The following is a 121,909-nucleotide window of genomic DNA, read 5'->3' on the forward strand; positions in this document are numbered from 1 at the left end:
GTGTGCGCACGTGTGAACTGGGGCCGTATATCACGAAACAGGATCGAAACACGTTTCCTTCCTCTTGCAGCAACTGGAATAGATACATCCATTGGTTTCTCTTCTATTTTATCGCGCTCAACTATTGGTCGGGGAGCGCGGTGGTTCGCACTTACGCCTCGCGGCAAGAAGGTCCCTGGTTTAATTCCGACAGGTGGAGTCTCCGCGTTTCCTCCTGATTCTCCAGTTTCCTCTCACAGTTCAAAACCATGCAGGAGGTTCATTGGAAATCCTACATTTTCCAGATGTATGATTGAGACAGTGATTGGTTGTTAGTCTCAATATGAGACCCTGTGATCGATTGGCGACCTCTCCAAGCCTCCATCCCCCCTTTGACCCCAAGCGCCTAAAAAAGTAGTATAGATAACAAAAGAATGAATGAATTTTTCCCCACAAGCTGCATTTGTCCAGCCTCCCCAGCCGTACAATTGCATGTATTGTTTTATACAATCGGTTCCACCCGCTGCTGAAGTTCACATGAAGTAGCCTATTTGAAATGTAATGTTGTTACATAACAACAATATGGGATGGTTAATAATTCATTTTGAAGGAGTGCAGTAACAGGGTGGGGTGTGTGTGTGTGTGTGGGGGGGGGGGTGGCGGCACTTGGCGATCAAAACAAGACGATTGTTTTAAAGCAAAGCGTCCGTTACTTCACGGTGCACTCCAGTCAATTCCAATCGATCGCCCAACGACCGTCCAATCGCCGCGTCCGGCCCCGCTGTGCCTGAACTAACTCCTGTCTGTGTTTGCTATTCATCCTTGCTAAATGCACGCGTGGGCTTCAAAGAGCATACAAACAGATCAATATTGGCTCGCAGGGCTAAAAGCATTCTTTTAGACGGGGGTCTGAAAAAAACAACTTGGAAATGGCTTTCATTGCTCTCAGCCTCTGTTTTTTTAAAGTCTTCTCTTCGGGCGACATCATCCTAACGGATCTATGGTCACCAGTCAATAGTCGATGCCATAAGTGACAGATACATGTGAACCGCAGAGACAAAGGAAACTTTTTTCGATCTGTCGCCGCCAACATGGTAAAGGGTTGGAAAATGCCTCACCTTCTCGCAATGAAAACATGAATGTTTTTAAAAAAGTGCCATGGAAACAGAATCAGAACCTACCTCCGGTGGGAAAGCAAGATTTCTTTAGCGTAGCCAAACTAGATTTGAAAAATCAGCATCATCTGCTGAAACCTCTCATCGCTCATTTGCCAAACCGGCGACATTAATTATCAGAGACGTTAAAACGCGAGCGATGAGATGCTAACGTGAATCGCCAACGCTTGCCAAAGCAATCGATTGCCTCTCACTTCTCCAGAGGATGTTCTGGACATCATCACACACTCCAGCAGGAACATAACCATTCTATCCTTCTTATCCCTCTGCCATCTGTACAATTAAAGAGTGACATAACTGAATATCACAATACGGCTGTCTTGCTAATTCACAGTGCGGTGTGGTAGAGGAAGAACATACGTACACTGAATGAAGATCTCTGCATATTTTTTTATTTTAAATCATTTTATTCACTTAATTATTCATTCATTCATTATCTATATCACTTACCTGGAGGTGGAGCCTATCTGAGCCGGCATTGTGTGGGAGGAGTTCGCCTTTGGACCTGTTGCCGGTTGATCTCAGGGCGCCATACAGACATACAACCATTGATCCATTCACATGTCTAAGCTATTTAGGGTCACCATGAACCAAATGCATGATTTTGGAATGTGGGAGGAAACCGGACAACCCAAAGGACGCCCAACCAGACACAGGGTGATCGCAGTCGGAATCCAACCAGGCTGTAAAGCTGAACGCCCAAATAAGTTGCTCATGAACGATATAGCAAGAATTGTTGCCTTCTGATTCCCCAGGTTTATCTGAAGAGCTGGCCGGGAGGGTTTTCACCACGTCCGGTTTAAAACAAGCTACTACTCGGTAGCGATAGGGATCTGTGTTCAGCATCAACGCAAAAGTGAACATCCTTTGTGTGGCTGCACGGGTGTGTAGATGGGAAACAAAAGGAAGAGAGATGATGTAAGAGAAGATATGTTTTTTAACTTCCTTGTATTATTGCAAGCAGTGATGGATGGATGCATTGTTTTGCTCGCGTTTAGCTCGTGGGCTATCAACCGATCTCTTCTCACCAGGCGCCAAACAAAACTATCAGTCCTCACCAGGCTTTTACTGGCAAGAGTCCTGGGAATGAAATCTGGGAATGGATCACGAAGGAGAGTCTGGGGGAGATGAAGCATTGGATAAAAGCGCGGCAATCCGAGCTACTATTACCATTCCAAGACTGGTTGAGTTTAATCTGGAGCCGTGGATCTCCTGGCTAGCAGTTGGGCTCCTATCAATAACCAGTGATTGTTCTTGTCTATGAAATGATAGTAATTTTGCGCGGGGATTACAATGAAAGAACGAAAAAAATCAAGCTAGATCATCTCCGCTCGATGTAGTAAGCGAATCCCTGCAATTGGATGTGACCTGCTTTGCGTGAGCATACAAGTCAAGAGAAAACCCCACAGATATAATGGATGATCTGCAAGACTTCCCCGTGATCAGGGGGAGGAGACTGAAAATGAATAGCCTTCCAAGCTCATCTGGACAATACCATAGAACTGGAAAGGGTCTACTGGAGCAATTGAGTCCACAGTTCAGGACAAAGTACCCCCACAGGGCAGTTCAAATTGTATCATAAGAGGTCCTCAGCGCACATGACACGTGTTTGAGAAGGAACAGGAAATGCCGTATATAATGATTTCTACCGTGGAAATTCAGAACAGAAAGTAAACATTATGCTTGGCCTGTTGCCTCACAGATAATCAGAGGGTTGATGGAGGACACATACCCGAAAGCAATATGCCCTGAAGACATTTTACAGCAATGTAAACCCATGGAGCGGAGTGTTTCTAGTGCAGAACTTCATGGTCTGAGGATGTCCAGGAGAGCTCAAGTTGTAACCAAGAGGAAACACTCAGGCAAATGAGAAGGGGTTCAGGAGTGACCCGGGTCTTACATACAAACCTCCCTTTCACCTGCAACTCCACCTGTGGGAGAAAAAGGGTGGGTGTTAATGGGAAATAAAACCCCCAGGGTGGGACAGAGGAGTGTAGGAACAAGGGATCTGTCAACCCAAAAATCTGCAGAACAATTCAACTAGACCAGTGGTTGGCAACCCATGGCTTGGGAAAATAAATTATAAGTATTTAATTGAAGTGTATTTTATTTGTGTTAGTTCCTTTTTTTATTATTTTAGTTCTAAATCGGAAGACTTAAAATAAAATTATATTTATTATATTTCGACGCTCAAAATAAACACTATACCCTCCAAAACGCTGTCAATTTGTCAAGACTTTCGACCCCAGGTAGGCAAAATAGGGAGAAATGTAAGAAAAGCAAAAATATCTGAAGAAAATAGAACATTTAATGAGGCCTGGGCAGATTCATTTGCATTTACCTCAGATGAGAGTGGCTTACCAGTATGCCTAATTTGTGGAGAAAAACTGGATAACATTTCAAAAATACATAAAGAGCCTTTGCTGAAAAATATCCAGAGGGAGGAGAGAGAAAGAAAGTTGTTTCAGAACTGATGCGGAAAGCTGATCTGAGGAAACGTCAATTCAAGAAGTGGGTGAAAGCTGCAAATTCAACTACATATTGCCACCCTCTTAAAATAATCACCTAAGTCATTTTATTACAAAAATGTTTTTTTTGCCTGAATCATCTCCTCATGATGCTGACCACCTCTGGCAAAATTGCCTACATCCTCAGTTAAACAGAATGTGCCATTCTGCCCCTTTGGTAGAAATTGCCTATTTCAAAAGTGTGTCAAATGGTTCCGTTTTTTTTTTTGTGTTTCCTGAAAAATCTGTAAAAATGACTTAGGCGATTATTTTAAGAGGGTGACGATGTGCAAGTTTTGTGTCCGCTCTGGAAATAGTCAGGCATGGGAAACCGTTTACAGATGGGGAATGTATTAAAGTCATTCATTGAGATTTCAGAAAAGCTGTTTGCGGATTTTAAAAACACGTCAAAAAGTAATTGCAACTCCAAGTGTTTTCTTTTCCGTGGAAACCCAAATGGCTCTTTGGGGGTTAAAGGTTGCCGACCCCTGAACTAGACAGAGGCCAGCCAGGAGATGACACGTGGGAGTCCCAAGCATTAAGATAAGATAAGATAAGATAAGATAAGATAAGATAAGATAAGATAAGATAAGATAAGATAATAATACGTCATTGATCCCCAAAGGGGAAATTCTTTTGTCACCACAGTGCAGCAATAACAATAAATATGAATATAAATATCAATAAAAGAGAGAATTAAAAGGAAGAAGACAACAGCAAGGATAAAAACAGATGACGGAATGACAACAAGAGGGGTAAAAATGGACAACAGGATGGCAACAACATGAAAAATAGAAAAAAATAAGGATAACGGACTGAGGACATTTGTGAATGAGTGAGGTAGCGATAGCGCAGATGCAGCTCTGGCCAGTCAGAGTTGCGTGCTGTCCAGACTGCCGTCGTACACAAAGGAGAGTCCGGGATGAACTATTGGTTGAATGAGCTGCCCATTGGCCACAGCTCCTCAAGCAGGGGCTGAGGATTGTCAAGGAAAGATCCCAGTTGGTCCCTCGCGTCCTTCGGACGATTCAAGATCGTCCAAGTTCAGTCCGGCCACCAAGAGGGCTTTCCTCACCAGCTTGTTGAGCCTATTGACCTCAAAGGAGGTAATGGAGAAGGGGCGACTGGGGAGTGGGGTGTGCTACTGACGGTACCCTTCCTAAAATCATTTAACAAGAAGTGTTCATACAACACAACAACGAGAGGCTTTTTACGGTTACATTACATTACATTACATTACATTACATTAAAGTCATTTGGCAGACGCTTTTATCCAAAGCAACTTACAAGAAGTGCAATTCAGTCGCCAAAGATCCGAAGTAACAAGTTGTCAGAAGTCAGAAGAGACCACTCAACCAAAGAGCCATCTCAGAAGAACCATATACATACAGACATTCATTTCATCTTTTTTTTTTTTTTTTTTGGGGGGGGGGGGCAAATACGATTAGTAGGGTAGTGCTTTGTGGAGGGGTATCTTTTCATACCTTTCATACCTGTACGGTATGACAGGAATTATTGTATATGGGTCTGTGTAAAGGGTTGCAAGGAAAATACAGGAGAAAGTTATGTACAACTCTGATACAACCCGCCACCCCAGCAACCCACTGAGCCACGGGTCTTTGAAACTCATCATGTTGGAATGGCGTCATTTTTAGAGGATAATTGGCTACACTTTCTATTTTGCATATATTGTTATATTCATCAGTTATATTCATGCCTCACAGCATGAAGGTTCCTAGAAGGAGTTTGCATGGGTTTCCCTCCAGGTTCTTCGCTTTCCTTTCACAATCAACAACATGCAGAAGGCTCATTGGACACCCAAAATTGCCCAGATATATGAATGGGAGAGCGAACGGTCATATGTGTCTGTGACTTCTTAACGGGAGTGAGTGCGAACATCCTCAGCGAACATCGCATCGGTTGCACGTTCCTGCGGATTCCTCCTCTACAGCATCAGGAAGATCCGCAGATTCCTCACGGAGGATACGGCGCAGATACTCCTGTCATTTCTTGTCCGGACTACTGCAACTCCCTCCTTGCCGGCACTCCAGCGGTGACCATCAGGCCTCTGGAGCTTATTCAGAAAGCGGCGGCTCAACCGTCAAATTCTCCCACACAACTCCCCTTCTTATGTCCCTTCACTGACTCCCGCATCAAGTTCAAGACCCCGGTGTTCGTCTACCGGGCGGTGAATGGGACAGCCCAGTCCTATCTCCAGGATATGGTCAAGCCAAATATCCCTACCCGTCCTCTCCGATCCGCCACCTCCGGGCGACCGTCCACCCCATCGCTCAGAGTTCCCGGCCGCCGATCGAACCGGTCTCGGCTCCTCTCGGTCTCGGCTCCTCGGTGGTGGAACGAACTCCCGAAAAAGGTCAGAACAGCGGGGTCACTGTCAATCTTTTGCCGTGAGCTGAAAACATACCTCTTCACCAAGGACTACCTACTAACCCATAAAATGAATGTATGTATATATGGTTCTGAGATGGCTATTTGGTCACTTCTGACGTCCGACTACCGTTACTTTGGCTCTTCGGTGACTGAATTGCACTTTTTGTAAGTCACTTTGGATAAAAGCATCTGCCAAATGACTGTAATATAATGTAATGTGTGGTTGGGGTTTGTTTCTGCAATTACAACTCGATGAGCGTTCATCTTTCTTTCAAAAGTAGAAATACTTATTACTATCATTATTATCATTATTATTGTTGTAGAGCGACGTGAAGATAGGCAATTGGAGCCACAGATGGGGCCCACATGAAGGGCCCTGCAGCTCGCTTACATAAATTCAAAGTCCTGTATTTAAAGCACCATCAGCTGTGAGGCCATTTGTGTGATATGGCCGACCGCCACCCCAAACGGAAAGCTGCCATTCTTAATTTTGGCCTTCACACCCGAGATTTCCCTTATTAGATTAGTCGAAATGCCCCTCGGGATTTTCCCGTAGCTGCAGCTAAACGGCGCACGGTTGTTCATCTAAAAAAACATCGGAAGTTCACAGCTTTGTTAGTTTCCCTTCCAATCTGGTTGTTTCCCAAGATATTAAATTCCCCAGGCTGCGTCCCCAGAGTTTTCTCCTCTAACTTACAACGGAGCAAACTTTTGGTTTTCTCTGTGTGTTGGAGAGAATGGACAAAAGAAACATAAATTTAGAGCCGGAGCTTCCTCGGTCAAAAGTGTCTCAGTGTTGAATATCCGCTGTAAACAATCGCCTCCCCCTGGAGACGCAAAAGTCAAATCATGCATTGCAGCTCCCGCCTCCATGACCGACATTATTCACACAAACTGAATGACACCCGAATCACCCCTCTGCCGAAAACAAAAACACATTCTTCAGATAATTTGGTCGTTATTTCAAAACCTTTTTTTTTTTTCCCCCTGTTAAGTTTGTGTGAAACTCTGGTCTTTCCTCCACAGACAGGCATATTTCGGCAGTTATATTTAGGTTATTACAAGAAAGCTAGATGGGATTTTATATTTGCCTCCAAGCTTTCTGCCAGGAGGCAACAATGTGCCACTTTCCTTTCCAGTCTGAGTCCAGAGATGACTGGCTTTTGGGACGTTGTTAAAAAAAAAATTCTTACATTTACCAGTAAGGGAATTTCGCACTCAGTGATACATTCTTTGCATGTATAAACATAGTAATAAATTTCAATAAGTCATTTTAATTTTGAATTCTTTGTATAATGGGTGATTTCTGCATATCAAATTTTATTTTAATTTTAGATTTAATAACTCTACATTGCAGTGTCACTGATGAGGGGACTTAGAAAAAAAAAAGCCAGTCTCTTAATTCCAAGTAAAAATACCAGAAACTCTAAGTCCCCTCATCAGTGACACTGGCTTAGAATAGTCAAGTAACAAAATGAATCTGGTATTTTTACTTTTATTTTGCCTGAATTCCTTTGGAATTAAGAGACTGGCTTTTTTTCAGTCAGTTCTCTATTTCAAGTCATACACGATCTTTGCATTTTCTCCTAAACAATTGCGAAAGGGTTTCCACCCTCCCAAGTTGGACATTGGAAGATGGTACCACAGAAGTAAATAGATGTGAATGCTCTGTTCTGCTTTTGGAGACTTCAAGGTCCCACAAGTAGCCCAGCATCGTGGGAGCGTACAGATCTCATCGGGTTCCAAAGAGTTCTTCTGGCTTTGAGGCCATGTAAGGCTTTGGAGGCGAGGAAAAGGATTTTAAATTCTACTCTGAATTATTCTGGGAGCCAGTGAAAGAAACCCAATACAGGAGAAATATGATCACTCACATCATTTCTTGTTAGCACTTGTGCAGCAGCAGCAGCAGCCCGACGAGAGAGAGTAACAATAATCCAGTCTGGAGGAGACAAAAGCATGAATTAATTCTTCTGCATCTTAATATAACAATAGAGCGGCTGTGAAAAATGGCAGTCCTTGATATTTTCTTCTATGCGGGAGATAAATTACAAATCCTGGTCAAAGATAAATGCCAGGTTGTTTCCGTTGGTGCTGGAAGCTAATGAAATGCCATCCTTTCAGCGTAGCCTTATTGTTAAACAAGGTGACGTTCAGAGCCCTGCAAGAAAATGACAGTCATCTAGATTTTTATGTCCTTAAAACATGCTTCAAGGTTAGCAAGCCCACTGTTTCCATTTGTCTTCAATCATAAGTATAATTGAATGTCATCTGCATAGCAGTGAAGATTAATGGAGCACTCATTTATAATCGTACCTAAAACAGGCATTGGGGGAAAGTATAGTTCAGAAATATGGAACCCTGCAGAATACCATGACTGAGTTTGGTGCACACCGAGGACGCTCAGTTGGTGTGTTCGAACTGAGATCCCCGACATAGATAAGACTTGAACCCATCCACTGCACTTCCTCTAATGGCAATCCAATATTCCAACCTTTTTAATAGATTCAATAATCAATACTGCCGAATGCAGCGCTGAGATCTCAAAGGACCCCATCTAATGCATTTATAAGGTTATTTGTAACTTTGACCAATGCTCTCAGAGTGCTATGGGCCATTCTAAAACCTAATTGGAAGTCTTAGAATGCTCCATTGCACAAAGAAAGCCATAAAAATGATTTGTGACCACTCTCGAGAGTTTTTAGGGAGAAAGTGGAGGTAAGAAACAGTTTGCTGGACAGCTATTTTCTCTGGATCAAGAGTTGGGACGGGAATAGTCTTGGAATATTGGGCGATGGACTGCTCTGGAAGTTCATCGACGATATGGGATTCGGAAATGGCACGCGGCTAAACATAGTGTCGCTGCCCAGATTGGTGGGGGTCCGAAAAAGTCCAACTTTTTTTTCGCAAAAGTACACACCCTTTCAATATCAGTATCATTGATCTTTGGCTCACGTAGCCAGCTATCATAACTTCCTCATATATTTATATGTAGTTATCTACAGGATAAGACAGAAGGCTGAACGGATGCGACAAACAGACTGGCCTATACATCAGTTCCACCAAGACCAATGTATTTTTCAACCCTCTGAAACCAGCATAGATACCATACAACACGTGTGCCCAATACGTCGATCGCGATCTACCGGTCGAACGCAAAGGTAGTGTGTGTAGATCGCACGGCATTGAAACATAGACGTCAGGCGATCCTCCTCACTATGAAATTTGTCACTTGACTGGCAGTCGGTCTGTCCTATCTGACCTTTTCTGACACAGGCGTCACTGCACGTGTGCACATAAAGGCGCGTTCTCTGTATACTCAGTAGATACATACATAAATATACACTGCTCAAAAAAATAAAGGGAACACTTAAAAAACACATCCTAGATCTAAATGAATGAAATATTCTTATGAAATACTTTGCTCTTTACACAGTTGAATGTGCTGACAACAAAATCACACAAAAATGATCAATGGAAATCAATTGTATCAACCCATGGAGGTCTGGATTAGGAATCACACTCAAAATTAAAGTGTAAAAACACACTCCAGGCTGATCCAACTTTGATGTAATGTCCTTAAAACAAGTCAAAATGAATCTGTGTTGCTTCCTGAGTGGACACTATGATTTCACAGAAGTGTGATTGACTTGGAGTTACATTGTGTTGTTCAAGCGTTCCCTTTATTTTTTTGAGCAGTATATGTTCAGCATTTTTAGTGGAGGTAGATCATTTTCACATAGTCATTTGAGAAGTAACTCACAAGGCGAAAAAGTGCTAGCACCCCTGCCATAGAAAAATCAACAGCTTAAGGTGTTGGATGATGTTGTCTACTTGGGTAGACTAGCCACTAGCACAAGCAAAGGCATTAGAACTGGACTGTCCAAAGCCCAAAACACCTCTTTCCAAACTCAGGAACATTTGGAAGTCCAAACGGCACTCAATTGGAACCAAAGTGAAAATCTAAAATTGCAATGTCAAGACGGTATTGTTGTTCAAGGTCTAAACTTATATGTATATATGAATTTGTAGTATGTTCATCAGTAAGAAGCAACTGGATCGGGCACAAAGTCTTGATGGCTTTTTCACGGATTAAACCAAATAAGCGCTGCTGTTTTGGGGAATGTTGAATACATTTGGCCGCTTATCTTAGATGCCAAGAGGCTGAATGCACTGCCAGACCCAAAAAACTCTCAAGTCAACAGTCGAGCGTCTTTCGGGGTGAAACCAGGGTGGTCCGCTCCGTTTGCCGCCATTAAATGTTATTGTACCTGTCAACGAAATCCCTCATCACACATCGGAATTGATGGAAGCGCGTGTTTTCCAGTGTTTATCCGACGTTTGTTGGTCTGACCTGATATTCCGTATATTTTCAATGTGTTTACTTTGCTGGACAAAAAAATTAAAAAAACATAAACACAAGTAACTAAAAATGTTTTTTTTAATGGCATTAATGAGGCACCTAAAGAGTCCAAGGATGCAATCTAACCCCCCCGATATAATATCTTTGAAGATATTTATCCCAAAATGTCATTCAACCCTATGTGAGCACGTGATCGCTCAGGAATGGAGAAACAATTCCATGCAGCTAATCGGATTTAGCTTGTGTTTATGTCATGATGGGGAGAGAAAAAACCTCTCAGGGGTCATTAGTCGGGAATTTGGACGAAAATTGGTCCCCATAAAAAAAAAAAAAAAAAAAAGGAAGAGGTTTAGCTTACTTTGCACGTGTTTGAAATATAATCATGACTATAAATTCTTGAATTGCCAGGCGCCATCGCAGCTTTCAAACTCTTTGTAACCCCCCCAAAGTTAGAGCTCTACGTTCCAGGACCCGGGGCTGCTTGTGGTCCAGGGACGGGAGCCAGAACTCCTCTTCTGTAGAACGAACCACCTTCCGACCACCATCTGAGGCATGACTGACACCCTAATTTGCTTAAAATGTTTGCTTTTTGAGAAAGTTTAGAGCTGCCGCCGGTCGATCCCTTAGTTATGCTTCCATGGGTTCCCCCTCTGTCTCTACCATAGTCTACCCTACATCCTTCTCGCTTCCTTTTTACCCCAACTGGTCGAGGCAGAAGGCCGCCAACATTGAGATTGGATCTGTTCAAGTTTTCTACTCTAAAAAGAACCTCGCCTGGGTACTCAAATGGGCACAAATATGCGTTACTGTTTGTCTCAATCTAGAATGTGCTGTTAAAAAAACATAGAATTGTTACTTATTCAGAAGTCACCATCTATAACATATATTTGAATGTATCGGTGCCGCTATTGTTTAACTAGCAATACATGCTGGGTTGATGATGTACGGAAGTTGCATGTGTTAACTTTCCGCAAGTGCTAACTTTCGCTTGGTAAATTATGGTACATTCGGTGGTAATACCAGATTGTGCTGTTTTTGGGTGCAATATGCAGTCCGAGGGAAATAAAATGTCAAAAAGTCCACGGGAAATAAGTGAAGCTCCTTACAACAGATGCTGTCTCTGTTAGCATAGCAACGCAGTTGCCGCGCGAACACCATCAACTTTGGCCGATTCTTGCACTTCACATCTCTCTTGTCTTCATTTTGAAGCTCATTTTGACTTCAGTCTTCAACGTTAGCTTCCTCCCTCACGTCTCTCATGGGTCCAAATGGGAAGGTTTGCAGACAATCCCGCACAGATGACATGATTTTGCACTGTACGGTAAAATAAACGATCCAACAACCAACCCTGTGACGTCACTGCTCAGACAACAGTGGACCTCCGAGTGAGTTTTCTTTTACACTTTTAGACAAACTAAGACATATCGAGAGATTTCATTAGCGTTTTTATGTAGCTGGTACAAATATCAATCAGAGAGAGCATTGACATCTTAGCTTTTCCTCGCCACCGTCATCATGTGGTTGTTCACTGGCCAATATCGGGTTTCTATAAGCCATAGGTGTCAAACTCTGGTCCGCGGGCCAAATTTGGCCGGCACTGTAGTTTTATTTGGCCCGCAAAGCCATACCAAATGACTATTAGAGCTGGCCTGCCGGTAAAGTCTACAGTGCATGTATCGCTAATTCTACAAATCTCAGAATTTTCTGCCGGTGCTTTGGCACGAAAATAACAACAGGACCCATAAATGCCCTCTCCTCTGGGTACAGTAGTCAAAGCGACCTTATGCTAATACTGGCACCCTGCTACTTAGGCAGAAAACAGGATTTTGCATGTGTGCAATATTAAGTTATATATTGAAAAGTATTAAGATATGCTTGTTCCATATTTAGTTTTTAAGCTAAACTTGTTTGGGTCCATATGAAAAGGTTCATTGTTATATCTGGAGGAAGATTTTTTTCAATAAATATCACTATTGGCCTGCGACTTTGTCCCAGTTTTGAATTTTGGTCCACTGTGTATTTGAGTTTGGCACCCCTGCCGTAAATCATCTTAAAGCAGGGGTGTCTAAAGTGGGCTGGACGGGTAAAATCACAACGTTAACTACTGTTAATGTACCTATTGTTCAATTCTCCACTGAAACCTGGTATCTTTTAGCTTTGCGAGCCTTGAGTTTGACATCCCTGATCCCTGAGAGCGTGCTCCTGTGAAGCAGAAGTGCTAACCACTGCGGCATCCATGTATCTATTTTCTTCAACTCATCCCGGTTTAGTTTCACGCAGCTAAAGTAGTACTACATGTACTGCATGTACTGTGTGTACTGTAGTACTGCTTGTCAGATGTCTGCCTGGGTGTGCATGGCGCAATAAGAGGCTGAAAGTTTTGGGGGAAATTACTCGGGCAGCTCATCGGCGCCACGCTCGGCTTCACATCAGGACCATCAGGAAGCCGAGCCGCTCCGTTTGAAGACTTCAAGCGGTTCCTTTTCATCTCGACCCACAGCTTGAAATATTCCTTTCACGTCGCAGCTTGAAAAAAAAAACTGGATTCAAAATAGGACGTTCGCTGTGTGGTCAAATTCTTCCGCGAGCTGCTTTTGCTTTCATTTGAACTTCTGAAGATATGGGTGCGGAGACTGAAGATTTTCATACCCTGGATTTGTTTGTGTCCCGGCGGGAAATCAGAATGTAACATCTGCACGGCGGCGGCGTCCGTCTGTTTCTATCCTCTCATGTCCATCTAAACAGAACAAACCCTCTGTGAGTTGTTGGAGCGCGGAGCCGTTCTCCCTGGATGTGCGCTTGTTTTTATTTTCCCTCTTCAGGGAATCTTTTTCTCGGTGACCCCGCGAAGACGAGGACGCCAGGAAGTCCCCGCTTGTCAAATGAAAGGTTCGGAAGACCCCTGACCTTCCTGCCCCACCAACGCTTGGGATGCTCATGCACAAACACACACGGAGAATAAAGCACACACACAAAAAAAATTAATGCAAAATATGAATTTCTAATGTTTCTAAAACATATGCATGTATATTTATTTGTTTGTTTTTTGTTGTTTATATAACCCCTCTTAACACACACACACACACACACACACACACACACACACACACACACACACACACACACATTTACACCTACGCTCTCTTGATATCTTATATCAACATTGTTGAATAATTTGTTTTGAATGTTCTCTTGCAAGTATATATGTATACATATATGCACATATACAGGACTGTCTCAGAAAATTAGAATATTGTGATAAAATTCTTTATCTTCTGTAATGCAGTTACAGAAACAAAAATGTCATACATTCTGGATTCATTACAAATCAACTGAAATATTGCAAGCCTTTTATTATTCTAATGTTGCTGATTATGGCTTATATCTTAAGAAAACTCAGAAATCATATCTCAAAATATTAGAATATCATGAAAAAGTAATTTTTGTTTTTTTAATATAATATAATAATATACACAGTATATGCATATATATACATGCATATATATGTTAATATGTATATTCATATTTAGACACACAGATGAGCTGTAGCTCCATATCTTATATTTAAAATGTTAAATGGTTTATTTTTAATGTTCCCTTAAAAGGCTGTTTTCACACACACACACACACACACACACACACACACACACACACACACACATATACATACTGTATATATTACATCAAACATTAAAAATTAAAATTTGTGTTGAGGATATGGAGCAGAGAGTAGCTCTCTCTGTTTCTTAATATATCAGATGCTATATTTAAATCTTTAATGCTTGATGTAATATGCAGTTTGTGTGTGACTATGTGTGTGTGTGTGTGTGTGTGTGTGCATCTGGGTGCCCATGAAGTGAATTCACCTGAAACTTTTTAGAGAAGATAAGATTTCACCACCATGCCATGATTTCATGACGCTTGAATATGTTATAAATAGTCGAATACATTATTGCAAATGGAATCATTGGTAATTTATAGGTAATGCCTGTTTAACTGCTTTCACTGATTTTCAATGATATATTGTTTTGCTGAGTGATCGTCGGATTCCTTTGGCGGCAGCTATTTTCCCCTTAAATAATAACAATAATAATAAGAATGAGAATAAGAACAACTTCATTTATCCCGAAGGAAATTGTTGTGCCTGAGGTTCAAGTAAAACACAACAATGATAAATAATAGTATGAAATTGTATAAACAGTAAAAAAAATAAGGGGGGAGAATAAGAAATACAAATAGGGATCCGTGTATTATCGATCGTTCAATATTTAGGGTCTCATGGCAGGAATCGTGATGAAGCCACTTCGGGTTTGCCGGCCGAAGTTCGTGCCACAACACAAAAACCTCTCCCGGGTCCTTGGTGTTTCTCATTTGGTAGGTTGTTTTCTTTTATGAATACTAAAGCAATTATTGTAGCGCTCTGGCTAGTAGCATGTAAATGTTAGCGCTGCTGCTATTAGTAGCGTTATAATACCACGCTTTCTGTCGCTCTATCCTGCTTTCTCGCCCGGTCGAGGCAGAAGGCCGCCTACGTTGAGCTGGGCTCTGCCTGCTCTTTTTCCCCGGTAAAAGGCACTTTATCGCCGAGAGCTTTGCTCATGGGGCGAATGTTGGGGTCCTGGCAGTCATCTTAAATAGTGTGGTCCAGACCTGCTCCACATGGAAAGTCATTTGTAAAATAAATTTGACTAGATTTTGAATATATTGAATATTTTGTGGCCCCCATGCATGAAATCAAATTAGTGTGCATCTGGGAGTTTTATACAGTGGGTTTAAAAAAAAAACGGGCAAGGTAAAAATGAAAAAGTTACTTTGCAATGTATTTTTTGCTTCAAAATTTGAAAGCAAAATGATTTTTTGATGAAAAAACATCTAGTGACATTGGTAAAACAATCTTTTCTTTTCTTATTTCTATGAAAACCACCGAAACGATGGCAACAAAAAAAACAGGCAAAACTAAAAAGATTGATTTAATGACCAGAATAGTTAGCGTTAGCCTTGTAAACGTTATACCTCTTTTTGTTCATGCTACCAATCAATTTTCTAAGAAACTCTGGATTGCAAATTTTCCCACAGTGACAAAATTTTCTCTTTTAACTCAACAATATTTTTAGGGTGTCATTTCTTCAATCCTTTTTTAATATTCATTTTTAATACTCAATTGTCATGTATTTTTTAGCGGAATAGATCATTACATATTAAGATTTTTTGTAATTGACCTGTTTACCTCCTTTACAACAAAAACAAAGGAAAAACCTGGATTTAGTGTTACTTCTAGGTGATGATTTTACCGGTCCGGCCCCCTTGACATCAAATTAGGCCGTATGTGGCCCCCGGACCAAAATGAGTTTCACACCCCTGCCTTGTACCCTCCAATTGCCTCCCCTGGGACAAATAAAGTTCTTTTGATTCTGATCCTTGCTTATAATATTCAATCCAGGCCAAAAAAACAAAAAAAAGACTGCAGACTGTGCTCTGCCGCCCCCTAGTGGCCAAAAACGGCACAACCCCAGAATTCCACACCTCAACGTCGAACTCCACCTCCAACGGTGATTGGCTATCTGGGTCAGTGACGTCACATTCAATGCAACAAATGACCACAACAATCCTGCGTCTGTAGCCAAAATCACATTTATTGTTTGTTCTGGAGTTGATTCACTTAAAACTTAACCCTTTGTGTACAGTACAGTTTTTTTTATTTATTTATTTTTTAAATCTTCAACCGCATCTTTCTTTCTACCGTCACCTTGGTCATGTCACTGTGTGTGTTTTCGAACACACACAAACACACACACACACACATACAAGAGCTCCCTATCTGTCACTGTATCTCTTGCAAACACACACACACACACACACACACACACACACACACACACACACACACACACAGACACCAGCCAGTTCCCCCGAGCCCAAGCTTTCTCTCTTTAAGGAATGCACCAGTCTCTGATTTTACGTCTCCAGCATTAATGCAGTCACAGGCCTGCAAGAGTCCGGAACTCCTGTTCCCCTGTCGCGTCACGCCGTGCAAAATGGTCCCCTTTAAGGCCTGGTGTTTCAGAGTCTTTCCACACCAGGGCGCGACAATCACTTTTTTTTTTTTTTTCCTTTTTTTCCAATATCCCCCCCAGAACCATCTCACTGGCAGGCGAGACTAACGGATAATAATAATAATAGTAATTATAATAATAATAAAAATCTTCCGAGATTCACTTTGCAGGACTGCAAATACAGAAATGCACAGAGCGATAAAAATACACAGCGTCGAAGGTTGAAATGAAATCACGATAAGAGGAGTTAAGATTTTTTTTCCTTTTTTTGTTTTTTAAAACCTAACTCGCTAATAGAACTGCCAGTGGCCCTACTAGCGTCAACAGTTGTTTTAAGTACATGTAGTTATATAGTATATATCTATTTTAAAAAAAAAAAAGGGGGGGGGTTGGGAAGGGATGGGTTTAGGATATTGTTTGGATCAAACAGTCGATTTGGGTGGGTGGTGGTCGGGGTGCACCGGAACGAACCGTGAGGGGGTCTAGAGTTTAACCCCTGAGTCCGCGGGCGTCTCCAGTGGATCCCCGCCGTGTGGTGCGATGTAGGTTGCAAGGGTGTGTGTGTGTGTGTTTGTGTGTGTGTGGGGGGCTTGGGGGACAGGGAGGGGTCTGTTTCTCAGTGTGGAGACTCGGTGGGGAGGGGAGGGGGACCCGGTAGTTGTGCAGAGTTTCCTCCAAAATCAGGTCCAATGTAAACAGCTTTACAGAGGCAAGACAAGGAAGTCGACAAGACTCTTTGGCACGTCCTAATGCGGTTCCAGATGCATATAAGTCCTGGTGCAGACTACGTACTGGTGCCGAGACTCTCAGCCCACGGAGACGTCTCTCCGTCGCTCCTCCCCGTCTTTGTATTCAAAAAGCAAAAAGTCATCTCTCAATGCACGCACACACACACACACACACACACACACACACACACACACACACACACACACGCACACACGCCATCCAGACAGCTGAAATAGTTTCAAACAATCCAAAAGTTCTACTTAGGCTTTAAAATGTTCTAGCTTGACCACATTCAGGTGCATTATAAATAAATAATAATTTTGGGGGGGATGGGGGAGGGGGTTAGGCAGGGGTTAGGGGGGGGTTGTTTTTTTTTTTTTTTTTTAAAAAAAAAGGGCAGGGAAATAAGCGGCGTGACGCCGCGAAAGGGGCGGCTTGGGGGGGGGTTCTTCGCGACCCCCACCTCTCCAATGCAGGAATTGATTTTTTTTTATTTTAAAAAAAGCACTTTCAGCGCAGCAGCAGCGGGAGAGGGGGCATCAGGAAGGTGCAGGGGGTCAGTGGTATCATAACGCGGGGCGCCGTTCTGATTGTGTACGAAGGTGTGCATATAAAGCCAGGGAATAGGTGCTTTAAGCTACATTCAAGCAAATTAATCAGTGAACTGGGGGTGTCTTCCCTTTTTTTTGGGAGAGGGGGGGTGTGCTTCCTCTTCTTGCTCTTCGGTAAAAAAGGCAAATCGAGCCCAATTTGGACCCCCCCACCCCCACCCCCACCCCACCCCGGAAAAATCAGACGGCCGTTTCGAATAAGTGCTCAGTGCCGACGTCGTGAGAAAAAAAAAAAAAAAAAGTGCCGTGGTTCTTACGCTCAAGCGAGCGCCGACCGGTGCGTTTAAGGTCCCGGGAAAAAAAAAAAAAAAAAAAACGAGACCGCGGCGTGATTGGAGTTGCCGTTTTTAATCTCAATTGGGGGCGAAGGGGAGATGCTAATTTTGGTTTGAGTAGCACATTTTTAGGTACCATGGGGTGATGTGTGTGTGTGTGTGTGTGTGTGTGTGTGTGTGTGTGTGTGGGAGGGGGGGGGGGGGCAAGCTTGACATGTACATGAAGGGGGTCGGGAGGGTCTTCGGGGTCTGGAATCGGGCTACGTCGACCCCCAAAGTCACCCGCTGATCCACGTCGACATCCGGACATTCAGCATAGACAAGGCAAACACGAAACGTGAGTTCGCACACACACCCCCAGCCCCCCCCCCGCTCCGCCCGTGGAGGTGCGCCGATAAGCAACAAGAGCTCGGTTCCCATGGTAACGGGACTTGGTAACAGTCTGGAGAAACCGCTTCAAAAGGTGCTTTATGGGGGGGGGGGGGCACTCCTTGACACTGTTGTGAAGGACAAAAGGAAAAAGAAAAAAAAAAAATTAAAAGAATGGATGAAAACGGGTTTTGTCGCCCGGGCGGGCGGGCGGGCAGGCGGGCGCGACGTGCAGATCCGTGTGCGTTTACGCCGTTTGAGTGGGGAGGGGGATGTGAACGGCGGTCAGCGGGAGCTGCTCTTCCGGGACCTTCACTATCTCCGTAGCGGCTCCGGGCGGGGCGCTCTCGGCCAGGGGCGCCGGCGAGCAGCTGTGGGGCGGCGTGGGGCGCGGGGGGGCGGAGGCGACAGCGGGTTTGGTGGAGGAGGACGAGGAGGAGGTTGCCGTCGAGGTCTGGGCCAGGGCCGGGCGATCGACGGCGGCGGCGCGCGGTTCGGCGTTGGCCGCTTTGGGCGCAGCAGGCTTGTCGTAGTTCATCTTGAGGATGTGTTGCTGGAGGTGTCGGATCCAGTCCTCCTGCACCGACAGCGGACCGTGGAACTCCACCTCGCAGAACCTGACGGAGGACGACATGAGCCAATCAGAACGGCCGAAACGCGACGGGGCTAAAGGAAGACCGAGATCTCCCTCACCGGCACTTCAGGGTGTAGAACTTGCCCACCAGCTTCACCAGTGGGTAGGTGGGGGGCTTGGGCACGAGCGCTGGGACCGTGCCTGTGCGGGGGGGCTTCGGCGGGCCGCTGTCCCTCTCCGCCCCGTCCGCGCAAGACGGGTGCTTCACGGGTCGACGTTCAAAGCCTGAGTGGGGGGGCCGAGGGGACAACGTGGGCTTTTACTTTACGGATTCAACAGCACCTTTCCTTAAAGTACCGTCGGACGAAGAAGTGAACCCTGGAGGGTTGTTTCGTAACAACGGCAAAAACATTCATTGTCACTGCAGTCAGGGGTGGGGCTGGTAGAGCTGTGTTTGGGTTCGTGTAGACCAGGGGTGTCAAACTCGAGGCCCGTGGGCCGGATTAGGACCGTGAACAGGTTTAATCCGGCTCGCAAAGCTAAAAAATACCAGGTTTGCGGAGTGAATTGAACAATAGGTGCGTAACAGTAGTTCATATGTCATGATTTCACCGATCCTGCCCACCTAAGAATAGATTTTCCCCCGTGTTGCCCCTGAGCTAAAATGAGTCCAGAGGTGTCAAACTCTGGCCCGCGGGCCAACTTTGGTCCGCACTGTAATTATATTTGGCCCGCAAAGCCATACCAAATTACTATTAGAGTTGGCGCGATAGTATAGTCTACAGTGCATGTACCGCAAATTCTACACATCCCAGAATTTTCTGCTGGTGTTTGGCATGCAACAGGACCCATAAACGCCCTCTCCTCTGTTGACAGTAGTCATAGCGACCTTATGCTAATACCGGCGCCCTGCTACTTAGGGAGAAAACAGGATTTTGCATGTGTGCAATATCAAGTTATATATTGTATAGTACTGAGCTATGCTTGTTCTATATTTAGTTTTTAAGAAAAACTTGTTTGGGTCCATATGAAAAGGTTCATAATTATATCTGGAGGAAGATTTTTTTCAATAAAAATCACTATTGGCCCGCGACTTTGTCCCTGTTTTGAATTTCGGCCCACTGTGTATTTGAGTTTGACACCCTTGATATAGACAAACAAAGACATGCAACCATTCATTCACTCATTCACACATAATATAGACATACAACCGTTCACTCGTCTCAGCAATTCAATCCACCGAAAGGGCGGAGATGATTGTCAGCGCTCTGCCACACTTGTAAAACCCGACTCGTTGTCACTCCCGATGCGTCGAGCACCTGACGAACTGTGAAAGTTCCCTTAGCGTCACATACCAACGCGTTAGGCGCCTCTTTCTCGTCATTTCGGAGACGCTTCTATTTTCAGGTGCGGTGTCAGTGGAGGGATGTGATTTCCAACATCCAACAGAAAGACGGGGAAAATTAAAACTTTTATTTAGGTGTCGATGTAGACGCAATGCTGCCGGTTGGTCGCAAAATGATAAGAAAGGGGTTTCTAATGCGTCGGTGTGACGATTTCCGTCCTGAGCGTCTCACGGCGGGAGTGAGAACAAGTTTGTAAAATCACCTGTGAGATAGCGGGAGATTCTCACCTACCTCTGGGCAGACGGACATTCAGCTCGCTGCGCGCCACCTGTGCTTGAAGAGGGAGGGTCCTGGGCAGCCGGGAGGGGCTCGGGCTGGTCCGGCCGGGTCGGACGTGCCGGGCCCGCTGGTCGGCGGCGTCTTCGACCCCCGCTGCCTTGAAGGAGCCGCGGCCGACATCGCGGCTCTGCGCCCGCGCCAGGCTCACCGCCAGGGACGGGGACCACTGGGAGGAGGAAGAGGACGCCCGCTGCGACGATACGGGTAGGCTTTGTTCAAAATCCAAAGGCGCGGAGAAAGGCGAGCTGCTCTTCTGGAAGACGGACAAAGGAGATCCCGTCAGCAGGAGACACATAAAACGGTCGTTTCCTACAACTATCATGTGTCACAACAGTCATAGGGCGGGTAAATAATGCACTAACAATCATTATTCATGAGCTCTGCCGACTTCAGCACCGACTGCCTGCTATATATATATGCTATAAATACACGCGTATGCGTACACACACATATATATGGAGCATCGGAACTTCAGGCTTCTTTGCAGACGAGTTAAATCCAACGCACAAAGGGACACATGGCGAGCGCCAGCAGGGTGTCGCAGATTCCCCGACTGCCTGTCCGCGTTGACTACAGGCTAGCCGATCGTCTCCGGCAAGAGAGAAACATCTGAATCGCGCCTTATTCCAAGTTTCGGGTGTAACCGGTCCATCACCGGGACCGGCTCCCAGTCTCACCGCCTCCCGCCTCCTCCCACGCTCCCATACGTCACAGAGATAATCAATGAATGACTGTTCATTTATCGTCTTGACCGGCGTAGACTGTGAATGAATTTTGGAAATGTGCGAATACCCTCACTTGGGTGCAGAAAATTACGTGTCCCAGACACAGATACATTCACTGGGTGCGCATATACCCGTTGGGTAGATCTCAGCACCAATCATCCGACTCCATCTAATCCACAGCCAATCACCTGTCACTTATGAGTGAAATAGTGAATGGTTGTTATGTCTCTATTGCCCTGGGATCGACTGGCGACCAGATCGAACTGCGCCTCTCGGCAATGACTGCTGGGATAGGCTGCGCCCCCCCCAGATAAGCAGTTCAGATAAAGAATGAATGAATGAAAAAATGAGTGAATTAATTATTTGAAATCCCAAACATAGGGGGGTGCAAAAAGGCCACCCTGCCTTTCCCTTGTCAGTGCAAACAAATATTAGCTGTTCAGTAGAATGAGAGCAGAAGTCAGCATTTGTGGGCAAAAAGTATGGTTTCATGCCTAGAAAGAGTACTACAGATGTAATAATTGCTTTAACAACGCTGATAGAGAAGTACAGGAGGTCAGAAGGAACTACACTGTGCCATTTTTAGACCTATTTAGAAAAAGCATATGACAGATTGTAGAAAGAGGAACTACGGTACTGTATGAGGAAGTCTGAAGTGACAGAGAAGTAGACCGGTGCAAGACATGTATGCAAGCTGTGGGACAGTGATGGGGTGTGATGTACAGGTAATAGAGAACTTCAAGTTGGATTCCCTTCTTCTTTGCAGTGGTGGTGGACAGGCTGACAGATGAGGTTAGACAGGCCTCTCCATGAACTGTGATGTTTGCAGATGACATTGTGATGTGTAGTGAGAGCAGGGAGCAGTCAGAGGAACATCTCGAGAGGTGGAGGTATGCTCTGGAAAGGAGAGGAATGAAGGTTAGCTGCAGCAAAACAGAATACGTGCATGTGAAAGAGAGGAACCCAAGTGGAACCATGGGGCTACAGGGAGCGGAGATAAAGAAGGTGGAGGATTTTAAGTGCATAGGCTCAACAGTCCTGAACAATGGAGAGTGTAGAAAAAAGGTGAAGAGGCACATTCAAGCAGGTTGGAACAGGTGGAGAAAAGTGTCAGGGATAATGTGTAATAAAGCAGATTCAGCCAGAGAGAAAGGAAAGGTGCACCTGACAGTGGCATTGAAGAAAAGATAGGAAGCAGATCTGGAGGTGAGCAGAGATGACGAAGTTGAGGTTCTCTTTAGGAGTGGCGAGGATGGATGGGATCAAGAATGAGTCCATCAGAGGGACAGCGCATGTTAGATATTCTATCGGAAATAGCGTCACGCGGCGATGGTTCGGTCATTTACAGAGGAGGGATAGTGAATATATTGATACAAGGATGGTGAAGTTGGAACTGCAAGGCAGGAGGGTCAGAGAGGACATGTATGGATGGAGGGAAAGAGTACAGGAAGCTAGTTGGTGTACTGTAAGGGGATACAGAGAACAGCGTTAGGTGGAGGAGGTTGATTCCCTGTGGCGAACCCTTGAGAAGAAGTCCCAACTGATGGCTAATCAAAGGGTGGCATCACACCACAAACCTCTGGCAACGGGGTTAAAGCAAAGAGCTCTTTTTACAGATCTTTTCAAAGCACACAGATGGCATTGGTTATGAAGGGATTTCTGAAGTTCTCACAGTTCAAGTGAGCACAGTGGGGTGGCCATAATCCGGAAGTTTCACCATCGAGGGGCCAGGTGAGTGAAAGGATTTGTCCGAGAGCCAAGGACTGCTCGCGGGGAAATTCAGAAAGACCTGGAACTGGCAATTGCAACAGTCATAAGCAGCGCACCCAACTTTGGATGTCGTCATGTTTGGAGGACAAATGGCGCCGCTCCAAGAATACCATGCCAGACGGTGAAGTTTGGAGGTGAGGACATCTCGGTGCATCGTGTTTTGCGGCATGCGGTGCTGGCAAGCTTCATCTGCTGCGGATAGATAGACGAAGCTATCTTTGTCGAACAAAATATTTCCGAAGTTTATGATGAGATTAAACAGAAAAGTCAAACGTACACTGGTGACCCCGACTCAATTACGACTGCGTCTATCGAAATATGGAAATGCCGTGTCGTCACAGCGACCGTAGAACGTGTCGGACTGCACAAAGGTTTGTGAGCGAAAGCAAGCGAGGCAGCAATATTCGATATTTGTTCTACACCTTCCTGACTTCCTGTTAGCCACATGCTAACTAGCCACACCAGCATCTAGCAGCATGTCGCCTTTCTTAATTCTTATTTCGGCTGATGCAGCGGTAAGTGCTTCCGCGTCACAGCTGGAAGCCTATTTCGATAGGAGGACCTTTCCGCGTGGAGTCTCCATGATCTCCCTGCCTCACGCCTAAACCTACATTGTCCAAGCATGTGAATGAGTGAGTGAATGGAAGCACGTCCCTGTATGTGGCTCTGTGATTGGCCGGTGGCCGGTGACCTCCTGCCTGGCAGCTCAAACCTCACCATCCTTTGTCCATGTGCAAGTCATCTCATTCTGACTTAATCTCCAGAACGTCTAACATGTGCTGTCCCTTTGATGGACTCATCCCCCTCCACATTTTCATCTCTGCTGCCTCCAGCTCTGCCTCCTGTCTTTTCCTCGGCGTCTATAAACCAGACAACATGGCTGATCTCGCCGCCGTCTTCTGCACCTTTCCTTTCAAGCTGGCTGATACAAGGACTGAGTGAAGTAGGCCACCTGTTTGTCAGCAGCAGAGGTGCTCACCGGGAGCAGGCAGCTCGACGGAGGCTGAACACCCATCTGACTGCAAGCTTGATAATACACAAATTAACATCTTTTTCCATTTTGCGCTGAGAATAAGGCTCCGGGAGCGACACTCTACCGTCGCACATTTCGAATCTCTAAGTCAGAGAGCCATATGTTGACTGTTTATTTTACGGCATTGACGCGTGAATGAGAGAGTGAAAGGTTTCATGTCTACGTCACGTGTAAATGACAGGGTGAATGGCATGTCAATGAGTTAGTGAATAGTTACATCAATATGATATGTAGAGTAGAGGGAATGGTTCTGTCTATTTACGACATGTGAATGAGAGTGAATGGTTGTATGTCACTATATAATCTAAATGAGAGGGTGAATGGTTGTACTGTATTTTTCACACTATAAGGCGCACGTGAAATCCTTTCATTTGTGATCAAAAATCGGTTGGGCGCCTTATTTATGAATCCTGCCGCTTTTGGCAGAATTCGACGTGTGAATGAGAGTGAATGGTTGTATGTCACTATGTAGCTTGAATGAGAGGATGAATGATTGTACTGTATTTTTAAGGCGCACGTAAAATCCTTCGATTTGTGATCAAAAATTGGTCGGGCACCTTATTTATGAATTCTGACGCTTTCGGCAGAATTCGACGTGTGAATGAGTGAATGGTTGTATGTCACTATATACCTTGAGTAAGAGTGTGAATGGTTGTATTGTATTTTTCACACTATAAGGCGCACATAAAATCCTTAGATTTGTGATCAAAAATCGGTCGGGCAAATTATCTTATGAATTCTGCCGCTTTCGGCAGACTTCGACGTGTGAATGAAAGTGAATGGTTGTATGTCACTATATAACTTGAATGAGAGGGTGAATGGTTATACTGAATTTTTCACACTATAAGCCGCACGTAAAATCCTTCAATTTTTAATCAAAAATTGTCCGAGCGCCTTATATATGAATTCTTTGGTGCTTATTGACCTCGAATCAATCGCATGTGGTAAACTGCGCTAAGAAATCTGTCAAAATGTTTTAGCGCGACTTTGGTAAGCGAAGAAGCCCACCTCACATGGAGACGTCGTGTTAAAGTCAGTCCTTGATTGAATATGGGTTGGAACATCAGACAACGTTACATAACTAATAATGTAGTGCTGGAAAACAACGTCGCTCCAACCTCACACTAATGTCAGGTGTTAGCTATGGTGGCAACAATAAACCAATCAGAGAACAGTACACAGTGCGCTTAGCTCCGCCACTTTTTGTAATACCGGGACGTACTGCGCTTCGACATAATATTACTGAACATTTGTGTGTACGAGGACCCCCACAAATGGCACCGGTTAAGAGACGTGCAGTAGACGCGCAGTAGATCATGGCAATAGAGCAGCCGCGAAAGAATTCAACACGAATGAATCGATGTAAGTGGAGGAATCAAGCAGATGAACTGTGCCAAATAAGAAGACCGAGGGAACAAAGCGAGATGACCACGGTTAAAGGACAAAATAAAACAGTGGGTTATTGAACGAGTGAAAGAGTTGAATAAAGTTTGACTAAACGGACTATTTTGTTTCGCTTTAAAAGCTACGTTTTATCATGCGCCTTATAACACGGTTCACCTTATGTATGAAAATAGACCCGTTCATTGATAGTGGGCCTGTAGAGCCGCATTTTGTAATAACGGTGCATTTTGTAATAAAGGTCCAAAATGTAATAGCTTTTTCATTGCATTTTGTAATAAAGCCCCATTTTGTGATAAACGGCCACATTTTGTAAAAAACTGCCCCAACGCATTTTGTGATCAATTTTATGTAATAAGTTATTACATATTGAGAAGACTATTACAAAATGCACTTGCAACTTTTTTATTCTCTAGGAAATGTAATAACATGGTGCATTATGTAATAACAATTCTAAAGCATAGTTTATTTGTTTGTTAATTGTATTTTATTTTACTTTAAAGTATTTGTAAAAGCTAGACCTATTATTAGTATCAATGTATTAGCCTAGTAGCAGTACTTAGCAATAACTATCAGTACACTATTCAAAGGTTGCATTAACAGAGAATATTCCATAAATTCCATGTTATTACATTTTCTAGAGAATAAAAAAGTTTGTAATAACCTTCTCAAAATGTAATAACTTATTACATAATGCGTCAAAATGTATTACAAAATGCATTGGGGCAGGATATTACAAAATGCGTCAGTTTATTACAAAATGCGGCTTTATTACAAAATGAAATGAAAAAGTGATTACATTTTGGACCTTTTTATTACGTCTGTTATTACAAAATGTGGCTAAACAGGGCCTTATAATGCGGTGCGCCTTATGGTCGGCAAAATACGGTTTATCTCTCCATGATGTGTGGATAGTTGTAAGGCAGCCTCGAGGGAGGCACAAGCCAGTGTCTCCCTGCGCCCGTCCCAAGCCCAGATAAATGCAGAGGGTTGCGTCAGGCAGGGAATGCGGTGTAAGATTTGTGCTGAAACCAAATATGTGACTCAAAGCTAACCATCTCATTCCTGAACGGTCGAGGCCTGGGTTAACAACGAACGCCGTTGGTGCCGATGACCCGCGGGGTACCAGTGGAAATTTGGCTACTGCGAGTCGAAGAAGGAGAGGAGGAAGGCATGTTCGGAAGCAGAGAGAGAAGAGGAAAGGCAGGAGTCTGGCACTGAATAGTTGAATATTGGGACGATGACAGGAAAAGGTAGAGAGTTGGTTGATATGATGCGGCGCAGGAGGGTGGATATACTGTGTCCAGGAGACCAGGTGGAAAGGTGGTAAGGCGAGAAGTTTAGGAGTAGGTTTTAATTTGTAGTATCATGTTACTGACAGGAAAAGAAATGGAGTAGGAGTTATCTTGAAGGAGCGATTTGTTAGGAATGTTCTGAAGGTGCAAAGAATGTCAGATAGACTTACGAGTCTGCAACTGGAAATTTAAGGTGTGATGCTTGAAGTTGTTATTGGCAAAGCCTCACAGTTGGGATGTGTGTTAGAGGAGAAGGAGAAGTTCTGGAATGAGTTAGAAGTGATGAAGAAGTGATGCAGAATATCCCCAGAGAAGAGCGAGTGGTAATTGGTGCTGACTTCAATGGGCATGTTGGTGCAGGCAATAGAGGTGATGAAGAAGTGATGGCAGATTAGGTCTTCGGGATAGGAACGCAGAGGGACAGATGGTGGTAGATAAATGATGGAAATGGCTGTAGTGCATATTTTTTTCCAGAAAAGACAGGAACACAGGGTAACTTATAAGAGCGGCTGTAGGAACACACAGTTAGACTACATCTTGTAGAGATGGGGTATTCTGAAGGAGATCAGTGACTGCAAATTAGTGGCAGGTGAGAGTGTAGCCAGACGGCATAAGATGGCGGTTGTCCTTTGTCCTCTGACTCTAGTGGCAAAGACGATCAAGAGGACAAAGGCAGAGAACAAAGTGGTGCATGGTTTTCAGGGAGGAGTTGAGAAAGGCTCTGGGTGGTCAGGGAGAGCTTCCAGATGACTTGACAACTACAGCTAATGTGATCAGGGAGACAGGTAGGAGAGTACTTCCAGTATTTTCGTCTGGAAGGAAAGGAGATAAGAAGACGTGGTGGTGGAATGAGGAAGCGCAAGAGTGTATACACTGAAAGCGGTTAACAAGAAGAACTGGAACACTGAGGGGAGTGAAGAGAACAGATAGGAGTACGCGATGAACGCGGTGTAAGGTAAAGATAGAGGTAGCAAAGGCAAAACAGAGGGCGTGTGATGACTTGTATGCTCGGTTGGACAGTAAGGAGAGAGAGAATGATTTATACAGGTTGGCACAAGAGAGACAAGAGACGGGGAGGATGTACAACAGGTCCAAGTGATTAAGGAAAGAGAGGGAAATAGACTGACAGAGTGATGGGAAGATGGAAAGTGAACTTTAAAGAGCTGACACATGAGGAAAATTAACGCGAGAGAAAGGTAGAAGCGGTGACTATTGTAGACCGCAAAGTAGCAGAGATTAGTAAAGGTGAAGTGACGAAGGCATTGAAGAGGCTGAAGAGTGGAGAGGCAGTTGGTCCTGATGATATACCTGCGGAGGTGTGGAAGTGTCTAGGAGAGGCGGCGGTAGATTTTCTGACTAGATTATTCAACAGGATCTTAGAGAGGGGGAAGATGCGGAATGGAGGAATGGCAAAGAAATGCGATGGTGTCATTTTTAAGAATAAGGGGGATGTGCAAAATTGCAATAATGAACGAGGGATAAAGCTGATGAGCCATACATTGAAGTTATGGGAAAAAGAGTAGTGGAAAGTAGACTGAGAGCAGAAGTCAGCATTTGTGAGCAGCAGTGTGGCTTCATGCCTAGAAAAGAGTACTATAGACACAGTCGTTGCTTTGAGAATGCTCATAGAGAAGTAAAGAGAAGGTCAGAGGGAGCTGCATTGCGCTTTTGTAGACCTAGAAAAAGCATACAACAGGGTTCCGAGAGAGGAACTCTGGTATTGTGTGAGGAAGTCTAGAGTGGCAAGGAAGTATGTTCGACTGGTGCAGGATATGTATGCTAGCTGTGAAACAGTGGTGTGGTGTGCTGTAGGGGTAACAGAGAAGTTCAAGGTGGAGGTGGGACTCCATCAGGGATCAGCTCTGAGCCCCTTCTTGTTCGCAATGGTGATTGACAGGCTGACAGATGGAGTTAGACAGAACCCCTCCATGGACCATGATTTTTGCAGATAACATTGTGATGTGTAGTGAGAGCAGAGAATATGTTGAGGAAAATCTAAAGAGGTGGAGGTATGCACTGAAAAGGAGAGGAATGAAGGTTAGTCACAGCAAGACACAATATATGTGTGTGAATGAGAGGAACCCAGGTGGAACGGTGAAGCTACGGGGAGTGGAGATCAAGAAGTGGGAGGATTTCAAGTACTCTGGTCAACAAGTCCAGAGCAACGGAGTGTAGACAAGAGGTAAAGAAACAACTCTCAAGCAGGTTGGAGCAGATGGAGAAAAGCGTCAGGGGTACTATGCGATAGAAGACTGTCAGCCAGAATGAAAGGAAAGGTGTACAAGACAGCGGTGAGACCAGCGATGCTGTATGACCTAGAAACACCTAGTGACAATGACGAAAACACAGGAGGCAGAACTAGAGGTCGCAGAGATGAAGATGTTGAGGTTCTCTTTGGGAGTGACCAGGATGGAGAGAATCAGGAATGAGTCTTTCAGAGGAACAGCACACGTTAGATGTTTTGGAGAGAAGGTCAGAGAAGCCAGACTGAGATGGTTCAGCCATGTACAGAGGAGGGATAGTGAATATTTTGGTAGACGGATGCTGGAATTGAAGCTGCCAGGCAGGAGGTCTAGAGGAAGAAAAGATTTATGCACATAGAGAGGGAGGATATGAAGTTAGCTGGTGTTAAAGAGGAGGATACAGAGAATAGGGTTCGATGGAGAAGGTTGATTCGCTGTGACCACCCCTGAGGGGAAAAGCCGAAGGGAGAAGAAGAAGAAGAAGCAGGAGAACTTGAATGAGAGGGTGAATGGTTGTATGTCTCCATATGTGGCCCTGCAATCAACAGACAACCAGTCTGAGATGAACCTCCTCCCTCGCCCAATGACAGCTGGGATAGACTGCAGCCCACATGCAAGCCTGGCTGCAGGATAAGAAGTATGGACAATGAATGAATGAATGAATGAATAAATCTATTCAAAAGCCCTAAAGGGCGGACAGAATTGATTGATATATTGGTGCTGATAGAAGCCCTGTGAACTCGACCCCCCTCCTCCATCAACAAATCAACCACCATAATTAACTGAGTTGTTCACTCGGTCTGTTCACGCAAATATTGAAAAAAAAAACGCCACGTTACAAATAAAATAACCTCAATGAGTTCCAGTTCGTAATTGTCATTACACGTTTATATGCCGAGAGTAAGGTTACTTTCAAAGTACAGGGAAACCGTCGCAACGTTGCACTTACTGACCCTTTGCGGCGATCAAGCGTATTCACATTCGATTACAAGGACAAGCGGAAGGTAATTCGCTCTGTATGTGTGTCACATCACAGCTCGGGGAGGAAGGTGTGACAGTGACGCAAATGCACCAGAAACTTATTCAGGAGGGAAGAAAGAATGGATTAAAAAAGCTTTTTTTTTTTTCAATCAAAAGCATGCTATAATTTATCTGAAGATGAAACATAAGCTGCGAGGCACCCTGGTTACTATGGCAACTATCAAGTCAATAGAAGAGTTGTTCTGGCATCTGTCCCCGCAGTGATGTGCGCTGGATGCAAAGACAGAGGATCTACAGTAAAAGGCTCAAAGCTCTCAGACAAGCAATCTGAGAAAGCCAGGCACAAAATGTCTGTCGACCCCGCCGGCTGACGCACGTCGGATCCCTGAGCGCGAGGAGGAGAGGAGAGCGAGTGTCACAAAAGTGGGTTATGGGTTGTTTTTTTTTTGACGCTGCAGATTCGGCATTTTGTGGCAGGAGCAAAGGAGTCTGCTGAAAACCGTCTGAAGAGGCGAAAGATCAATTTGAGTCACCTAAAAGCTCAATCGTGCTCCGCGTCAAACATGTATACGGGCACAGGCTCCCGTCGGTCCTTTGCGTTCACTTCCTGCTTAATTCTCTATCTCAGAGAGCTGGCGGTACGAAGCTAAACGCAGAAAACGGACGGACAGTAACGTCGGAAGACGCGCGGTATGCTTGCGCTAGCGGGGCGAGAAACACCGAAGACGACAACATGCCACAAGAGAAAGTGAAGAATTCACCGTCCACACGTGTTTAATGGCTGCAGAGACCCCCGCCTCTTTCTGAGAATGTACATTAGGACCGACTTCGCCAAGCTTGACCTCGGCGCCACCCTCTAGTGCAGGGGTGGGCAATCGATTTTTACACGGGGCCATGCGATACGGTGAACGGTGTTGGAGGGTCGAACCAACAGTAACAGAAAAGCAACACATTTGTATAAAATGAACAGAATAAATGTTCTGATTGACCTCACGTAGGCCAGCGAGGGAAGCCCAAAGGTCCAGAATTGGCCCCTGGGCCAATGGTGGCCCACTAGAGGTCTGCTCTAGTGGATGTATGGCTCAGCAACAACGGCAACGTAAAGGTACATGGGCAGTGACGTTTGATATGGATGTACTTGTTTACATACGTGATGAGAGCATGAGTGAATACCTCACTGTCCTGAACTCATTCATTCATTATCTTTCATGAATTCTTGTCAAAATCTTCTTGTCGCGTCAAGAAGATTCGAGTCCAAGACCAGTTGCCACAATAAGAAGATTTTGACAAGGATTCACCGTAGCCTGGATGACTGACAACCTCCACAGACATCATCATTAATGCTTATCCTGCAGTCAACCCCCTGGAATTCAACCAACAACCTTCTTGCTGTTAGCCAAAAGCGCTAACCACCGCGCCGCTGAGCAATCCATTTTGAACGGCTTCGCCTTGCCTCACCTTTTTGAGGGTGGAGCGGTTGCCCTGCATGTAGCTGCGGTGCATCTCCAGGACCTTCTGCGGCCTGCTGCGCATCCAAGCGCTGAGGGTCTCGATGGGGGAGCCGTTGACGCACCACTCGGTCACCCCAAACTGCCTTAGGTGGGCTCGCGCGTGGCTCGCGAGGGCCTTCCGGTTCTCGAAGTAGAACCCGCACAGCTCGCAGCTGGGATCTGTGAATTGACAAAACGGGTAAAGGCGGCGCCGATCTCTTTGGGAAAACCGTAGCGTTGTGACGGGGGACGGGGAGGGCGCGAGCTGGCTTACCTCGATGGGGGGGCTTTTCCAAGGAGGATTTTTTTTTGACGGAAAAGTCATGAGGCAGAGGCGAGAACGTCTTAAGCTGATGCGGCGACAAGTGGCCGGCGTCCGCTGATTGGGCTTCGTCCGGCCTGGGCCGTTTACCCAGCGAGGATATCCTGATAATCCTCCCGCCGGACGGGGCAGCGGAGGAGCCCGGGGACCCCAGGCCCGGCTTATGGAGCCGCGACCCCGACGGCAGCAAACTGAGAGGGGATTTGCGGAATTTGGACGACTGGTAGCCTGAAATGCAGAGACCCTCTGAACCGCCGACGCCCGCCGTGTTCTCCCACAGGGGGCTGCCGGCTCCCTGGCTTGACTCCTTTTTAACTCCGTGCGCCGACTGCGAGGAGACGCCCCCCGGTCTTCTCTTGCGTATAACCTCTCTAAGGGTGTCGATGGGCGAGCCGTTGACGGACCACTGCGTGATGCCCATCTGGCGCAGGTGGGAGCGCGCGTGGCTGGAGAGGCCTTTGCGGTTCTCGAAATATTCCCCGCAGAACTCGCAGCGGATGTCCCTTGTCGGCTCCGCGTCGTGAGCCATGGCTGCGGGGACACCACAGAGACGGTCAACGAAAGGAACACGGGGCAAGTCAGCAAGGCGTGGGGAAATTGGGGGAAAAAAAAGTACTTCGGATATCTTACAAGTCTTGAGGTGATTGATGGCTGACATAAATCGATCACAAACAACAGATGAGATACGGGCTTCGATTCGTTACTATCTGAAATGTGCAATCGGGCTCACCCAAGTTGAGGGGGAAAACGTTGTCGGAAGAGGTCCAGCTACAGTTGAGAGGTTCGGAGGAGAAGCCGCCGGATCGGCCCACAGCTCCCGGCAGGGTGACCTCGAGCTGCTCCGGCTCAGGCTTCAGCTTGAGGATCAGCCCGCCGGAGGAGGCCGGCGGGGCCGAGCCAGACTTGGAGGCGGCGGGCTGACGGGGGCTCGGGGGTCTCGCGAAGGCGAAGGGCAGACGGCCGAGGAGGTTCGTGGAGGGGGAGGAGGGCGCCGACAGAGGGGAGCGCGGTGGGCCGGGGGAGGACGGAGGCGGCGTCTTGAGAGGTTTGACAGAAAGTGCGCAAGGCAAGCCCCGTCGTGTGATGATCTCCCTCAGGGTGTCGATGGGCGAGCCGTTGACCGACCACTCCGTAATGCCCATCTGACGCAGGTGGGAACGAGCGTGGCTGGACAGCCCTTTACGGTTCTCAAAATACTCCCCACAGAATTCACAGCCTATTTCCTTTGGAGGTTCACCTGCGGGATTAGAAAAGGGGGACATGTCACACTACATACGTGGGGATCCTCAAGAGATCCCTCGTAGCCTAACGGCTGGAGCAAAGTTGTACCTCCGGTCAGAGGTGGCTCATCTCAGAATCAACCCCGTGTCTACTAAGCCCCATTTCGAAAATCCGTTGTTCCGATCTGTTCGGCGACGTCATCGTAACCTGATCTATCACTCCGATTCATCGCCTCCCTCGACCCTCGTAAGACATACCGTTGGCCACCCCTGATCTCGCCCCAGGCTCCCCGCGAACATCGGAGAGGGACAAGTTGCCATCGCTTCGTGGCGGTTTCACGGGCGACGGAACTAGCGACCAAGGAAACCCGGCTAGGAGAAGTGGCGTGTCACGGCAAAGAAGACCAGTGTGGCCAATTACCGGATGGATTAGTAGACGTAGGATTCGTTTATCCCGAGAGAAACGCCATCTCCCAAACCGCAAGATTCGCCTCTTTGCCTTTCTAGCGTCGGAACGGGGGTATGTCTAAGGGGAGCTTGCGAGAAGGCGAGCAAGACGAAGACGAAGGTCCGAGACGGCCGAGACTCGTTCTTATCGTCGCCCCCGAATAACGTTTCCCGGTTTAAAGTTCCAGCTATAATCCCGTGAAACAACACTCACTGTGAGGAAGAGCCATGAGCTCCCCACTACTCAGGCGGAAGACCTGCATGGAAGAGGACTTGAAACGCTTGGCAGGCGGGCCAAAGGACGAGGAAGAGGTAGCTTTGGAGGTCGACCCGCCCCCGGATGTGGTCACCTTGTAGAGTAAGGATGGAGAGGAGGGGGAAGAGAAGCTGAGCAGAGGTTGTTTTGAGGATGGCAGTGGGGTCACCAGACCCCGGTTCTCTGCGTGACCGTCCAGCTGCATGGCACGGGCCTTGTGCTTGAAGTCATCAGTGTCAATGAGCTGGTTCAGGAGGTCGATGGGAGAGCCCTTGGATTCTGAGTACTCCACCCCGAAGTGGCGCAGGTGGGCTCGCGCGTGGCTGGATAAGCCTTTTCGGGTCTCAAACCAGGCGCCGCAGAGCTGACACACGATGTCCTTGTTAGGGTCCACCTCCAGCGCTGCACATTTAGAACAGAACAACCAAAGTGAGACGTCTACAGCTTTAAGGGAGGCCGCGCGACCAAGAATCGGATTTACGCCGGACACTCACTGAGGTTGAGAGGAGCATCGGTTTCCTGCGGCGCCCAGATGGGTTTGGCCGGCGCGAGCGCGGAGGGGGGAGAGAGGTGGGAGGTCAGGCTTTTCATTCCGCCGGCCTTTAGCTCCGTGCAGCGCAAGGGGGAGGAAACGGGCAGAAGGGAGCAGATGGGGGCTTTCCTCACGACCGAGGAAGGGGAGCCAGAATGCTTCGGAGCTGGAGAGGCACCAGGAGAACGCGTAGGCATTGAGGAAGGAGAGGACGGCGCCGGTTTGGCCAAAACGGGGAGGGGGATGGGTTTCTCGTCTAAGTCCATGTCTATCAAGTCCTCATCTTTCGGCGAAGCGAAGTGGGGAGAGGTTTTGGCCGGGCGGGCCTCCGGGGTGGACGAGCTGTCCTGGCCGCGGTCCTTGGCGATCTGGTAGAGGAAGTCGACGGGCGGCCCGTGACTGCTTTCCGTGACGTTGACGCTCAGCTGGCGCAGGTGAGAGCGGGCGTGGCTGGACATCCCCTGCCGGCTCTCAAACTCGGCGCCGCACAGCTCACACTTCAAGTCGTGCCCTTGAGAGGGAGCGGGAAGAGCGGCGTGAGAAATCAGGAATTTGGGTTTTGTCACGTCGCTGATGAGTCTTACGTACGCCGCACTATAAGATACGGAACAATATCTGTTATTATTCCCGCTCTGATCAGCCAGCAAAATCATATACAGGGATCCCTCGCTATAACGCGGTTTTTCACTTTTCACGATTTCGCTACTTCACGGATTTGCATCGTGCATTGTGTCCTGCATTCCGATTGGCTCAAAAGTCACTTTGCTTCTTCTCTACCTGTGCGTCAATAACGTTGCAGTTTAACATGTACACGTACGTAAAACAGCTTGCCAAATTTACATTACGTTCGTGCAAATTCTCCGGACCGACAAAAGCACCTGCGGCAGGGCCCAAAAGGCAGCAGAAAAGATAGCGGACGCTATCTATTGCAGATAAAGTTAAACTTCTGGACATGCTAAGGGAAGGTAAAAGCTACGCGGCTGTAGGTCGGCATTACGGAATTAATGTAAGAAGTATTGCGTAATAATTGTAAAAAAAAAATAAAGGTTTCTACTTCACGGATTTTGCCTATCACGGGTTCTTTTTGGAACGTAACCCCCGCGAAAAACAAGGGTATGCTGTACCTCAATTCTCATGGAAAAAAAAAAATACACACGCGCACGTACACATTTTTATAGTTTTGTTGTATTTTTTTTGGAACATTTTCTATCATCGGACTGGTTGCCCTCAAACGGCCACATGTAACGGTAACAGTATAAATGTAACTAAATGTAACCTAATCTAATGTAAAATAAATGTAACTACACCTTGATGTTAAATAACTCTGAATTTACGACTCCTTCAAACCAAAATGTTCCATATACATTTGCATTGATGTAAAAAAAATTATGTTTACTAGTGGCTTTGTTACGACATTAATCTTTTTATATTTTCAGGTTAGAAAATTCACATTACTCAAGAATAAAGAGAAATATCATTTTATATTAATATCAATTTGTTGTTTTTTGTCTTGAATCACAAACATGTATTCGCCTTCCCATCTTTCTTGAAACAGACTTCCATCTGCATCAACTTTTCTCTTCCTGTACATTTAAGGATCATTTGTATTTCTCAATTCGACTTGTTGAAAATCGCATTGATGTGGGAAATGTAGTTTCTGGTCAATGCTTGCATTTGACCACTATATTTTAAGGCAATCGGATCTTTTAAGACGTTCTCACAGGCCCTATTTTGGCACGTGTTTTACCATTTTTTCTTCTTATTCACCTTTTTTTTTCTTTCTTTTGTTTTACTCAAACTGTTCGTTTTCTCACACTGGAAAATTAACAAAGCCTTCTCGTGTTAAAAATAAGAAATCATGTGTCTATTACACATTACACTCTATGGTGACTATGGGGTGTACTTTTTTGTCACAGAATCACAGAAGTATTTATAATTCCATCTGAATGTTAATCATAGCTATTTCTGTCACGCTTATTAAGCGGCGGGATCGATAATATGATATCTCACACGATACCAAAGCTGGAATCTTCAGTCATTCGTTCATTACCTACCGCTTATCCTGCATTCTGGGAAATGTTTGGGCGCAAACCTATTCCGGCCGTCACTGATCTAAACACCGGACACACAAAGACATTTAGAGCAGGGGTGTCAAACCCATTTTGGTAGCACTGAGTCCAAATTTTTTCCTTTGAGTGTGAAGGAGGAAAACAGGTAAATAAAAAAAAATCTTTGTATGTAATGAACTGTTCCTCTAAAAAAAAAAAAAAACACATGACGAATTAATATCAAAAATGACTATCAAAAAAGAATTGATGAAATTACACCCTAAAAATATGGTTGAGTTAAAAGAAAAAATCTTGTCGGAGTGGGAAAATTTGCCACTATAATCTATTAGAAAACCGATTAGTATCATGTATAAGACGAGGTATAATGTTTAAAAGGCTAACGGGGACTATTCTGGTTATTAAATCAATTTTTTTTGTTTTGCCCGGGTTTTTTTTTGCGTTCATATTAGAGTTTTTTTTTTATAAAAATAAGAAAAGATTGTTTTAACAATGTCACTAGATGTTTTTTCATAAAAAAAAAAAAAAATTTTGTTTTCAAATTTTGAGGCAAAAAAATACATTGCAAAGTTATTTTTTCATATTTTCCTTGCCCGTTTTTTTAATGAAACCCACTGTATAAAACCCCCAGATGCATGTGAGAAAAAAAAAAACGCACTAACGCAAAGATTTGATTTCAGGGAGGGGACCACAAAATATTATTCCAAGGGCCACAATTTTCCCGCGCCTGAGACGCCTGATTTAGAGAGAAACAACAATCGCCCGAAAAATTATACCCCAAAAATCCAACCATCAAATCAGACATGCAACCTCTCATTCACGTCATACAGAAAAATACAACCGTAGAAATCAGACACATGCAAACTCTCATTCACGTATCATATAGTGATATAAATCTATTCACTCTCATGCACATGATATTAAGAAATACAACCACTCCATATATGGACATGCAACCCTCTCATTCGTGCGAAAAAACATTCAGCCTCTCATTCACACGTCATTCGGACATCCCTCACATTCCCTTATCATGCGGAAAAATACAACCATTCACAAATGATAAACATGCAAATATTCACCTTCTCATTCGCACGTTATATAACAATATCACTCTCGTGCACGTGTGATATAGAGAAATACATCCATTAACGGGTCATATTGAGCAACGCATCCATCCGCCCTGTCATTCACGTCATATTTAGACATACGAGCGTTCGTTTGTAGGCTCGCAGATGGGAATGTGGTTCCCCGTCCCGAGCCGGGCGCCGCAGGGAAGGGGTGTGAGAGGGTGAGGGAAGACCCGCAAACAAACAGGTGGCCGGGATTCCCTCGGAGACCACGTGACCTCGCCTCCCCTCCGCACGCCAGCCCTCGGCCCTCGTCTCCGGATTTTGAATCCCCCGCACCTCCGCGGTGACCCCGAGGGTCAATTATCCTCCCTCACCCTCTGAGTCTGCATCCTCCCCGGGGGAGAGGCCGCCCGGGTCCACGCCGCGCGGCGCCGTTTCCCTCGGCCTCGACCTCAGAGCATCCGGACGCCGCCGCAGCTCCTCCTCATCGCCCTCCGGAGACGCTTCCCCCTCCTCGCCTGCAAATCACAACACACGTTTCCTCTCGTCACGTCAAAAAACGTGCCATCCCTGTAAACGTGGAGAAGCGAAGATGGGAGGGGGGGGGGGTGCCATGAAAACAGAGCGGCGGGGGGGGCGGAGGAGGGCTGACCGAAGGGGGTGGCGTTTGGGGAGGGGGGGGTTATTGATCATCCGTTTATTACCAGCGCATTACTACTGTGTTACACAGTAGTGCATGAGGGGGAAGGATCCAGGTGCCCGTTCAACCAAAGTAATAAATCCTCTGCTACATGTCACAAACATGGCAGTCTTGCTCGCCTTGCAGTCGTGCATTCCTGGGACGAGGATGGAGGAGGGGGGGGGAGAAAAAAAAAAAGAGAGAAAAAGTGCCATTTTCTGCGACAAATCGGTAAATCAAAAGAGAGGTGGAGACAGACAATGCTTTTTGTCTGGTGGGCGGCTCTGCGCTTGTCAGTTCATCTCATGACTGTTAAAAAGAGCGGCGACCGGAGCGCAGCGTTATAACACGTCTATTACACGTTTGTTACACGTTTATTACACACGCCCAGAAAAAAAAGTAAGATGTTTTTTTTTTTTTATAAAAAAAAAAAAAGAAAGAAATGGGGGGCAAAGTAGCAAAGCGCTCACTTGACTTTGTCCGACGAGAGCAGGCGGACGTCCAAAGCCTTCCGAGTAAAAGTGATACTCCCGATCAGGCTGCTTTCCGTGGTTCCGGATAAGTTGGAATAAGATTAAGACGCCGACTACGGCTGGCGTTTAGTCCGGAAAGTTAACCGTGTCTCCGGGCGGGAACGAGTACTTCTCACACGCACGGCACTTGAGAGCACAGCGTGTCCTCTATGAAAAAGAAAAATCAAAGTAAAATGGCGAGGATTGGGCAACTGTAGTAATTTTTGCGTGTGTGTGTGTGTGTGTGTGTGTGTGTGTGTGTGTGTGAGGGAGAGAGAGAGCGAGAGATCCTGCAGCACCGAAAACACTCAACGTCATTCCAGACGGACGCAGTCGGAAATGTAAAACACACACACACACACAAGCAGACACACACACACCCACACACCCACACGCACACACGGTTACACGGTAATAGCGATCGGTAAATCTCGATCTACCTGTGCGCGTCCAGAGGGAACACCCGGGCAACAACAACGAGCTCTGACGTGCACGATTTTTTTTTTTTTTAAAGGGGATGGGGGGGGGGCTACCTGTGCACCCCCCCCTCCAATCCCCACATCTCGCGATAACAAGACTTTTTATATTTATTTATTTTTTATTTTATGACACACGCCGTTTTTTTTTGTTTTTTTTTGGGGGGGTGGGGGTGGGAGAGGGGAGGGAGACGCCGCGGGAACCCGTAGTGGGGGGGGGGGGGTGATCTCTCTCACACACACACACACACACACATATACACACACACCCGGGGGGCCAGCTACTCACCGGTCCGCAACCGCAGTGCATCGGACTCCCGGCGGCCGAAGCCAGACAGTTCCTCCGCTATTGTTTGGGTCTGCGGGGAGGTGGAAGCAGCCATTTTGCCCCCATATGCACCGCCGAGCTAAGGCGTGACCAATCGAGCGGAGGGCTGGGATGAAATATAAAGAGTGCCACATCCACCACCACCCTTCCACCTCACCCTCTGGAAGGGGGTGGGGGTTAGTTTTTGGAGCAGGCGGCTCAACTCCACCATGAGAACTTCCTCCGACCCCTTCTCGGCCAAGTCGCATCACCGGACCCGGACCCGGCGCCCCTCGGTCCTCCCGCCCGCCCTCGCGCCCCATCTTCCTCTTATCTGAAGGAAGGGCGACTTACCTTCCCGCTCTCTGGCGCCGCCGTCCTCCTGGCCGGACGTTGGAGTTTGTGCGTCGGAAACAGCAGCACCTAGTGTCCTCTCGCTGGTCTCCCCCTCCAGTTTTACCTTAACAACCTCCTCAAAATCCCTCTCCTCCTCCTCCTCCTCCTCGTCCTCGTCTTCGTCCCGTCCCGAGCCGGGGCTGCGAGGGGGACCCGCCGCCGCCGCCGCCGCCGCCGCCGCCGACACGATGAGGTCGGGCCTGCTGGAGAACAGCTCCCGCAGGATGTGGATGGGGGAGATGGTAACGTCCCAGTTGGTGATGCCGAAATCGCGGAGGTGGGCGCGGGCGTGGCTGGACAGGCCGGCCCGCGTGTCGAAGCCGGCGCTGCAGAACTCGCAGTGCATCACGCTGAACGTGTCGGGGTCGAAGTTGGCGACTGTGGGGGCGGACAGCGGATGCGGGGGTCAAGGATATCGTAATAACATGTTAGATACTGTGTAATAACACCGCCGGTTCCGCCAACGGAACCGATGCCTCCGTGCCCGAAGGTGCCGACGAGAGCGTGAACGGACGTCCAGAGGGAAAGCCCACCTGTTGCCGTGGCGCTAGCTGGGATCGGCCCGGGATAAGCGATAGCTAAAACCTCTATAAACAAGCTAATGTTAGCGCTTCTGCCTTCCCTGGCGCGCTTCCTCCGGGTTCTCCGGTGTCTTCCAACAGTCCAAAAACACGCATGACACCCGAAATGACCCGTGTGACTGAATGGGCGTCTCTACCTAGCCGACATACGAATGGTCCTATGTCTCAAAATATGTGATGACAGCTAGGCTACCCTGAGCGCAAGATATGCAGTAATGAATGAATGAATGAATGAAGATGCTAATCGGTTTAGCATTGGGGGTTGCACCTGTATGTCGTTTTATACAGCCATAACCGCAGGATCAGCAACTTTTGGGTGGGGCACACCTGCTAGCGAAACTACCAACACTCCCTTTAGCCCCGTTGCACTTGGCGTACAGCGCTAACGGGAAAATGCTAGCATTGTAACGCATTTCAGTGACGGGGATCAGGGAGAACGCGACGTCTGCTCGGGGGTGAGACTGAGTATTTCCGTTCATTAGCAGAGCTAACGTAGCACGGCTTCAACGCCAACCATCCTAACCGAGACCCAAGCTAACTCTTAGCCTGTTTGGGTTTAACGATGAGTTTTAGCTCTGAACCGAAGGATAAGCTTCCTGAAAATCTCAGGGTTTCTGATTTTCAATTTGGATATCGAGGTCCCGGAAGCTGGAAGGAGACGGGGATGAATCGGGGGCATTCGGGAACCCCGGTCGTCGTGTTAGCCAATCGTGCGCCACCTTATTGGGTTTCGGAGTTTGCCGCAAGATCCAAAAATACACCCGCGACAAGATGCTGACCTTTTTTTTTCTTCTTCTGATAGGAGACCTTCCTCTCGATCGCGTTGACCTCCTCGGGGGATATGAAGTGGCGCACATTGTAACTGACGCCGACCCGGTTCAGGTGCCCCCTCACGTGATTGGCGAGCCCGATGCCGTTATGAAATCGATCGGGGCAGTACGGGCATTTCCTCTCCACGCTTTTCTGAGCCCCCGCCTCCTCGCTCATCTCGTCGTCCTCTTCGTCCGAGAGGCCTTCCGACAGGAGCAGCTGCATCCGTTCCTCGTCCAGCTCGTCGTCGCTTTCGCTGTCGACTTCCGCGTACGCCGCGCTCACCCTGGTGCTCCTCCTCAAAAAGAACACCTTCCCGTCGCCCTTCGCGTCTTGTTTGTCGCCCTGCTGAGACGCAAGCGCCGGCGTGGCGTCTATGAAAGAAAAGAGGAATCTTTCTTGACCGGAAATCATTTTTTTTTGTATCAACTCAAGAGTCTTATGTTATTACATGTTCATAACACGTTTATTAACGTTCAACGTGTCGGGTGGGTGAATGCGCGCGCTATTTCCTTGCTTGCTCGCGACAAAAGGTTCAAAAGGAAAATGTCACTTTTTCCGGGGTTTCTGCAGTTTTCTCACGATAATTACATCGTCTTCTAATTCTTCCAGGTTGTTATGTTTCGTCTTTTTTCGGCTATGCTATTCTAGTAAAGAGATAAACATTGAGGATGGCGACAACCCGAACCTCCGCCCACTCTGGTCGCAGTAAATCGAGCCGTGAACGCCAGCATCTGGATCGGTCACAGATCAACCCAAAATACCGTTTTGTAAAATACAGTGGCCCTTTAAGATACGAATCACTTTATATGCCAGATTTTTCGAGATACGAAGCGCGATTTCAACTCATTTTATCCTCCAGGTATGAAAAAAAATGTCACGATATGAAGCCGAGAGCGAGAAAATCAGAATTCATGACGCCGCCGCATCTTCTGAATTGCCATTCCTCGCCGCTTCCAGCATCCCTCGACCACTTTTTCCGGAGTGCTGGTACAGTACGCGTATCTCGTGTCGCGTCTCCTATCTCTTGTGTGACGTAATTTTACATCTTTGTGCTTATTTGGGGTATTTTTCTGAAATAATCATCATGAGCCATAAGAAAACAAGTGGTAAGGGAAGCAGTGAACCCAGAAAGTATTTCTATGGAAATAAAGCATGAAATAATAGCGACGCGCGGACTTATTTTGTGAGTTTAGCGGACAAATGAATTCGTTCTTTGTTATTTTAAATGGGGAAAATACATGTAAGATACCAACGAGTCAACATACGAACCTTCTGGGATGAATTAAACTGACGTCTAAAGGGACGGCTGTGTGACCGAAGCGAACGACACAACGTTACCTTCGGCCTTGCGGGGAATGTCTGGTACGAGAGTTTTTTTTTATAAGCCTCCCGTTCTCACCTGAGTTGGTTCCTACGCTGGCGCGCTGTTTTCTCGCACCCGGAGGCGAAGCGGAATCCTCTCGGGACATTTCAATCTCGGCGTTCCCGTCTCGCTCTTCTTCGCTCCCGGGCAGATTGTCATCCGCCGGCCCGCCGGGACACTCGATGGGATCGGCCCAGGCCTCGTCTCTCCCGCCGAACTTCCGGCTTCTGGCGCTCGTGAAGCGAGCCTGGCTCGCGGGCCTCGAGGCCTCGATGTCGGATCTCGTTCCGTCCTCTGCGCCGGGGATCCCTTGATGGCTTTTGCCTCGAGCCGCGCCGGGCAGAGATCCGGACGCAGAGGGGCGGCGGGAATCCGGCGGGGGGTTCGGACTTTGTGAAACCGCGTCCGACGCGGAACGCCGCCCGGTTTCGTCGACCTGCGCGCCGCCGCCGACGGAGGCCTGTACCGGGTGGACAAGGTTCTGGTGTTCCTTCAGCAAAGTGTGACTGGAAGTCAGGAAGGCACAAAGGCCACAGGCCAGGGAAGTGGATGCGGAACACGATCTTGAATCAGACGGCGAAGAGGCAGCCTTGAGACCGGGACGTTTTCTTTTGTGAGTCTTGGTGTGATTCGCCAACGCCTGGGAGGTTCTTGTGCTGAAGTTACACTTGGAGCAAACGTACCGGCGGTGGCATGCGGGGACCGCTCGAGCCTGGGCCGGAGTTTGAGCTGAATCCGGGGGAGTTTTAATCGCCTCCGACTCAAGAGTCACTGGATCTCCATCTGGTGATGAAATCGGCGCGGGGGACAGAAGGGGAAATGTGACGACATCCGCGTTCGGCCCTTTCGTCGGCGTCGAGTCGTGGCTAGAGACTCGCGCAACGACCGACCGATTGTTCACTTTGTGATTCTCTTTCGCGTGGCCGGTTTCATTCAGCTTCTCGATCTCCCACAGGATCTTCAGTCGGGAATCCCGGTGCTTTTTGTGGTGGTCGGCCAGAGCGAGGCGACTCGGCAGGCTCCACCCGCACTCGTCGCATCGCGAGCGGCCGCCCTTTCCTGGCCGCTTGGCGCCCTCGCCGTCGCTCTGACAGTGCTCGATCATGTGCTCCTGCAGGTGGACTTTCTTTTTGAAGTAAATGCTACATTCGACACAAGTGAAAATGTCTTTGCTTTGCCCGCCGCCTCTTTCTCCGTCATCGTCCGCTCCTCCGTCTTTAAGCCGCACCGCTTCCTCCGCCGCCGCCGCCTCCTTCTCGAAGTCCTCGAAATCGAACGCCCCGTCGTCCCGACTCGGGTGCGCCTCTTCGATAGATTTTTGAGGACTCTCTCTCACCCGCGCGTCGCTCTCGGGCAACGCTCGCGCCGCGGCGCCGAGGCCGGAGAAGGGCCTGAGCAGGACCCTCTTCTTCCTGCAGCGCTGAATGAATGTACAATGAGCCCAGGGGGCCGGAGGGGGACTTTCGGAGTCGGAATCTCCGGTGAAGGCGTACACGTCCTTCTCGCGGTCCTTTCTTTCTTTCTTCCGGGGATATTTCCCGCCCTCGCCGCCGTCCGCCTCCTCCTCCGTCAGGCAACCTTCCTTGGGTTTCGCTTCGGACAGACATTGCCTAGATCCGTCAGACGCGTTCCGGGCTTCGCCGTCTCCCGCTGCGAGATTAAAAACAGGAATGAAAGGAGCCCGAGGAGGCAGAAATGAGTCAGTTTTTTTCTATTTGGGTACCGACATTCTGCCGAGGGCGTTTTCGTGACATCCGTCTTTGCGCTCTCGCCGTGCCCGTCCATGGGGGTAGACGGGTCGCTCTCGCGGCGAGGTCCCCGCCGTTCTCCGGCTTCGTCGTCGTCGTCTTCGTCGTCGCTCTCGAGCCTGCAACGCATTGGAACAAAAGGACAAACTCTGAGGCCTAAAGTGAAATGAACACCGAACCCCCGGCGAAGGTCGAACCGCTACTACCGGTGGTTTTCACTGATAAGCTAATTCCTTTATTAGCTTCTGTGCGCTACGTCATCGTTACCTCAACGCGCCGTGACTAAATATGTAAAGAGATCCGACACCACCGCTCCGTTCCAGACAACACAGAAAAGCTTGGCCCAAGAGACGCGATCACCGATCTGGACTGAACTCCCGAAGCTCCTGAGATATTTGCGTACCTGCGGGCTACCAGCTTGTTAGCTAGCTAGCTTGCTAGCTCATCTAGCGGGATCCTCGTCGGACTGAGTAACGAAGTGCCGATCAGGTTTTAAGAGAAGCGACGGGTCGAAATGTCAAGATCCGAACGCCGGGCGCCCTTATCGGCCGCGAGCAACTTTCGAAGTGCCCGAAAAGCGCTTTCCCGGCCCGAGCTGAGAACAACCCGCGTTCTTGCGTCCAACATGAAACTACCTGAGAGACGGCAAAACGTCACATTCCGATTTTTTCAATCGTGCGAAGCCGAAACCGTTGCGGTGACGGTTGCGCCGACATCTTGACCAATCGTATGCTCGAGGGGAGCTCAGAAAAACAGCAGATGGCGGCGACGCATTCGACCGTATGCGAAAACCTTCAGGCGTGAACTCACAAGATTGTATCTAAAGGGAAACACGTTCTCGATTCGATCGCCCAAAACACAGGGGTGCGAAGAGTCTTCGACAGCGGTGCGCGCGCACTTCCTGGTTCTATCCTAAAGGCCATTTCGATTCGACGAGGGGAAATTTAAATCGACACACAACTAAACGGGTCATTTTGCAATTCCGAATCCTCAAGATTACTCCTCGGATAGTAATCGGAGCGACCACCCAGACCGACCGATCCACCACGGAGAGGTAAACGTCGGCCTCCTCGACGTCGCCTCGCCTCTTGCGTCGTTACGCGTTAATAAAGCAGTATTACCGTGTTATTACACTTGTGTACTACAAAATCGGCCGGGTTCGACCGGACCTGCTGCACCGCCTGCTCACCTGAGTCCGGACGAAGGTGATCCCGGGCTGTGAGCAGCCAGACCATGAGGGTTAGAAAAGTGCTGTAGCTCCTCCTCTGACACACAACAGCGCACAAAACACACAACCACAGAAACATCACTTCACAGCCCGACAGGTAGAATCCACAGTCAGAACTACGGCGCGGCCTAAACCCAGGTTACACAGAGAGAAGATAAAGAGACTGGATCACATTAACAACACCAAGGGGACAACGGTGATGGGTACGCTAGCTGGGCGGAGACACTCTCGTATCAACGGCGGGAAAAAAAAGGGGCGTTTTCAAAACAGCCTGTCGTTACCATCCAGCGTTTCTCTCTCAGAGTCGGAGTCCCAGTTCAGGGAGGAGGGAAAGGCCGAGGGCTTGAATCTCCTCTGTGCGCTCCTCCCCTGGTCGGCGCCCTCGTGGCCCCGGGGTCGCTCGGCGGACGCCGGGCCGTCGCCGGAGTCCGAAGGGCACGGGGACTAACGGGGAGGGGGCGCAAAAGAGAAGCGGCTGAAAAAAAAGGGGAGGCGGAATCGCCGCGGCGGACGATGGCGCGGCGGGGGGGGGGGGCGGCGGGGTTACCTTTAAGGTGCAATTGACGGGGGCGGGGTCATCTCGCGGCGAGCTGGAGGGCGGCGGGGCCCCGCAGCTGGACCCCGGGGTCAAGGGTCGCCCGTCTGGCTCCATGGCGACCCTCCAGGAGAGCGGTTACGGCGAAAAGCGGTCCGCCTACATGGTCCTCTTCCTCTAGAAGAGACGCACAGGTGAGCAAACGGCGCCGGCGGGGAGCAATACACTCGGAAAAGGTTGTCAGATCTGCAAGACTCACCTCCTCTGGCTGCACTCACCATATATATATTTATATATGAGTGTGTCAGTGTGTGTGTGTGTGTGTGTGTGTGTGTGTGTGTGCATCCCCACACCCTCCACCGTCTTATCTGACCTATTTTTTTTTTTTTTTTTTTACCCAAATAGTCTTAAACGCTGTACCGGGGTGGTTACATAAAGGAGAGGCCTGTCTCTCCGGGGCCGCGTCCCCGCCGCCGCCGCTGCCCCGCCGCGGGGGCAGGAAATGCTCCGGATCCACGGAGGTGTCACGGGGTTCGGCTTGCGTTTCCGATAGTACGTGGCTGCTATCGATCCGGTCAGGTGACTATCACAACAACCGTGCACGGTAGCCCCCCCACCCCCGTTCCCCCACGACGGCGTCTCATCTGGTGTTATTATTAGTAGTACTATTTTATTTTTATTTTTTATTGCAAAATACTCACTGGTATCGGCTCTGGCGTGCGGATCGCGGTGAAAGGCTCGCCTCCTTCGAGCACCGACTCGTCACACTTAAAAAAAAAAAAAAAAAAAAAAAAAAAAAAAAAAAGAGGAAGAGGAGGAAGAATGGAGGCTTTTCACGCACCGAGACGATGCCCACCCCCGAACCCCCTCCACCCCGGGAGGCTCCCACCCCCTCCACCTTCCCTCCCCGCCCCCCCACCACCCCCCTTGGACGGTGCTCACGGTTTGTTTTCGCACGGATCCCGACGAGTCGCCGGGCGGAGGGAGTCCATGTCACCGGGCTTGCAGGCGCGCCACGGCGGCGTGCGTAACGTCAACCGGGGAGGAGGTGGGGGGGGGGGGGGGGGGGGAGGGGAACCCAACTTTACAACAACTTCGCCCTATTTTTATTCATTATAATACAAAAATAAAAATAAAAATCAACTCCCCCCCTGCCTCTCCGGGATGTTTTCCACGCCCCTTGTTTTTGACGTGGACGCGCAAAAAAAAAAAAAAAAAAAAAAAAAAAAAATGGAAGCGTGTGCACTTTTTGTTTTCGTCGGACGGTTTTGCTTCGCGACGCCGACGGTGTCACGCCGATATATTTCCACCGGCGTGAACGTTCCGCTCCGAAGCGACCGTGCGGAGGTAACAGATGCGTTATGACGCGGTTATAAAGTTGTAATAAACACGGGAATAAAACGGAACGCGGCTGCGGGATGGACGTATCACGCCCCTCGCTGGGTTTAACAACCGAGTTGCTCCCGGAACTGGCATTTGGGGGCTGAAATGTCACAAATGCTGAGAATCGATTGCAGAGTTACTAACAAGTGTATGGCTGTGCGGGTATCGCCCCGCACTGGCGGGAAACAGGAACTGCTGCATCATAACAATCTCTGTTTATATTATAAGGCCTCAAGAGAGCAAGTGCACATAGTTAGACTCATGTAGATTCATTTATTCTTGATCCAAACCGCTTATATTATTCACATGGAACAATTCACAGTCATGTGTCTTTTCCTGTCGGCTTTTCCCGAAAAGGAAAAGCAAAACAACCTCGAGCATCTAACCCTTTTCTCTGTATCCTGTATCTCGTAACGTTGCTGTTCCTCTGAAGGACTCATTCCCGATCCTATCCCTGAACCTCAGCGTCTTCATCTCTGCGACGTCCAGCTCTGCTTCGCGTCTGTTCGTCAACGCCGCTGTCTCCAAACCAGTGACGTGCGGTGAGTAGCTTATTCACCATTTCATTGGCAGCAGTTGATGTGTTTTGTTTCAAATATCATATCGCATAGCATAGAAAACGTTATTATCTCTTACCTTTAATTATAAATGAAGTCCACGCGCCGCTCCTTCTGAAGAAAAGCATAGATAACTTGCTCGTTGAAGTCTTCCGTTTCTTTCTTCGGTTTTAAAAGTCTCTCTGTCTCAATGGTAATCATTCCCAGTGAAGACCGTTGTCCTCGATCGGTCCTGTTCCGACTGTATGTTTTGAGTCTTTTCGGTGTTGAGAACGAGTGCTCCGCCGACGCTGTCGTTGCCGTAACGGTGACCGCCGGCCGGAGCAACGTTGTCACCTCAGGAACAGTTTGAATGAGATCCCTCTGGGCCAAAAAGCTGAGAAGCTGCCCAGGAGATTTATATTCAACCCTCACCGTTTGTGAGCAATACAGGCGGATGAGAACGGGAAAAAATAACTGGATGGCTGCACGTGACTTGCTAACTGTTTACTGTGGCTTGCTATTGCTAATTCCATTATTCTGTAGCCGAAAAGTAAGAATGATCCCTGGGATCAGTGGCGCCCCCAACCATGAGGCACTGTCACTGCGTGCCTCACCTGATGTCTCTTCGCAGTCATTTTATGATTACGAGAAACACGTTACAGATGTTGATGAAAAACACCAGACACCAGTTCATACAGGACTCTCTCAGAAAATTAAAATATTGTGATTAAGTTCATTATCTTCTGTAATGCAATTAAAAAAACAAAAATTACTTTTTTATGATATTCGAATATTTTGAGATAGGATTTTTGAGTTTTCTTAAGATGTAAACCATAATTAGCAATATCAAAATAATAAAAGGCTTGCAATATTCCAGTTGATTTGTAATGAATCCAGAATGTATGACATTTTTGTTTTTGTAATTGCATTACAGAAGATAAAGAACTTTATCACAATATTCAAATTTTCTGAGACAGTCCTGTATATTAAAAGTGGTTTTTTTTTAATAGCGAAATCCACAGACACAACAATACGGTCTCTGCATAGCATGCTAGCACAGTTAGCAGAATAATTGCGCAAACCATAGTGGGCTCAGCTGGTTGCCGGGTCACCGCACGTCTCTTCTTCATATTTGAACATGAATAGTTTTTTCAGCAATTTAGAAAAAAAAAAACGGTGACGGTAAGTGGAAAATAACTTTATAGAACAAATTACTGAATAAATATAACTATTTAATTTATTTTTTTCATTTAGCATTTTTTTCTGTCCATGATGGCAGGTGATGCCCTGCCTCCCCTGCCTCTACTGACTGCACATCACTGCATCACTGGTCTCACCACTGTTGTGTACACCTTTCCTTCCATTCTGGTCGATATTTTTCTATTGCATAGTACTCCTAACACTTTCTCCGCCCGTTCCGACCTCCTCGAACCTGTTTCTTGACCTCTTTTCCACACCCTCTGTTGCTCTGGTTCACCCTCTCATTCATGCATCATATAGAGCAGGGGTGGGCAAACTTTTTGGCTCAGGGGCCGCATTGACTTTTAAAATTTGACAGACGGGCCGGGTCACCACAAGATACGATACATATAAAAAAAAAAACGCATTTGTTAACGGTACATATAGGACACGTCTAACATTTTATTTGAAAATAAAACCAGCTTTGGTTTTGAAGGCTCTGACGATTGCTTGCATTTCATGCGCAAACTGTTTTTTCCCTTGTAGCTTCGCATCCAGGTCATTCATGTATGTCGGTATGTCCACGGTAGAGGCCAATCTGTGTCATTCAGCTCAGGAAATTCCTCCAAAAGTAGCTCCAAAAATGAAATAATCTCCTGTTTTGTCACATTTTTTGATCCAATCATTCAATTGTTCACATCAAGTATGAATTCTGTACCTGTCTTTGGCAGGGCCGGATTAAAAAGACATAGTTTGCCCACCCCTAATATAGCGACACACAACTATTCACCCTCTCATTCATGCATCATATTGAGACAAATAGTGATTCACTCTCGTATTCACACGTCAAATAGACATACAGCGATTCACCCTCACAGTCCTGCATCATATGGAGACATACAACTATTCACCCTCTCATTCACACGTCAAATAAAGACAAACAACGATTCACCCTCTCATTGATCCTCTCATTCACGCATCATATTGAGATATACAACTACTCACCCTCTCCTTCATGCATCATATTGAGACATACAACTATTCACCCTCTCATTCACACGTCAAATAAAGACATACAGTGATTCACCTTCTCATTAATCCTCTCATTCACGCATCATATTGAGATATACAACTATTCACCCTCTCCTTCATGCATTATATTGAGACATACGGCAGGGATACAGGCGGCACGGTAGCGCAGCGGTTAGCGCTTGTGCTTCACAGCTAGAAGGTCCCGAGGCCTTTCTGTGTGGAGTTTGCACGTTCTCCTCATGTCTACGTGGGTTTTCTTCGGGTTACTCGCCACTAAAAACATGTACAATAGGAATGAGAGTGTGTTTGTGAGCGAAACTGTGGGACAACGGATGGAAATTAGCTCATGGCTACAATCCGGAGTGGTGTGTTTACATGCATGTCTCATGTGTATGCATCAACCTGCACTGTCCCAACCAAATAGATAATAAATCTAAAAATAAATAAAATAAATGCAGTGATTCACCCTGCATTTCACAGTCATGCATCATCTAGAGATAGACAACCGTTCAAGCCCTCTTTCATACACAATATATGCATACGCAACCATTCACCCTCTGATTCTCACGTCATATAAAGACATACTAGCCATTCACTCTGTCATTTACATGTCATCTCGAGATATACAACAGTTCAAACCTTCATTTATACATTACATACAGACACGTAACCATCCACTCATTCAAACGTCGTGAACAACAGTTCACGTCATATAAAAACATACAGCCATTCAACCTGTCATTCAAATGTCATATAGAGACATGCACTCATCCACTCACTCATTCATTCATTCATAATTTCTCTATCTATCATAAGCAGCCATACACTCCCCTCGTTCTACTCGTGTCTACTCGTGGGTTTGCTGGTTCTCCCACGGTCTAAAAACATGTAGGAGGTTCATCGGACACCCTAAATTGTCCTGAATGAGAGGGTGAGTGGTTGTACGTCTCTATTCGGGGCTCCGATCAATCTATGAATTGCCCAGTGGCAGCAGGGATAGGCTAAGTGCAGGCTAAGCGCTAAAGATAATGAATTAATGAATGTATTAAAATTGAAAAATTGGATGATCTTGGAACCAAAAATTCTTGCAAGTGTAGTAATATGTCCACTTCTCTGTGTAATGCGTCTCATTTGTCACCTTCCCCCCTGCCCCAAAGTTCCATCACAAAAACCGTCTGTGCCGGACACCAATCTCAGTTCACTGTGTTTTCGGGGTCATTCTAGGCAGGTCTCAAAAAAAACAGCAACGGCGGGTTTAGTGAGCGTCAAATGTTTATTAAGCTCTCGTTCATTGTTTCCACCTCTTGCGTTTTCCAAGCATAGAGCGCTCACTCCTTGACCTGGGAGGCAGAAAATGAAACATGATGGAGGCATAAACAAGGCATAATATCATAATGACAGTAAACACCTCTTATTTTTTGACCTCACTTTGGTTAAATTACGTATGCCACGTACCTGAAAGTGCTCCCAAGTTTTGATCTCATCGAAAAGGGCATCTCCGGGGCAGGAAGTATTCACGACCTGCCTGTGCCCGTACAGGACGAAGTCGGGTACCAGACGGCCGCCTTCGATGGCGCAGGAAGCCAAACGATCCCTGACCAGCATCATGGCGTGCTGGGAAGGCAGGCTAGTGGCGTAGTCTCCGATGAAAGAAACGCCGAACCCTTTACTGTTGTGTCCCAGCGTGTGGGCCCCTCGCCACAGCCAGCCTCGGCCCTCGTAGATGAACCCGTCAGAACCGGCGACAAAGCTCACACACACACACACAAACATCTATGTTTAAATAACTCGCATGCTGAGGAATCCGCGTGCATTCCGACCGACGGGCGGCCTCACTGACCTGTATCCGATGTCATCCCAGCCGCGGACGTCCTGGTGGAAGTGCTGAATGGAGCGCATGTCTTCCGAGCACTGCTCGAAGGTCAAGCACGGCTGACCCGGCGAGTGGGTGTGGTGGATATACATGAAGGAGAGGGGGAGGGTCAGGTTGGTGGGGGTCCCTCTGTACGGCTCCGCGCCCCACATGCAACGGGGGATGATGGGGGGGCAATCTGAAACAGACAGAGGATGCAGGATCTCAGATTTCATATCATAAAACATAGCGCCATATCATTTCTTATAGCACCATATTATATATCGTATTGTATCGTATCATCCCATGTCGTGTCCTGTCCTGTCCTGTCATGTCACGTCACATCAGTTCACGTCACCCCATGTAACCCTATATTATGCCATGTCATGTCATGTCATGTCATGTCATGTCATGTCATGTCATGTCATGTCACGTCACGTCAGTTCACGTCCCCCATGTAACCCTATATTATGCCATGTCATGTCATGTCATGCCATATCATGTCATGTCATGTCATGTCATGTCATGTCATGTCATGTCATGTCATGTCATGTCGTGTCATGTCATGTCATGTCATGTCACGTCATGTCACTTCAAGTCACCCCATGTAACCCCATGTCATCTCATGTCATGTCATGTTATGTCAACCTATGTCACGTCACGTCACTTCACATCACCCCATGTGACCCTATGACATGTCATGTCATGTCATGTCATGTCATGTCATGTCATGTCATGTCATGTCATGTTATGTCAACCTATGTCACGTCACGTCACTTCACATCATCCCATGTGACCCTATGACATGTCATGTCATGTCATGTCATGTCATGTTATGTCAATCTATGTCACGTCACGTCACTTCACATCACCCCATGTGACCCTATGACATGTCATGTCATATCATGTCATGTCATGTCATGTCATGTCACCCCATGGAACCCCTATATCATGCCATTTCATGTCATGTCATGTCATGTCCTGTCCTGTCCTGTCCCGTCATGTCATGCCATGTCACATCACGTCACTTCACGTCACCCCATGTAACCCCATGTCATGCCATGTCATGTTAATGTCATATCACTGTATATTATGTACCATTGTATCATATCATATCATAGTTAATATAAAAATCTCAGATGCTCATGTGAACTCATACTTGCAATAAATTCATTCAGTTATTCATTCATTATCTACCACTTGTCCTGCATCAAGGGTTGTGGGGATCTCGGCTATCATTGGACCAGAGGATACGAACATGTTTAAATAAACACATTACTTGTTCTATCCGGTCTCCTGTTTACAGGATTTTCTTAATTGTACCAGCGTCGGTCGACTCACCCATAAACTTATGCACAAACTGTTTCAGCCCCTCCTTCACAGAAGACACCAGCTGCTTCCTTCTCTTGACGTCAATCTTTGGATGCCCCCTCAGTTTGCCACGCAGTTCTACCGCTTTCATCGCCTCTCTTGCCAGCGCCAAGGGTGTGACCATGTTCCTGAAGTTCTCCCTTCTGTGTTTGCCGATGAGATGCGACGTGGCGTACAGCCCTCCCCGGCGCAGGGGTCGGGCGTAGTACCCCTCCAGCAGGCTGCTGAGCTTCTGATGCCTCTGGCTTTTGGAGGACACCTCGGCGCCGATGATCACGCCATCCATTCCCCCGTTGACCTGAGCTGTGGTGAGAGCAGAGGTCCCGTCGGAGAGGGTGAAGGTCCGAGGCGAGGTCAGGCTGTCCCAGCATCCGTCCGAACTCAAACGCCGGGATGGCGAAGGGGTGGGCGGCACGCTGAAAACGCGGCCGAGGTCTCCGGCCAGAGTGAGCTGATGCAGACCCCCAACACGGCCGTTAGCCTTGGTCCGGAAACCCGCCTCGATGCCCAGGAGGAGCGGCCTGAGGGCAACGGTGGTGCCATCGTGGGTCAGAACCACACCGTTTTCTCTGGCATCCTCTGACACCCCGTGATGCACAAACATTCTTATCTTTCCTGCGAGGCTGGCCTCCACCTCTGTGCCACTGGCGTTTGGATTGCCAAGGTAGTGGTGAATGAAGGGATCATGGAGGTCGGCTGCCCTACGCAGCCTTCTCAACACAATGCCAGGCCTTGACCAGCGGCCGCCCTTCTCATCCTCCAGCTGCTTCACCACCTCGATGAAGTCGTCCATGCGTCGAGACACCGAAGCTGCCAAAGAACATCGACAAAGTCACGGGGTGATCGAGATGAAAGTTGGGCATGGCTTAGTGATGCATCTAAGCAACAGTTCTGAAAAAAAAAAAAAAGTCCAAAATAGTACAACCCTTAGAAAGATAAAGAGTTGATCTGATCGGTGTCGAGGAGCGTCTCGATGATACAGACCGATCATATATAACGTTCCTTTAACTGAATGTGCACCAGTTCATCAAATGGACAAACGTTGACAAGCTCAAACCCTACCTTCTGCGTACAAGCTGACCAAGACTACAAGAAGGGCCAAGGCCTCTTTCCAGTGACCGCTCTCCATTCTGCACCTTGAACACCTTTTGGTCGTGAGTCACCCCCCGAATAGCTTTCATGTCCTATCTTGCACATTTATATACTTTGGCGCACAAAGGAAGTGGGCGGTTGTGTAATGTGAGCATACAAGCTACATCTAATCAGGTGGTTTCTGAGATCGGAATGGGAAACTAGCATCTGTCAGTTTGGCTGGATAGGAGTTGTTTCCTGTGCAGATTGTTGTTGCCATAGACATCTCACCGCAGGAATGGCTTGAAAATTTTGCAGAAATTCTCAAGTTCTGTAAAATATTACATAGCTCAGCAATAGGTTTTTTGTGAAATAATACATCTGGGAGTGCTAGTGGCCTGTGACAGCTTTATTTATGTGAGAATTAATGCCAGTCCTCTGTGAAGCAACGCCTTCAGTTCCTGTTGACAGAGCACAATAACACAGAATGCACAAAGAGAGAAATTCCGGAAAACTGAAATGCACATGCATGTAGATTTACTCATCATCGCGCTCTGCTGACAATGTCAAAACTTGACTTATTGGCTTGAAGTTCATGCCAACGGAGCAGGATTTGTGGATTCGAAGTGCTTTTTTTTTGTCGATCAACTGCCGATCAATACAACAAACATCCGTGATAGCGTCCTCCCCTCTGGCGACGGCTCCTGACATCCCGAACAAAAGCACTGGAACGCTGAAGTGTCCCCAGTCTTCTCCAATATCAGGTCGACTTGGCTGCTGTCGCCTCGGCCATGGGGTTGGGCAATTGGCGGGGGGCTCCTTCACTGGTACGATGCTGGGGAACTTGATAGAAGGCTCAGAGCGAGTAAAATTATCCACAAGTTTCTGAATTCGGGCCCCCAGAAGGTTCATCTTGGTGGCCGTGGCTACCTGGGGTTTCCTCTGAAGAGACTCCGGCTTGCCCACGCGACCGTCAATATCTGGCCCTTTCCCGGGACAAGGCGTCTCCTCTGCGGCAATGGCTACCAACGGTGGATCCAAATTGTCTGGAGCTCATTTTTTGGTTGTTCCCCTCCAGTCGTGACTTGGCTGACTGACTTAGAGAGGATGAGAGAGCTGGTGTCATCTAAGCAGGAATTGATAAGAGAAGAAAAGAGGCAAGAGAGCGAGGAACAAGAAGATGGGATCCAAGGAATGTTAGCAAGGAAATCAGTAAAGAGGAAATCCAGCGAGAGAGCGAATGACTGTATGTCTAATATATATTGCCCTGTGATCAGTCCGAGGTGAACCCGACAACTCGCCCTAAGACATCTGGTTTGGGCGCTTGATCCATGGTAGCAGCTTGAGGTGTGCGCCACGTGATCCCTGAATTAAGTGACAGCCGCGGGGAAAAGATGCTTTTCAGGTTTAAGCGACGTGTCAGTCATAATCATTAGAGTTTTCATTGTCTGGAGGCCAAGGTAGGAGCGCCACTTTCTTGGCATCGTTGACGTAAACGAACACTTCGGTGAAGTTAGATTTTGCCTCGGGGCATTTTGCTAGCATAGTGGCTTCTTCTTCTTTGGCATTTATTGGAGGTTTTGGATGCATAACTGCCATCCTCTGATCTGGAGCGTGGACCGAATCTCTGACTACCCATTTTGGGAAAGTGCAAATTGACCCCCAAACTATGTCTCATGAATCCGGGGGCTCATCACATCCCAGTTTAACAGCCATTAGTGATAGGACGAAAAACAAATACAAGTATATAAGTGTGTGCATGCTCGTGAGTGTGTATTATGTCCCCTGAGCCGCATTCTCTTCGGATGGTTCTTGGCTCTGACAAAACTGCACGGACAACTATCAATCCGCATACTTTATGTCTCTTGAAGGAGTTCAGTTTACGGCAACTGCGGAGAAATCTGTAGGGAAGAAACGTGGCGTGGGCACCGCGATGCAGACGGTGACTAGCAGGGTTCATGAGGCAACTCACGTTTACCATGAGTTGGGTTTTCGTTAGCTTCAGCACAGTGGCGGAGAACTTCTGCAAGAGATGTTCGTTGTGTCGTCAGCATATGTCACAGCACACAACACAAGCACCATTTCTAGATGAGCCATTTCAATATCTGATGATGGATTTTACTAAGACAAGTCCATGTTTTCTAAATGTATCGAAGCACACCTGTGGAAACATGCAAATGCTAAAACAGTTGCTAAAATTGCTAAAAACAATTTGGCCAAGACCAGAGGTGGCTTATCATTTCCAACCAGACAATAGGATATTTGTACAACAGCAGGTGCAATATCCGCATTGACGAGGTCTGAACCGGGTTTCGCTCAACTCCCCCAATGGCGGTTAAAATGCAGGAAAGACCGATTTGGATTCAGCACCAATCTGATCGTATTGATGACTTCCTGCAACTCGGTGAATAGAAAAGGTTGTCAAAGATAGCGGAACGGACAAAACCCGAACCGAACAAAGTATGTTAACACACCCCACTGAAGAAGCCGACAAATTCAAATGGAAACCAAAGTGGTTTCCAGTGTTTATGGGTGTTGCTGACAGAGGAAAAAGAGTATCCTGGTAACCGTACATTTCAAGGAGGGGTGACGATAAACATACTAAAGGAGCTGAGTGTAACATAAACCGCTTCAAGTGTTTCTTTAGATCTTGTTTTTATGTGTGGGGGGTCCGATTTCTATTTCTAGCTTTGTACAGTACGTGTTAGGATGTTGTTATTGGATGATAATACTGTGATGTGACATTGACGCTAATGTCATTTAGTGTGTTTATTGGATGGTTTCACTAGAAGTCATATTTCGCACAAAAATATATTTTAAAGTTCCTTTTTTTTTGTTTCTATTACACTGTGCATCACAAGCTGTGATGAAAATGACCAGGGGAAAAAAAGTTTACTCTCCCCAAATGCATTTTTTGTATTAATCACTCATGTTTTATTAGTGGTTACTGAAGTGGGTTTCCTCTCGCTTATTACTTCTTGCGGAGGAGAATCCAAGAATCCTAAGAATGATATTGTTTTCAGTCACGTGCACGTGCCCAGCTCTTAGAGATGTGTCCTCCCTGCACCCGGTATGCCTCTCTCTGCTTCCATATATGGATGTAATGTTGTCCGGATAGCAAAGATCTACTGTTCGTGTCTGAACGACACATGGCTTTAAGCCTATTGGCAAATGAAAACCATGATTTCTGGAAAGCACTACAAACTATTCTTGTGTGTTCCCTTTCTTCAAGACAGTCTTTCTTTTTCTGTAAGAAAAGGTGTGTTTTGTCTGTTGTATTTTGTAATCCCAAATATATAGTGTTTTCAGATCTATCATTGTATCTGTGACTTGTCGGTTCTTGTTCGTTGTGTCTTGAGTGCTTCATAGACTGTAAATGCAGATATAGATGTATTTGTCTAACATTTTTCATGCTAGATATAGAGATATAAGCATCATCTCTCATCTCTATTTTCCATGACATAGAAGGTGAATGTTTGTATTCTGGGCGGCCATGGTGGTGCAGCGGTTCACGCTTCTGCCTCACCAGGTCCCTGGTTGGATTCCAGCAAGGGTTAGAAGCCCAAAGAGAACCTAAATAGGCTCCCCCTTAGTGCGGGACGAGTGATATAGATAATAAATTGATTAATGAATGAATGAATAATCCTATCCCACGACTGTAAGAGACATTTAAACACGAAAATATCCATATCATATGTGCAAGGTGTGTTTTATGCTGTTACACAAGAAGCCAAAGAAAATGTCAAACTCAGTGGGTATCAAGAATATTGAAATAAAATTCTAAAATCATCCTAGTTCGCTGTAGCTCTTAAAAGAAGAGAAGACTGCGATTTCAAAAACAACTTGCAACCGCTGCAGAATGTCAGACTTTTTTGGTTGCAGTTACAACCGCCGCCGCTGGATGGCGCTGTTAAGCTGAAACCCTGCTGCCGTGATCAGTAGAAGAAGACGGAGCAACATTAGCAAAGCTCAAGCCTCGGCTCATTACTACCTCCGAAAGGTCTGTTTGTTCACCGAGTCACGGGTTTTATGAGCGATTTAACTTATTTATGCACGTCGTTTCTAGCGCCCCGAGTTAAATCCCAACCCTGTAAAAACCAGCATGTCCGTATTACCGCGAGAAGCACCTCGGGATCCAAAGCTAACAGCTAATTAGCCGCCGGCTAACCAATAGCATCACCGAACATCCCATTCTCGACTGTGATATTAGAAAACTGAAAAATTGAAATTAAAAACGGTGAAAGTATTTTCGAGTCGTTCTATTATAAACGAAAACATCAAGACGGCCGCGTCTCTTGGGTTTCCTGACAGCAAAGCGAGGGGGATGTGGAAACTGAAAGCTTCCGGAACAAACAGGATGGAGTTTATTTGGATTCTAAAACCAACATACTCAGCAGTTGGGAGTTTCCATGTGCAAACATAAGAATTTGTTTAAATCTTGTCTTGGTTCGCTTCTGTGTTTTTTGGCCCCATATGACCCTTGTTTTTTTGCACGACTGTTTAATTGCCCCTGTTAATTCTGCAAGTGAGTAATAGCTGATTATTTTTGTTTCCTCCCTTGGGTAGAGCATGGACACACGGTTCACAAGAGGGAAATCCAACATCCTGGAGCGCCCGCTCACCCGACCCAAAACCGAGGTCAGCATGAGTGCGTTTGCTCTCCTGTTCTCCGAGATGGTGCAGTACTGTCAGAGCCGGGTGTACTCTGTGTCGGAGCTGCAGACCCGCCTGGCTGACATGGGCCAGAGTGTGGGGGCCAGCATGCTGGACGTGCTGGTGCTGAGAGAGAAGAACGGGAAGCGGGAGATCAAGGTGCTGAACATGTTGCTCTTCATCAAGGTGAGTCTTCCTCCGTCTGTTCCTGTATTTTACTCTTTGGCGTGGGTCCCTGAATGCTGGAATGCCCGTCTGTCCTGCAGGTGAACGTCTGGAAGTCCTTGTTCGGAAAGGAGGCGGACAAGTTGGAGCAGGCCAACGACGACGACAAGACGTACTACATCATTGAGAAGGAGCCGCTCATCAACGCCTACATCTCCGTGCCCAAGGAGAACAGCAGCTTAAACTGTGCCGCTTTCACCGCGGGCATCGTGGAAGCCATTCTCACGCACAGCGGCTTCCCTGCCAAGGTCACTGCCCACTGGCACAAAGGAACCACGTTGATGATTAAGTTCAACGAGTCAGTCATTGCCAGGGACAAGGCTCTGGACGGCAGATAAGGCGCAGCCGACAAAGAATGCGTTTCCTTAAATTGATGTCGGACCAAGAGCCGCCGCTATCTTGCTTTTTTTTCCAGTGAGTCCGTGAGATTTTAACCAGTTCTCCATAGCAAGATTGGACCATCTTGGATGCAGCGGGATTTGTCTTTTACCTGCTAGAATGTGTTTTATTCCAAATATTTGTTCAGAGAATCGTTCTGTTGCTGCCCACCCCCTCCTAACCAGTAAGCAGAGAATGTATGTAACGTGTTTGTTTAAATACACCCAGTGCATGATATCTATATTATTTATGTACTGGGCTGTGCACTGGGAATATTCATACATAGTGTGAGTGCTCTGTGTTATCAAAATGAGAATTAAGAGACGGAATTGAGTATGAAAGCATTAAAAGGTGTGTTTGTGTCCACACAGACCCACCCTAATACACCGAATACATTGCTTTGCATGTTAGTGACACACACACACACACACGCTCTCCTGAAACACCAGCTGACTGAACAGCGGGCCATGCTCATCCAATGGTGAAGAGTTAAGATTTTTCTTGCTGTTTTGTGTCAAGTGTGGTATATTATATTTAAATAGTCAGAAAGATTACATTTTTTTTGATATTGTGCTTCAATTCTCTTAAATTGTCCTGTAGATATGCCTGTCTTGCAAGATGATGTCACTCTTATGGCATTGCTTAGTGGGTCAGGGCCGAGTTTTCTTCCACATTTTATTCTGCCTCAGGGCGTGAGGGAAGCGGAAGGGGGCCTGCCGAGGCGAAATGACGACTCTGCCCGCTCAAACTGCAAGTCACCGAACGGGATCCGTTCACGATCGACAGATGGGTTGTTAAAGCCCGGCATGGTGGCACCAACAAAACAGGTGGCCTCCCTCCTTTTCTGACATTGCAGTGTGCCGGGTAACCCGGGACCACGTCATTATGAGCAAGTTCCGCTTTGGGCGAACAGATCACCGGCATCTCGGCTGATCAACGTCACATCATTACTTGATAAAATGATGAGATGAGTCAATTGATGGTTCATGAGACATAAGTGAACTGACTTAAAAATGTGGGCCAAGTGTATATTGTCTAGAGCCCATGTGGACATATTAGAGAAAAAAACATTAGTGGGATGAGATCACATGGAACAACCAACAGTTTTTCTCTCCCATTGGAATTAGTACTGCAGGAGACACTGATATTGATTACGATGTGAAACATAGTTTGACGCTCTAAGTGAATTAAAAAAAATTAAATGCACCATTAATTTCTTTCTGTCTTGTTGTCCAAATCTTTCCCCTTTGGCATTTTCAACAGACAAAACTGAAGAACATATAGCAGAGCGTCCAGGGCACCAATGTCCAGCTTCATGTTGTCACTAAATCTCACCTTTTTGCTGAAGCGCTGATCCTGCACCGATAGTCTTGGGGGATCCCTCCTTTTCAATTACGGTTGCCGGACCCCCAAACTCCCATCCCCCAACACTGAGTTCAAAGTAAGCGGTACGGTTAATGAATGAATGAAGTAAAATCTGCTTGCCCAAGTGTGTGTGCTGCTGAGTTGTCTGTCACATTGCCAGAATTAAGTCAACAGGCCCCTGCTGTGTATTAATCTCTCGAAATTCTGCCTCAGCAAATCCAGGCATTAAGACCGAAACATTCAGGGAGCATCGTAACCGGTATGAAATTTTTTTTTTCTTTTAATATTTCATTTTCCGCAAGGAAAAATGAAAGTGAGGAAAATTAAAAAAAGATAACTTCACTGTCGCTTCCAGCATAATCTATAATGTATTCAAGTGAAAGAACAGAAGAATCTGCAAAGGGAGGAGTCAGAAAAGAAAAGTTGTGGTAAACCAAGGTGAGGCCTTGCTGTCGAGGCAGGTTATTGTATGCTGCTGTTGAAATAAGATGCTGATATTGTAGGGGCAAAGCCTGAGAGACTGATAAGGCATCGATGATCACATGATAAAATGGGGCGGGGGCAGAAAAGAAAAGACAGGGAGACACATAAAAATAAAAACAGGAAATCAGAGGGATACACAGACGCAGAAGCACAGAGGTCCCAATTTAACGTTCTTTATAAACGATTTTGAATTATATAAAAAAAAAACCCTAAAACTTAAGTAAAAATCTAAAAACCAAAAGATATACAGTTTGATGTCTGAGATTCCTTGTGAAGCACCAAGTTAAATACATGTTATATTCCTCTTGCAGTTTTTTATTTTTTTATTTTGTTTATCTATTTATTTAATTATTTTCTTTTACTTTTTTTTTCGTTTGGCATTAAACATTTCTCACAAACCTTTAATACTGTTAACTTGTACGGTGAAGTGATTACATACAGAACGAATGTCCTTATCTCCTTTGCTTCCTCATCGACGGTTGTTTCATTGACATTCGATTCTACCTTGCCATGTTTATTTGTACATATGTATATTTGTGTATGCTATTTGTGTTCAATAAAAAAAGAATAAATCAAAATAAATAAATAAATGAATAAAATGAAAAAAGAAAAAAAAAGCACAGAGGTGCTGAAACAGGAAGTGTGGATGGAGGTCCGCGGCAATTCAAATAACAGATGGAATGAATGGATCTATTTAATCGCGGGCAGATTTGTCCAAAGTTTACACATTTTGGTTTGCGCTTCATGAATGCAGATGTTAAATTTTCGTAAAAAATAAATGTATTTCTGCTGAAACTGTAGTCATAGCTTTATTTAAAACAAGAGGTTAAATTACATTTAATTGCTACATTTGTTCTGACTGATTAAATAAGTATATCGTCCCACATTCACTGGAATAGACTCCAGCATCAGGATAAAGCGGCGGAAGATGGAAGGATGGATGGACATTGTCAACAAGTCCGCGAGGATTACGTCATGACAACAGCAAGGTCACGTGGTGTCGTCACATGGTTTCAACCCCGGAAGCTGCAATGTTATTGTCGCCGGCGTTCCTCACTGTCGAACCATCTTCAATTGGCGGCGGTGCGAACGCGTTCCGTCGTGGCGCGACATTCAGGTGACACCCGTGGAAGTCGTGGTCACCCACCCGCCCCGTCACCATGGCAACCACGGCCAACGTCCCCGAAGGCGCCGCAGGTGAGTTATGAAACACGCAATCCGCTCTCACTCGCCGTGACCGTTGAACGGTCGCTCCCAGTGATGCAGAGACTCGGGGTGGGCAATTAACTGAACCAATGATAACATAAACTTAATTCTGCTGTATATTTATTATGTCCCATTGTAAATTAATTGTCAGAATTATTATTCTCTAAATATTTATTCAAACATGTGAAATTATTGTGTAGATCAAACAGGAAAGTACTTCCTTTAGAAGTGATAAACAGTAAAGACTAAATTAATCATTACGTCAGTGATCTCGGAAGGTCTAACTTGTTGACATTTTGAACACTAAAAATGTTTGTAGTATGTTAAAGGTATGCAATTGCAAAACAAAGCAAAAAGGGCTTTTTTTCATTCTTTTTACTTGTACAGTGAGAGAAATCCAGCCTTACTTGGGCTTGAACAAGTGCATCAAAATCTGGCTGAATGTCTGAGGTGGATTTAGGAAGGGCAGCTGAGAGGTGTTCATCGGTGATGGAGGATCTGAATTTGGTGAACTTGATTTCTGCGAACATCTGTTTGCATACGTGAACGCGGTAGTCTGCAGTTATCCCACGTAACAAGATGAGTAGCTGCGCAGTGTCGACATCCCAGCTGTCATCCAAAACCAGAGAAAAATATTCAAAGTTTTTTGTATCCTCCTCCATTTTGGTCATGTGGTGATGATTCAAATTGTAATCCTTACTCATCGCTTTGCCTTTGACTTCTGGAAATGAATATTTAGCGGTCTTGTTGAGGACATGGCATTCAAAATCAACTTTTCTATTTTTTGGCGTGAGCTGATGTTTCAAGGGTTAACTGGCTAGCATCACTCGTCTCTGGTCACACACCCACATCATGGATGAACAGACGTGCGTCCTAACATAAACAAAAACAAAAAAAACACACTGTTTTCTAAATGAAAGCAACACACTTGTATAACATTAACAGAATCAATGGTTTTTTTTTTCATTCATGTTCTGACTGACCTTTCACGGGCCAGGCAGGGACGCCCAAAGGGCCGGATCTGTGCTAGTCAGACAATAATATCCCAACTGTTTAAAAAACATATTTTCCCGCATGTAGCCATTTCATTATCAAAAGGTTCTTCTTTTCCCCTCAGGGTTTGCCACAACTTCCTCCATCAAACCCTATTCTCTGCATCTTCCTCTCTCACATCAACTACCTTCATATCCTCTCTCATTATGTCTTTAAATCAGCGACCAGCGGTCGGGAACCTATGGTTCACGAGCCATAGATGTCTTTTCTGGTGAAAAGACATATATGAGTTGAAAAAAAAAAACAGTTTGGGACTGATTTTAAAATACTTGTGATATTTCTTCATAATACTGTGTCATTTTAAAGTAAACAGAAATTCGTTTTGAAGATAAATTTCACGGGTCACCCTTCGGTCGGGTCGGGAACTGACAGCTTCCGAGCACGTCCGGGTCATTGTAAAGGTCAAGAAAAAATAAAAATTAGAAATAATAAGATAAAATAAAAAATAAGATAAAAATAAGAAAAATCTGGCACAACAATTTCCTTCGGGATTAATAAAGTTGTTCTCATCTCATCTCATCTCATCTCATCAAAAAAATTTTTATCAGATAGTCAACTAGTTCATCCCCTTCAACCCTTGTCACGGAAAAGATGGCAAAAAGAAAGAAAGACAATGAGTACCATGCATTCCAGATTTGGATCTGCGGTATGTCAAATAGAGGTCTAATATGTCTCATAGAGGTCACATTAGAAGTAAGACATATTTACCTTATTATACATTAAAAATACTGTATGGCTCTCATTGAAATATATTTTCAAATATTTGGCTTTATGGCTCTCTCCAGTCAAAAAGGTTCCTGACCCCTGATCTAGACCTTCAATTCCAGCATCCGTCTACCAATATATTCACTATTCCTCCTCTGTATATGACCCAACCATCTCGGCGTGGCTTCTCCGACCTTCTCTCCAAAACATCTAACATGTGCCACCCCTTTCTAGGCCATACAGCATCACTGGTCTCATCATTGTCTTGTCCACCTTTCCTTTCATTCTGATTGATAGTCTTCTATCTATTCGTACCCCTGACACTTTTCTCCACCCGTCCAACCTGCTTGAACCTGTTTTTTTTATCTCTTTACCTTAAGTACTTGAAATTCTTCACCTTCTCTATCTCCACTCCCTGTAGCCTCGTCGTTCCACCCGGGTTCCTCTCACTCACACACATATATTATGTCTTGCTGTGACTAACCTTCATTCCTCTCTTTTCCAGCGCAAACCTCCGCCTCTAGATTTTCCTCAACCTGTTTTCTGCTCTCACTGCAGAAAAGCAACGGGGGAAATATATGGTTATGTGACATCATCGTGTAGCGTTCTTAGAATTATTATTTTCTTAATTTTATTCTTATACATGCTAGCATTCATTTCTGACATATTTGTTTTCCTGTCTTTGGATTTTTTTTTTTTCATGAGTATCAATTCATACTGTAAACTTCAGGTTTTGCTTTGGTTATTTGGCGGCGTTTCTTTAGTCTGTGTAGACAGGTATTTTGGACTATTGGGGTTTTCTCAAATTTGCTTTATTTCCCTAATATACTCCAATAACCTATTGATCTTAAAACCTGATACCACTCATTTATTATTATCTTTATTTATTTCTATTCATCCTATTGTATTTATTTTTATTTTCTTTCTGGATGGACCATCTGAGATCACTCAATATCCTCCGGGAATATTACCCCGAGATATTATTGTTACTAAGGTTGTTTTTATCCCTTTATTATGTTTGAAATATATTTTCCTCTTGAAATCTTTGGATTTGCTTTCATTTCCAGAGAAGGAAAGGCTGCTTTCCTCCCCGAGCAGCTACGGCTCTCAGGAGCCTCTCAGGGGCGTGAGCGCTCGCCTCACCGGCCTCGCGGCGTCCGATCCCCGCCAACAACAGCAGCAGCAGGAGGAGGAAGAGGAAGAAGAGGAAGAGGAGGCCCTGCGGAGGAAGCTCAAGTATTTCTTCATGAGCCCCTGTGACAAGTATCACGCCAAGGGCCGCAAACCTTTCAAGCTGGGCCTCCAGCTGCTTAAGATCATCATCGTCACCGTGCAGGTAGACGTCTTTGTGTCTTCTTTGACAAAACTCAGCTGTCATTTCCACCCCGAGCTCAGCTGTTCGCCCCCCTCCCTCGACCCGATTCTGCGTCTCAGCTCGTGCTGTTCGGGCTGACCAACCAGATGGTCGTGACGTTTAAGGAGGAGAACACGGCAGCGTTCAGACACCTTTTCCTGATGGGTTACCAGGACGACACCGCGCAGGCTGTCCACACCCAGGGGGAGCTGTACAGCCACATCAACTTTGCCATCAAGCAGGTAGAACACGCCGCGTTCGCCCGAAAGGCTCGGTATAACGACAGACATCAGAGCGGTAACCCGTCTCAACAGTAATACAAGAGTAACAAACTACATCTACTTTGCAAAAACGAAAGTCAGGGCATAAATTGGAATTAAAGCGAAATGTCTTTGACTAGAAGGGATGTTAAAAACTGTAAGATCGTGCCTTGCTTAATTTTATAATACGGAGAGGGTGTTGACAGCTGTAGAGTCGGTAGTAACGTGTTATTACGATGTGTATTACCCGTTGCCAAGGGAAACCTCTTGTCCCATCTGTTTATCAAACAAAGTTCAGTCACATCTGTGAGCATCTAAAATGGGATTTGCAATGTATTTATAACAGGAAGTTGATGTTTGGATTGTACTTATTAACACTCAGCTGCTTCAAATACAGCATTATTATAAGAATAAGAATAAGAATAAGAATAAGAATAAGAATAAGAATAAGAACAACTTTATTTATCCCGAAGGAAATTGTTGTGCCAGAGTTTCAAGTAAAACATAGCAATAATAAATAATAGTAGGAAATTGTACAAACAGTACAAAAAAGGGGGGAGAATAAGAAATACAAATAAAACTATAAAGTGTCAAAGTAACAAGTCAAGGCTATAAAGTGTCTTAAGGCCTAAGTAGAAAGATATTGAGATTCCCTGCGGCTGAAGGGAGTAATATTGACCCCCCCCATCAACCCCCTCAAAGTAAATATATTTTGATGCGATATAGTTTTTATGAATTGAGTTTATTTCCCAAAATATGTAACTAGTATCCTTATAGACTTGGGTCTTCTTCTCCTTTGGAGCTGCTCACCGCCACAACTCAACTCAATCTAACCCTCTTCTCTCACACCAACTAACTTCCCGTCCTCTTTCACTCCATCCATAAGTCTCCTCTTATTGATCTGCCTCCTCAGCATCCTTCCACCCAGATCTTCACCCAAGCTCTTGGAGTGATTGGGAGTTCCAGACCTTGAAGCAATTTTACAGTTTTTCTCCCCCTCTCCTCTCTTCACACCCCCCCCCCCCCCCCCAGTACCTGGTCCTGCCTCAGATCTCGCTGGGCCAGTACGCCTACGTCCGATCCGGCGGCGCCAACGGGAGCTCCCTGTCTCTGTGCCAGAGGTACTACCGGAAGGGCATCATCGTCCCCGACAACGACACGTTCGACATCGACCCGCACGTCATCACTGGTAGGACCCGGCTTTCGTCAAAGGACGCCTACGTGAGATTCCCAAATGTTTTTTTTTCGTCCGGGGAATCGGGCCGAGCCGAAGGGTTTCCGGGGCAGAGTTAAGCACTGACCTCCCAGATGCCAGGAGGGACTGCCACTGAGTCACCGCAGAGCTGTTCCACATACTGTATGTCACGAGATGCCTCGTGGCCGCGCCCTATTTTTATATTCTCCAAGTAGTTTGGACACTAATCTTTTATTTATTGCGCATTTTGTTGTGCTATACTAAGCCTGTCCCCCCCAAGGTCAGTGTGTAGGTATCAGGCAGGAAGGTTGGTGCAGCGGTTAGCGCTTCCACCGCACAGCAAGAAGGTTCCTGATTGGATACCAACACGGGGCCTTTCTGTGTGGGGTCTCCGTGTTCTGCCCGAGTCGGCAGGGACTTTCTTCAGCTTCCGAAAACATGCAGGAGAGTTAAGAGTTGTACGTCTTTCTATGATGTGTGAGTAACATCGTGGATAGTTGTATGACCAACTGGCAAACAGTCCAGGGAGGAACCTGGCTTCCACTTATTGCAGGATAACAATCATAGATAATGAATGAATGAATGAATGAATGGTTCCTCCCGTCCAGCTTGCATTTTGCACGCCTTCAGGAAGTGAAGACGCGTGGCTCTTATTTCACGTGATGTGGAAAAAACATATCACTCAATCTCACCGTGAGTCTTAATGTTATGTAATAATGTGTAATAGTTTCCATTTCCTCTTCTGTTTTGTGACGTTTCGGTTGGTTTGTTGTTTTGTTTTTTTTTCTCCAGAATGCATCGGAGTGAATCCAGAGTCCTCGGATTCGGGGAGCGCCGATCACAAGAACTTAACACTCCAGTTTTCCAGGTCAGATGTCCGTTTTTGGGTTTCAGAATTTTTTTAAAAGCGAAGGTGCTGACTGACCCCCCCCCCCCCCCCCCCATGGGTCTCTGCAGGCTAATAAACGTCACAGTCGACTTCCAGCTGAAGGCCATCAACATTCAGACCATTATCAACAATGAGATCCCTGACTGCTACACCTTCTCCATCACGGTGAGCCCAAACACCCTCTCCTCTCCACCACCGACTCGTTTTTAAACAAACGAAACACGAGAGGCCGCCACTCCCGAGATGTAATCCTCTGCGCGCGTGTGTGTGTGTGTGTGTGTGTGTGTGTGCCGTCAGATCGTCATGGACAACCAGGCCCACAGCGGTAAGATCAAGATCAGCCTCGGCAACCAGGCGTCCATCAAGGAGTGCAAGGACCCCAACATCTCCGGGCACGGTGAGTTAAACCCGGACGGGATCACCGGGGGATTTCGGATTCACGTTGGCAGCCGAGAAACGTGTGTTGTTTTTTTTTTTTTGACCCCATCTTCACCCCCTAAAGTGGAGAGCTACATGCGGGAGTTGTTCGACGTGCTGGTCGCCCTGGTGTGCCTGCTCTCGCTGCTGCTGTGCGGACGCTCCATCCTCAGAGGCGTCCTCCTGCAACACGTGAGTGAGCGGCCCAAAGAAGCATTCAACCACTCCAACTAGACTTCGTTAGTAACTATAGTAACTGGAGTTCGTGATAATCTGGTGTCAACCACGCAAGATGTCGTCCCATCCCCCCAATTACTAGAAGTGAAGGGAAGTCTTCCAGTCCAGTGTAGAGGCTTTCTTGAACACACACTCCTCGTACTATTTTTCACACCCGCAGTGTGTGTTTTTGCTGAGGCCGGCAATTCGTATTCCATTCTTGGCTCCAGGAAATCCAGGAGACTTTTAAGGTTAAAACTTAAATCCGCCCGAGTTAGAGGTTATCAGGGTGTTAGTTATGTTACGTGTGGTTGGTTTATTTTCTTTCTCAACCAGGCTTTTAATGATGTGTGCTTTACGCAGGAATACGCGCAGTTTTTCAAAACCAGGCTCTGCCGCGGCGTGAGCTGGGGCGACAGGATGGAGTTCATCAACGGCTGGTACATCCTTCTCATCGTCAGCGACGTGTTCACCATCACCGGCAGCTTCATCAAAATCGGAATTGAGTCAAAGGTAAGCTAACGGCGGCGGCGGCGGCGGGGGGAAGCGGGTCGCGTCCGCCTGCACTTTCTTCAGCTTTGTGATCCCCCTCTTCCTCCACGCGGTGCTGTTATGATGTAGAACCTGGCGTCGTACGACGTGTGCGGGATCCTGCTGGGGACGTCCACCCTGCTGGTGTGGGTGGGAGTCATCCGCTACTTCAGCTTCTTCCAGAAGTATAACGTAGGTGCCAGGCTCGTGCACGCGCTTCAGTGACGGGCGCGTCAACCCCGCCGTTCTCAAATCTCCCTTTTCTCTGTTAATTCGTCCCTCCTCCGGATCGCAGATCCTGATCGTGACGCTCAGAGCTGCTTTTCCGAATGTCATCCGCTTCTGTTGCTGCGCCGCCGCCATTTATATGGGATACTGCTTCTGTGGCTGGATCGTGCTGGGGCCCTATCACACCAAGGTGCGGCACACACACACACACACACACACACACACACATATATTCCTAACGTTGTAAATTGAAGACATGTCAGAGCAGACATGTTACCTTCAAGCGGGCAAAACTCTTATTATTCGTACAGATTTATGATTCCTGGAAGCAGGATGGGGCTTCTGGCTCGCAGCATGGCGTTCCACTACATTACATTACATTACATTACATTGCATTTGGCAGACGCTTTTATCCAAAGCGACTTACAATAGAGGACATAGGGACTGCAAATACACCTGCAAATACACGAATTCCCTTGTTTAATTCTAAGGGGGCGGGGCTAAGGGGCGGGGCTTTCTGTGCGGAGATAGCGTGTTCTACCCGTGTCTGAGGACCCCCTCCTCTCGTCCCCATACCCTGAGTGCGGGATAAGTGGCGGAGAAAATAAATGAAAGGGTTTGTAATTGCTCTGTCACGGTTATTTGACAAGAGTCAAATATAAGGATGAAGGACTTTCTGTTTCTCGCTGACCCTGATGAAAAAGCAAATTAAATTCTGTCCCATCCTCCACCTCAGGCAACTCGGAAGGCCTCCTTTTAAAAGTGGGAGTGTCAGTCCGAGGCTGATACAATTGTGACTTCATGCCTGTAGGTTACGAGGAGGGGACGGTGGCGAGATGCTGTAATGGCCATGTGTGGCCGCTAGATGGCGCCGGAAGCCTCAAATCCACAAAACCCCAAAAGTTAGTTTGGAAGATCGGTGAGTCAGACAAGGGTCAGTGTCTGATGGCGGCGGGCTGGACACGATCTTTTCCAAAACAGCCGCTGCAGGCGGAAGATGAGATCATACATGCTCGGTGCCACGGCCGAGCCCTGGTCCGGCGGCCAGGTCATGTCCTCGCCCAGTGGGCGTGGAAGTGTCAGAACTGGACCTTTGGGTAATGGAAGTTGGTGGCCTCGTCTGATTCATCACGTCATTTTGAAAGGTTGAGGTTGTGTGTGTGTGTGTGTGTGTGTGTGTGTGTGTGTGTTTCATGTGGTCATGACAACATCCGCACAGACCATGCTTTTGAACGAACCCTTTTTTCAGAATGCTGGGATACATAGCCAAACTATTCATGTCCAAATCCACTCATAGAGACAATCATACATTTATTCTCATTTGCATGTCATATATAGATATACAACCAACTGCACTTTTTTCGTTGCCACCCATCGTGGAAATGCAACGGAGACTTTGATACTCGGTGGAACTCGGAATAATCTGTCAAACAAACCGCTTCAAAAACAGGAGGAAAAAGAACAACACAGCAGAATCAAAATAGGAGATTAAAACCTGCAAGTCATCGAGGAGAGGATGTTCGGACGCTATGGGCGGGTGGAGACTTTCCAAATAGATAAAATGGCGACTGCAGTTGTTTATTATTAATAAGAGATAAACAAGTATGAACAGTCTCTTTTTATAGATCACATCTCGAGAGGAAACAGCAGGCCCTTCACTCTTCACAATGCTCAATGGTGTGAGAACATAGAGTCAGATGGGCGTTTCAGTATTTGCAGATGGTGAGGCAACAAGAAGAAATGTCAGTTTTATTGGGACAAACAACCTGTGGCCTCTCCAGTAATGAGTTGTAGAAACAAAAAGTAGGATATAGAAGATGGGCAGCAACGAAACAAGTAGAATGGGGTCGCTGGGCCGCGTCTGCGACTGGCTGAATCCGAAGCAGCTTTCCAGAGCTACAAATTAGTGGGTTCATTTGCTGAGCGAAGCATTCAGGCAAGAATCACTTTGGGAGGAAAAAGAAGGAAAACAAAACTCTGGACTGCATGATTTTTAATGTCCACTAAAATGGTTTGAAGGAACTTTATCAATATGCATCCGTTAATTTGTGTAGTTGTTCCATATTTTAGTGTATCGGATCACGCCGAAATGTCGGCCCCTCCCTAAATTCATCGAAAAAAACAACGACACGCACATTGGTCAGTCACCTAACCTCTTTAAGCACCTCCGGTATCGACCTCAACCTAGATTTCTAGCACTTTGGGTCCATTCACCGACGCTGAGTAGCCTCCTGGGTTGGAGCCGGTGTTCTCCGAGTAGCGCACCCTACGGTACGCTGCCAAAAACATCTGTATTCATCGAATGGCGCCGCCTCGGTCTTGCCGCTTGATGTGTTACGACACGAGGAAGCAGCTGGGAAGCTACTTTTGCGGTCACCGACGGTCCCGTCATTACCCCGAGGAAACTTTTCCATCAAGATACTGGCCTGTCTGATTCTGAAGTGGTGGCGGCGATGAGGGGAGCGTAAATTCTGGCGTAGAGACTGTTCATTGTGCTTCACCACATGGATGACGAGGGAGAGAAAGAGAGAGACTGAATTGCTAATTTGTTAATCGGGGGGGGGGGGGTCATCAGCTGGTTGTCAAGCTTGAAAGATGGACCTCATTACGTTCTGTATAAACAATTTTGAACTATATAAAAAATCCTTAAAACTTATGGAAAAATCCAAAAACCAAAAAATATAGTTTTATGACTGATATTCCTTTTGAACCATCAAGTTAAATTCATATTATATTCCCCTTGCCAATTATTTATTTATTTTATTTATTTGTTTTTATTTATTTTGTTTTTCTTCTAGAATTAACATTTCTCAAAAACCTTTACTCCTGTTAACTCGTACAGTTTAGTGATTTCGCACAAAAGGTATGCCCTTATGCTCCCTCATCCCCGTTTGTATCATTGACATTCGATTCGATTTTTTGTACATATGTATATTTGTTTATACTATTTCTGTTCAAGAAAAATTTGAAAAAAAAAAAAAAAAGAAGGCCCTAAGATGGGTTGTTAGGCCAGCAAAGGAAGTTAAAAGGTTGAAAACGAACAGAAAGTAGGAGGGAGTTAATGGTTGTTTTTGGTAAAAAGAAACAAAAAAAGAAGCCAAAAAAAAATAATAAACAAAGAAATGAATGTATGTATGTATATGATTTTGGCTATTTGGTAGAGTGGTCTCTTCTGTCTTCCGACTACTGGTGCTTTGGATCTTTGGTGACTGAATTGCACTTTTTGTAAGTCGCTTTGGATAAAATAACTGCCAAATAACTGTTATGTAAAAAAAACAAGTAGTGTAGTGAAAGGTGAACAAGGGAGTGAATGGTAATATGTCTCTTTATGTGGCCCCACGATCGATTTGTGGTGAACCCAACCCTCATCGAATGAAAGCTGGGATAGGATCCGGCCCCACCGCAGTCGTGAGTGCGGTGCGGGGAGTTAACCTTTGCGGATGTGGAAGTTAGTCCTGTTTTAATTAGAAGTCAATAAAATAGGAGCGAGTTAGAAGAGTCACAAAGGACTTGACCAATGTCTTATTGCAACATGGATGCATAGGGTTTCATAGGGGGTGAAACCGATTCTATTGAGTCCCATCCTTGATTGAGTAGTTTCTAAATACCGCATTATCACGACCATAAGGGGCACCGCACTAAAAGGCGCAGTCTCAGTTATTTGTGCCATTGTTGTATTTAACACACACATAAGGCGCACCTGATTATAGGGCGCGGGTTTTATATCCACGCCCAGACTTCCCCCTTTAACGTTCTCATGATGTCCTCTACTACGTCCGCCGTACAACAACACATACACAAGCATACAAGTTTGCGTATTTAAAAATAGAGCGGAAGCTAAACTGAGTTTGGTATTTACATTTTTTTACCAGTAATCATCATCATTCAAACCCATCGAAGTCCTCATTGACCAGCTGCGCTAAATCTCCATCAAACATGCCAGGTTTACTTTCTTCACTGTCAGTCACTTTCCGTGCCGCGTGGCTCCTCGGAAATTATGCCGGCTTTTGTGAAAGCTCGAACAAAAGTGCCAGCGGACACGTCAGCCCGAGCATCTACAATCCATTTGCAAATTGTGGCGTAACTCGCCCGGCGCTTCCTTCCGCTCTTAGTGAAACTGTGGTCTCCAAGAAGACTTTTCGTACCCCGTTGTGCGTATTGCTACCATGCTGGTCCCCTTCTTCTCCAGGATGTTGAAAGTGAGCGGCACCTCGTCCATGTTAGTGATGTGGCTGGGCTTGATGTGTTTGTCGGCGATGTTTTCAGGGTTGTTAAAACAACGATGCATAACGTACATACCCGTTCTTTTATGTACAATCAACGCCCACACTTCCCCCTTTAACGTTCTCATGGTGGTCTCTACTACATCCGCCTTTCAACAACAACACACACAGGGCGCACATTTTGAAGAAAATCTAAGACTTTTATGTGCGCATGTGTACATACCCTCATCTTGGTGTCTAACATGCATCCACCTTTCCCTTCTTTTCCAGTTTCGTTCGCTCTCCATGGTGTCCGAGTGCCTCTTTTCCCTGATCAACGGGGACGACATGTTCGTGACCTTTGCCCAGATGGAGGAGAGCAGCACACTGGTGTGGATCTTCAGCCAGATCTACCTCTACACCTTCATTTCTCTCTTCATCTACATGGTGTTGTCCCTCTTCATTGCGCTCATCACAGGAGCCTACGACACGATCATGGTAAACCCCCTCTGGATCCGATGGAATCGAACCACTGCAAGTCTTTCAAGAGCGATAATAGGATCTCAAGTAATAATAAGTAATAATGATTAGAGATGGGACATTAAAAAAAAATCAAAGTAATTGGATGATTTGAAGCTAATTAATCAAAATTAATCTAATTTAATCACATTCCAGTATTTGACACAAGTAAAAGTAATTTAAGTTTACTTGATTAACGAATAATTATTCATAAGCTTAACCCTTGTGTTGTCTTGCAGGTCAAAAGTGACCTACTACCATGTTTAGCTGTAGAAAAAACACCTTAACCTATTTTTTTCCAACTTGAAATTTTATGACTTTTCCTAAAGAGACCCCATCATTAGAAAAAGTGATACTTCTTTTTTGTTTATGTTTCCATGTGGTCTGTACACCACTAGGGTACAAAAATTGTCTTATGGGTCATTTTTGACCCATAAGACAAGGGGAGTAAACACAATGTTAAGAACGCACGAGGGTTAAACTTCAGCATATTGTTTTTTTTTCCATCGTTCTGCATCACAAAGCGATAGTTTAGTGTGTCAGTTCAGCAATGCTTTGGTTGCTTCTCTTACTGGATGGCGGTTTGTAATTTTCACCAGCTGAATCAATCTGTAGCACTTCCTGTACGCCCTGATCTTCTATTTATCCCACATGGATGTTTTCTGTCTAGATTTAAACATCGACATGTAATAGTAATGTTGTTAGCTTCTGCAGTAAAGCTAACGTAACTGACCTGCGCATTAGTCCAAAGCTATCAGTACGACCTGCTAACTCATACAAAGCTATCAGTACCAACCCTCACGCTTGTACAAAGCTAATGTTACAAACATGCGCAGCCATACAAAGTCATCATTACTAGCCTGCAGCCTCATACAGAGCCAACATTACTGACATGCATGCTCGTAAAATGCTAATGATACTATCCTGCACACTCATCCAAAGCTAACATTACCAACCTGCGTTCCTGTACGAGGTTAACATTACTACGGACCTGCATACCCGTACAAATCTAACATTACCGACCTGCGTGCTTCTACAAAGCTAACGTTAACAGCCTGCACTAAACCAACATCACCAATCTGGTTCCTGTACAAGGCTAATGTTACCAACGTAAGCGCTCGTAAACTAAACCGACCCGGAAGCTACGAGATTAACATAACGACCGACCTGCATACCCGTTGAAAGCTTAAGTTACCGACCTTTGTGTCTGCTGACATACCATATCAGATTCCTGTGTAAATTGTACATTTTGCGATTAAAGGGATTCTGATTGTACAAAGCTAGCATTACCCGCCTGTGTGCTTATACAAAGACAATATTACCGACCTGCATTCTTGTTCAAAGCTAACATCGACCAACTGCTTGCTAATGCAAAATACCACCCTGTGCGCTTGTACAAAGGTTAGCATTACCAATCTGCACGCTAGCTCCATCCTGTTTAGCATCGAGATGCTATCGGGGGATGGATGTGCCAATGTGACATGCAAACTCCTTCCCGCATAAAGTGCAAAAAACGGGTTTTCTGTTTATACCGGCATCTGGAAGTTTCTTCTATTTCAATGTCCCTTCAACCAGCGTCCAATCGAGCTCTTACATATGTCAGTTAATCTTTCCCACTGGAACTTCCTAGAGACTCTGTAACAAATCAAATGTTTTGTCAATCTACCGATCCATCTATTTAGCTTAAATGAATTACTGTCGATATAAGTCATGTGACACAGGAAGAGTAGCTTTCCACTTATAGCCGCAGGTCCAAATAATACATTTTGTCTATCAATCTTTTAAAATGAAATGAAATTACATCTGTATGTTTTAGCGTGGAGCTAACACATGTCTTTGCGCTGGCGTTTTTTTTTTTCCTCAGGCCCAAACGCAGGAGCAGGCCCGCGTCTCCGATCTGCACGCATTTATCGCGCAGTGCGTGGACACGCCCAGCTCCGGCAAATTCCGCGGGCCTGACGGCCCGACGGGCTCCTTCCTCTGCTGCTGCGACGGGTGAAGATGAGGAGGAGGGAGATGGAGGGTGCAAAAAGGGAGCACGTAACACGTGCATGCGCCGCACTTTCGCCGCAAATGGCACTCCTTTGTTTTTTTTTTCTCCGACAACGAAGCAGGTGACCTTGGGCCTCATTTGAATTTGTAATTTGTATTCAAACTGCAAAGCCCGATTACCTGCTCAGCCCTTTTTTTTTTGTTTTTTCGCTTGATTCTTTTTGATGAATAATTTATCGTCTTCTTATGAATCGTATGACTTTTGATACCTGGACCCCACAGTGCCAGTGAACACATTCGTCCAGACATGTTTTTTTTTTTTTTTTTCCCTCATCGTAATTCTGCCGTCCCTGTCGCTGCCATGGCAACCGGGATCTTTGTGCATCTTGATCATGTAAATATGCGTCGTCTGAAGCTTCGTAGACGGAGGCATAACAACAGTAACTAGAGGCATTGACTTCCGCCGTATGCATGTTAGGTTAACGTTTGCAGCGCGGTCCTTTAAGGCCTCCCGTCGCACAGGAAGGCCTGCGTTCCTCCTGTGCAGCCGTCAGGGAGGTCGAGACATTCGGAAGGGAAATGGCACATTTACGTTATCTGGCCAACCGTTGCTTTTATTTATTTATTTTTTTAAATGTATTTCTTTTGCACCAATTTTAAAGGGAACACTTGAACAGGATGGTGCAGTGGTCGGTACTTCCGCCTCATGACAGGAAGCCCCCCGTTTCCATACCGACAGTAGGCGAGTCAGGGTGATATAAATCGTGTTCATTGGAGAGCCTAAATTGCCCAAATGTCTGAATGAGAGTGGATGTTATGTAGGACGTGTGAATAAGAGGGTGGATGGTTTGATGCAAGATGCATGAATGAATGAATGGTCATTGTCTCTATGTCATGTTCCTGAGAACACGCATCCTCTTCTGCTGTAAAGAATGACCGATTTTACAGCCTCACTTGACTTTAACATCACGCATGGGAAGTGTCGTTGTTTACAGTACTTTTCACGTCTGTTGTGGACGTTTTTATTTTTTAAATGGTACTTGAATTTTAATGTAATAGCATTATCGTCTCATGCCTCGTATCTAATTTTTCCTCCATTTTTTTTCGGGAGGTACGCACAGCGGGGGATTTTTGGACGTGATCTCATGCTGAGTTGTAGAAATGTTGCCCTGACACACATCGGCAAAAAATATAATGGCGATGCGTTGAAAAATATATTTGTGTCAGCCTTTTGGTATCAAGTTTGTATTAGTGTGTGTGTGTGTGTGTGTGTGTATGTGTGAGTGTGTGTGTGTGTGTGTCTTTTTTCATTGCATACGTTGAGAGCCAATACTCACCACCAGGTCATCTGATCCGATCTAATCTAATAATAAGGACATCAACAGGAAATTAAAATTTCGACCTGCTCAGGGGGGTGGAGAGTTAATATGAAACGGAAGGTAATATCTGTGTTATTAGCATTTGTCATGGTGATAACTGTGTTGTTATTATTTGTCATGGTAATAACTGTGTTATTACCATTTCTCATGGTAATAACATAGGCCCCCTTACCAAACTCAACGCTAGAGGGAGAGAGCGGGCTCTGTCTGGAGCCGCCGGCCAGCCAGTGACTCGAAGATCAATACGACAGCAGACAATAAAGAAATGGCAGGAAGCTAAAATCAGAGATGAATGGAGAAGAGGAGGCATTATGCCTTCATAAAAGATAAATAATACTCATATAATCAGTAAAGTGCTTCACCTTTTGAATCTGCCATTATCACAAACAGCCAAGTGGAGTCAGCCTGCGTCTGCCAAGGATGCAAATAAGCTGAGATGAAGCAGTATGTGTGTGTGTGTGTGTATGCAGCCCCTCTCCTCTGAGTGCTGCGCTGCAGGCCAAAGCTGTCCGGCAATCCTTTGCACCCGCATGCATTATTTACTCAAGGATGCTCGCCAGCGCCGAGATGAAGCACTTTGCAAAGGGGCCGACCGACGGGAAGCGGCGAGGCTTCACTGGGCGTCATCAGATTTCGGGGTAAAGCTGATTAAACCCCTGTGCGACCGGCCTCCCTTTGCCCCTGTCATCGGGAACCCTTTCAAAAAGGAAGAAACACACTCTGGATTGAGCAAACTAGGGAATTTATCCATCATCGGTTGCATCTGAATCATCTTCTTGTAGCCGGCACAGAAGATCCACTGTGAAGGAACATGCGACGAATGACAATGGAGCGTTGAAGAAGCTGCTTTATGTTCCACGTGCACGTCTGAGGAGGCGTAGAGCATGTTAATAATCCACCGTTATGGGAGTCAATATCAACCATGTGTGTGTAATAACATATACTTATGTTATGTAGGTTAGTGGCATTTATGTGAAAAGAAATCATCTTTGTCTAATGTGATGGGAGAGTCGAAGCGGGCGAAACGTCACAAGCGCTTCGGCTAAAGCATGAAAGAGCTGCGCTAAGTGCAGCAGATCTCTAACAACGGGCCTTGACCGAGTGCCAGAGTATTTTTTTTTCTTTTCTTTTTTTTGTCCAGCTTCAACCCCAGCTGGACAGCAGCAGCGGGCCCGGGGTAAAAGCAAAAAGATAAACAACACGTGAGCCGAGCGGTGGGGTAGACAGACGTGCCCGTTCCTGTTTCAACCGCCTGTGCAGGGGAGGGGAGAGAAGAGAATAAAGAAAAAAAAAAAAAAAAACCTTCCTCTCTTTGTTTGGCCCAGCGAGCCATGCCAGTACGCCCGTCAGCGTCAGGCCAGCAGGCATCAACCCTCCCTGCGGTTTCCACCCTCTTCCTCGTCTGCTTCCGCGTTATCGCGCCGTCACAATGACACGTTAAAGCAACGCCATGCAGAGCGGATGTTGGATGGCAGGGCCTGTGGCGTGGCTTGATGCAGATATAAGTGAATGAATGATGGGATGTGAAGCCTCTGCTGCTGGGCGGAGCGCTGTGAAGTTTATAAACCCGCAAAAAAACAAGAAAAAATTCATCTGGAAATGTGAAAGGTGGAGTAGAGACTCCGTCGCCCCTGAGACACTTGTTGCAGGCTTGGCTAATGTCCGGTTGCTATTTTGGTGCAACAGCATCAGTCCAGCTGTTGGGTGTGTGTGTGTGTGTCTCCACACACGCACCGGGGTGGTGTAAAAACATCAGCCAAATCATCTGTGACTCTTCTAACGCACCCACTTTTTTAATGATACCTAATTATGGATGCATGGTACAAAACAAGGGCGGCACGGTGGAGTTTGCATGTTCTCGCCCGTGTCGGCATGGGTTTCCTCCCAAAATCCAAAAACATGCAGCAGGTTAATTGATTAAAACAAAAGGGAAAATTGCCCCGAATGAGCGAGTTAATGGTTGTCTCTCTGTACAAGACTGTCTCAGAAAAGAAGAATATTGTGATAAAGTTCTTTATCTTCTGTAATGCAATTATATTTATTTTTTATTTTATCTATTTTTATAATTTATAGTTTTATTTGTATTTCTTATTCTCCCCCTTTTTTTACTGTTTATACAATTTCCTACTATTATTTATAATTGTTATGATTTACTTGAAACTCTGGCACAACAATTTCCTTCGGGGTAAATAAAGTTGTTCTTATTCTTATTCTTATTCTTAAAACAAAAATGCCATACATTCTGGATTCATTACAAATCAAGTGAAATATTGCAAACCTTTTATTGTTTTAATATTGCTGATTATGGCTTACATTTTAAGAAAACTCAAAAATCCTATCTCAAAATATTAAAATATCATGAAAAAGTATTTTTTGTTTTTTAATTGCATTACAGAAGATAAAGAACTTTATCACAATATTCTAATTTTCTGAGTGCAGAATATGGATAGATGGATGGTACAATCGTTTTAATCCCACTTGCACGTTAAAACAAGACTAACTTCTGGTTTAATCCAAATTCAGTCTTTCATTTTGGGTTTACTTTTATCCTGCACTTTAGGGGTCGAGCCTGTCATTGGGTGGAATATGGGGTTCACCAGTTCATCACATATAGAACAATATATTCACTTACTCATACACATCATATGGAGACAAACAACAATTCATCCTCTCATTTAAACATCATACAAGCTTAAAGCAAATGACAAAAACACACTCACTGATTCACATGACATATAGAGACAAAACTATTCACCCTTTCAGTCATATGTCATATCCAACCATGTACTCAGCTTGGCAATGTAGGGTCTCCAATGCATGTTTTTGGACCGTGGGAGGAAACCGGGGAACCCAGAGGAACCCCACGCAGACACGGGGAGAACATGAGAACATGGAGACACCCCCCCCCCCCCCCACACACACACACACACACACACCCACCCGTGGGAATTCAACCATGGACCTCCTTGCTCTCAGGCAGAAGCGCCATCCCCTGCTGCCCCCTAACTCCAAATGCTATGTAGTAAGATAGTCTGGCGCCTGTTACCAGTCGGGGGTGGTGGTGGTGGTGTGTGTGTGTGTGTGTGTGCGCGCGGTGGTCAGCAACCATGGAAAAACTGACAATAAGCCCCAACATGAAGCTCACTGCTGAGGAGGTGATCGGATTTGGAGTCCACTTTCATGGATCGTCCTCTGGTAGCGGCGTGGCCGCGCCCTGCGCGCCTCATCCACGCAGTCTAGAACCGTACCGGAGAGGGGAAAAGCGTGTATGCGTGCGGATTCGAACCCGCAACAGCCGTTGGTTTCGAATAGCGCACCGCCAACCAGAGCCATGCCGAGCAGGGCGGCGCACAAAAGGCACGGCTTATGTAGACGAAGGGGGATGGAGGGATGGAGGGATGGAGGGATGGAGGGAGGGGGATGCAGACAAACAGACAGACAGGCGGCGTGCCCACCCAGACTCCCTGGTGAAAAGACCCCTTTCTAAGGCGCAGAAACCAAAAAAAAGAAAAAAGAAAAAAAGCTTGCGCTTTGCACAGCCGAAAATAACGCCTCCCAGTGTCTTAATTGTGAAACTCACACACATAAACACACACATTCACACACACGCAGTCTTTATCCAACACTTGTCAGAGGCTCTTTTCTGTGTGTTTACCCGCAATCCCCCCCAAAAGGCGTGTTTTTCAACTCTGTGCGAGTCGATCAACAGGTTCGACCTTTTTTTTTTTTTTTTTTTGGAAATACATTACAACCCGAAGGGTACAATTAAGGCAACTTGATGCATGTGGATTTGGGGCAGTGTATGTGTGTGTGTGTGTGTGTGTGTGTGTGTGGACCCAGTCGTGCATGGAAAGAGAGAGGGAAAAGGGGTGGGGGGCGTTGAAGAGGAGAGAAAAGGAGCGGGGAGGGGGAAAGAAGGCTAGAAAGCAGGGTGACTTGCAAGAGGTGACATCATTTTTAATTTGAATAATCCCCCCCCTCTCTTCAAATCCACTCCCAACCCAGAGAGGGGATTGGCTGCTCGGAGAAAGCAGGAGTCCCCCTGCAAGTCCTATGCAAGCCTTTCGGTTTCAGGCGTGCACGCTGTCGCGCCCGGGTGATGCCTTCAAGGACTCCAAACCACCTCCCTGCAGAATGGATCTATCGTTTGCATGCATATCTGCAAGGAGGGGGTTTCACTCGATGCAAGAGGATATTTTCACATGTGGGGTTCCTCCTGCTTCCTCCCACAATCTAGAAACGGAGGAAGTTCATCGGAGACCCGTAATTGGCCAGACACGTGAATGAGGGGGTGATGGTTGTGTGGTTGAGGGGCGGCGGGGGTTGCCGGGGGTCAGAGGTCGTCCTTGAAAGTGAACGTTCCCTGTCGGATTCCCGCGCTCCTCCAAGCCTGTCGAACCATTGTTGAGCGAGACACTGAATCTCCAAGGCGCTGCCAAAACTGCTCGCGGTTTATCCGCAACAGCTTGAATGCAGAGGAATAATTTCAATAAAGTATAATATTAAAAGTAAATAATTTTTAATAAAGTATTCAAATAAATAAAGAGACATTCTTATTCTCTCTCCTTCCTACTATTATCTATTACTGTTACATTTTTACTTGAAACTCTGGCACAACAATTTCCTTTGGGATAAATAAAGTTGTTCTCATCTCATCTCATCTCAAATATAAAATAGTATGTCATTATATGGCAAGTGAATGGTTGTTTGTCACTAATTTTGGGAAAAAAGACACAACTGAGAAGATTACACAGTAGTCAGGAATGCAAACCAGAACAATGCCAGTTTGCCCGAATTAATTCAAGCCCATTAACTGAAATGACCCACTTGCTGTGTTAAACAGTGCTGGTGATGTACAATAAGATTAGATAAGCCTTTATTAGCTCCGGCATTGGGTAATGGCGCCGTTCGACAACATATTGATCAGACATGACGCACTATCAAACACAAAATCGAGAAGAAATAAACAGCTATGTAGACAGATGGAGGAAATAAACACAGATCACACAGATATGGTGCATCATCGGTGCACCATATCTACAATTCTAAGTGGTAGACTATTTATATCAATCTTTTTGACTTGCACACCAAACAGAAATAAAGAATAAAGAAATAATTCACCGAATAGGTAAGGCAGCTATGAACAGTACTATACTGCTTGTACAACTATTTTATTACTGTATCCGCAAAGCCTTGTCTCTGGTTGCAGCACGTCCCACTTCGCAGCCAGCTTGTTATTGCTCCACACCTAAACAACTTTACAACACCGAGAGCGTGTGTTTATCTCTCGGAAGCTAATAAACGACCGTCGACGGCGCAACAAATGTTTCTCGTCCCATCCCTGGATCGCGTTCGAAGGCCCGTCACGTCTCCTCTTCCTTTCTGTTTGTGCTTTTGTCTGCTTGGGACATCATGGCGGATAACAGAAAGTGTTTCATGTTTATTTTAGGTCTTGTCATTGTATGAGCATCTCATCCGGATTCATCACTTGCATCACTGTCAATCAAACCGGCCCCTTTTGTTTTCCATAGAAATTAATCCCGCTTGGGTAATAATGACATCATAGAGGTAGTCTGAAGTGGCAGAGAAGTATGTTAAACGGGTGCAGGACATGTATGCTAGCTTTGAGACAGTGGTACGCTGTGCTGTAGGGGTAACAGAGAAGTTCAAGGTGGAGGTGGGACTCCATCAGGGATCAGTTCTGAGCCCCTATTTGTTCGCAACGGTGATGGACAGGCTGACAGATGAGGTTAGACAGGAATCTCCATGGACCATGATGTTTGCAGATGACATTGTGATCTTTAGTGAGAGCAGAAAACAGGTAGAGGAAAATCTAGAGAGGTGGAGGTATGCTCTGGAAAGGAGAGGAATGAAAGTTAGTCGCAGCAAGACAGGATATATGTGTGTGAATGAAAGGAACTCGAGGGGAATGATGAGGCTACAGGGAGTGGAGATCGAGAAGCTGGAGGATTTCAGGTACTTGGGGTCAACATTGCAGAGCAACGGAGAGTGTGGAAAAGAGGTGAAGAGACGGGTCCAAGCAGGTTGGAATGGGTGGAGAAAAGAGTCAGGGGTACTATGTGATAGAAGACTAGCAGCCAGAATAAAAAGAAAGGTGTACAAGACAGTGGTGAGACCAGTGATGCCGTATGGCCTAGAAACTGTTACAATGACGAAAAGACTGGAGGTAGAGCTAGAGGTCGCAGAGATGAAGATGTCGAGGTTCTCTTTGGGAGTGACCAGGATGGATAGGATCAGGAATGAGTCCATCAGACAAACACCATATGTTAGATGTTTTGGAGAGAAAGTCAGAGAAGCCAGACTGAGATGGTTTGGTCATGTTCAGAGGAGGAATAGAGAATATATTGATAGACGGATGCTGGAATTGGAGCTGCCGGGCAAGAGGTCTCGAGGAAGACCAAAGAGAAGATTTATGGACGTAGTGAGAGAGGAGGATACAGAGAATAGGGTCAGATGGAGAAAGTTGATTCGCTGTGGCGACCCCTGAAGGGAAAAGCCGAAAGAAGAAGAATAGATCGCACTGAAAATTTGCACAAATGTTACCCGCTTATGTCAATTCCTCTGTAGCATCCAGGGCTCTCCCACATAATCGAAGCGTGTGATGAGGAGAGCTCAAAATTCCGACACTCCACCACGGTACCTAAACACATCATCTCCACCCACCCGTCCATCTCCCCGTTTGCCGGTCGAAACGCGCGAGTACGTGTATATTGTATGTGTGTGTGTGAGAGAGAGAGCGTGCGCGCGGATTGAAGCGTCATTCTCTGAGACGTCGAACTTCCTCGTCTCTCGGTTCGACCCAACCCCTCTCCGGCTCGGCTCCGCTGTGACACTCCCCCTCTTCGCCTCTTCCCGGCTCCCCCCCTCCATCCTCCTCATCACTTCTTTTCTTCCTCTCCGAGCTTCGAGGATTCAGTCGGGGGTGAAGTGGCTAGCGTTGGGCGTAGCTGGAGAGGCTTTGCTTGCTCGCTGCTGCATTAACTGGTAAGGGGGATGTCGGTTTTAGCTTGTTATAGCATGCTAACGTCAGATTTGAACTAGCACCGGGCTAATTAACGCCCATCGAAGGCGGCGATTAACAGCAACCTTTTGCTGATGCTAGTGACGGCTAGCTTAGTTGTAACTGATATTTAGTTGCCGGATACCTCCTTATGACACCGAGCGGCGCGATAAAATAATATATTTTTCGTGAGTGAACGCCCCGGTCAAATATCTGCTATGGAATAATACACATTGTCTTGTTTCGCCGTCGCCCCCATCATTCATTCGGACCCGGAGAGAAGGGTCGGTGGGGCGGTGGCGGGCTGCACGTTAGCTCGGGAAGAGCGCGTCATATTGGCAGGGCGAACCTGAAACGAATCCTATTAAATCGGCGGTCTTCATTTTCTCTTGACGTTCCCCACATTTTCTCCAGTTTCGTCGTGGGTTCCTTCTTCTAAACTTTTTCTCCCTCATGTCTCCCCCTCCCTCTTTCTCACATCGTCCATCGCGGATGCCCCCATTGTTCTGTGTTGGGGCCAAGTAGTGTGTGTGTGTGTGTGTGTGTGTGCAGAGAAATGTTTGCAGGGGGTATGTGGGTGGGGGTCAGCAAATTTGGGGGCTCAAATGATCACCCAGATGTCCTTTCTATTTTCTCTTTTCAACTGAAACGAATAACTCATGGGCTTTTGTAACACTTGGAGAAATGAAGTACATTAAACTGGAATATTTCTAAGGGTTGCTGTTCACAAACCCAAGCTGGCATGTAATCAGAGGTGATTAATGTCACCCCCCTCCTTTCCCGAAAGTGATCAGCTTTTGTTGTGCGAGAGTTAAGGCTGCAGGGGCCTGTGGCTGCTCGTTCGCGGTCTCTCTTTTTTTTTTTTTGGTGAGCGAATGCAACAAGACAGATTACGCTACCCTCTGCAGAACAATGGAGAGGAGAAAAGGCTGCCAGTTCCCAAAGCTAGGCCCGCAGCATTGAATAAACTGGAAACATGCAAGCATTGATCATCTCGATCCTCATCCCGCAGCTCCCCCGGGGTCATGGAAGCAGCTGCGGAAACCTTCTCAAGCCTTTGCGGCAGCACTGAGCATGATTAGGTCAATAATGAGCGGTGATCGCCCATGAAGTATTGATGACATTCCGTCTAAATGGGATCCTGGGGTAACCAATAACAGCACTTTTAATGCCTGGCCGCACAGAGGCTGGAGACAATCCAGGACTCTTCGATGTGAGGTGGGCTAAGCCATAAGCTTGTCCACCAGCTAACAAATGAGGGGACTGAGTCACGTTGTCGGCGGAGTGGCGGGGAAATGGAGAACCGCCAGGCAGATTGACCATAGCCTAATTCAATCATATGAAACTTAATTTAGTCGTTAGAAACCACACTCCGTTTTTATTACGTTATTTAAGATGGCTTTAAAAGGATTATTAGGTGGAGCCTTGAAAGATGGAGATTACTGCTACGGGCACTTTGTCGGTGGACGGGATTTGTCAGAAATGTTCTGAATTAATTAAACCGTGCAATGTTGGAGGAAAAAAATGGAAATTAGCAAAATAATAGGAGATGATGCTGAGCTCCTTCCGTCTTCACTCAGATGTGTGCGCTGTTGAAAGCCATTGTCATTGGTGAACATTTACAAAGATAGCCATTCATTGCAAAGGGAACTTCCAACGCTTTTCATGAGTAACTTGTATGTCTGCGTTAGACACATTTAGAAATATAGCTTATGTTTTTGAAATACCATTTAAAGTAGCTTATCAGTGGTGCGATTGGAACTGCTCAGACTGACGGTGTCTGGAAATTCAAGTTTTCACAACGTAAACTCGTTTTGTCTCCAGCGATGCTCTTTCACCTTTGAATGGGCAGTCCATCCTATAAAAAAAATACAAAGTCCTCTTGCTTGCAGTGGTATTGATCCATCTATATCAGTTATGAGTGAGTTGTTGATTTTTTTTTTTTTTCATAGAAATTGGTTTGTAGACATGTCTATTAAAGTCCGGAACTGTGTATTGCGTATTGTTTGCGGTGCTAAAAGTCCCACAAATGACCATAATTAACTCCCAAGTGCTGTTGAGGTTTTCATTTGTGACACCATTCAGTCTCCTTTAATTATAGTGAAATCAGATTTCTCTGAGCTCAAGAAATAAAAAGCATCTTCTTCCACCAAAAGCAGCTCAGATGGATAAATGAAATAATACAGGCGAGAGAAAAGGTTTTTGGGGCGCTGGGTCGTATTACTTTTTAAAACATAATTTGGGGCTGTGTTAACATGTAATTGCCTAAGTGTGTACCTGTACAAAGAATGAAACACTATGGGTACATCCAAACATACCTTTCCTGGAAGATCATACTGAAAACATACATCTCGAGCAAGAATCGTCAAATATTTTTAGATGGAATATCTTTCATGCGCTTCTCTTTCAGGGCCTTCTTCAATTCTTAATGACCTATTTTGCTTTCAGCTGGCTTTGTGAACTGTGCCTCGCTTTCTGAGAGGGAGATGATTGTTGCATTAATAGACTTGTGTGTCATCTTGCCCTAAGCCCAAGGACTGGGGTTGGGGTAGTGGTGTGACTCAGAATGAGACCCCCCCCCCCAGGTCTGAACTTCTCATTTGTGACAAGGGCGAGCCTGTGCCTTTGGTCATTTGGCTTTTTTTCATCTTGGAACTATGACCCCTGATTTACAATTACCATCATCTCCAGCCTGGTTTTAAGTCATAGCAACAACAACAACAACAACAACAACACATTAGCTTTTTGTCTGTTTGTTCGATGTCTGTTTGGTGAATGATTACGGCAGACGGAAGCCTCTGGAAGCACTGCTGCAAATTTGCAGACGAAAGATAAAGAGGAGATGTGCTTGGCGTTGTTTGCTCCAGTGTGGAGAGCCGCCTTGGTCGGTGGTGTCACAGTTGTCCGGGCAGGCAGTTGGCAACTGGCAGCGTGGTTTTGAGGTTGTATTTGCCAGCAGCTGCAGTAATTTGCTGTGTTTGGACGCTCTGAATTCCTCTGGTGGGAGGACGGATAATGCAGTTCGCAGTCCTGTTGCTAGGCTTTAAGACCAAAATTTTCATGACACAATACGAAAGTGTGGTCTGGTCGTTCGAGGTAATAAAGTCCGAGAGAAGAGAGAAATATGCTTGAAATTGCTCCCAAGGCTTTTATTCTGTCAGCCAGATGCCCAATAACTTAACTATGTTGTCATTAATATTGTGCCCCATGAATGTAGATAAGTTCAAACGCTACAGTTGAATTGCTGTATGTTTGCTCCTGTGGCTCAGGGGCTGACAGTTGTTAGGATCTTGCCTGTCCATAATGATCGGGCTGCTTGCAGGCATAAATGCGTATTAACAAATGCACTACTTTACAATAAGGGGCTGACTGGACAGTTTTTCTTATCTAATTGTATTTACAATGTATAAAAGCTCTGTGCTATTTTGTGGCAAAGTTATGCCATAAACTTACACTCATCCGTCATAATGTGGGTCCCCAAAACTTTTTCGGTGGTTTCCGTATAGATGTTTTTACGCTATAATTTTTCTTAGAAAGCTGGAGTTACAGGGTAGCGACCCGGTCAACCACACAAACTGTCTGCAAGGGATCAGATTCCAACTGGAACGTGCCATGTTCCACTTCAAACAGGACATAATCCTCTTATGGACAGAGTCGTTCCACCAATACTCTGTGTGCATGTGTCCGTGTCCTGTGCAGAATCCACAAAGCGTGGAAGCCTCATGGATGTGTTTCCCATCCAGATGCCTGGTATCTACCCGCTGATTCTTTATCTGCACTACCTGGTGTCATTGATACACTTCACCAGCTGGTTTCGAGCTGTTCTGATCTCATTTACCCCCAAAGGGGCGCTTGTGTGTGGGCTAACAGCCAATTATGGAGCCGGTCCAGCATCTCTTCATGTTACAGATTAGCAACCGTTTGTCTGGTGTCTTTTTTTCCGCTTCTTCTCTTGCAGCCCTTGCTCCTTGCTCTTGCTGTCCAGATCCCTTTTCACCCTGCGCCTTTATTAGTTTTCTTCCATAAACTTGTCACTACCATCCCCGTCGTCTCCCAGGGGAAATATTAATAGCATTGGAGGAACGCCTCCCTCACTAGCACATTTCCTCTTGCTCTGTCCAGCCCATCTGTGGACATCTGGTAGCTTGGTTCTCCGATTTGCCCTGCACGATCACTATCCGCACCGTGGGGCTTTGTGCACTACCTCGCTGACGGTTCCTGCAGGCGGCGGAGCTCAGTTGAGCTGTAGACGGGCCCGGTGCCACTGTGGCCTTGCTCTTAGCCAGGCGCTTTCTCTACCTTATTGTTTTGGAGCTGATTGATCCTCAAGCCCCGCCTCCACACAGTATTGTCTGGTTTCTGGGACATAGTGAGGCCACTATTACTGCTTCTGATCCCTCCCGCGCTCTGTCTGGTCGTACTTGGGCACTTGCTCTTTCTTCCTCTGTCTCACTATAGCTCTTGCCCGGGCGCTGTGTGAGGACAGTTGAGGCCGACTGTACAAGATTAGCATCTCTCTTTGTCCAGGGTTAACAAGCTCTGTCATGTGTTAATCTGCCCGTCCCCAGGGGGGCCAAGTCTCTCTGGATGCACTATGGGAATCGCACAGTATGAATGTTTTTATGCATGCGTTGTCTGCATCAGATTGTTTGTCAGAAAATATTTGTGTCTGTGCGTGGGGTGAGGGGGGGTCGGGGTAGGCATTCTATTATTGCGCTCGCTCAGTGGTGCCTGTGTTTTTATCGGAGTCAATCAAAGTCCAGTTAATGACGACATCAGTGTACAATTCACTAAACTCAAAAAGGCATCCTTTATTTCAGTAACCACAATTGAGGCCTCTCTGCAGTCTTAATGCGAAAGAAGTCCTTAGGATTAGTGCCAGTATTTCTGATCACATGTTTCTGTTATCCAGGTGTCTGTCACGCAATCTGCTGCTCTCTTTCACATGTGCCAAGTAAACAAGCAGATAGAAAAAGACTTTTTACTTCCTTCCTTCCTTCCTTCCTTCCTTCCTTCCTTCAACAAAGCATTTGTTCTTGATCAGTTGGACCCACTGAGTGCCCACTGAGCAACTGAAAGTCAATTTGTGGGAATGACGATACACCATTAAGGCATTAATTTGATAGTCAGTAGGGGAGGAGATTATTGTGGATGTTGGTTGTAGCGCAGCTGTCTTAAAGAGGTAGGTTCATAGCCATGCAATTTTATCCATCATTTTTGTCCCTTTTTTTTTTTTTTTCTTATTAAGTCACATTATCTGATTTGCTCCCCGGGTTAATCTTTTGGGTCCACTTTTTTTTTTTTCACCATAAGTTATCAATCTAAAGACTACTTTCTTGGTAGATTAGTTTTTTTTTACTTTATTTTTAATATATTTAATATGTCCGGATGAGCTGGGCTGCTTTGTCAGTGGACATCGACATTGTTCGCAGACCAATCACTATACTTTCCGTGATAACTGGTTTTGGTTTTGATTGCCACAAAGTTAGTGCAGTCGTTGAAAAGTGAGAGACGCACAAAGAGAGAGGGAGAGAGAATGTGAGTGTAAACAGATCTCTAAAGCCGAATGAAATTTAAGCTTTGCAAATTTGTCTAGTTCCAGAAGATCGCAGTGTATAAAACAAGCCCGTACAAATGCACCCTTAGCAAAGCTTCGGTTTTAATGCACGGAACTGACATTTAGCGTACATTTTTGAATCAAAATCACATAACCATGACGTGTTCAGATCATGCTCGATCACAAGTGAGGGCGTGGGGCACACTAAGAATATAATATCTTCTCTGAGTTTGAACTAAATTGCTCCTAAAAAGGAAAAAAAATGTTGGTCATGCAATGACACAGTTATGGTGCTGAGTATTTGTAAATGGGAAAACATGGTTGACTGAGACTTCTGTTGTGATTTTGAGTAGGTTGAATGGACAATCTCAGGCGACATGCCAGGCTTGTGGTGTTTTGAATCTGATATCCTCCTCCTCTTTCTAAGTGGGGGATTCCCATTTCATCTTTGAGAGTTCAAAGCGGAGTGAACCAAATTCACAAAAATATTCAACAAAATTTTTGTTTATTTCTGGTGGCGAGTCAAATCTGTGTCAAATCGGAGGCCACTTGCACCAGCTCACTTGCCCACAAGCATTTTGTGCTGCAAGCAAGAGAACACTATAAATTATTTAAACAGCGCAGCAGAGTTCTGTATCACAACATGACAAGTTTGTAGCTGTTGCACAGCATCGCATTCAAACACTCAGTGTGTAATGTGTTGCCGTTTCGAACCAGGGACCGATCACAGTATTATTTGAATAAAAAGAAATTTTAGGGATTTTCCTTCACTGATTGACTGCAATGATTCAAAGGAACAACATCTCATTACGTCAACAGAGGAAGAGGCAATTTACCACTAAGTGCTTTCGTTGTCTTACTGCAAGAGACAAAATCATGAATTGGGTCTTTAGCCAAAGACAAGCCGTGCCTTGATAAATAAGGCCTGCATTCATCTGCATTTAAGGGTGTAATGTCACATCGCCAACAGAGAATTCATCCCCGGCTGTGTCGTGTCAAACTCAGGGCAGTTTATTAGCCATGTCACACAGCAAACAAAGCAGCAAAGCGTCTTGTGTTTGCTGCTTGCGGAGATAAAAGCTTGTCAATTACAGAGTCAGAGGTCAAAGAATGCCCATTAAATTGGGCCCTCAAAAACCATCGACCCGCTCTCCTTGCTTCCTGCATCTTCGCTTCAAACCTTTGTCTTCGCACGAAGCGTCATGGGCGTACAGCTGCCCTGATATTACTCCGTGATGAACCGAGGGATTCTGTACTTTTTGTAGTTTATTTTGCATTTCTTTTAGTTTACCTAAAGTGTTTACCCAAAGTAAATACAACGATAGTTCCCAATTAACACTATCAAGACAAGTCTGTGTGAATGTTATGTTGACAACAAAAGATCACTTTGTTTAGTATCTTCTTTGCTCCATCCCCGACCCCACCCCCAACGCTGCTGCTTCCTTCACCCACAATCCCTCTCTTTGACTACTATTTTGAGTAGGCCCCGGGGATAGAAGAAGGCACAGAATGCATATGTGTGATGCAAAAGCGGTGCTAGTTTTCCATCCCCGCTACATGTCTCAGGTTAGTTAGATGGTGGAGGGAATGATTCAGTGCATTTTCACTTATGCCTTTGCGCAATGGAGGCAAGTTTGCTATTTGTAGTTGTGTTAAGACACAAATGTAGGCTATAAAAAATGAGCTCAACTTTAGTAGCTTTTGCTCAGTTACCCACACCAGGGCTTAAAAAAAGAAAGCGTTAACAGGGATACACACAAACACACACACACACAAACACACGTTTGTTTATGGTCCACTAAGGGTATTAGGAAGGGATGATGCCTCAAAGGATGATCTCACCTTGCAGAGCAGGCTTGCATATTATTAGCTTACTCTTTTAGGCCTATTAAGTTTATTAAAAATAATGACAAAACATACCATTAGCCTAAAATTCGATTCTACAAAATACTTGAAAATAAATATACTGTAAAGCAACAAAACAGCTGAAAAAAGATAAATGTATAATCAGAGATAAAGTTCTAACTGAAGCTTTTCAGCTTTAGAATTTCTGTGTATAAACAAGATAGTGGACATGACGGATCAGATCACTTCCGATGCATGTAAATGTAAGTAGTTTTGTGTGTTTATCTGTTTATATGTGAGGGAGGTCTTCCGACCAGTGTCTTTTTGCTCGAGTAAAACTCAGAATTTGTGTGGGTTTCTTTTTTGTTCTTTTTCTTGTTACTCATAGTTGAGGCCTGCAGAGAATTCGTAGTGGGAGCCACTTGGAAGCCGGAGCACATGACTGGGAGACTGTGTAAAAGGCCAACAGTGACATATTGCAAAGTAAACAATGTCCAAGACTCGGAGGAGGCGAATGTCTGTGGGGTACTGGTGTCTGTGTCCACATTGCATTGTTCTTCCCCCATTTATTGTTTTAGCTTGATACGGAGGATAACAACCAATGCTTCTGGTTGTACTCAGGAAGCAATTATTGCGGTGCAGATCCTTTTGATGCATGTGTCTGTCTCTGGTCATGGTAATGTTCCGTTCATAAAAGTTTCTCAGCTGCCTGGCCTGCAGTAGTTTGACCAGAAGCCCTTAAAATACTCTTTCATTTTTCAGTTCACAGCAGCCATTTCAGAAATCAGACAGGAGGAGCTGTATTTTCCATATAGCAAGCTATTGAGTTTTGCTTCAAATTGAAGATCATGCTGATCACTATGCAATGTTTTTTAGAAGTTCTAATCATAAATGACAATTGCCATTTTTTTGCCCTACTTTTTCATATTTTGTCAAAACCTAATCCTTAACGCCTACATGACCATTAAACCATCCTTGAACATTAATCTCAGGATTTTATGAAGCGTATGTGGACATACTCCCCTGCAATGACTTTCTGTACATTATGAAGTTCATTGTAATTTATTAATGGAGTTCCAGACTGATGCATATGTTCTTAATTATGTTGAAGTATAGAACCGTTCTGTAAGGTGTTCCTCAAACGAAAACACATTTCAATATGATATTCAATCCTAAAGAAACTTAGTTTAATGAATATTGAATTTGAAGATTTTTGATTTTGGGGACAATTGGCATGTAGTTGTCATATTTATTTCAACAAGTGAAGCTGAAAAACGTTGCAAATTTCAAGCAAAGAATTTTGTCCAACAAGTGTTTTTATTTATTTATTTATTTATTTTTAATAATTTCTGCAGGATGACCTGCACTGGCATGTATTTGTGGCGATGCACTAGCAAATTTACATTTTACCATTTTTTTCAGTGTTCTGCTTGCTCTGGCCTACTTGGATCTCGCAGCAAGTAATCCCACCACTGCCCATTGCTTTGCCCTTTCCTCCCTCCTGAAAAACACTTAGCTTGGAGAAAAAAGCTTGTTGAGATGCCGAAAAAGAAATTGTCCAGGGATCTTGGCATTTCAGTGTCTGGTGCAAATCCCTGAATCACAATGTCATCATGAGTGGTAGTGTTGGAAGACTGCCACAGTCTGCTATTGATAAGAATTGATCACATTATCCATGTATAAAAGTAAACCGTTGTATTCTTTTCCTATGCTGAAAATGGCTTGATCAGGATATTGCTCTCTGGCAAAATTCAATGTTTCTTCTTCAAATACTTGATTCAACAATAACAATAACATTTTTCTTTGGGCAATGTCCTGATTGCTAAAAATTTCAAACACACTGTTAGTATATTTACATTCCACCATATATATATTTTTTTTAACAAATATCAAAATGTCAATTACTTAAGTGCTAATTATCATTACTCACCAATGGTAAAAAACAAACCAGAGGCAGTGATAGAATGCTGAACCATGATTTTTTTTTTTGCTACAGAGACATTGAAGTGCTGAAGACAATCCAGTCTGAAACAAATTTAGTGCTGAGCATTGGTTCAGCTGTATTCTCTTGATGGGTAGAGACATGACAGTTGACAGACTGGCCTTTTAAGCTCAGCCTCTGACTGACAGGTTCATTGCAATAAATAAACAGACTCGAGCTCTGAGCCAAAGATGGCAAGGAATTTGAGAGAAAGCTGGTTGTTTTCTATTCAGGAACCCCACAAATGTCACAGCTACCCTTAGCTCCTTGTATTATGATTCATGTAGTTGCAAAATTATTGATTCCCAGTGTTCAATCTGGAAGAATATGATCTGAGAGTGCCTGATCAATGTAACCTGAACCCAAAATGACCCTCCTGAGGTGCTATCCCTGATCCTCCCAATGAGTTGAACTGAGCAAAGAGGGGAACGTGGAATAACTACACTTGGGAAAAAATATTTGTATATATTAAAGTAATAGGTTTCATTATTATGGACTTGTCTTAGAAAACCTGATATTGTTTTATTTATTTGTGTGTGTGTGTGCGTGTAGAGGTTCCACTCCAACTGTGAAAAGTTTTAGTGTGTTTGCATGTGTGCTCCTTGTCTGTGCCAGCGGCTACAGAATGGGGGGACAGAAGAGCTGTGACATCATAAAGGGGGAACCTGAATGGGGGGCCATCAGAAAGCAGTGCTTTTGCAACTGTTCACTGCCTCTGGAGTTTCATCATTGCCTCCTTCCATTCCCCCTCTTTGCTAATTGTTTTCCAATATGTCTGTCAAGTCCAGCTTTCCTTCTACTTTTTCACAGTGCTCTTCTGGCTAGAGACTCCCCCCCGCGTATTCGCCTTTATGACGTCAAAGGTCTCCCATCTCCCCTATGTTACATCACATCGCTCCGTCCCTTGTACAAAAAAAAACACCTATACATCGAATATTAATGATACATTGCAAGACAGTGTGGTTTGATCACGCTTAATCAGTTTAAAACATTACAGAGAAACCAGTATATACTTACCTCAGGTAAGTGCCAATGGGGTATTTGAAGATTTTTAATAATGCCTGCTTTTAGACCTTTTAAAATATGTTTTGTAGAAATTCATTACTCAGGGTTGTAAATATGCAAACTGATTTGTTATGAAAGTGAGCATGTAGAATGGCTAGCTGTTGTCACGCCATCACAGGATGGTTTGCATCTCTGTGTGTGTTTTTTGTTGGATCTTGGCTTTATCATTTGAATGTGTTTTATCTGGTAGTAACACCATAAAGTATCAAGTTTTGTCACAAAGGAGCCATGAACACAAAGCGGATTTCCTTTTTTTCCATCGATGCTAATATGTAAGGTAACTCAGTAACATAAACCTCTACAAAATACAATTCAGAGGGATGTTTATGATACATTAACCAGGAACATGTTCATTAAAAAAAACATACTTCATCTCCTCCATCAGGGACAGGCTTCAATGATTTGTTCCCAGTTGTGACTTTGGAATCACTTGATTCATGCATCAACAAAGATCTCTGCTGACTGCTAGGTGTTAGCTGCTAGCTGAGCAGTCATCAGTAGTCACAACCGTGTACACACTGGAGAGGAAGTTTCTCCAGGCACTAACTCTGACGCGGAGTCATCTGGCTTTTGATGCCAAGCATGATGCTGAATTTCTTTCTCATTTCTCCTTTAAAACAAAACATTGGGGCACCAAGACATTTGTGGCAGCGCATGAAGAATGACAAATAAAAATCACTGTTTGTCTGAATGGTGAATGGGCTAGAGTGGGCCCATGAATTTAGACCCCATGTGCTGTACAGTAATTCTGTGTAGCACACCTATTCTGGTCCAGGAATGCCAGAATTGAGTGGTCAACAAATCAGATTACGGCTTTCCAGCACCATAGATTGTTGCAGGGGAATACCTTTATGCATTGGTCTTTGTAAGCAGTAGATATTTAAGTTGGTTTTCATGTACAGTATATCTTACAAATGTGAAATGTGAGCCAAGCTGTGGCACTGTTACACAGCCCTGTGATCGATAAAGCCCTATGATCGATACCTGCCTGGCCGTATTTATTCCATGATATATCTATTAAGGCCAGGGCTGGGCTTCGTACATTTCACAGACTAGGAAAAACAATTATCAATATAGCCATGGAATATTATTTAATGAATTTTCCCCTCTGAATTTTTTTTTATAGCAATCTCCAATAATTTTTTCAAGAGACTCCCCCGCCTCCACAACTAAACATAAATTAAACGGGTGCTCAGTAGTTCTCAGATGTATTGAACTGCAGTTGAGTTGTGTCCACTGATTCAACAAATTGGTTTGGGACGGATGACCCAGTTAACATTCAGTGACATACTATCCATTGAAAGGAAACCCTTACATTAATCTAAAATAAGTATTAACGCTGGGCTTAGTTTGATCTACCTCTAATGTGCTACTACCCATGCTACTGTCTGACACAAAAGGGAGCCCAGCATACTTTTCAGTTCCCTGATAAACTGCAATTGATCCAAGAATAAAATGGCAATTCACGGTGACCTGCGATTTGTCATGATGATAAAGGTCGGCATGCGTTGACAAATAGAACCAAAGACCCTTTTCCTGTACTTTTGCTGTATGTAGACTTGAACGGGAAAGAGGAATGTTCCTGTGGTTCTGTCAGCACGCAAACTCTCCAACTATTGACCATCCCCATCAAATTGAATCTTGTCTTTGTAGTTTCTGTCTGCATCATCTTGTTTCTGAGCATGGAAACTAGTGATGGAATTTTCCTCTTTAGGAACTTTAGGATTCTGCCACAAAGCTTTTATGGGATGATACAACAGGCTGAACTAAACCGACCGAGGGTCTTTAATTCAAAAACAGCTTTTGGGCGATTGTGTAACAAAAACAACTCCTCTTTGCAAGAGGTTCACTGGACTTGCTATGGCCTCACTCTACCAAAGAACCACAGAGATGTTGTCTGTTGTGACTGACCACCTTTCCAAAATAATAATTTAGAATATCCCTAATAATTTTTACCAGGTCCTGTGGTTGATTTGAGATTCTTGTAGTTTCCATTAACTGGCCAAACATTTACAGACATATATTCATTCTTTACTGTATTAAAAACCAAAAGGCGACTGCGTATTCCTGGAACACTGAATCACTTTTATAATGCCTATCAAAGCTGGCCATAAAAGACATTTAGTTATCCCCTATAACAAACAAACAAACAAAAAACAAGAGGTTTGTACCTCAAATTTGCAAACTAGAGCTGTATTTAGTTTTTCCTAATTTCCCAAAACAAATATGTCCCATCTTGTATCATCACTGGCAATTAGAAGCTCCCTGTGACTAGAGGGTGTGGCACAAGCGACCTTTAGCAGCTACTCGTTGTCATCCTCTCCACCTCTGATTATTTTGGGCACTTACTTGCAGCACAAGCAGTTACGTGTTTGTATGTGAAGGTTTGGGCCATGTTTGTTTTGTGCAAGAGGAAAGAGGAGAACAGAACGTTTGGGATTATGTGGAGCTCGCTTGTTAAAATTTAGCGTCACAAAGGTGCCATACTTGTCATATTCCAAACACGGTGAACGGTGAAGATGTGTATACAAGTTTAGATGTCTGAAAATTTTCAGTCACACAAGGGAATCAGACTGTCTTGATAAGAGCGGTCAGCGCATTGAAGTCCTCGTCTGTGCACGGTATAACAAAACACTTCTAAATTCAATCGGCGGTCCTGCAACCATTCGTTACAGTAGGCTCATTTTATTTTGTTTTTCTTCAGTCTCTTGTTTATCCCCTCTGTCCGTCTCGCCCACCTTCTCATCCTGTTCCCATGCTCCGCAGACCAAGCCCCTTCCTCTTGGCTGGCCTCTGCACTCACTCAGTACTTGTCTTACCAGCACGATGGTGTGTGGGACATGCGCCCTTACTATTACACACACACAAACATTTTCCTTCCCCAATCAGTTTTGAAAATAGTCAAGAAAACATTACGTCTCCATGCTGTCCTTACATGCTTCTTGTCCTTCTGCTTCTAAGTTGCTGATGTCTTTGACTGCACACTCATCTGTTCATAAATCCATATGTTCTTCCTGTTTGTCGCACGCTTCTTGACCCACTTTGCATTCCCATTCAAGCCTTTTCTCCGTCTTGCTGTTTTTCCCTTTTAAGAGCCATAGAAATCGATCTTGAGTATGAAACTGGATTTGGTAACTTTTCTTATCCATGAAAAGTAATTATGTGGCATTTACTGCAGGTCGTGTGTGAGTGTATGTTTGCGTGTGAGATTTGCTTGCTAAATCTTTTTCAGTCCCCGCTCTCCTTTCCCAGTCGATTGGTCTTCTCCTCAGATACCTTTTTGTTTTAAGTAAAAAAAAAGAAAGACAACCCAGTTTCACTGGCCAACTGTGCCACTGAGCCTTTTCGTATCAGGGTGGGTGTTTGCCACTGCATTGCACTGAAATAAATGAAGGCTATTTATAGATTGCCACAACTCATGCTAGGATGCGTGCAGGACCTGTGTGTTTGCTGATGCTGCACTTGAACTGCCTGTCCCCCAATTTCCCCCAAGTTTTGGACCTCAGTTTAATGTGTTTTTCTTTATTTGTTTCATTTCCATAGATGCCCCGCATCTCTCCTCTTGCTACTGAAGCAGTTCATCATCCTGTACGCCATTACGGCCACTCCTTTTTATCCTACAGTCACTTAGTCTGCCAGCTCTTACATTAGCATCATTGTGTGTGTGTGTGTGTGTGTGTGTGTGTGTGTGTGTGTGTGTGTCTGTGTGTGTGTGTGTGTGTGTGTCAGCTGAAGCATCTTTGCGAAAGACTAGTGCCGTTTCTTTATCTGATTTCAGGCAACATTCCTCGGTCTCTTGCCTGCTGATAGGAGGGACAGCAAACTGCTTTGCATGTTGAGTCTCGCTGTTTACTAACTTGGTTCTTCTCTATGTATGTCTCAGCACAGACCAGACCTGTCTTCAGAAAGCCTCTTGCCTGTGACCATCCGAAGAGTCCAAGTTAATCAACTGACCACTTGCATTTAAGGGGAGATGAAACCGGATGGGGTTGCCACGGCAGCATTAGGGCCGATGGAAACTTCAGAATCGAATCCAGTAAATGAGGCAACGCCGGGCATGGGAGAGAACCCAGTCCAGGCAGCCAATCTAGTGGTGGAGGAGATGGAGCAGCAGCCTGTAGATGATACAGGCAAGGTGGAACCCCAGCCAGAGCCAGTGAAGGAAACCCCAGCTGCAAAGACCAGCAGCAAGACTTCAGGAGATCCTAAAGCCAAGACCAGCAAGGCCACACCAAAGTCCAAACCTGGCCCAACCAGTCTCACCAAGTCCACATCTGGCCCAAAGTCCAACACCTCCCAGAGCCGTCTCTCAAATGGTGTGTCGAAGCCCCAGACCAATGGAGTGGCCAAGAAGACCGCATCTGCTCCGGACAAAAAGAGTAATCCAACCTTAGCTTCCTCTAAAAAACCAACAGGGACTGCTGCAGGTGTAGCCAGCAAGGTCACGGCTAAAGTAGGAGAGAAAAAAGGTGCAGGCGATTCCGCAGCTGTCAACGGCGCAAAGTCAGGAACTGGAGCCACGGCAATTAAGAAGACACTGTCCACAACCACCAATGGTGTCAAAACGAGCCCTGCTGCTGCTGCTGCAGCTAAAAAACCTCCAGGTCGGTATGAAAACATCAAGAAGCATGTCGTCTCCCGTTTTTTTTTTTTTTTGGTTGCTCTAATTTTAGTGACAATGATAGGATGACGTATGAATCATTGCACATAAAACAATTTCAGTACACGTATTATACACGCCAGAGTTGGTCAGGGTCCTTCTGATTGAATGAACAACTGTGTCAATCAGGCCTATATATGTTGTTATAAGATAGGAAATGATACTATCACTGCTGAAAATATATCCTGATTAAGTGTTTCATCTTATTGTCAGCTTCTTGAATTACCCTTTAAAAAGGTGAAATAGGAAAGGGGTATGAATATCGGGTAAATCCATTAATTCTTAATTTAATCAATTACTTGATTTGGATGTTTCATCATATGAGATGAGATGAGAACAACTTTATTAATCCCGAAGGAAATTGTTGTGCCCGAGTTTCAAGTAAAAAAACATAACAGTAATAGATAATAGTAGTCAACTGTATATAGCTGTAGTCAACCATGCATCCACACTTGAACCAAATAAGCAGTGCCGAATTGAACCTAGAACATTGCCTTGCCCTTAAATGAACCTAAGGGTTTGTTCTGAAAGCAACCGGGACATTTATTCAAGCATGATGCATCACAAAACATTTCGAGGTTTTAGCAGTAGTATGCTACTGCCTTGGAAAGCATCCCCACGCCCTGTCTGCCTAAAACACATATCCTGGAGCAAACAAGCAACAAATAATTGGTAGTCTCCCATCAACTCATAGCGTAGTTCATTATCAGGTGACTAGATGGCTTTTTGTGTGTGCAGAAAAGAATTGTTCTTCACACATCCAAACCTTATAATGGTTTGCGTATAGTATACTGAGATGGACCTATCTGAAGTTTATGGATAAGTACTTTGGACGATTTATTCACCAATTAATTTCTTATCTTTTCTGCCACCACCATCCTTCTACCTTGTCTTTACTGCTACAGCTCCCAGGCCTGCCTCTGCAACTCCGGCAAAACCCAGCTCTTCGTCCGCACCCAAGACCGATAAACCTGCTGTTTCCAAGACAACCAGGTAGATGTGACATTAGTGTAGAATCAAAGCTGCTCTACTTCTGTATGTCTGCATGGACAAAACTTCCCATGTGTCTGGAGACAACAGTGGAAAGTGTCTTTTCTGTCTGGAAAAACATCCTCCTGTTGAACTCGGTTGAATGTCATTCCAGTGATTTATAAGCAATTTGGCAAATTGGCCTTACCACAACAGAATGGATTACAGCAACGCCTTCAGATTTCTAAATCTCCTCATTGCCAAGTAAGAAGACGTTGGGTCAAAAGGCCTTTCTTGGCTTCAGGTTCAAAGAAGACCTTGTTAAAGAAGAAACACCCCAGAGGAATCAGAGACAATGAAACCCCACATAGAGGCTTGAAGGCGTTGAGCCTTAAGTAGGCCAGCAACCACCCAGTGTCGGAACAGGCCTCAGAGGAATCCCTTGAAGGGATGCACAAGAGCAAACATATACCATTATTAATGAAACAAGTTTTGGAGGGAATGGGGTTTACAGAGATGAGAAGAAGGCGATGGAAAAATTGAACAGGAACAACAGATTTCTCTGAATTTAATTTTCTCTAGGGCAAGTGCTTTTTGGGTTTTCTATGAGCCAGCATGTGTTGTGAGTTTTTGTTGGTTTGCAATCAGATCATGTGTACCGAATCACACTACAGGCGTGGTGATGGGTCCTGAGGAAAATTGACGATAGTCTGGGAGTCAGGAGCAAGGAGAGAGTAAAAGGAGGCCGTTGTCTGAAAGAGGCTGTGCGAGTTGGTATGTTTTGTGAATGAGACTTATCTCACTGGCTCCCTAAGTAATGCCGTCATTCTCCATTGCTGTTTGACCACCATGTCCGGTATGGTGAGATACAGCATATTTGCAGTTGTTTTTTTTCCTGCTTGGACAAACATCAATCTGTGACTGATGACTTGCCAATTGTTGTATAACAGGTAATGCTGGAAAACAGGCGCATAAGTGCTGAAGAAGGTGCTCAGAAAAATTAAGTCACACGTAGCCAAAGATTGAGAGCGAGGTCGTTTGCAGTCGCTTTATTGCAGATTTAGCGTTTAATTCTTCCCTCCCCAGTGGAGCCATGTCGGTATCAACAACATTTTAATCTTTAATCAAAGGTAGTGCTGAAATACCAAATGAATGGGGTGATTTAGAAACAATATTCCAATTCAAGGGTTATCCACCAGAGATTACTGACTCAACATCACACTCAGTGTACCTCTTGGTCAATAGATTCTCCTTCTGTTGTATAACGCTATGTCAGCATATGCATACTGTACCTAATTTGTTGATGTTTACTTTTCATTGATTTCTGTCAGAGTTCCACCCACTGTGATTGTGTAGTTTCAAAGAAAAATGTATTTAAATGTATTATCAAACAGCAAAAGCAGCCAATTTAATCAGAAAATTAAACTCAGTACTCTAATAGTGTATAAACATGTAGCTTTGTTTCTGACCACATTCAGCATATATTTTCAATCTCAGTAACATTTTATTATGGCTGACATAACCATGTCACTAACATGCATCATTTATGCCTGTGCTGCAGACTTCCACCATTTCTAGAGTCTGCCTGTACTCCACGTTCCCTGTGAACATAGCTATCACTACTGGAATCACGAGATGTGAGAAAACAAACATAATTGATTTTTTTTCAATCGATCTAAGCGGAACAGTTGGAAACGAAAACATACCACTACCTTCAAGCAGACACACAGTGTTGAATCACACCGACGATCTCTATGGCCAATATTTTTGTCTGACACACAAATAAAACTGATATAATGCAACCAAGCGGATGCATACGCAAGACGTATCAGTTGCGAAAACTTGTATGCCAAACTTGCATGAGTATGACAATTTCTTTCATACTCATTGCAGAAACAACCTTTCCCCAAATTGTGTGTGAATTTGTTTAATGTGAACAATTATGCAAATGTATTTACCATGCATGGTTTAGTTTTCTTTGTCTAGTAGTAAGATATTATCCGCTCATAGTGTGTGGATGAACGCCATTGAGAGGTAGAGCCATTTCTTATTTAAGACTTTAAGACAACAGCGTGAACTCTTTTTGGGATATTTTTGAAATTGAGTGTGCGTGTTTGTCAGTACTTGTAAGACCGCAAGCTATGAATATCTACTTTAATTAGATTTGAGCCCACCTCCTACCTCCAGCCCTTCTTTTAAACTTGCTCTCTGTAAAGCACTGGTGAGCTTGACAGACGTATTTATTGCCACGCTGGACACGCCCTACACACACCTAGTCTCCCCAGTTGTCTTACCTGCACGCGCGCACACACACGCACACCAACAATATTTCTGTCTATTTACTCAGTGTGAATTGGTGTAAATCCAGCTGCAGTAGGCTCTTGTCCAAGTGTACTGTTTTTTTTACATAATATCCACATAACCTCTCTCAAAAATGGGTTTTTGACTATTCCCGAAAAGACCTAACCAAATAATTTGTCAGACAATTAGATCAGCTTGTAAAAGAATGATCAAGTCATTGTATCGGCAGAAGAGAGCTCCTTTACCTGTGCGATTTAGTATTTGATGAAAGTAAAGTGTCAAGATGCTGTTCGCCATCCATGTGAGATGTGAACACATATGTGCACATATACACACACACCCGCATGTGGCCATTTGTGCACCTGCTTTTTCCTCATGACTGTTCATTGCGCACCACTGCATCTGTCGATCCTGATCAGTGTTCAGTCCAACATTTTTTCAATGCATGATTAAGTGTATGCTACAATCAACCTTTCACCGTATATGCAAGAGCGTTTACACATTTTTGCCCCTTTTTTGTGTTTGCATGGATGACAAAGGTAATGACTAATACACGCAGAATGACATACTGCAACAAAAATGCTTCGACATGTGTACCTATGTAGAAACGGCATGCAAACACAGAGGATGCGCTCATGAATTGCTGGGTTCAAGGCACTGTCCTGCTAGCTGCAGATGCAGCAGAGAGAGGTGAAACAAAAATGGTCGTGAGGGTGGAGTATAGAAGCTACATGGCTGAATAAGTCATGTGTCCCAGCTGAGCTCCCATCACTGCTGCCAGAGGATACACAGAGTATGTGAGGTCTGAGCATGCAATGTGTGCATGTGTGTGTTTGTATGTGGAAATAGAGGAAAGGGGAAATAGAAGAGGTAAACAATGAAAGCAAATGAGCATAGACAGTCTCTGCGAAACAGAACAAAATGCTGCCCTTGTATCAAAGAAGAGACAAAGGGTCCTCAGCCTGTTCCTGGTTGCAAACTCAGATGGAAAAAAAAAGGATGATTTTGCTCTCGGGTGATCAGGTGGCTTTCTGTGTTTGCTTGCACTCAACCCAGGAATTCTCACATCGGTGCGCTGCCTTTTCTCACCGATGGTCCTTCAGGGATTATCATTTTTTATTGCAGTGGATTGATTTTACACATGAGCCAAAACATTTCCGTCAATGCACAAGTCCTCTCTTTGTGCGTGCGTGTCCATGCCTCACACCGTGTCCTACACCGCAGCATGAAGTACACGGCATTTTTAGCAGATTGTAAATCATCTGTCCTGCTCAGGGCGTGGCCGATGACTGTGTGACGCAGTCCTGTGCCGTCATGATTTACAAGCGTGCAGCCGCAGATGCAATTACCAAATGGATGCAGTGGCACTAAGTAGATGGGGGGGATCGAAAAGAACAGGCCTAGTCTTGGATATCAGTCTAAGACTCAGGGTTTAATATGTAAGGGGGTTCTTGGTAGGGCTGTTCAGCTGCACACACACAGGGCAAATGTGAAAGATGTTAAAAATAGCGTTTCAGTCAGGCTTGTTCTGTTCCATCAAATCCACACGCACGTTTCATTTTTAAACATTAGCGCTCAACATGAAAACCACCAATTTTATATTCTGACGGTTCTTATTTTGCCTTTGCTTAAAATGCTATAGAGTAGGACCAGTGAGCGTCTGGAAAAGAAAATTTTGTTAAAAATCTTTTGTTAATGGGCTCATAAAGAGCCCTGTGTTCTATGCTTAAGATGTTGAATGGTGACTTGCTAAGGTATTGAAATACAGATTTTTTTCTTTGTAATATAACGAGTTGTCCATAAGACGAAATGAAATGATACTTTTTGGATATTTTGAAATACATCATGCCTGAATTACCTGGTGAATGAGGAGAAATGGATTATGGGGAAAAAGAAATGGACAGAATTCAAAGACAGGTTGACAAATTGTGATAAAATTTGTGTTTTTGTTCTTTCCCCACAGTTTCACACAATACAAATCGCAAGTTAAAGTATATATTCAAACAAGTACAGAGATACGCATGAGGTCAGACATCAGATGACTCACTACTTGTTGCCACGGGCAGAAAGGAACACATTGCTAGCCAGGCTGGTTGAATGGCCTCTTTCCTTTGTAGACAGGCTGGGGGTTTGATATGATACTGGGATAATTGTCCACCAGGAATACACTGAGACAAATTATCTTTTTAATGCTTCCTTAAACAAATAAAAGAAAAAAAAATTAGTGACAGTTAATATAAGAAGGAGTGAAAACAGACGGGCCCTTTGTCAAAATAGATCGGGTTTCAAGTGCCTGCAAGATGCACATTATTCTACATCACAGACACGGCAGCTCGTTCGTTTTTGTAAGCCTGCAATGACATGAGCAGACAATCCCAGTATCAATAACATTCTTTTTTTTTTAACCCCCCAAGCAAATGATGGGTCAAATATTAAAAATCGTGTTTTAACTTGTGCCATGACCGCACCCCTGGATCATTATCACCTGTTGATCTAAAGCTTTAGTCTTTTTCACGTGACAAAAATCTATTCCGTTAGGTTCGCCGACTCCTCAGTAGCACGCACTCCTTGCTCGGTGAGTGTGCATTTGGCATAATTCATGGTCCCAGCTCGAGGAAGTACGGAGGTTATTTTTGTTCCCCCGGTATAAAAGATTAACTTGGTCTCAGCCATCTTCACTGAGTGTGTTCTTTGCAGGCGCTCTGCATGGTGCGGTCTTGTCAAGGCTTCTGCATGTAGGTTAATTAGCCCAGAGTTGATACAGAAGCCAGTTTAAGGAAAAGGCAGGCTGCCATAGCAGGCTGGCTGACGCATGCTGCCAAAAGAGCAGTTAGTTCCCCTATAGTAAAAGGACATGAACAAGACATGAGGAATAATGTTGATTGAGGTTGGAACGGGTCTCATGGGTGCGATGTGATTCTTCTCCCATGCTGCTTCACTTAATTGTTCCTCTGGGATATTTTCATGGGGATGTGAAAGTCTGTGAAAGCTGCGCTTGTTATCATTGTTGCAGCTGCAGCGAAACAAGACAATCTTTGGTCTACAAATTGGAAGACGGACATTGGAGTAAAACAAGAGCAGGATGTATGATTTAATAAATGCATTAGCTCTTACGTAATATCCTTGCTGATATTCCGCTGCAATTTTAAATGTGATGGCTGTCTTTGTCTTGAAGTATAGTCTGTCAGGTGGTACTTATCTAATGTTACCCCATTAACAATGTTCTTTACTCTGCTCAGAGCTACATGTAAGCATTTTTTTTATCTTCATTTATCATCTGACAGAAGAACCCGCAAACCCGCATACTTATATTCCTAATTACATCTTGAGGAATGTCTCCGTGGGTACAAATCTTAGCATCGTATCAAGTCTCACAGCTCTTCAATTTGTCTTTGTCGTGTTTCTTCAGGTCCACACCTAGTTCGGCAGCGACGTCCCGTCCCTCCACAGGCTCGGCTCGACCGCCCACGGCCAGTACAGCCAAAAGTTCCACAGCCGCTACAAAATCTGCCACCCCTAAAACCTCTGCCACCTCCACCTTTGCTGCTTCCAAATCGACCTCCACTACCCCATCTGGTGGCAAACCTCCAGCATCACAAGTGTCAAGAAACACCACCCCTGTGAAAAAAGGTAGAAACAGAAGGGCATTTGGAGATCATACCTTCACCAGTAGTAAATGGCAATGGTAGCAATGATAGAAATGATAAGAAGCCACGTAGAGCTCGTAAATTTAACAGCAAAATCTGAAAATATATTCAGATATGATCAGTCAGCGGGAGGAGCCTGAAACAGGTTTAATTTGAGCACATTTTTTAATTGATTTATGTTTTATTAGGACATAATTTTTCATAATAATCAGGCTTAAAGATACTCTGTTACCTGTTGAAAATTCATATACACTGATTATGCACATTATTGAATTGCAAGACTAAACAGAAAGTAGAATAGAACTTTAATAACTCAGAAGGAAATTGAAAAAAGAATTAATTTGGCCACATGCAATACAATAAAAACTTTTATTGTGTGATACTGAAAACCGAGTTCCTGTCTAACCAAACATCGAAGTCTTAAGCTCAGCTTACTGTGACAGGATATCAGCAGCTATCATGACGTGTTCTGCTATGTTCTCCTTGCAACTTGTATCACTTTCTTGTTTTTTTTTTTTTTATATCAAACATTTAGGCAGTCAATCAAAAATCTCAGATCAGTAGATTTACTTAGTGGGTTGGTCCGTGTTTTATGCCTCAGGACTGTTTTTCCTTTGGCAAGCAGGTACAAAAACCATAAAACAATATTGGTCATAAGGTGTACTCATGTGGAAGACCTTAAAAAGAGCTGTTGAACAAGTTGAGAACAACAGTTGCAGAGACGTTCCAGATACTCTGACTCATGTCTAAAAATGTGCTGTGTCGTCCGTGTCAGAAGCCACACTCAGGTGCAACAAACACATCATCGGTCGCCGTCCGAGGATGTTTTTGAAAGACAAGTTAGAATCGTTCCAAAATATTATCATTTTCTGTTGTTAAAACCATGTACTTTGAAACACGTAGGCAGAAGTGCGTCTGAAAGTCACCATAGGCAGAGGAAATGCAAAAAAAAAAAGTGTTTAATGTGATTCAAAGATCTTAATTTAGAATAAGAATAAGAGTAGAAACTTTGATGGATTGAGTCGATGACATGTGAGGTCATCAGTGTGCATACAAAAATTATCACAAAGTTGGTTTTGTGTTTTAAATCATGGCACATATTATAGGTATGGTAAAGATTGTAGACTGAACTGAAGGACAGGAAGAAAAAGAATTCTTTGGTCGTCAATATTCCTCTTTAGGTAAATTAAAATAGGTCAGTAGGATGCATGAGCAAGCATATTCAAGGGTTTCGTTGTTTTGAACGAAACCTAGTTAATTAGATTGAAAACCAACCCCTTTTTTTCTAGTTGAACTCATCATGAACTCCCATTTTTCATATTATAAGTTGATAAAAACGCCAAGTTATGATGCAAAACACAACGGGTGCAGGAAGCTGAAGAGTTAAGATATGACTGTTTTCGTAATTTTGATGCGGTGGCCCATACTTTATCATTACATTGTATCGTTTGTTTTCTTACCTAGATGCAACCAAACCATCCACGCCAGCGGCGAAAAAACCCACAGAGTCTCCCCTCACCCGGCCTTCCTCTACCACGAAGCCTTCGAAACCCGAAACACCAAAATCAACATCAAAATCAGATGCCAATGTCAAAAAGCCTGCACCAAGTAAGGCTGCTGACGCAAAGACACCCAGCCGCTCCAAAGCACCCGAGAGCAAACCAACTCCATCCAAGGATGTTTCAAAGACACCCGGCTCCAAAACTGCAGCAAAGACTTCAGGACCGAAGAAGACTGTGGGCAGCAGCACCCCAACTGGTCCGATAAGAGCTCCCAAATCTACCACCACTGCGGAACCTGTAAAAGAAACCGCCGCCGTCGTAGCTGCCGCTGCGGCTATCGCTGCAGCAGCGTCCACCATAGTTCTGTCAGATGAGTCAGAAACACCCGCCGCAGTAATTGCGGAGCCAATTGCTGCAGATCAAGCAGAATTGATGTCCACTCCGACTGAACCAACTGTGGCAGAAGTAGAAAAAAGAATGCCTGAGACTTCATCCGAACCATGCTACCAACCAATTTCAGAACCCCTGCGAGAACCATCTCCAGAGCCTATTTGCGTTATATCTCCCAATCTTCCCTCTGAACAACAGCCACCGCTGTCGTCACAGCCGGACTTGAAGGCCTCGCCAGTTCAAGAACCCGCATGCCTTCTCCAGCTGTCAGCAGAGCCGCAACTTTACAAGATGGAGGAGTCAGTCGGCAACGCCGTTCCATCCCTGGGAACGACCGTCATGTCTCCCCCGTGTTCACCAACCGGCCCCGTTTCTCCTGCCAGACAACCGCAGGATGTGTCCTCTCTGCTGGACATGCACGCTGGGCCTGACCCCTGGGATAGTCACGAGCCCCTGGAGCCCTCTGACATTGCCTCCCAGAGTCCAGTCAGCATGACTAACTTTCAGACAGAAGAGGAGAAAGAGAGTGACAATCTGAATGCGACACCATACAAAAGGGCGGAGGATGAAAATCTGTTTCTGTCTGCTTCTGCCACTCCGGGCCCGGAGGCCTTCAAGATGATGGCGGAGCCGCAGTTGAGTGCCTCGCCCATGGATTATTTCATCCCCGAGGACCTGCGCTCCCCTCATGAAAAGGAGGTGGCCGTGGAAAAAGCCGATGAGGAAATCAATGAGGACGATGATGAGGAAGATGAAGACGAAGACGAAGAGCAGAGGAGACAAGGCCATCAGCCTTCATCGGTGGTCACTGACATGAGCACATCGCAGCCCTCTGAGGAGTTCCCCATCCGGTCCTCAGGTTTCAGTGGGTCTGCCGGCTGGCATGGTGACGACCTGTTGTCTGGGATGGACTCGGAAGACATGAGTAGCTGCACCAGCAGCCGGCAGCAGGGGGTGTCTGATGTCAGCAGCACCCAGCACACCGCGATACTAGAAGGAACCCAGAGCTCCGACGCGCTGATCGACTCGAGCCTCCGTGGCTCCGAGGGAGACGGGAATCTGATCGGCTCTCCGAACGTTGAAACGTTGGCCAACGAGGAAGACGAAGACGACGACGAAGAGGACGATCGGGTGGACGAAATGGACTTGAGCTCAGAGAAAGCCGAGGACCTGCACTATGTGTCTCAACATCGGGAACAACAGGAGGACGAGGATGAAGACGTAGAAATGCACAGCGAAGGAGTAACAGAGAGCTGCGGAAATGTCGACGAGGATGACTTTAATGACGAGGAGCGTTTAGACAACCTCTGCCATGCCGGCCCGCGACCATATGTCCCTCCCGCCTCGTCCTGGGGCGAAACCAACCCCTTTACCCAGACCTGGGCTGAGCCGGCCTCACTGCCCTCCCTCTCCTCCTCCAGCCCCATCTCCGACCATGGCGCCGCTGAGTCTGAAACCCCCACCCAGTCTCCTGCGCAGGCTCTTGTGGACAGCATCACCCCTCCTTTGGTTCCTCAGTCAGAGCAACAGTCCATGTACGAGCCGAAGACCTCAGCCCCCGAGGAGACCCAGGGTCCACTCGCTCCGGAAGCAGTGGCCATGTCGCAGTCCAGCACTCTGAGTGGCACGGCTCTGGTCGCGCCCAGCAGCAGCGAGACAAGCACACCGGAGGAGCTCCGTGACTACGACAGCAGCTCCGGAGTGGAATCTCGTTCCGACAAACAGCAAACTCCGGTGCCGGCTTCGGTCCACCCTGACATGGAGCAGGACTTGGGTATACACTTGGAGAAAGGCGACGGGGAAGAGGAGGAGGCTGAGACACTCCCCGCCGATGAGGTCTTGGGAACAGGTCCCCCGACTGCTCCGGCATCCGCCCCATCCTCGCCTTCCACATCTGGTGACGAGGCCAGTGACACGGAAGGTGAGATGCAGATAAATGACCCCGATGCGCCAATGATGATCGACGAAAGTACTGGATTTGAATCGAATCCTTCCACGTGCAACTTGCCGGCGCTCGATGAGGACGAGGAGGCGGGAGACGCTCATGCCAGAGAAGGGGAAGAGGATGGAGGCGGGGCCACCCCTCAGTCCGCCAACTCCGTGGCGTCATACGGCTTTGATTGCACGACGTCCAACTCCAACGCGCCCTCTATGGCCGAGAGCTGTGGAAAGAGTCCAGGGATCTTCTCCCTCGAGAACGAGGAGCATCTGCCCGACGAGGCCAAGGACCCCTCGCTCATCAAAGAGCTCACCCTGCCGTCTGCCTCTGCAGCAGCCCACGCAGAGGACCTGCTCGGTAGACCAGTCGACCTGATGCCATTGGGGTTCCAGGGAGACAAACAACCCAGTCTAGACGACCACCACTACATGTTTGGAGGAAAGACTGACTTCGACCACCTGGAGGAAGTCGATCCGATGCAGGCTTGTCTCCACCTTGGGCCCCCGGAATCTGGAGACAGCAGTGACAGCCAGCCGCCCTACTACTCTACCACAAGTGATAAGACTGATAGTTTTCTGGAAGGTAATGTATAAGTCCATCCTATTACCCCCAGAATGCACCTTTTCCCTGCAACCCTTCCCCTTTACCTACTGTTTGTTTTATCTCCAGCTGGGTTAGTTGGCTTAGAAGGAAGAAAAAAAGGAAGCAAGATTGTAGGGGAAAAAAAAAAAAGATTTTTAAAAATCAACAACGGAGATGGAAAAAAAAAAATGACTAGCAATTTTTAAATGAAGCCTTCCTCTTTCATACTGTTAAGGTCATGGTTTTGAGTGTACGGCTTAAACTCCTTTCTATAATAGCTACTACCATTTTTCTAGTAGAATGTTCTTTTTAAGTAACACTGCAGCTTAGGTGTAGCCCCAGGTGGGGTGTTGACTGATTGACACAATGTGACTGAGATTTTAAACTGAAAGAATGAACAAAAACAAAAAAAAACAAAAATGAAAAAAAAATATCACAGATGGAATGAAATGGATTCATTGTGTATTTATCCTACTGTTTTTACCAATCAAATGTCAATGATTTTTGGTTTGTATTTGGTTATCTGTTTTATTTTCTGTTTGTTTTTCTGTTTGAGACCTGGTCCTCCCTACCTTGTGTACACACGCTTCATGTTCAACAGCACCTTAGCAATAGCCACATGTTACTTGTTCAAGGTTTTTGTTCTTATTTCGAGAGTTTTTAGCTGTCAAAATAAAGCTAGGTATAGAAATCCTTTTTGTTTTGTAAAGATCATGACTTTTTTTTAGTGTGTTGCCATGGCATAGCTGGAGGCAAAACTGTCTAGCAGCGGATTTGAACTATGGCCTGAAGAATCCGTACATGTAAATTCACTCGCTCTCCTGGACCAAAAGCGTTACATGTGAAAAGTTTTCAACAACCCGACAAAACCTATCGGCTGACCCGCACGCACTCACGCACTCACGCGCTCCCTCACTCACTCAACAGGAATGACCCGAAAAGATTTAACTACCATGTAGTGTCCAGACCTTTACACGGCTGGACGGAGAAAGAGAGAAATTGGGGATGGATTACAATTATCATCACATTAGCACTTGAAAAGACAAAAGGCCCAAACCATCTTGAGTGCAACGTCGGCTTTTTTAAACGGTATAAACAGCACCGATGGCGATGGACCGCACTTGCATAACCAACGTCTCATCGGAAAGACAGTATCAGGCGTTAAAATGGATTAACAATTCCTGAAAGGTCTCAACTTCTAGAGTGCTTTCAACACCTTGCGGTTTCAGAGCACTTTACACGCGATAGCATTCATTTGCTCAACTTAGGTTTACAGGAAATGCCGGGAATCGAACCGCCAACTTTCTGATTGGAGGGACGCCCGCTCTTCCAACTTATCCACGGCCGCCCAAATAACTGAACTCCCCTCTGTCAGATCCTTTTATCTTATTGTGTTTAACTGCACTAGTCGTGGTCTTGCTAGCACGCAATAAAATATCAGGGTAGAGCCATTACGTTCTCCAATTCTGGCACTAGAAATGACAACATGACAACTTATTAGAGGTTATGTAGCCTAAAATTATATGGTTGTTTTTCTTTCTGTGGATCAGCTATTTCATTTAGTTTGCCTCCAGCTAATGCGGCGACGTGATCATGACGTAGGCTCTAAAAGATGTGTCGAGGTAGGTATCGGAGACTTAGATTGCAGTTGGTGAAGGTGAAGTTTTTTAAATGTGTGCTTCAAGAGGTTCAACGCTCTTTGCATAGGTTGTTGCGATATATAACGTGCAGTCACGTACAGTAGGTGTTTCAGGTATGTGGTTTTGAGATAAGCTTCCAGCCTCAGTTAGCTGACCATTTTCGTTGCAGAAGAGACTAACAACTAGCCTATTATTTGTGATGAGACCTTGCATTGTCATACATCGCTATCACAGTTGAGCTTTACACTCATAGTGGGTGTTCGGTTTACTATTTCAGCAGTATATTGCATGCATAACAAAACAAAAAAAAACAAAAAAAAAACAAAAAAAAAAAGTTGTACTACCAGAAAACTTTGAAAGAATTCTAGTCTACACATGTTCATAAATGAATGGTTCGCACCAGGCTATCTTTCAAAATTCCATTAAAACATCATTACAAGGCATTATGTTCCTGTTTCTTATTTTTCCGATTGATCCAGCAAGCATGAACTGTTCCTGCCCTCTTGTTTGGTTCACCGTGTATTTGTACGTCTATGCAGTGGAGTTTCCCGTGGGGTGTCCTGTTCTTCACCATTGGAATAACTTTCAAACAAAGAGCGCTGCAACATTGTAAGATGTTGTAACCAAAAATGGCAGCTTTGTTTCGACGAAGAGGTGATTCCGATGGTGTTCCAGTGCCCTTCCCTCCAGCATGCCTACAAGCCTTTATATATCTCTCGGATTCAACACTCGCTGACCAGTTTAGCGGGTGGCGCCCACTTAAAGGTGCCCTGTGGAGATTCATTTTATCAATGGAAAGAAAAATTCGGGCCTGTTTAGCAGCCCATCGTGTTTGGTCCTTATTGTTTGATTTTTATTTATGGATGGCTGTACAGTATGTCCTATGCCGGAGCAAACCAAGCAATCCATGGCGTTATTCCATATTTGACAACTGGCTATTTGGGAATTTGGGGTACATGTTCTGGTAGGTGCTCATTTGCTTACATGCACCAGATCCCAATTCCACTCGAACGTTTGCACGAACCACTCCTTGCTTCTTTGCATTGACATGGAAAACTCATGAACCGGAGAACACAAAATGCACATAAGGGAACGGTAGTCTTATTTGTGCCTAAAATTTTCTGAGAATCCACTTTTTAAAAACAACACTTCCCTGTTTTTAAAGTAAAAAAAAAAAAATCATAGTACCATCTTCTTGGGTCTGCTATCTACTTGTCTGATAAGGCGAAGCAGAAAATAATACGTTCTGTGGTCTGTAACTCCACAGTGCACCTTTAAAAGATATCAGAATACACGTCTGTTTTCTTCTGTGTGGCTTTTATGCAGAACCTTAAATCCGGTTCAGAGTTTCACAGATTTGCCTGCATAATCTCACACACAGAAGTGCTGGATCGCTTCTCACACACGTTCCCACCAGTGCATCCCAATGTAGAAGACCGAACCTGCTCCCTACCTCACTTCGTACCTTTTCCCCTCAGACCTTTCCAAATCCTCCAAATCCAAAGCCTTGGGTTGGAAACACTACGACCATGTGCGAACCTCACGAACATCCCACATGCCTTCTGGACGTGAAACCTGTCTTTAGTGTGAAGCTGCAGCATTTTCCTTAATCTGCTAACAGTGAATACATGAGCTATGCTCGTTTTATTTTTTATTTTTTTGGATGATCTTCCTCTTGAAATACACAATCATGCGGTAGATAGATTATATTCAGCGATATTTCACAGAATGGCGATCAGGCATGACAAGAAGTAACTCCCTCAGCTGCAAGAAACTACTCTGATCCCATAAATAAGTGTAATGTGGTCACAGTGAAGTTTTTGTCAGCTCTTCAGTTTTCCCACTGTCGTCCATCTCTTTTAATATTTGTGTGTTGTCTATACAGTATATGACTTCTGTCCCGCATGACTCCTAGCAAGAATGAGAAAATGGAAATACTGCGTTTCCCTTCACTGCCTGGAAATGTTGATGCGGTCGTGTCAAACTTAAGGCGGTGAGATATGAGGAGAAACAAAAGAACATCTTCTTGAGCCCTCTCTGGGCGTCGATGTTATTACGTAATGCTTACACGCGGAAAAACACATGCCACATGCAAAGAATAAGTAACAGTTTGCTTCCCCGTCTGATGGGGAATAGTTTTGAGTCCAGCTCTTTCAGCTGACTTGTTGTTTGGGGAACCAAAACCTGGATCATCACCGGATGATGAGCCATGTCTGGTAAAATCCCATTTTTGATATCAAAGAAATCCTTCAACATGCACATCCCACACCGTTACCCATTGCCTTCATTACAAAATGTAACATCAGGTTTCAGGTTTCCAGGACGATGAAACACGAGATCTGTGTTTAATTCGGACTTATCTCCAATGTTTTTCAAAGGTCTTAAGAATACATTCAAGTAAGTCAAAGTACTGCCTTTTAATTTGGTTATAATCATCCGAACGGTAGAGAAGGTGCACATTGTTCCTGGTCCTTGGACGTCACTTTTCTGTCCGAGCCTTTCCTTTTGATTTACATATTCCTCTTGTAAAACTCCTTGAACCCTTGTCTGCCTGGCCCCCGTTTTTGTGCCACCCATTCTTTTCGATGCATGCGTCACTGACGGAGGCCTCAAGTGATCCTGACTGTCTCGCAGGAGATGAGGAGAGAAATGAAATGGATGAAGCTTACGAGCAGCAAATGCACAGTCGGGAAGTCGACTGCGACCGAAATGACACCACCGCCGTTCCTATAGCCAATGGCCACTACTTGGCTTTGGTCCCTGGCAACAGGAGGCCCATTGATCCTGCCGTTGCAGCGCATTTTGCCCAAATTGTTCCGCCGTTGATGGAGTCCAACGCGGACAGTCACATGGGTGGAGAACAGTTGAGGAAACTGGTGCAGCACCAGGAGAAGCTGAGAGAGATGCAGCACCGTCAAGAACAGGAGAGGCAGAAGAGGCAGTGGCTGGAAGAGGAGCATCTGCGACTGGAGCAGCAGAAACAGTTGGAGAAGCAGAGGAGGGAGCTCCTCCAACTGCAGCTACAACAGCAACAGCAGGAGCACCGCCACCGCAGGCAGGTTCTGCAGTGGCAACTGGAGCTGGAGCAGCAGTACCGCATGCACCAGAAGCACATGCAACAACAGCAGCAGCTGAGAAGGAGCCCCACCGGAGTCATGGTCTCGCCCTCCTCAGGGCTATGCACCATCTATGAAGCCATGGAAACTAGCGAGGAGGAGGAGGATGAGGCCAGCGAAGAGCACAACAAGAACAGGCAGGCACTCAGGAGGAGGCTACCGTCCACCCAGAGCGTAATGCCGCATTTCCAGAGGCACATGCGTCCGGTTCCTCCCCAGGATCTGGAATGGAACAGGAAGGTGGACATGGTTCAGCAGCTCATCAACCAGACTCTGATGCTGTCAAGCGATGGAGGCTGCCCACCTCTCCTCCTCCTCCCCGTGGGGCCAGGAGGCACACTAAACCAACTGGAAAGCAGCATGTGGCCGCACCTGCTGCCCCAGTTCAGCCCTCCCGCGGCCACGGTCACATCCGTCAGCAGCTACTCCCCGGACAGCCAGGGCAGCTCACCTGTCGGAGACTGGACCGTGGTGGAGGTAGAGACAAAGCACTGAAGTGAAGTAAGAGTCAACATTAGATACATTTTTTGAAGGTATGGTTTGGCATTAAATTCCATTTTGGGCTGCAATTAGAAAACAGTAAAGCTTACTCTGTCCAATTTGTTCAAAGTTATGGGTGATTCTAACAAGCTACCGCTTTATTCTACACTCCAGTTTATATGGGTCAGAAAGTTTGGATGTCCACTCCTATGGGAAGGAATAAGGAAATGTGCAAGGAGTGTGAAGAATAGTGTTATGGACCCAAACTTAATTTTGTCCACCAACTGATTCGGACCAATGGTATATCTGCTCTCTTTGCAGGGACTGCCAATTCTATCATGAATTTAGTCGTGTAACTAGACAAGGAGGAGCAGTGCCGACTTGTTGAGGCAAATTACCCCTTTATCTATGACAGACAATGTAGCAACAGTCGGCACACTTGTTTGGGACACACAGCCTGGCAGTGTATCAGTACCTCCAAAGCTTGCTAATTGACACGTGGCTCATTCTCCCTATTCTGAGCCATTGCACGAATGCTACCAGGCTTAGCTTGTGTCCCATATTTGCTTTTCATCACAAATACGTCAGCGTGAAATGGGAACACAGATTCATGTTCGTCACGTCACACTACCCAGGCGTAGCTTAAAGTCAGTGAGGATCAGGAAGGGGCCTCCGGATCTTGTGTCAACATCAGTAGTCCCGTCAACACACACAAAGACTTGAATCCCCCTTGTCCTTCAGACTTGTGGCCAATTTTTTACTAGGAACAGATGCCATGCAGACGCACTGTGACACTGATCATTTCGAGTGCAACTCCTTTCTTCGAGCACGTTTCCTTACAAGAGGCAGCCTTCACTAGTCACACTCTGACAAGGCACGACTTGTATGTTTTGTGGGAGCAGTACTCCACTGTATATTCCCTTGTTGTGCACCTCAACCAACGAGCCTCCGATATCAGGCAATTGAGGCACAGAGCCATGTGGAACTTCACTTGTTCCCTTCTTCCCAAGCGGCAGGGCTGTTGATACATTTACGCGTTCCTCGACCTCGGAACACGAGGCTACTGTGCGCCGAATGGGATTATCTGGGACCACCGGCGAGCAGCCAATGAACATTGCAGAGACTTCATCGAACCAAACCAAAAGCTCATGGAGTTAATAGAGCCAACAGTCACGGGCTGTGTTTCGGGGGGTGGGTAGGTATCAGGGAGAAGAAGGCCCTCCCTGTTTGATTAGAAGCGGAGGGTGACGGATCGAGGGGGGATTCAAAGGCCAGAGGGATGTGCTGCCGCCACCGCCACTGCTGTATTCACCCCCTCCCAAATTCCAAAGTTGTAAACTCATTTCCCGGGGGTCGACTGCCATTCAGGGAGTCTCCAGGGTTACGGATGATGTCATGGCAAAGCCCGATATGTGACGGGCTCCATTATTAAAAGGGGTTTGGTGAGGGGGTGGGAGTGCAGAGGGGGAGGTGGGTGTTTATACTCTTATTATGTGTTTCCTTTAATATGTTACTACACAATGTGACATTGGGCCTTGTTTGTGTCCATTTTAGGGATTAGTAATAGGATCCATATTGATTTTTAAAAGGACAAATATTTAATAGCATATCTTGCATCTTATAAGCTGTCATTCTAGATGTCTACTGTGTGGGGAAAAGGCTTCTGTGTGTTTCTTTGTGTCTGAGAGGAAGGTGGAGGAGGAGGAGGAGGCGGAGGCCGGAGATCATACTAGACATAACGCTGCCACCTGTTGGCCGCATTTTACACTTGCAGAACTCACAACCTTGTTTCGTATTTGCACCCGCAACCCCTTTACGTGTGAGAAAAAACGCACACCTTTATATGATTCCATGGAAATATATGCAATTTTAAAGCACAATGTTTGAAAGCTGCATGTCCAGAACTGGCTTTCATTTCATTTTATTCTATCTTTTTGCAAACTTAACAATTTATACTGTGGCTGCACTTTGCATGAACAACCGGATACTTGTGGAAAAACACAATGCTGCTATATTTGGAATAATGAGGCGTTTTTACAGAGTTACTACTATATAATAAAGCAATAATAGATGCATGTATTAAAGAAGCCCTATACATTTACCTGTATTTACCCATGTTGTATCTACAGTGCCTCAAAATCCCTTTCTATTGTTCTTCAGTGTGGAATTTTGCAATTAATGTTCATACGGCTCGACTGTCATGTGAGTGTTTCTGATGGAGATACTTGGATATCTGTTTCGTGAAAGTGTTTGCGTTACCCGAGTATTTCTTTGTTTTGGTGTTGTGATGTTTGGCTACTCCTTTTGGACATGAGATGTGAAAAAGTCACTTTAAATAAAGTTTCTTGAAAGCTGTTAAGTGGCACATTTGAGATCCTCAAAGCTCCTGACAGAGGAGATTCACTTCGCACTCTACAGCAGAACGGCGAAAACTCTGCGCGGCCTTGAATGCACCAGGAAACGACACCCAGAAAGGCAATAACGTGAACAAAAGCAGAAAACAGACTTTTATTTAGCAATCGCTTCAGCTAAATTGAGCTGTAACTCCACAACAAACACAACTGAGGCAAATGAATGAATGACATAATTGTGTTTTCATTCCACACGTGCAATTTTCTTGCATTGAAAAAGTTTCAGGTTTTTTCTTTCAAGAGGTCATACCGTGTTTCATTCCGTGTAATCAGATGAGGTAGATTTTCTATGTATATAAATATTTATTCATTCATTATCTAAACTGCTTATCCTGCACTTAAGAAGCCTCAGCCTGTCCCAGCTGCTATTGGGCAAGAAGCAGGGTTTATGCTGGACCCATAGCCAATGACGGGGCCATATGTAGAATACAACCATTCCTTCTCATTCACATGTCATACACACACACGCACACACACATATGTATATGTTTACGCACAGATACATATACAGTGAATCTGGAAAGTTCACAGCGCTTCGCTTTTCTTACATTTTGGTATGTTACAGCCTTATTCCAAAATGGATTGAAATATTTTTTCCCCTCATAAATCTACAAACAGCTTCCCATCAACGCAAAAAACGTTTTGGGGAATTTTTAGCAAAATTATCCCAAAAACCCTTTTTCCTACCGACAACCTGAGATACACTTTCCAGATGCATTGTGTACATACATATATATATATACACAGTATATGTATATATGTGTGTGTGTATATGTGTATATATAGTCATTATCTATACCGCTTTTTGTGAAGTCAGGGTTGCAAGGTATTGGAGCCGATCCCAGCTGCTGTTAAGCTGGGGCGGGGTTCACTCTGGACCACTCGCAGGGCACAGGATTCAATGGTTCGAAACTTTTATGGTCATTACACAGAGTGCAACGAAATTGAGAGAATGCAGCTCTCAGGTTGAGTGGAATCAAAACGGACAAAAACAACCTTAAAAAGCAGGACACAGCACAACAATACAATGACAGCGGCCTCACTTTGGTTAGAGATATGACAAAAATATAAATATATATATAAAAATTTAAATAACATTTAGACGAAAAAATTGGTAAAAATGTAGAAACTAAAAAGTAGCCAAGTAAAAAAGTGAAAAGTGGGAAAAAAAAGATTTATTGCACTGTACTGTATCTCAGGTTCAATTGTTCAGGGTTGTGCTAAATTTAGTGCGATGACGGCTCTGGGGTAAAAATTAGATTTTCAATCAGTGTGTTTTTGCCTTGATTGTACTAAACTGCCTCCTTGATGGCAACAGTTGGACTATTAGGTCGCCAGGGTGGGATGGATCCCTGAGGATGCTGTGGCTTCTCCTGAAGCCGCGTGTGTGATAGATGCAAATTGGATATTAAAAGGCAGCCCGTATAGAGAACGGGCTGGACGTCCCAGGATCAAGGGTTGAAGACACCCCAAAAAGTTGATCCAGAACAACTGAGCCAAGATCCTGTGGGACTTTCAGTTCTCTGCAAACAAACCAGTGATGGTGAGCAAGAAGAAGGCAGCCATGAGTGTGTATATTTATCGAATCTAACCAAGAACCCGGGCTGTGGCGGCGAAAACTCCAAATCCTAACCACTAGACCACCATGGAGAGTAGCTATTATAACTGACAGCGACATTGTGAGGAGAGAGTGTGAAAAGCAAGTGTGATATGCCAGGGGCCTCGAGGAAGAGTTGGAGAAGATCTGAAGGCAAAAGTCCCGATGGAGCAAGAAGGCAATTTTATTTTATTCATATTTTTCTATATGAACACTTCGGACAGTTTGAACAAATACAACACCGGGAGGACGGAGCAGCTTTCAAGCAAAAGCATGGGTGGTTTATTTTCTGGAGAATATCTAGTGACACATTGTTTATATTATTTTGCTGTTCAATGGAGAATCCCATTCAGGATAAGAACCATAAAGCTGTCGTTCATTTATCTACAGGAGGAGCCCCTACCGGAAGTGACGTCATGGTAGTTGTATCACTTTGTGAGCAGCATCCGGTGATTGAAAGACAACCGGAAGCGGTTTTACGGCTCTAAAATATCAACAAAAGAATTCCACAAAACGAAGTGACCTATAAAAATGCCTTCCGGCGTTTAAAGCCGGCCCTTTCAACGCGCAACCGGCTCGACCGTTAGGGAGAAATATTCCTGCACCGGAAGTCAGAGTTTGCTTTCAAAATCAAAAGCCTGCCTGCAACCATGTCCTGTTTTTCTTTGTGCCTGGAAAGGAATTTTTGTAAAAATACAATGAAAATAGTCAAGAGGTAACATATCTCATAACAACAAAAACAACCACAACAACATTAATAATGATAATGATAATAATAATAATAATAATAATGATAAGCAATAGCTGTTGACGGCCACAGCCATGCCAAACAACTAACACAACTAACGGTTCCTGCTCAATTCTGGATTAAAAAAAAAAAAAAACAGAATTCCTTGCACCCAAAACAGCACCCACAAAATTCCAAGCAACCCCAAAATCACACAGAAACAAGCATCAAAATAAACCCCAGCATTCATGACTCCTACGCTATGTAATACATATGGTGTGCTCCTCTTTGTCTTCTTCTTCTTCTAATTACATTATTACTGTAATAATTATTATTATGATTATTATTTAAAGAAGCTGGCTGATCTATCTATCTATCTATCTATCTATCTATCTATCTATCTATCTATCTATCTATCTATCTATCTATCTATCTATCTATCTATCTATCTATCTATCTATTTTTGTTTCTGTCCTATTTTATATTATGTGTTCACATTTTTCTGCTGCTTATATCGTTGCTCATATTTTTTTTTTATGACTTTTCTTTTCTCCAACCACTATTTGCACTATGTAATGCTACTGTAACAATTGAATTTCCATTAC

At 45.3% G+C, this 121,909-nt stretch overlaps 5 protein-coding genes across 8 annotated transcripts; 3 read left to right on the plus strand and 2 right to left on the minus strand.

Moving 5' to 3' along the window:
• Positions 1-16,028: 16,028 nt before the first annotated feature.
• Positions 16,029-47,078, minus strand: wizb (WIZ zinc finger b). Of its 4 annotated transcripts, XM_086170393.1 has the most exons (17): positions 46,899-47,078; positions 46,210-46,374; positions 45,944-46,106; positions 45,624-45,699; positions 44,414-44,553; positions 42,723-44,336; positions 41,290-41,694; positions 39,888-40,307; positions 37,934-38,077; positions 34,386-34,934; positions 33,850-34,293; positions 32,699-33,205; positions 31,921-32,499; positions 31,615-31,826; positions 20,661-20,961; positions 19,143-19,308; positions 16,029-19,066 (listed from the first exon to the last, which is right to left on the minus strand). In XM_086170393.1, exons 2-17 carry the CDS (start codon positions 46,312-46,314, stop codon positions 18,697-18,699), a joined length of 6,195 nt encoding a protein of 2,064 aa, XP_086026519.1. In that variant the 5' UTR covers positions 46,315-46,374; positions 46,899-47,078; the 3' UTR covers positions 16,029-18,696. The 4 variants fall into 4 exon arrangements, with proteins under 4 accessions (XP_086026519.1, XP_086026521.1, XP_086026520.1 ...); XM_086170395.1 differs by lacking the exon at positions 45,624-45,699; XM_086170394.1 differs by lacking the exon at positions 37,934-38,077.
• Positions 47,079-51,594: 4,516 nt separating this feature from the next.
• pglyrp6 (peptidoglycan recognition protein 6) lies at positions 51,595-54,912 on the minus strand. The gene is made up of 5 exons (XM_086170399.1): positions 54,616-54,912; positions 53,524-54,363; positions 52,171-52,381; positions 51,786-52,080; positions 51,595-51,670 (listed from the first exon to the last, which is right to left on the minus strand). Exons 1-5 carry the CDS (start codon positions 54,680-54,682, stop codon positions 51,659-51,661), a joined length of 1,425 nt encoding a protein of 474 aa, XP_086026525.1. The 5' UTR covers positions 54,683-54,912; the 3' UTR covers positions 51,595-51,658.
• Positions 54,913-58,507: 3,595 nt separating this feature from the next.
• On the plus strand, positions 58,508-61,086 carry trappc5 (trafficking protein particle complex subunit 5). The gene is made up of 3 exons (XM_086170400.1): positions 58,508-58,624; positions 59,191-59,463; positions 59,544-61,086. Exons 2-3 carry the CDS (start codon positions 59,194-59,196, stop codon positions 59,838-59,840), a joined length of 567 nt encoding a protein of 188 aa, XP_086026526.1. The 5' UTR covers positions 58,508-58,624; positions 59,191-59,193; the 3' UTR covers positions 59,841-61,086.
• Positions 61,087-62,768: 1,682 nt separating this feature from the next.
• Positions 62,769-77,707, plus strand: LOC147221012 (mucolipin-1-like). The gene is made up of 13 exons (XM_086170398.1): positions 62,769-62,925; positions 65,760-66,028; positions 66,127-66,288; positions 67,339-67,495; positions 68,294-68,369; positions 68,459-68,555; positions 68,688-68,787; positions 68,893-68,999; positions 69,387-69,536; positions 69,645-69,746; positions 69,850-69,972; positions 74,276-74,482; positions 76,368-77,707. The coding sequence occupies exons 1-13, from the start codon at positions 62,889-62,891 to the stop codon at positions 76,500-76,502; spliced, it is 1,722 nt and encodes a 573-aa protein (XP_086026524.1). The 5' UTR covers positions 62,769-62,888; the 3' UTR covers positions 76,503-77,707.
• Positions 77,708-84,583: 6,876 nt separating this feature from the next.
• On the plus strand, positions 84,584-116,730 carry LOC147221013 (uncharacterized). The gene is made up of 6 exons (XM_086170217.1): positions 84,584-84,879; positions 99,227-99,947; positions 100,909-100,996; positions 106,683-106,903; positions 108,385-111,333; positions 115,608-116,730. The coding sequence occupies exons 2-6, from the start codon at positions 99,317-99,319 to the stop codon at positions 116,582-116,584; spliced, it is 4,866 nt and encodes a 1,621-aa protein (XP_086026343.1). The 5' UTR covers positions 84,584-84,879; positions 99,227-99,316; the 3' UTR covers positions 116,585-116,730.
• Positions 116,731-121,909: the final 5,179 nt, after the last annotated feature.

This window comes from Fistularia commersonii, chromosome 23 (assembly GCF_037954325.1).
Source record: "Fistularia commersonii isolate RoL2024-O1a breed Wild chromosome 23, RoL_Fcom_v1.0, whole genome shotgun sequence".
NCBI classification, from domain to species: domain Eukaryota; kingdom Metazoa; phylum Chordata; class Actinopteri; order Syngnathiformes; family Fistulariidae; genus Fistularia; species Fistularia commersonii.

Bases quoted from the DNA above. Each gene is read 5' to 3' on its own strand.
- wizb (XM_086170393.1), bottom strand. From the start codon at position 46,314: ATGGAGCCAGACGGGCGACCCTTGACCCCGGGGTCCAGCTGCGGGGCC. The intron at 34,935-37,933 runs GTGAGGGAGGAT...CTCCCTCTCAAG, and splicing joins GGAGGATGCAGACTCAGAGG to GGCACGACTTGAAGTGTGAG. The intron at 34,294-34,385 runs GTGAGTGTCCGG...CTAAATGTGCAG, and splicing joins CGATGCTCCTCTCAACCTCA to CGCTGGAGGTGGACCCTAAC.
- pglyrp6 (XM_086170399.1), bottom strand. From the start codon at position 54,682: ATGGAGAGCGGTCACTGGAAAGAGGCCTTGGCCCTTCTTGTAGTCTTG. The intron at 54,364-54,615 runs GTAGGGTTTGAG...GTTCTTTGGCAG, and splicing joins GGTCAGCTTGTACGCAGAAG to CTTCGGTGTCTCGACGCATG. The intron at 52,081-52,170 runs GTCAGTGAGGCC...TGTGTGTGTGAG, and splicing joins TGGGATGACATCGGATACAG to CTTTGTCGCCGGTTCTGACG.
- trappc5 (XM_086170400.1), top strand. From the start codon at position 59,194: ATGGACACACGGTTCACAAGAGGGAAATCCAACATCCTGGAGCGCCCG. The intron at 59,464-59,543 runs GTGAGTCTTCCT...TCTGTCCTGCAG, and splicing joins ACATGTTGCTCTTCATCAAG to GTGAACGTCTGGAAGTCCTT.
- LOC147221012 (XM_086170398.1), top strand. From the start codon at position 62,889: ATGGCAACCACGGCCAACGTCCCCGAAGGCGCCGCAG. The intron at 66,289-67,338 runs GTAGAACACGCC...CCCCCCCCCCAG, and splicing joins TCAACTTTGCCATCAAGCAG to TACCTGGTCCTGCCTCAGAT. The intron at 68,556-68,687 runs GTGAGCCCAAAC...GTGTGCCGTCAG, and splicing joins GCTACACCTTCTCCATCACG to ATCGTCATGGACAACCAGGC.
- LOC147221013 (XM_086170217.1), top strand. From the start codon at position 99,317: ATGAAACCGGATGGGGTTGCCACGGCAGCATTAGGGCCGATGGAAACT. The intron at 99,948-100,908 runs GTCGGTATGAAA...TTACTGCTACAG, and splicing joins TGCAGCTAAAAAACCTCCAG to CTCCCAGGCCTGCCTCTGCA. The intron at 100,997-106,682 runs GTAGATGTGACA...GTGTTTCTTCAG, and splicing joins GCTGTTTCCAAGACAACCAG to GTCCACACCTAGTTCGGCAG.